A 144,179-nucleotide genomic window follows, 5' to 3' on the forward strand; every position below is an offset into this window, starting at 1 on the left:
TTATTATTATTATTATTATTATTATTATTATTATTATTATTATTGTTTTTGTTGTTAATAAATAAAAACATGCAAAATGAGCATAAAATGTACACATACACATATCAATAAATAAATTAATTTAAAAATTTTTAATTAATGTATTTTTATATTGATAGATAAATAAATAAATGTATTTTAATCTTTGTACACATACAAATATAAAATTTAACTAAATTAAATAATAAAAATTTAAGATTTTTAAAATCATATAAAGTTCCCGTTATTTTGATGTGAGCACTAAAAACAAACAAAAAAAAGTCCTTTTTTTAAAAGGCATTTTAGGTTTTCAATAAAATCACTGACTGCACCTTTTCAGGTTTTGAGTTCAGCTTGATGATTAAATGTATTAAAATTACACAAAAAAGAATTGTAAAGTAATATAACAAAGATAAAAGGCAAAAATAAGTAAAATAGAGGCAATATTGTAATTAAATCATAAACAAACAAACAAATAAAACAAAATCATGATCATTTGGGATTCCCAAATCTTCGAAAATCAGATTTTCTATAAATGATGATTCCACAAATACAACATTTTATACATCAGCCTCATATTTATCGAATGATGTAAAAGTGTAAATTTCATGCATGTTGTGTGACGTTGCTGTCACTTTATTGTGTTACTAAAATTAGCTGGAGCTCGGAGTAATGCAGGGAAATAATTTACACTCCTTTGTGGCCTATTTTTTGCTCCTGTTTTAGTCCGGACATGAGTCTGCGGCGGTTTTCAACACAGCCACTAATCTATTTGTGTGTGTGTGTGTGTGTGTGTGTGTGTGTGTGTGTGTGTGTGTGTGTGTGTGTGTGTGTGTGTGAGTTATGAGCTCTGTAGAATGCCCAATCTCTGTGTGTAATTCAACCCCGATTCCAAAAAAGTTGGGACAAAGTACAAATTGTAAATAAAAACGGAATGCAATAATTTACAAATCTCAAAAACTGATGTTGTATTCACAATAGAACATAGACAACATATCAAATGTCGAAAGTGAGACATTTTGAAATTTCATGCCAAATATTGGCTCATTTGAAATTTCATGACAGCAACACATCTCAAAAAAGTTGGGACGGGGCAATAAGAGGCTGGAAAAGTTAAAGGTACAAAAAAGGAACAGCTGGAGGACCAAATTGCAACTCATTAGGTCAATTGGCAATAGGTCATTAACATGACTGGGTATAAAAAGAGCATCTTGGAGTGGCAGCGGCTCTCAGAAGTAAAGATGGGAAGAGGATCACCAATCCCCCGAATTCTGCGCCGACAAATAGTGGAGCAATAGACAGTGTAAAATTGCAAAGAGTTTGAACATATCATCATCATCTACAGTGCATAATATCATCAAAAGATTCAGAGAATCTGGAAGAATCTCTGTGCGTAAGGGTCAAGGCCGGAAAACCATACTGGGTGCCCGTGATCTTCGGGCCCTTAGACGGCACTGCATCACATACAGGCATGCTTCTGTATTGGAAATCACAAAATGGGCTCAGGAATATTTCCAGAGAACATTATCTGTAAACACAATTCAACGTGCCATCCGCTGTTGCCAGCTAAAACTCTATAGTTCAAAGAAGAAGCCGTATCTAAACATGATCCAGAAGCGCAGACGTCTTCTCTGGGCCAAGGCTCATTTAAAATGGACTGTGGCAAAGTGGAAAACTGTTCTGTGGTCAGACGAATCAAAATTTGAAGTTCTTTATGGAAATCAGGGACGCCGTGTCATTCGGACTAAAGAGGAGAAGGACGACCCAAGTTGTTATCAGTGCTCAGTTCAGAAGCCTGCATCTCTGATGGTATGGGGTTGCATTAGTGCGTGTGGCATGGGCAGCTTACACATCTGGAAAGACACCATCAATGCTGAAAGGTATATCCAGGTTCTAGAGCAACATATGCTCCCATCCAGACGACGTCTCTTTCAGGGAAGACCTTGCATTTCCCAACATGACAATGCCAAACCACATACTGCATCAATTACAGCATCATGGCTGCGTAGAAGAAGGGTCCGGGTACTGAACTGGCCAGCCTGCAGTCCAGATCTTTCACCCATAGAAAACATTTGGTGCATCATAAAACGGAAGATACGACAAAAAAGACCTAAGACAGTTGAGCAACTAGAATCCTACATTAGACAAGAATGGGTTAACATTCCTATCCCTAAACTTGAGCAACTTGTCTCCTCAGTCCCCAGACGTTTACAGACTGTTGTAAAGAGAAAAGGGGATGTCTCACAGTGGTAAACATGGCCTTGTCCCAACTTTTTTGAGATGTGTTGTTGTCATGAAATTTAAAATCACCTAATTTTTCTCTTTAAATGATACATTTTCTCAGTTTAAACATTTGATATGTCATCTTTGTTCTATTCTGAATAAAATATGGAATTTTGAAACTTCCACATCATTGCATTCCGTTTTTATTTACAATTTGTACTTTGTCCCAACTTTTTTGGAATCGGGGTTGTACGTATGAGGTGAAGTTTCTTCTCACATGAAGTAAAAATCTCTGCTCTCTGCAGTGTCCAAGCCTGGACAAGACAAATGATGTGGACCACCAACATCCAGCCAGTCAGAACTCAGGGGCGTGTCTATTTGCATGTCAATCATGCCTGCTTCGTGCACAGTGAGCACTGGAATAAGTGGCTGTATTTGTGAAATGTTGTGTTCAGTGATTATACCATTAATTGATTGAGTTCCAAATGTCATCTCTCAGATCCTGAACTTTTGCTATTTTGCAGAAAACCATTATTTGTTAAATCATATTCAAGTTTAAAGTTCAAGTTTCTTTGTCATGTGCACAAATAAATGTGAGCGCAGCCTTTTCTTATTTTTTGAAATTGGCACTTAAAAATACATATATGGTCATTATTTTTAGCCTACTGTAAATATTTGGAGAGATAATAATTATAATTAAAAATATAGATATAGCTTCTCATCTCATCTCATTATCTCTAGCCACTTTATCCTTCTACAGGGTCGCAGGCAAGCTGGAGCCTATCCCAGCTGACTACGGGCGAAAGGCGGGGTACACCCTGGACAAGTCGCCAGGTCATCACAGGGCTGACACATAGACACAGACAACCATTCACACCTACGGTCAATTTAGAGTCACCAGTTAACCTAACCTGCATGTCTTTGGACTGTGGGGGAAACCGGAGCACCCGGAGGAAACCCACGCGGAGAACATGCAAACTCCACACAGAAAGGCCCCCGCCGGCCCCGGGGCTCGAACCCAGGACCTTCTTGCTGTGAGGCGACAGCGCTAACCACTACACCACCGTGCCGCCCTAGATATAGCTTAATAAAGAAAATATTAATCAAATTGTACCATGCACTGAGAGGCTCCGGTTGAAATTATGGATTCTCTGAGGTGACTGGCATAGTACTATTTTGTGAGGGGCACAGCAAAGAAAAGTCACTGAAGAGAATCCCTAACTATTGGAGCCTCTCAGTGCATGGTACATTTGATTTATGTTCCTCATCAAAAATTTCCAAACTAAAAGTGTTAAGATTGCATCTTGGCATAAATTCATTGGAGGCAGCCATGTTTGTTGTTTATGTTGGCATGACCTTCGACCTGTGCATGTGCAATGCTCCATGCTGTTGCTTTTTTTTTAACCTTTATTCATTTATTTCCCCATGCTATCGCCTGCCTAGCTAGGCATGATCATGATTGCTTAATCAATGGTGGAACTATTTTATGTCACGTGAGCCATCCTTGGCCAATCCTTGCACGGGAATTTTTTGATGACGGATATAATATAAAATACTTCTCCTTAAACCAAACAGAGTTCTATGATCTAATGCTAACCTACACGTATCAAGATCAAAGTTTTGTCCGAAGCCCTATAGTTCTTGTGCATTTTCCACTTGTGTGCATATGTTATGGAATGATTTGCCAGTATCTATAAAAAACACTCCATCCACTGACACTTTTAAAGGAAAATTTAAGACATTCTTAAGACATTTGATGCATAAATTACTTTTCTTTGTGATAGTTTTTAAATAATTTTTAATATTTTATATGGGGGCGGCACGGTGGTGTAGTGGTTAGCGCTGTCGCCTCACAGCAAGAAGGTCCGGGTTCGAGCCCCGTGGCTGGCGAGGGCCTTTCTGTGCGGAGTTTGCATGTTCTCCCCGTGTCCGCGTGGGTTTCCTCCGGGTGCTCCGGTTTCCCCCACAGTCCAAAGACATGCAGGTTAGGTTAACTGGTGACTCTAAATTGAGCGTAGGTGTGAATGTGAGTGTGAATGGTTGTCTGTGTCTATGTGTCAGCCCTGTGATGACCTGGCGACTTGTCCAGGGTGAACCCCGCCTTTCGCCCGTAGTCAGCTGGGATAGGCTCCAGCTCGCCTGCGACCCTGTAGAACAGGATAAAGCGGCTACAGATAATGAGATGAGATTAAAATACATTGCATATAATATTTAAAATGAAAACAGTAAATATCCATTGAATTATATATAAAATATAATATACATCCATTGAATTATATGTATAATAATTATATTATATTTGATTAATGTCTAATAAACTCTATATAGTAATAATTATCTTTTTTTGTTTAGTATGATGTCAGTGTTTCTGACGTCTCCGTTCACTCTCATGAATGGCTTTCCCCTCGCGTGCCCTCTAGCGACCATTTATTGCATCACAGGACAGTATTTCGAGTAGGAAGTGGGCGTGTCTTGCCATGGACCGGCTCGCGTGCGCGAGAGTTTTCTCTCTCAGCTGCTTCCGGAGCGGCGGCGGAGAAACTACACGCACAAAACAAAACAAAACCCGGAGCTCCGTCTATAAAGGTGAAGTTTTAATGTAATTAATCCCTAACAGCTTTGTTTTATGATTTATTTTAGTCCTGGCACTAATAACACTAGTTTAATTGAAAGAAGTTGGCGTTATATTAATCGTAAGCTGCTACATCCGGGTTACAGGTTACCATGACTACGTGCGTAGCGGCGTACTGGTGTATTAAATAAGATTACGTCGAAATTTTACGCCATCTGCGGTAACTATGGTAACGCTTTACGGGAGTACACGCTCTCGGCATGCTATCAAAGTAATATTTTTTTCTCCCCATAAAACAATCAGGATTAATTGTTTCGAGATATTTAATTAACTTAGGTTTGTTTATTTATTTATATGTTTAATTAAATGTTTATTATTAATCACGTGCATGTTTATTAATAAGCACATAAAAAGCACATAAAGCACAACTTTATTCATCACACGCTTGTGAAATTCCTCCCTGCATTTAACCCATCTGAAGCAGTGAACACACACTGAGCAATGAGCACACACACACACACACACACACCCAGAGCAGTGGGCAGCCATGCTAACAGCGCCCGGGGAGCAGTTGGGAGTTCGGTGCCTCGCTCAAGGGCACCTCAGCCCAAGGCCGTCCCATATTAACCTAACCGCATGTCTTTGGACTGTGGGGGAAACCGGAGCACCCGGAGGAAACCCACGCAGACACGGGGAGAACATGCAAACTCCACACAGAAAGGCCCTCGCCGGCCGCTGGGCTCGAACCCAGAACCTTCTTGCTGCAAGGCGACCGTGCTAACCACTACACCACCGTACCGCCCAGGGGTGCAGATCCGATTTCAGGATTGGGGGGGGCACAAAAGTGATTTTTTTTTTTTTTTTTGCCCGTATGCAACTCATACCATGCAACCATAAATCACAACTTCGTAGAGGCTCGCCACATCATTCAAAAAGTACTGCACAGGGAATCATTTGTGCTTACCTTTCTTGTTTATTTGTCCAGAGTCAGAATTATTATATTTGTCAAACATTATTTGTTCCACCATTTCTATCTAAAACGTGAAGAATGTGAAGTCTGAAAATACATTTGTTTGTACAATTTTGAATAATTTAGGGGATTTTTATTGGGGGGGACAATTCATGTTTTTCAGAAATTGGGGGGGGGGACATATCCCCCCCGTCCCCCCCGGGATCTGCACCCATGGTGCCGCCCAATGATTTAGCAAATAAATTATTTAATAAAACGTGAATAATTTCAATAAAAAAGAGGCATACAAATAATTAAAGTACCAGAACTGAGAAAGTATGTGTGTTGTTCTGCTTTTGCAAAATATCAGCAAAAGCAGAACACACACACATACCCCCCCCATACACACATTTTCAAGTGCATTTTTTATTTTTTTTAACCATTGCTTTAACTTGCATCCTGTAAACATTTGATCAGTGTATACGTAAGAATATATACAATATCGAACAATTACTTAAGAATTGCTAAGCCCGAGTCACGCATCTGGATCTTATCAGACTCTTTAGCGTGCCATGATCCAGCAGGAACTTTTACCAAGCAATCCAAACAGTGTAAGAAAAAAGAACACAGAGGCATCTTCCACGGTCATTGGTTAAAATGAGCCCCAGGAGATTTTCCCCCCTTTAACGCCGCCTCCTTTTCTGCCCTGCCAGGAAGCGTCAAGGCCGGACGGGTGTGATTAGCGCCTGAAATACAACCAAATGCACTCTCTCACACACACGCACAGTGCTGCTGGAACCCGGGCTGTCCTCAGGTGCCAGCTGATAGAGGGAGAAACTCCTGAATTGTACACTCCAGAACACCGCTGATCCGACACATGGAGACCTTCAACACTATTGTGGCTTTGCTGATGATCTTCAGCGCTGCTGCAGCTTCAGGTAACACCTCCGTTTCATACTGTTTCAGTCTGAAATGCAAGAATGCAAGTTTAATTTTTGCACTTCTTTAAAAAGAAATGGTTCCTCAAGGGTCCCTTGGGTGGTTGTCAACTTTACATGAAACTTTTTTTTTTAACAAAAGGGAAATCCTTCGGTACAGGTTTCCCCAAACGATTGAACTGAAGAACGATCGATGGTGCTTGATTGAACTTCTGCAGGGTCTCAGCGACCTTCTGGGTGTAGAATTGAGAACAGAATACTGATACGATAATAATGTTGAACAGATAAGAAATTAGCGCTTGAAAGATGTGGAATTTCTTTCTCAAACATCTATAATCTATAATTCAGGAGCATTCCTGTCCTGTTTCTGCACTTAGAATAAAACAGAGTGTAACTATGACTGGAGTGACACCTTTTTAATTCCCTGGAGATGCAGGTAACTCTTAGAAAAAAGTTCTTTAAGGGTTAATTTGATAATTCTCTTTGTTCTTAGCTTTCAAAGGTAGTTCTATTGATGTGGAACTGTAAGGGTTCTTCATGGATGCAGTATATGATCTGGGATTTTTACAATGAATTTATCTGATTGTGGTGTTAGACATGGCTTCATGAAAATGGTTTCTTTTGTGTGTGAATACAAATTCATTCATTCATTCATTCATTCATTCATTCATTCATACGTATTGGTTTTGGTTTCTCTTTCTGTTCACATATCTATTTATTTTGGGAAAATTCAAGCTCTATATTATTGATCTTCAACAACCACAAAAAAAAGGCAGAAAATAAATACAGATGATATTATTATTATTATTATTATTATTATTATTATTATTATTATTAACAATAATAAAACCTAAAATAACATAAATTAAAAATAAAATTAAAAAAACTTTTTTTTTGTTCACAAGAAATCTCTATATTCCCTGATTTGTCTGTATTTCTATACATTTTTATATATTTCTATATGTGTAGCTCCCTTCACTTTTGCCTTTGTCATGTTTCTGGCTTTTATTTTGAAAATCAAATGCTAAAATTAGCAACTTATGGAATGGTACACATTCCAGAATTGTAAATGTTTGTGTTGTGCACTGCGCACTGTGTCGTATCGTACACTGGTTTGAACACCTTAGTCTTAGCACACATTCCAGTTCATTTTAATCTTTTAAAATAACAATTGTGAAAGAAGTCGTTCAACGCAAACATGCTTTTGTCAATCTTCTGCTCCATGTGTGCTGTCCAACCTTTGAAGTTCAAATTAATGAATTTCGATCGTGAGTCCTGTTCTTAGACGTGAAGGCCACGTGAATCTATCACTTAAGGAAACTCTGTTCAATTTGGGGAAACCGTTGTTATTAATACCTCTGCTGGCTGAAAGAACCCTCTGTTCTTTCAACAGTGGGCATGCATCATGGTGTATTTATTCAAGTTCGGATTCTTGGTAACGAGCCAAATTGGGATATCGTTGTGTGCTTGGGAAAGAGCAACAAACCAACGTAAACATGTTGTGTTGTAGTCAATGAAACATGTGATGACATGAGCCACATCATGTTCATGATTATTGCCTGAGATTTCATCAACTTTTAACAACCTGGCAAAATAAACATCGACACAAGACACAGTGGTGTAATAAAACTGTGACTTGGTTTGCTTTAAACACACATCCCGAAGCGTTCCTCTCTCACCACAGCAGTTATCAGCAGCTGGAAACAGTCTTTATGTTACTGAGAAACCACAAAGCTTAAACGCCTCTGTTCTGAAGATGTCGTGAAAACGTAAAGTTACAGCTTTAATTCTGAGCGTTACAAAGCTCTGACACTGGAGACTCCTGAGAGAAATGCGACAGAAATGTGTCTTTAATGAAAAGCTCACCGCTTCGTTGATGTGGCGTGTCAGCCGTACAAAAGTCCCAGTGAGTTTAGCTGTAAAAACAATAACGTATTAGAACAACCACATTAATAATAAAAAAACAGCTGTTATAGGAAATGAATCAATACCCTCTGCTCTGACCAATCAGAATCCATCAACGCTGTGCTATAATGTTGCGTATACAGTTAGGTCCATATATATTTGGACACTGACACAAATTTTGTTTTTTTACCCGTTTACTGAAACATATTCAAGTTATAGTTACATAATGGACATGGACATAAGGTCCAGACTTTCAGCTTTCATTTGAGGGGATCCACATTAAAATTGGATGAAGGGTTTAGGAGTTTCAGCTCCTTAACATGTGCCACCCTGTTTTTAAAGGGACCAAAAGTAATTGGACAATTGACTCAAAAGCTATTTCATGGGCAGGTGTGGGCAGTTCCTTCGTTATGTCATTCTCAATTAAGCAGATAAAAGGCCTGGAGTTGATTTGAGGTGTGGTGCTTGCATTTGGAAGATTTTGCTGTGAAGAAAACATGCGGTCAAAGGAGCTCTCCATGCAGGTGAAACAAGCCATCCTTAAGCTGCGAAAACAGAAAAAACCCATCCGAGAAATTGCTACAATATTAGGAGTGGCAAAATCTACAGTTTGGTACATCCTGAGAAAGAAAGAAAGCACTGGTGAACTCATCAATGCAAAAAGACCTGGACGCCCACATAAGACAACAGTGGATGATCGCAGAATAATTTCCATGGTGAAGAGAAACCCCTTTACAACAGCCAACCAAGTGAACAACACTCTCCAGGAGGTAGGCGTATCAATATCCAAATCTACCATAAAGAGAAGACTACATGAAAGTAAATACAGAGGGTTCACTGCACGGTGCAAGCCATTCATAAGCCTCAAGAATAAAAAGGCTAGATTGGACTTTGCTAAAAAACATCCAAAAAAGCCAGCACAGTTCTGGAAGAACATTCTTTGGACAGATGAAACCAAGATCAACCTCTACCAGAATGATGGAAAGAAAAAAATATGGCTAAGGCGTGGTCCAGCTCATGATCCAAAGCATACCACATCATCTGTAAAACACGGCGGAGGCAGTGTGATGGCTTGGGCATGCATGGCTGTCAGTGGCACTGGGTCACTAGTGTTTATTGATGATGTGACACAGGACAGAAGCAGCCGGATGAATTCTGAGGTATTCAGAGACATACTGTGTGCTCAAATCCAGCCAAACTGATTGGTCGGCGTTTCATAATACAGATGGACAATGACCCAAAACAGAAAGCCAAAGCAACCCAGGAGTTTATTAAAGCAAAGAAGTGGAATATTCTTGAATGGCCAAGTCAGTCACCTGATCTCAACCCAATCGAGCATGCATTTCACTTGTTAAAGACTAAACTTCAGACAGAAAGGCCCACAAACAAACAGCAACTGAAAACTGCTGCAGTAAAGGCCTGGCAGAGCATTAAAAAGGAGGAAACACAGCGTCTGGTGATGTCCATGAGTTCAAGACTTCAGGCAGTCATTGCCAACAAAGGGTTTTCAACCAAGTATTAGAAATGAACATTTTATTTACAGTTATTTAATTTGTCCAATTACTTTTGAGCCCCTGAAATGAAGGGATTGTGTTTAAAAAATGCTTTAGTTCCTCACATTTTTATGCAATCATTTTATTCAACCCACTGAATTAAAGCTGAAAGTCTGAACTTCAACTGCATCTGAATTGTTTTGTTCAAAATTCATTGTGGTAATGTTCAGAACCAAAATTAGAAAAATGTTACCTCTGTCCAAATATTTATGGACCTAACTGTATGTTCACTAGGTTTGACTGGATTTGCTTGTATTTTGTATTAGTTTAGCATCGTGCACACTAAATTCGAAACCAACAGGTACATTCTGGGTTTCTGTGGTTAAAATAGTCATCGTGATTTATTTCAGATGTGTTTTCTGGGCAGGAAATGGCAGAGTAAAAGTACAGTGTTGGCTTTAACAAATCAGTGTAGACCTCAGCGTTATGAAGCATTTATGTCTGCTAATAAACGTTTGAGCTGATGAACATGTATAATGTGTATGTACATGGATGGTAGAAGGTGTTTGGGAGGTAATACAGAGTCGAGTGCAAAAGTTTGCACCCATTATGACGTTTAAATGAAGACAAAAAAATCTTAATTTTACATTTATCTATAAAACAAACATAATTAAAAATGGGTGTGTTCTTTGATAAAGCAGCAATCCAAAACATGAAAATTACATTCAGCTCTTGGATTATTTGTTTTTAGTAGATGTCTGGCATCCCATGATGCACTTGTTTGCCACCCAGTTGAGAAAATGTGTGTATAAGAGAAAAAGAAAGGTGTGTGTGTGTGTGAGAGAGAGAGAGAGAGAGGTAAAGGAAATAAACATGAAGAGAGATGAAGAAAAGCACAGCATGTATATTTGAACAGAAGTCTAGAGAGAGAGAGAGAGAGAGAGACAGAGAGAGAGAAAAGGAGCTGCAGTGGAGCCACAGGGAGCGATATCCTGAGGAAGAGCGCAGCGATCAGGGTGCCATTACATAACGACTGTAACGACAGTACCCAGCGGCCCAGCGGCGTCACTGGCTCGCTCCAGCCCCGCTGAGAAACAGACGGAAAAAATAGGCCGCCAGGGAAACAGACGGAGAGAGTCAGAGAGATGATGGACGTCTCCTCTGATGTTGGACGAAAAAAAAGCAAAATCAGAGAGAGAGAAAATCCCCCTCCTGTAGACAAATAAAGCACTTCCTTTCTTTCCAAATGAGCCTGGCCAAGTCTGAGACAAATGACCTCGTGCCCAATTGCCCTCAATTCCCCAGACAAAGTGCCCTTGCCCTTAAGTTTCAATACCACGCCTCCTAAATGACCACAAAGACCTGCACCTAAAGACAATAAACAAAAGTTCCCCAGTTCAGATATCCCACTGACCTAAATGCCCTGTTTAAATGTGCTTTACCCAAAAGCACCAAAGTACATGCCCTTGGAAACCAACCCCAGCCCAAACACCTCCACTCAATGACCCCAGTTCCATTTAACCAAATACCTCAGCCAAAATACAACTGCACCAATGTATGGTTCAGAGATCTTCAGCCTGAATGCCCTGATGTAAATGTCCTTGACCCAAGTGACCCATTGCCCCAGTTCTACTATCCCTAATGCTTCTGGAAACACCCCGGCCCAAATGCCTCCACTAAATACCCCATTAAACTTTAATGTCACCAAATGCCTCAGTGAAAATCCTACTTGCAAAATATTAAATGCCCCTTTCCAGATGTCCTTGGCCCAAAAGCCCCAAAATAAATGTTCTGCAAAATGCCTCCAGTCCAAAATGTCCCAACAGTGCTCTGCCCTCAGCCAAAAATACCTGTGTCACTGTGTCCTTTGGCAGGAAGACCTCAGCCAAAATGCCCCTGAGAAAATTGTCCCTGCCCCAAAAGGCCCAACTTCAACTGCTGGAAACATACTCCGATCTCCAATACCGCCACCACATACCCCATTTCCATATCACCAAACTCCTCAGTTGACCTGCAACTACCCTCCATTACCCTGACTCAAATATTCTTGCCTAAAAGTCTCTGGCAGAAATGCCCCAGCCTCAATGAGCCAAAAGCTCCAAGCTAAATGTCCCTTTTCAGATGTTCCTGGTCCAAACACCCCAAGCTTAAAGTTCTGGTCCAAATGGCACAATCAAAACATCTCTGTCCAGCTATCCCTGATCCAAATGCCCCAACATAAATTAACCATATCCAAATGTCCTTGGCTTTAGTACTCTGAATTAAATGCCTCTGGAAACATTTTTTCTGCAAAAATGTCGTTCACCAAAATGTTTCATGAATCAAATGCCCCACTCCAACCCAAATATCTCTGTAATGGTGAGTCATGTATTAACTTAACTTTAGAAAGCAGGGACAAAACAATAAGCTAATTTTAGCACAGTTGCATTAGCATATAGCATGGGGTTGTGTTTTTATTCCAGTGCCCAGCTGCCCCCGACAGACAGGGTGGCAGGGAGACCCAATGACGCGACCTCGTGTCGCTCCTGGAGTCTGATTTTTATCTCCAAATTGCAATTAACAATCCTTTCCCTCCAGACTCCACTCAACTGCCCATTCTTTCTTTCTGTTTTTTTCTCTCTTCACTTCAGCTCACTCAGTGTTTTTATTTTTTGGCCCTTTTCCTGTGTGTGACGCTTTTTTTTTCTTTCTTTTTTTTTTTTTACTCTGAGCTTTCTGTGTGGGCTGAGGGAATATTTTTGGATGACTGCAGCCAGGCATTCGGTCCGACATTCATAAGGAGCTCGGTGGAATTTTCCACTCCAGTCTAATTCCCATTCGATGCAACATGTTAACAAGACACTCGCATAAAAAAAGAGAGGAAGATCAAAACAGCACTTGTGGAGATGTGCTTAATTCCCTGAGCACTATTTCCTCATAAGCACTGCCTGATTTTAATTAGGCCTTTTCACCAGTGGAATTAAACTGCTTCAGCTCCACTGAACGAACATGCATTAGCGTATAACATCTGTCTGACCATCTTGTAAAAAAAAAAAAAATTAACCCAGTAGGTATCATATCTTAAAATTTCTCAACACTGATTTATCACGGTACACCATCATACATACCGATATATCATCTCGCTCCAAGCCAGACTTCCGAGAGCTGAATGGCTCATTAGCGCCAGGCTGAGATAAATCTCAGAGCCGCTGTTAGCACCAGAGCGGCGGCCGCCTGGACTGATAAGGATCGCCGCTCACTGGCTGAACCACTGTAGCCCTCATTCACTTTTTTTTTCTAAGGAAAGATATTACCACAAAGCTTGAGAACGTCTCTGAGAAAGTCTGTCGTCTCTTCTTTGGCACTCGGCCACCATTCTACAGCTTATAAACACAAAGAGACACTCAGTAGACACTCCAAATCAGTGTTTTATTTAAGATATTCATTATTCTTGAGAGTTTGGAGCACTGTGCAAAAGTCTGAGGCACATGGAAAGAAATGCTGTAGATCGAAAACAGCTTTAATAATGAAATGAAATGTTTCAACAGGAAACAAAATACTATAAACCGTAATCAGTAAGCCATAATAAATGAAACAAAGACAATGATTGGTGTGAGACGACCCTTTGCGAGTGCAGTTTTATGTGGAAATGAGCTGTAGGTTTTACTGAGCATCTTCCAGAACCAGCCACAGTTCTTCTGGACACTTTGACCGTCACACTCACTTCTTCATTTTACACCAAAACCCAGCAGCCTTCATTATGTTTTCTTTTTTAATCTGAAAAGTGCTCTCTTATGGAATATGCTGCTCAGATACAAATTTTTTTTTCTGTAACAGGTAATTTTGTGCTGGAAATAACCTGAACGTTTTGAACTCTAAAATGTTTTTGTAATGTTTTGACTTGATAATGTAGAAGTCATCAAATAGAAATATATAACAAAGTTTGTATGAAAAAAGGTGCCAAGACTTTTGCACAGTACTGTATGTAAGATCAGTTAGTGATATTTTGAGTCTAAACATACAGTAGACATACGGCATAGTTCACGTTTGACTGAGTTCAAAAGTATTGGCACTCCTCCAGTATTATTTGGTGAAGAAAAACAGTGTCGTTAAAGAAAGGTTTGCATGAATGGTGTTTGCATAACATTTCTTAGATTTCGCTCCATGGGCTTTTGAGAGATACGGCATTTGCTCTGTACAAAATTTTAACGTTTTTTCTTACTTTAGCAATTTAGTCTGTTTGTATTGTACTGTATGCAATCTTCCATCGCCATCGTACTGAACGGTGCCAATAATTTTGAGCTCTTTGTAAATACTGGCTTATAAAGGGTGCCATTGTTAAGTCATGAATTAAGTCAAGTTTAGCGCTTAAAGTATAGCGCTTTTAACAATCGACATTGTCGCAAAGCAGCTTCACAGAAAATTAGAAATCAATAACAAGGCTTGTATGAAAAAGGGTGCCAAGACTTTTGCACAGTACTGTATGTTAAAAAAAAGTTCCAAGTTTTCTGTAATCAGACTAATATAAATTTTGATATATTAAAATAAATTACTTACCTTGTGCAATACTGCTCTGTTTAATTGTACTTTATGTATATGAGATGCCATTAGGGTCAAAATTATTCGTTTACTTTTCGGTACGTTTACTCATAACTACTTTATTTGTGAACATTGTCAGACTATTCAAACATTCAACTCTTTACTTAAATATTCAAATGTGTAGAAGATTTTTTATGTTTTTGTATTCAACCCTTTTAATTCAATTCAATTCAATTCAATTCAATTCAATTCAATTCAACGCACCAGTCAGACTTATAACTATAATAATAACTCAGTAATAAATATCACTTTGATCATGAGTTCTAACATTTCATTTGGAGAAAACATTTCAGGCCCACTTTATTGAAACCCATATCAAGGAGATAAATGCAGGATTGGGGAGATTTACACATGAACGTTTATTATGCCATACTAAACTACTAGCTATAATCATCCCAGCTTTTTCAGCCTTGCATAAATATAATATATGCTCAACGGCCACTTTATTAGGAGCACCTTGACATCCACCTGCTGTTCTGTTTTATGCGGTTCTGTAATCAGCCGATCCCTCGACAGCAGCACGATGCATCAAATCACACAGATACAAATCAAGAGCTTCAGTTACTGTTCACAATGTTCAAACATCAGAATGGGAAAAACTGTGATCTCACAGTGAAGTGTGACTTTCTTTCTTTCTTTCACTGTGGTATGGGTGTTGGTTTGAGCCAGATGAGGATGAGGTTTGAGTATTTCAGAAACTGCTGATCTCCTCCTGGGGTTTTCACACACAACAGTCTGTAGAGTTTACACAGAATGGTGCGGAAAACAAAAAACAAACATTGAGTGAGTGAGCGACAGTTCTGTGGGTGGAAACAAACGCCTTGTTGATACGAGAGGGTCAGAGGGAAATGGACAGATTCGAGGTGGTTTGAGCTTTTTTTGCCAGGAAGAATATACGGTAACTACTCTTTACAACCGTGGTGAGCAGAAAAGCATCTCAGCATGCAACAGAGAGAGAAGAACACACTGGGTTCCATTCCTGCAGCCAAGAACAGGGATCTTAGAATCAACAACACGTTCCTATTAAAGTGGCCAGTGAGTGTGTATTTAAAATGTACAATAAGCTCAGTTTTCTGAACACTGACTATGGCATACTGTATGCTGTCCACGTACTCATCAAAATTACACACAATTTTGGATTAAATTGTGTGTAATTTAATTTTAATGTGACAAAATTATAATGTGCGTTTATATTAAATTGGATTATAACACACAGCTGATGAAGTCTTGAATCATTTTCTATCAGGTTTACAGTAATGTGCTTTTTTTAAAGATACGAGAGGATACAGTATGTTATGGTTTCTCTCGTAACAGGTCATTGATTGGGACGTCATTGTATGATGAATACGCCACATTTAAAAAGTGAAAGTGATGATACAGTGAAGTTTTAGATGAAGATGTTTATTTAAAAGGCGACGGAAGGAGTCTCCAGTGTCAGTGCTTTGTAACGGTCAGAGGTGAAGCTGTAACTTGTAACAGAGTTAGTGAGTTAACATTAATGTGACATGACAAGCTGCATTTTTTCTTTTATTAACTTTAAAGCGATTAACCAGAAAAATGTGAAATTGCACGCTTATGAATTATCATTATACGTTAACACAAGATGTTTGAGACGAAAAAAAATGAAGCGGACTCTCGCTTAAAAAACACGTTAAAGTTGTAACATCAGTTCGTTGGGCCATTTCCCCGGGCGTGGCCGTACTGGATTAGCCAGATACGGTGGATGGATGTATTTGGAGATGAAAACGACAGTGACGCTGCATGACGTAGGATTCCACACGTCTTCTTCATTCCGCCCTGGATCCGCCCTTGCGTGCAGCCAGAGCTATTATCACCATCCATTTTTTTCAAGCATTATTTTGTCTGTGTATTACATTTTAAGTAGTATAACTCTAGTGGTTTGTGAAGGATTAGTGTCTTCATCTCTATCTTCTCATCATTGTAGCTACCGGTATCACTGTTGCTAGCCTGTGTTTCTGTAGGTCTGTTTTTTGATGGACCTGCCCGTTTCCTCTCTCGTCGCGGCTCAAATTGGCAGCTTTTTAGACCCTGCTCTATAGAACTTTGCAATGCTATAAAGTCACCCTCATTACTGCTCCTACTATCTGACATTTTTCTGTTTATTGCCGTAGGCTAAAGAAACTTCGTAAGATTATCGCGGTCGTTGTAACGTGCTGCTAGTGCCACTCGACAATATTATAGTGGATGTCCAGCAGTAAACACGAATCACATGGTAAGGCTATCACAGGGTCAAGGATAGCCAGTTTACGGTTGGACATATTTTCGTACACCTCCGCTGTGCTTGTGGAAAATGACGTCACGCATGATAGTTACGGCGGCCTCCCTGGCAAAAAATAGTCCTGTCTATTTTCATCACTTTAGTGGTTATATCATTAAGAACAAATTCAACATACAGCTTTTTTTTTTTAAATAAAGGACAGACATAAAGACCTACTTTTAGCTCAGTTTTTTTATTTGCAAGACATTTCCTTTAAGAGAGAAAATGAGAGGGGCTGGTGAGGGAACGACTGCTTATATATCTGCTGTAATGTAACTGAGGACAGGAACTACGTCATTTCAGCGTTAAATGGTTGTAAAGGGTGAAGTGTATTTCATTTATCAATTAAAAATGCTAATCGTTGGCAATTTGTTGAAGTAGAAAAGAAATAAAACACTGTTCCTTTGTAACTCATTGACAATTACAGGATTTGAAGCTGATCAGCTGAGGTTCACATTAGTGAGTCTTCTTATCTGTAAATTTCCACAAAATTAGTTTCCCACCAAGCTGTATTTCATTTGCAAATTATCTGAATGATTTACAAATAAATTAGTTTGTATCCAGCTTAATCGATCCTTGGAGTTGTATCTCCAGTGCAAAACTTCAGGAGAAGTCTTCTAACACTGAAAATAAACATATCATTGTTAAAGGGCTACATCTGGAGTTATGGGGACATTGTGTACGTTCACTGTCCTGACTGTCCGGTCCCTGTGAGACAGCTCTTCTGCATCACTCAGAGGAGCCGATTTTCAGGACATGGCTGAGGTCAAACTGAGGATTTATCAAATACGCTTGAATCATTTCCCAGAGACTCTCACATAAATCTTCCTTTGGGTCAGAGTCATCAGTGGCGCTGCTGCAGCATTCTTCGCTTCTATAAGAAACATATGTTTGTGTGCAGCGACATCAGACTTGAATGATTAAGAGTGCGGGTGCTTCCATCTGCTCAGTGGAACAGGCTAACAGCCTCGGCTAAACGAATCCTTCCTCCACGAGACACACCGCTAATTAATGCAGCGAAGACGGACGAGCTCCCCGTGCCGCGTCGCGCCCCGCCACCACCACCAGCTCATCCTCATCCACTAATTCATTTGTAAATACTTAGCATTCTGTTCCCGCTGTTGTTCCTGATGATCCGTCATCGCTGTAAAAAGTCTGTGTATGCCATATGTCCCTGAATACGCATATGAGAAGAAAATTTTTGAGAAGCCTGTTTGTGTTATTGGTTAAACGAAATTACTGTTACCATCAATTTGAAATTGTTTGGCGAGAGAAACATGTTGCTGTTTATTAAATTAGATTAAAACACTGCAGTGTTGAATTGAATCCTGGAATTTTTCTAAAATGGCAGATCTGACAGGAGTTCAGCCGTAAACCCCTGATTTATATTAATGCACTTGTTTGTTTATGTTAAAACATGTTAGTAGAGACTATGGGCACTAACCTAGATAAAGGAGTCTACGTACATCAGGACTTGATCGGAAGGCAAATTCTTCAATCTTGGCAGACTCAAGTCCTCAGCCAAAACTCGGCAAGTTTGCATACGAGAGCTGCTGTATGCAGACGACTCTGCATTTGTCGCAACAGATTTGGACGACATGCAGGAAATCGTTGATCGCTTTGCCACAGCTCCAACCCTCTTTGGATTGAAAATCAATACCATGAAAACAGAACTCTTGTACCAACCCTGATCTGAGCCACAGGCAGTGTCAGACAACGTTGGTTTGGTCAGTGAAGTTTGGCCTCTTAGGAGTTCTGAGAGTTTCATCTACTTCGGCAGTGCAGTTGCCAACACAGACTCCTCAGACTTGGAGGTAGACTGCTGGATTCAAGCTGCCACCGAAGCTTTCGGTGCATTACAAAAGCAACTATGGTCTCGCCATGACATCAAGAGAACCACCAAGTTGAAGGTATACAACACCACAGTCTTACCATCTTTGCTTTACGCCACCGAATGCATGACGCTCTACTGTAAACATTTCAAGAAACTGACCAGGCTACAACTCGGACACCTGCGTCAAATCCTCAAAATAAGATGGCAGGGTGAGGTCCCTGATGTAGAAGTGCTCAGTCGAGCCAGTACAGTAAGCGTGGAAGCCTTGATCACAGCCTCCCAACTTCATTGGGCTGGACACAACTGGCGCATGCCTGACACGCGACTACCCAAAGCCGAATTCTACAGAGAACTGAGGCTTGGAAAGAGGAGACAACGAGGACAGAAACTGAGGTGCAAAGACGTTTTGAAAAGAAACATGAAGAATGCCATAATTATCGATCAGACGTGGGAAAGGGACGCCTTGGACAGAGCGCAACATGGTGAAGCATAGTTAAAAGCTCAGTGTCTGCAATTGAAGACAAGCATCAAAGGGAGTATACGAGCACTCACGAAACCAAACATTCCATAGCAGCTCAGCCAGGCTGTTCATGCCACCACTGCGGACGACTCTGCCACTCTGGTTTGGGCCTCTGTGCATCCAGTCATCATCGCTAGCGATGGACAGCCGCCGACGACATGATGGTTTCTATAGTAATGGCTCATTCAGAGGGACTCGTGCAGCGGATCGATAAGGTGAAGATTTCTCGAAAGAGATGTTCATTCAAGGTTTATGGAAGGAGTCTCCAGTGTCAGCGCTTTGTAACAAGCTTTCCACCTCAGGAAAGTCTTTTTTTTTTTAGAAAGGGTTTTTGCATCTTGCGATGTCTCTGTAATGTAACAATATTTATGGAAGGAGTCTCCAGTATCAGCATTTTTGTAACACACCGAGTTCAAGCTGTAACTGGAAATGTACTGACCTGTGAAGACGGAGGGCTTTGCACTTTGTAGCTTCTCAGTAACAAGGAAACAATGAAGTGAGGTGAAGTCTGGGAAGCTGTAAGTTCTTCATGAACTCGGAATTAAAAGTGGAACTAAAACTGTTTCATCAATATTTTCATTATTAAAAATCTTCTTTGTGTCATATATCATGCATGACTTCTCTGAAAAGGAATTTAATTTGATTTCCGTTTGTGCTCAGGAGGATCTATAAGTATCAGAAATATGTCTGAGGCTCAGGTTTTATCCATATTATCTCTGTTGCTAATTTTATATACATATATTAACATTTACTCCTGTATTACTATCAAATCTAAAGGCGTATTCTTGGTGAAGAGTGAGCAGTCACACTTCATTCAAACTGTTAGACTGATTATATGACTTGGGTCGGAATTTTTTGGAGTCGGGGTTAAAGGTCACGGGACAGCTCAGGTCTCTGTGCGCCTCTGATAAGAGCTTGTTTGTCTTCCTGTGGATGGTTAGGCCGGGGTCGGCGGCCATGGAAGTCCTGGGACAATAGGTGCATGGAGCAGAGGCAGGACGTTTTTTCGCTCCCTCCCTTGTTCACTTGGTCACTCCGACCCCCTTCACTTCACCTCTTTAGCCTTTTAAGCCTCCTTATATCCTCTTGAATATGAAGCATGCTGAAAGACATGGCAGGCTCCAATCTACAAGCACTTACAACTCGCAGGGAAGAAAGGGACGTCTTTTCAAATAATCCCACAAGGCCATGTGACACCTGAAGTGTTAAAATCAAATAATGTGAATCACGACGCGACCTCTAGCTCAATCCCATGTTATAGTTGATGTACGAGTTTACAGATTCACCTCCGTACCTCTTTTACATCTAAAATATTCAAAGCGACATCCATTAAATGTTGATGTAACATTTATGGGAGGAGTCTCCAGCATCGGCGCTTTAACAGTCTGAGGTAAAGCTGTAACTTTCTGACATGTCCAGACCAGATGAGTTTACGCTTCTTTGCAGTTTCTCAGCCACATGACAAGCTGCCTTTTTAGTCTTCTTAACTTCAAGAGGCTTTTGAGGGAACGATGGTTTATCGCTGCTATAACGTGCGTTCCACAGCATTAAACGGATAAAATGTATGACGTGTCTTTGTTAAATAAATACATAATCTTTGGGAAATTGCTGTGGTGCAAGAAGAGGAAAACACTAAAACATGGAAAATATCGGAAAATAATTAAATTAACAGTTGGTGGTAAATCTGCTTCATCACACCACCTTGTTCTTGATTATTTTCCACAAAGAGCATGACATGACGGTGTTTTACTCCTTACTCAGGTCCCACCAAACAGGCAGTGAGGCCAAATCCCAAATAAATAACTTTCTATTCACTATTTATATGCTCTATAATCTATAGTCTATAATCTATACTCTATACACACTATAGTCTATATACGTTATATTCTGGACACAATACATATTCTATGCTCTATACACACTACACTCTATACATTCTATCCTCGCACCTATACTCATACACACTATACACACAATATTCTATACATTCTGTACTCTAAACATGCTATACTCTATACACAATACATTCTGTACACTCTATACAGTATACTCCACACCCTATATGCTACATTCCATGCAATATATATACAGTACCAGTCAAAAGTTTGGAAACACCTTCAAATTCAATGTTTTTTCTTTATTTTAATTAACTAAGACACTTTGTGTCTTAAAGTAATGACTGACTGTTATTTCTCTTTACTTAGTTGAGTGGTTCTTGACATAATATGGATTACTACAGTTGTCGAACAGGGCTATTTACTGTATTTTTATTATTTACTCTTTACTGGTTGATGGTGTCAAATGGATTAAGAAGGCAAGAAATTCCATTTTTGACAAGACACACCTGTTAATTGAGAAGCGTTCCAGGTGACTCCCTCATGAAGCTGGTTCAGATAATGCCGATAGTGTGCAAAGCTGTTATCAAGGTAAATAGTGACGACTTTGAAGAACCTAAACGATGAAACATGTTTTTTTAACACTTTTTTGTTTACCATATAATTCCATATGTTCCATATGTTATTTCATAGTTTTGATGAGTTCAGTATTGTTCTACAATGTAGGAAAAAAAAAACATATATATATATATATATATATATATATATATATATATATGCTATACTCTGTACACACTATACCCTGTACACTATATTTACTTCACACTCTATATGCTACATTCCATACACCTGACTCTATGTATGCTATATGCTAGACTCTATATGGTATACTCTATACATACTATACTCTATACACTGAACTCTATACACACACTATACTTTATACACCCTATACTGTATACACAATACTCTATACATTCTATACTCTATACATGTGGTACTCCACACCCTATATGGTACATTCCATGCACTCATGTATATGCTAAACTCTGTACACACTATACCCTGTACACTATACTCTATACATGCTACAGTTAGGTCCATAAATATTTGGACAGAGGTAACATTTTTCTAATTTTGGTTCTGTACATTACCACAATGAATTTTGAACAAAACAATTCAGATGCAGTTGAAGTTCAGACTTTCAGCTTTAATTCAGTGGGTTGAATAAAATGATTGCATAAAAATGTGAGGAACTAAAGCATTTTTTAAACACAATCCCTTCATTTCAGGGGCTCAAAAGTAATTGGACAAATTAAATAACTGTAAATAAAATGTTCATTTCGAATACTTGGTTGAAAACCCTTTGTTGGCAATGACTGCCTGAAGTCTTGAACTCATGGACATCACCAGACGCCGTGTTTCCTCCTTTTTAATGCTCTGCCAGGCCTTTACTGCAGCGGTTTTCAGTTGCTGTTTGTTTGAGGGCCTTTCTGTCTGAAGTTTAGTCTTTAACAAGTGAAATGCACGCTCAATTGGGTTGAGATCAGGTGACTTACTTTCAAGAATATTCCACTTCTTTGCTTTAATAAACTCCTGGGTTGCTTTGGCTTTATGTTTTGGGTCATTGTCCATCTGTATTATGAAACGCCGACCAATCAGTTTGGCTGGATTTGAGCACACAGTATGTCTCTGAATACCTCAGAATTCATCTGGCTGCTTCTGTCCTGTGTCACATCATCAATAAACACTCGTGACCCAGTGCCACTGGCAGCCATGCATGCCCAAGCCATCACACTGCCTCCGCCATGTTTTACAGATGATGTGGTATGCTTTGGATCATGAGCTGTGCCACGCCTTCGCCATACTTTTTTCTTGCCATCATTCTGGTAGAGGTTGATCTTGGTTTCATCTGTCCAAAGAATGTTCTTCCAGAACTGTGCTGGCTTTTTTAGATGTTTTTTAGCAAAGTCCAATCTAGCCTTTTTATTCTTGAGGCTTATGAGTGGCTTGCACCGTGCAGTGAACCCTCTGTATTTACTTTCATGCAGTCTTCTCTTTATGGTAGATTTGGATATTGATACGTCTACCTCCTGGAGAGTGTTGTTCACTTGATTGGCTGTTGTGAAGGGGTTTCTCTTCACCATGGAAATTATTCTGCGATCATCCACCACTGTTGTCTTCTGTGAGCTTCCAGGTCTTTTTGCATTGATGAGTTCACCAGTGCTTTCTTTCTTTCTTTCTCAGGATGTACCAAATTGTAGATTTTGGCACTCCTAATATTGTAGCAATTTCTCGAATGGGTTTTTTCTGTTTTCGCAGCTTAAGGATGGCTTGTTTCACCTGCATGGAGAGCTCCTTTGACTACATGTTTTCTTCACAGCAAAATCTTCCAAATGCAAGCACCACACCTCAAATCAACTCCAGGCCTTTTATCTGCTTAATTGAGAATAACATAATGAAGGAATTTCCCGCACCTGCCCATGAAATAGCCTTTGAGTCAATTGTCCAGTTACTTTTGGTCCCTTTAAAAACAGGGTGGCACATGTTAAGGAGCTGAAACTCCTAAACCCTTCATCCAATTTTAATGTGGATCCCCTCAAATGAAAGCTGAAAGTCTGGACTTTATGTCCATGTCCATTATATAACTATAACTTGAATATGTTTCAGTAAACAGGTAAAAAAAACCCAAAATTTGTGTCAGTGTCCAAATATATATGGACCTAACCGTATATCCTGTACATTATACTTACTCCACACTCTGTATGCTACATTCCATACACTTGATTCTATATATGCTGCACTCTATATGGTATACTCTATTCATGCTATACTTTATACACACTATACTTCACACTCTGTACTTTACATTCCTTGCTCTATACACACTATACCCTGTACACTATACTCTATACATGCTATACCATGTATACTATACTTACTTCACACTCTATATGCTATATTCCATACACTTTACTCTATATATGCTATATGCTGCACTCTATAGGGTATACTCTATATACACTCTACATTCCACACTCTGTACTTTACATTCCTTGCATTATACTCTATACACACTATATTCTATACACGCTATTTTTCTTTAGACTATACTCTGTAATCCATGCACTATGCTTTTTTCGCTACACTCTACATGCTGCTCTCTATATGCGACACACTACACTCTAAATGCTATACTCTACACTCTATATGCTACTCTACATACAGTAGGTGTTATTCTGTCTGCTAAACTCAGTACTCTGTACTCTAGATGTAGAACATAATTGCCCTGTTCCAAATTAAAACCCTTTTAAAAAGGGGAAGAACCCTTAACTACATGAAAAACCCCTAAATGACCCTTTTGTAAGCACAGCTCTTTGTAGCGGACACATTTTTGGATTTCTTCAACTTTTTGGAGCGGTGTGGATCACCACTCATGGAGCAACTCATGGGTTTCCTGAAGGCATGTAAACGTTAGGAATTTACTCTGTGTCACTCTGGCTCGATGGTGTATAACTAATAAAACTTATCATCAGTAAACCAGAGCGTGGGCCAGAACACTCACGGACACAAGCCGCGCGAATTGATGAATGTACTGCACAGATAATTAGGCCTGAGCGTATGCGTCCATCGTAGCAGCTCGGGGAGCTCATTACAGAAAACTCCTCTCTGCTCCTGAAACCCTCCTCCAGTAATAAGCGTGTGAGAAACTCTGCGACCATGTGATCATATCGGTGATAAATCCTGGAGCTCCACACCTGCTGTAGACGCACAGTGAAATGCAAATAATAGGAAACAATAGCCGAGCGCCACGTTTGAGGAGTGGCTCCGACTTTCTGACGAGACTCAATAAAGGAAGTCGCCGTTTCCAGGATGTAGACATTCGCTGCCAGATCAGGACGAGTTCTTTGAGGGTTTATTTTTTGTTCCTTGTTTTTCTGCTGACTGGAGGCCTGCAGTATCTCAGCGAAGTGAACTCGCAAAACAAGAAACGATTCTGCTCGATGCGGATTTTTTGCTTTCCGTTTTGCAGCCACAGATTGTGGGATCAGACTGAGATACTTCATCGTAACCACACTTCTACTAAAACTAATTCTGCGAATATTACTGTAGCCTATAAAAATTTGATAAGTGGACGATTTAATACGTTATATAAATAAGTAAGGAATAAACCGCTGCGTTGCGCTGAACACTCAAGAAGCGGTGTTACTGTTTCCACCCTGAGTTGTATTTATTTATATTAAAAATGATTTATTTACTAAATACTCAAACTTCAGCAATGCTGAAAACAGTCATTTTAAAAGCACAGTGGGATGGAATTTATCACACTGTGCACCCCCGGTGTGTGTGTCCAGCATTTAGCAATCCTTTCATGACTAACTCCCTCTGTTCATCCCCTTTGCCAGTAAACAGGACTCCCTTATGAGTGTGTTTTGACTCACAGTGAGGTCTCGGGGTCGAGCAGGAAACTAACACACTGTCTCTCTCACACACACACACCAAGGAAAAAGTGCAAAGCATAGAAATGCCTCATAAAGTGCTCACGATGTACAGCGACAGCTATCATTTTATCTGCCAACTCTCACAATGAGAAATGACACAACACACACTCCCATTACTCCCTGCTGAACCCACGAGCGAACTGAAATCCATCCTCAGCCTCGAGGCGCCGTTTGCATGGGAAAGAGTCGTTGGAGCTACTGATAAAGTAGATTCTACCTCATTTAACACAGAAACGTTTAGCAGAGGCGTTTAGTGACATCGGCATTTCCGGGGGTCAGGTTCATCGGTCAGCGTGAACGCAGCTCCGCGCCTGATTTTGGTGACTGATAGATGTGACCGAGTGGAGACTCCCACAGCGGAGGCTGAGATAAATCTCTTCACTGTCACAAGCCGTTGACTTTTACACAGGAATGAGGCTTGGTGTTAGCGTTAAAGGCAGCTTTGAGAGCTCTAAACCCTGCTGTAGTACATCCACTTCATTAGAACGTGTCGAGGTTTAGGTCTGGAAAAAACGGATAACTGTTAGCAGGCCATGACGAGCTCATCTTCTAAACATGGCACTTCCTGTCATCCTCGCAAACGTGCCGGCTTCCTGTTCCTTCTCTGGCTGCTCCTGGAAAAAAGTGACTTGGTTTGTACTTCAGCTTCAGTAGTTTGTGAACAAGCGTCCCTGTCGCTATCTGCCTGAACGCCACTCGGGGCAGAGAAGAAGAAGAAGAAGAAGAAGACGACCAACAGGACTCACTTCAGGGTTCTGAATCGCACACACTGTGTATTAAAGTTGATCAGATAGAGGACAGTTTTCAGATTTTCTTTTCCACAGAAAAAGATGTAAATATTAAAAACGAATATTTAATAAGCCCCACCCACTGTCTGTAAATTGCAGCTTTTTAATTTGCCCTAGATAGTTAGTGTAGTTTTATTGCTTTATCTAAATAACATATGGCTGTGTGGATTTGATGGGAGGAGCTGCAGCTCGACCGTTCTCTGAAAACGCAAACAAGGACCCCTGACACTTGCGGTACGCAACCGGACACACCTCCTCGTTTCAGCCAATCAGTGTTCACCTAAAAGTCCTGTAGATAAACACAGCATGACTCTGCACACCACGCTTACCCATAAACCCTTTCTCTGAGTTCTTACACAAATACACCTCAGTGTACGAGTATAAATCGACCTTTAGTTGGGTTTTTATTTTATTTTTTTGCTAATCACTTTCTCAGAATCTATAATTTGACCCACATTGTGAAAATCCTCTTGGAACTAATCTACTGATCATTTTCTTCACTCTTTAAAAACAAAACAAAAAAAATAACCCCTTTTTAAAAAAACAAAACATCTCATCTCATTATCTGTAGCCGCTTTATCCTGTTCTACAGGGTCGCAGGCGAGCTGGAGCCTATCCCAGCTGACTACGGGTGAAAGGCGGGGTACACCTTGGACAAGTCGCCAGGTCATCACAGGGCTGACACATAGACACAGACAACCATTCACACTCACATTCACACCTACGCTCAATTTAGAGTCACCAGTTAACCTAACCTGCATGTCTTTGGACTGTGGGGGAAACCGGAGCACCCGGAGGAAACCCACGCGGACACGGGGAGAACATGCAAACTCCGCACAGAAAGGCCCTCGCCGGCCACGGGGCTCGAACCCGGACCTTCTTGCTGTGAAGCGACAGCGCTAACCACTACACCACCGTGCCGCCCAAAACAAAACATAATGCAGCTTAATTGCACTATTGGAGACTAACAGGACCAGACTACACACTAACAACATCATTTTTATACGTTAAAAATGCGTTAACCTCACATTAAAAGCGAATTAAATCGAAACAACTTAATATTCACAGTTTAAGGATTTGACCGCTGATCCAACAAGAGCTTTCATCATATTTGTAAAAAAAATGATCAGACTAATTCTTCCTAAGTTTGTAGGTTTAAAGTTGCTTATTTTAGCTAGCTAGCTGCACAGAGTTCAAGATTATGACTCGGTGTGTCAGGCTTCAAAGAGAATCATAAAACTGGTGAATATCTGGTGAACACACTGTCTGTAACTGAAAATCTCGAGGTCTTCAGGATGTGCTGTAACCCCGTAACGCGAACTCGGCTTCATCAGACCATTCCACTGTTGATTATTTTCTGATAATGGCACCGTGCACTGTGTTTTATTCCCTTCCTGACTGACAAAGTATGTGTTGTGTGTTGTGTTATTTTCCATTCTTGACCAAGACTCCATCACTCTTCAGTATAACACTATTGGTTTTTCTTTCACAACATAAAGGTACATTTCTGTTCCATCATGATGAAGAGAAAATGACTCTTTATAGATAGAATGATAGAAAAGAAGTTGAGGGAGACGTAGAGTCTGGGTCAGCCTGCAAAGCGTTCAAGCCAAGTCTTTAAAACAATAAATGTGGCTGTGTGCCGGTGCCACGGGTTACACCTCAGCAGCCAATCACGCCCTCGGGCTTTCATTTCAAACGTGAACCGAGCCCTGCTGCTGATTGGCTAGGAAATGACACCTGACCCGTCACTTCCTGGGGAAATATTCATTGACCGAGGCGCCAAATAAAGACTCTGATAAATCATTTCAACATCTCTGGAAAACAATATAAGACACACAGATGACAACGTGAAGTCAGGGTTTAGTGGAGATCGGGGTTTTGGTGTCCCGGGTTTTAATAAATCAGCAGGCGTGTGTGTGTGTGTGTGTGTGTGTGTGAGAGAGAGAGTGTGAGTATGTGAGCTCTCCATCATTTAAAGTGGAAGTGTTGTTGAACAATGAGCAAAAACATTTCCTCCAATGATGACTTTGGAATTTTTTTTTATTTTCAACAAACCTAAAATGACATCACTGCCATGTACGATGATCCAATGTGAGGAATAAAACAACAACAACAAAAACTCCAGGATGTGCTCTTCTAGCAAAATAATGGCTGGGTGGTGTAAATTTTCCAATGATCACAATTTCTATTTTATAATATTTATTAAAGATTAAAGGACAAATCCTTCCTTGTCTTGTCAGATCCCTCATTCTGTCGCCTGGAGGGGATTTACGGAAAAAGAGATGGGGTCATCACCGTAGACGAGCTCACAGAAGGATGTGGAACGAACTTCGTGATGAAGAATGGGACGGAAGTGCACATCCTCAATCTGTTCTTTAGTTCAGTGGTAAGCCCAATATTTATGTTCCAGGTCAGAACTGGAGGTTCGGTGGGATTTTTAACCCAGTTCATAATTTGCTACTTGTATGAGAGAGATTTACTCTATCTCGGGTTGGGTTTAGGGTTCAGATTTGGGAAGACTTTGTATTTTAAACTAACTTGATAATGTAATAAAACTGGATTCATTAATAAATTCAAAATATAAATTGCTCCTTCCATCACAGTCTCATCGCTGGTCTAGTGGTTCAGGTGTTGGGTTCAGAATCAGAAGGTTTGGAGTTTGAATCCTGGTTAAGTATGAAAAAAGATATTTTAAAACTAGATAGACACTGTGACTAAAGTCACAGTAATTTGCGCTAGCTGACCTTTGTCAACTGAAGGTCAAGGTGAGGGTCATTTTGCTGAGCAAGATAAAAAAAAGACTGATTGAAATAATAATGAAAATTGACAGAGTTATAAGTGATTGACAAAAAGCCCATTTTTCGTGGATCATTCCAGTTCAGTGATCCAGATCAGCACCAAAAGTCATAGCAATGTAATTTAGCCCAAAGGGATTCTTCATGTGAAATTTGGTGATGATTGGTTGAAAACTGAGGGAGAAATAGCATCCTAAGTAATGTTAGGATATTATTATTATTATTATTATTATTATTATTAATAAGAAGAAGAAAGAGATTGAAAAAAAAAGAAGAAGAAAGTAGAAAGATCCTGAGTGAGGGTAACAATTTGGGCTACCGCTGCTAGCACAAATTAAAAATGTTAATTTGGTAGATAGGAATAGACAGACAGACAAGAGGAAATACTCGGTAGGTGTAGACAGAGAAGACGTGGATGGAAGAAAGAGAGATGGAAGAAGTGATGGAAAATCCTTTTTAAGAATCTTAGATCATGCAAAATTTTACCTAGGTTGGAAATTATGAACTAGGTTAAAAAATTTTTTAACCCAGGTCAAAAAAAAAAATCACCTAGGTTGAAAATTTACAGGTTGACCTGTAACAATGACATTTCTTCACTCATCACTGTTAATCCTGCGACATGCCATACTCTTTATAGTCATGTGTACTGTTGTGGAACGGACATGAAACAAGATAATTCCTGTTGTCACTAATGTTGTAGGCGGCACGGTGGTGTAGTGGTTAGCGCTGTCGCCTCACAGCAAGAAGGTCCTGGGTTCGAGCCCCGGGGCCGGTGAGGGCCTTTCTGTGTGGAGTTTGCATGTTCTCCCCGTGTCCGCGTGGGTTTCCTCCGAGTGCTCCGGTTTCCCCCACAGTCCAAAGACATGCAGGTTAGGTTAACTGGTGACTCTAAATTGAGCGTAGGTGTGAATGTGAGTGTGAATGGTTGTCTGTGTCTATGTGTCAGCCCTGTGATGACCTGGCGACTTGTCCAGGGTGTACCCCGCCTTTCGCCCGTAGTCAGCTGGGATAGGATCCAGCTCGCCTGCGACCCTGTAGAAGGATAAAGCGGCTAGAGATAATGAGATGAGATGAGACTAATGTTGTAGCAGCTATAAACACACGTACCCTCACAAACTCACTCTCTCTTTTTTTTTTGTCTCTCTTGAAATTAATAGTAATAAAAACGCAGCTTGTAACTCCGACATGCACTGTGACAAAACGCTGATGCTGGAGACTCCTTCCATCACAGTGAAATTAACAGCTCTTTAGAGAACGCCTACATTTTTGAAATCTGCTCTTCAGGTCTCTGTGAATGACGATTGGACGAGCGCATTGATATAAACTGAACTCAACACCTTCTGACCAATCAGATCACTTTGCTTTAATTAAAAAAGTGGATTAAAAAATGAACTCTGACTTTGACAGGACAACAATGCAAGTTCATTTCGAGTATTCCAGTTGAAATGTATTTAAAGCTCCGTCCTTTGGTGTACATTTTCCCCGGACGTTTTTGCGATTATTGATGGCTTTTAATTCAAATATTCGGATGGTGATGTTTTATGCATGAGTGAGAGTCATACCTACGATGAACACGTGGTGTTTTTCAGCATCATGTCTGCATCTGCTCACTTTTTACCCTCCATCAGGTGACTTTGGTGCAAAAGCACTGGCAAAACAAGGCGATGCAATGCACGTTCCAGAATATTTATCACCTAATTTATTCTCGATCAAATAGGAAATGTGAAATATTACTAATCCCCTTCTGGAGAAGCAGTCTGTTGATATGTAGCACTATATCAACCCCCGCAGTGTAAATCAGACTCTACAGCAGCAGGGAACCTCATTTCAAGCTCCCGAAACCTTTAATCACGACTCTGAGCGAAATCCCAAACCTAATACCCTCCGTCCGAATTTCCAAACCAACTCCATCCAAACGTTTGCTGAGACTGTGCCGCTCCTGGGGGGCTGACTTTGTTTTCTCAAAGCATACTGGAGTCAGATTGATGCCAGATGACCAGCAGCTCTGCAGCTCCCGCGGGGGCTGGAGGGAAAGCGGTCAGGACATCTCATCTGAGCGGCCACGAAATATCTCCAACACATGCCAGGCGGGTGAAAAACAGCTCCCGGTGGTGATTCGGGTTACAGCGGGCGGGTTAGAAGGAGTCAGTTCGGGATCTCTACTGGGAGCGAGGGAGTACGTGTTTCCCACCACCAAGAGTGTGTGTCAAGGATCAGCATCAGTGGTGTCTTTGTACTCTTTGCCATGTTTACTAATGGCAAAGATGGGACAAGGACACCATGTCCAACTCTGTAAAAAGTTCACGACTGAGAACTTTTTGGGTTTTATCTGATTCATTTAAAAACGAATGCTAACTTTTACATTTGTCCAAGCTGAGGACTTTTCTGCTCAAGCTAAGGCTTCTTTTAAACAACGCCAAGGGTTTTTATGTCCAGTTTGCCCAAGTAGATACTTCTTTTGTCCAAGCTGAGTCCTCTTCCACCCAAAAACTTTTATTTTGTCCAAGCCAAGGCTTTTCTCAATGCTCAAGGCTTTTTTTTTCTTTGCCCAAGCTGAGGCTCTGTCTGCTCCAACTGCCCAACACTGAGCCCTCTTCCATCCAAATAAAGCTTCTTCTGCCGAAGCCGAGACTTCTTTTTTCCACCCTGGGACTTCTACTCAAGCCGAGTCTTCATCCGCTTCTGCCCAATGTCTCTTCCATGCAAACTGAGGTCTCTGCTCAAGCTAAGGCTTTTTTCTTCCTCTCTTGGACTTCTGTCCAAACTCTGTCTTCTCCTAGCCTGGGCCCGCCCATCCTAAGTGTGACGCAACACGAGGGCCTGTTGCGAGCTTAGTCTGGCCAGGCAAGCTATCTACAGCTCTTCCAAGCTCCCGAAAAATCGGGAACCGATCAACTTTGAGCATCTCCAACGGCCCTGGGTAGAGGCGTGTTCAAGGCACTGACGTAGTAGAACTGCGACCGGAAGCCATAGATTGTTTACAGAATCTACGCCGGAAGCGCTTCATTCACGAATGCTGTATTGAAAGCATTCAACGGGAAGTTCTCATTGAAAACGGAGCAAAGAGCAGCCCTGGAGGTATTTATTGAAAGGAAGGATGTTTTTGCCTTGCTCCCGACCGGCTTCGGTAAGAGTTTAATAATAGGATGTCTATGGTTTAATCTACCAGTTAGCCCCGTCGCATCACATACGTCAGAGGAAAGAGTGATGTGATTGGTTTAAGCTTCGTCACAGCCTTTTCTGGCTTCGACCAGTAGCAAACTGAGGCATTTCAGGGAGGCGGGTCAACCACGGGCTCTGGGAAACGGTTGGGCTTAATATCTTGGCCAGACCAATAGCTCGGAGAGCTTTGAAGTCGCGTTAGCCAGACTAGTCTTCTCCTGCCCAAGCCAAGGCCTTTTTCTTTTCTTTTGTCCAAACTGATATTTCTTCTTCTTCTTCTTCCCAAGATAAAGCCTTTTCTGCTCAAGTCAAAGCCAGTTCCAACCCAGCCATGGCTTCTTCTGGCAAATCTTTCACACAAGATGACTTCTTCTGTCCAAACTATTCTTTTTCTCCAGATATGCAGGATGACGTTTGATGTTTTGCGGGACATCAGCCCAAGATGAAACATTATGAATGAGATGATTGGCGAAAACATAGAAATTATGAAAATGTGTAGCCATGTTTGTAAAAGTATAGAAGTTTAAGGTGGGTGCAATATCTGTATCTTAATGAGAAACAAGAAGCAGTGGGGATCAAAATCACATTTGAGCAATGACCTCCTCTCCTCTCCTACAGTTGAGGGAGAGAAAGAGAGAGAGAGAGAGAGAGTGAGTCTCCAGTAGGAAAGAAAACTCAATGCCCTTATGGTTTCAGTTTGGAACTTGCATAAGAGCTATGTATTGGATTAAAAAAAACCATACAGATGCATGGGAACACAAAAGTGTTTAAGCATGTGTATCCTGTTCCCAAGTGACTCTGGCAGTGGTTTTGGATGCCAGGGTCATGATGTTTAAATCAGATCCCAGAAACGGAATTTAAAAAAATAAATCAATCATTTCTCACAAAGGAGAACTGATAGCGTAACCTTTGCATTCTTGTGCACTAACCCCAACATAACTTTCACCAGCAATGTAGAACAAAATGAAAATTGGGTTAATTATTTTCAATTTTTTTTATCCCAAAATATTTCGGAGGTCAGTAATAAGTTAGTGGGCTACACATGGAAAAAAAAGAATAGAAAGAAAGCCTGGTAAATGTTCTTTTGCGCAAGTTTGGAAAGATCCAATGGACTGAACTCGATTTTTAATACGACTGCAGTGATTTATAATTATTATTATACATTTTTTTGTGAAAACTGTAAGTGTGGCCCCTGTACCCTAGTCCTCGTGGCCTTTATATCTGTCAGTCACACTGAAGGTGTAGGCGATGTGATTGAGTCATGTTCTCTAAAACCACCACTGAATCGATTCATTTTGGTTGAATCACTGATCACACATTAAGATGAACCTTATATCGTCTTAGAATTTAACTGAATTGAATGAACTATCCCTTGGTTGTTCTTCAGAACAGTAATTTAGCTGACATATGCGAGCCATCAGACGCAATCTGTCAGATGAGACACATGTCTTGGGAAGAGTGTGGGAGAAGTCGAGGGAAGAAGATGAGGAGAGAGATATCAGCCCGAGTCATTGTGATCTCTGCCAAGTTTATTAATGATAAACGTGGGAATCGGTCAGAAGGAGCCAAAATAACCAAACATGATCTTTCTTCAGAATACTTCTCATTTCCATATGTGATTATGAGCATGTTCCATGGCCTCGTCTCATACATGAAGGCTCATTTGAATATAAATAATGCCACCAGTGGACTTTTCCATATCTCACTTTCATTCAAATGTACATTAGTCATATTTATGACCCATCTTATGGTTTATCCACAATGACAACTATATTTGGCGCGCATGGCAAGAACATTCTTTTGGGAAGAGAGAGAGAGAGAGAGACTTAGCAAAAGGGCGGTGCTTACAGACTTTCATTGATGTCACCGTTTGGCTCCGAGCCGAGACTGGAGCGGTGGAGCCGACTCGGCTTAGGGGCGAACCAAAGAATAACGGGAAACAGTTATGCATCAGCAAAACCTTGGAAAAAACTGCACTCAAGAAAAAAAGGAAAACAATCCTATCTTGAAAGCACAGGAACAAAAATAGCAAGGGCGACTGCTCGGGCACTAGAAGGGACATTGTTTAGTTTTGAGTGAAGTGAAATGAAGTACATAAAGAGGGTACAGGTAGACCGGACTGTTTTTCTCTAAACAACATGGAGGTCCCTCTCGCTTTCTCTCTCTCTTTTATTTCTGTTCGGTGGTTTCCGTCCACTTCAGATTCTTCCTGTTGTACAAGGAACATAAATATAGACACAGGAACCAGACAGCTTGATTAATTATTAAATAGTGGTCGAGATCAATGTGGAGCGCAAGCATTGTTTTAATATACACTCGTGTTTAGTCTGAGAACAAATTGTCTTGTGTTATGTAGAAAGTTTTCAAAACCAAAAATCTTGCTTTTCAGCCCATCCTTATTGAATCTCTGCATCTCTACAGGTGTCAGTGAGATTTATTATTGCCCCTTAATTGTTTCCCTTTTGTTACATGGTGGGAAATTTTGTACCTGGTGACACTACTAGTCAGAAGTTGGCATTACAACCAACAAACATGACCGTTGTTGAAATAATTTTCATTCAGCACATTTCATGGCCACTCATTTGAATACAGGTGACAAATAAATACAGGAATTGTAAATATTTGTGTGTATAAATCCTGTGACTAATGGACTCCTAGTGGAATTGCAGTCCACTTGGGATCCTTGGAATTATCCCCATTTCCCCCTCCTTTACATCAACCCTATTCCAAGGTTCACAAGAAGGACTAGACTTGCTGATGGTGGCGGCAGTTTCTATTTATTGTTCTCAAGGGTATCCTTGGGCATCCTGTCTCCTTGGGATATCTTGGAATCATCCATGCCTTCCCCCGTTTTGCACCAAAGTTGCGCAGTTAACCCCTCAGGGCTCGGTGAAGCCTAGCTAGGGGATTTTTACCTCTGCAGAGGAGGTTATGTTTTCATTGTGGTTTCTGTTTGTCAGACATTAAACAGGATTGCGCAAAACCTATCAACCCGATTTCTATGAAGCTTGGTGGAAGGGTGTAGCACGGGCCAAGGAAGAACCTGTTACATTTTGGAGCAGATCTGAGTCACGGGGCAGATCCACAAATGTAGTTTCACTTTCACAAACGTTGCAGAATATGACATTTGGCCTTGGTGGAGGTCTGCATTCTCCGTGTGCCCTTTTATTAATGATGCTACCGTGATGGAAATCACAACCTAGCTGGCTACAGAACCTTTGAGAATACGAGTGCCCTCAGTGGCTGATCTGTAGTATGACAGGATGATACTGATCCTGTTACAGAAGGGGTGTTCACACGGCAACTTTTACTCCGGTGTAGCACCGGGGCTGCCCCGGTAGAGCGTTCACACGGTACAAAGTTATACCGGTATAGCCCCTGAAAGCTGCTTAAACTGGTGCAAATCTAACCCTGCTCGGGAGGTGGTTTAAGAAATTTACTCCGGAGTAAATGCTAGTTTGCGGGGCAGCACCGATATAAAATGGGATGTCTGAACGCTACAGGGGTAGACTCGCTACGCGTGAGGAGAGTTGATTACATACGGGCATTGCATAATTTGCATCCTGGTATTTTGCGCTTCCAAAATGGCGAATATCAACATCAACAGAACTGCGTGTCTTCCGGTGTTGCCAGATTGGGCGGTTTTAAGTGCATTTTGGCGGATTTGAACATATTTTGGGCTGGAAAACGTCAGCTGTATCTGGCAACACTGGTGTCTTCATCCACGTTGTTTTCCCGGCGCTTGGTGATGCCATGACAACCGGGAAAAGGAAGTACATTTTCACGCATGCGCATATTTCATTTCCGCATTATTAGTATCGTATAGCACGGTCGCAAAAACTGCCGTGTGAACGCAAGTGGGGCTGCACCGGTGCTAACACGCTTCTCTCTAGTAAGCAGGTTTGTGACATGTGAACGCTCCACAAAATTTACACCGGTGTAAGATATATCGCAACAAAATACATCGGTGCAGCATCGATGCAAATATGTGCCGTGTGAACACCCCTAGAGTCACGCTCATCAAGCACTTCCGTCAGCGGACTTGAATTTGGGTTAAGGTCCTTTTACAAAGACTGAGGACAGTGACCCCAGTATACCTCCAGTTGCAGAGCCACTCTTATTAACCTCTGCCAGTCCTAAGACTTTGCTCAGGGGCACAATTTACTTGGGTGGCCTGGTGACAGACATTTGCAATCTGCTGATAAATTGTAAATTAAGCTCTTCCTTTGGTGGCCTAGAGAGGCTTGTCTTCTGGCATATCCCAGGCATCCTAGATACCAAGGGGAAAAAAAAAAGCAAAACTCCAGGCATAACACGAAGGCACAAACCTAGAGGTGTTTGGAATGCACCATATCTCCCATTGTCAAAGGTGTTTGGTTGGTGCCTGAGGCCTCAGAACGAAGCCCAGCTTGGATACAGCTATTTCTGTCCAAACTTGCACCATCGAGCTCTTTTACCTCGGCTTTCTGCGATGATTGAATCATTATGTGATTTGTTCTGTGATTGCACAAGGCTGCAATTTGATCATCAATACAGTCATATAATGTCCAGCCTTAAAAGCGCCTTATCACTGCTCATTTAAAGTGTTTTAAAACTTCATTTAAACCTTGTAAATCAGGCATCTGCTGTAATACTAGTGCAACTCGGATAAAGCCTGAAGTAATTGACCCTTGTCTTGGTTAACCTCGAATTGCACTTCTCTTAATAAGTATGCTGTTTTATGCTCTTTGTGTGAATTATCCCTTCTCTCTTCATCTTTTAGGGAGTAGAAAAGCATTCTGATCAAACAGAAATTGCCTCTTAGAAGGTTTTTTTTTTTCTGTTTCTTTATTTTGAGCTTTGTACCCCTCGATATGTTTGACAACTCGGCTCCTGCGAGACTAATTAAACTTAATGCAGCTTTCCAGCTCAGAGATAATGCCTCGTGCTCGCAGACACACCGTCTGAAATAAAAATGCGGGCTTTCAAAAATGGAAGACCTCTGGGATCATTTGACCAGGCATCAAACGCCAGTGCATGCCATGTACTGACGAATACAAACACTTGGGTTTGCGGGCTGCAGTTGTTTCATCACTGTTTTATATTTACTGACTGTATTTCGAGCACATTTATCTCCACTGTGCGGTGTTTATTTTGCATAACATATGGTGTTCATAATGGAGATTTACTGTATGTACAACCCTGCTGGCAAAACAATATCACACATATGATATTTCAGATTATTATACATATAGGAGACTTTTTCTATGGAATAAAAATGTGTTCTGTTCCCTTCTAGTGGGTTTTACTCATTTGGTTTGATAGCATGCAATATTGTTAGCATATCACTTATCCTATGTGTATTATGTCACTCTACCCAATGGAGAATGAGGGTGAAATATTGTTACGATGCTGCATGGTTGTTAAGACAACACGATGTCACACATCAGAGACGTAAAACTTCCACGCTGGCGAGCGACAATGAAAATTTGTAAACGAAGATGGCCGGCAGGTTTGCTTCGTTAAAAATGGAAGATTTTTAGAGAATTTTGGCTGCCAGGTCGCTCCATTTGTGTGTAGCTGTTGATTTTAAAAGTAAGTAAGTAAATTACACAAGGAAAATAATAATAATATTTGGCTTGACTTCGCTAGTGTTGGCCTTCACTATGCTGGCTGGAAGGTAACTGGATTGCTGCACTAACAGCACAGAGTCGTGGGTAAGCTAGCGTTGGCCTTTGCTAATGCTACTGCTGAATGTTACACCAGCTGGAAGGTAACTGGACTGCCGCACTAACAGCACCGAGTCGTGGGTAAGCTAGCATTGGCCTTCGCTAATGCAACCACTCAATGCTACATCACCTGGAAGGTAATTGGACTGCCACACTAACCGCACTGAGTCATGGGTAAGCTAGCATTGGCCTTCACTAACGCTACTGCTGAATGCTACACCGGCTGGAAGGTAACTGCACTGCCATGCTAACAGCACCAAGTCATGGTAAGCTAGTGTTGGCCTTCGCTAACACAACCACTCAATGCTACACTGGCTGGAAAGTAACTGGACTGCCACGTTAACAGCACCGAGTCGTGGGTAAGCTAGCATTGACCTTCGAGAATGCTTATATGAAGAGCGTGTATGTATTATAATAATAATATTGGCTGGCTTTTTTTCGTGGTCTATCAGATATGTTCCGTTCAGCTACTCATCTTCGACTCGTTCAGTATCATGCTAGCTGAATGGAATATGTCTGATATACCACTCAACGCCAGCCAATATTATTTAAATATTGCAGAATTGTTTGATATTAGCATGTTGGCTAAATTAGATTAGTTCTAGCGTAGTCAGATACTGTATGTCTGTATTATAAGGTATGATCTGATGTGATGGGGAGTGCCGTTATAGGAAAATAATCAGTGATAGGGTGTTGTGATGATATTGCAGAACGAGTGCATTAGCAGAGCTGCTGTTGTAAATGAATCAACCAATCAGAATGGAGAAGTCAACAGTGCCGTGGTGTAAATAAGGAACATGCCGCTGCCTTTGATATATAAAAGTGAACACGGGTATGTGAGTTCCTCTGGACACCGTCTTGCACAGCTGGTGTAATAAAAACCTTCGAGATGCGTCGGATTTCCTCTCCAAACTCCAGCGAAGCAAGAAAGCCAAGAGCACAGGCGCGAGGATTACAAACTCAAAAGTCCTCTTCCAACAGCGATTCTCAGGATTAATTAGACTTGCAAACCAACACAATTCCCTCATTAGTGTTCAAAGCCGAGGAAAACCAAGCAGCAGGTCATACGAAGGAAGATGTGTAGTGTAGCTCCTGGACAAATTTCTGAATAATATTAACACTTTATTTTGTAGTTCTCCACATATTTATGATGCCCCATAAGGTTTTTGGTGATCTGTATTACCTGCAACACCTGAGGCGTATTTATTCACATACACCTCACTTCATTCACTTTTATTACGTCGACTGATATTTCATCCATTATTAATTTCATTTCAAACCCAGTGACAGTAATTTGTTCTGTACCCGAAGGTCCAGAAATATTTAGTGGGGTTTGGTACAAATCGTGCCCCAGCTGAACCTCAAAAAATTATTACAGCAGCTTTCCAGATGGGAGTGTTTACACTGCGGTGAGCAGAGATGAGGAGTGGATTTGGCAGGATGAAGTTTCAGGCTCCGCTTTGTCTCCAAAGCTAGAGAAGGAACGGACGAGCTGAAGACTCGCAGGGATTCGGTTCACATTTACACACTGGCACGAGCGAATGAGTGAATGTCTTTATAATGTACGAGTGGTGATTAAGTCAGTAGCACTCCCTGTGATATCGCATGACTCACAAACTGATTTTGTTCCATCAGTTATGTATACGCTATTATTCTATCCACATTCACTGGAGGCGGCACGGTGGTGTAGTGGTTAGCGCTGTCGCCTCACAGCAAGAAGGTCCTGGGTTCGAGCCCCGTGGGCGGCGAGGGCCTTTCTGTGTGGAGTTTGCATGTTCTCCCCGTGTCCGCGTGGGTTTCCTCCGGGTGCTCCGGTTTCCCCCACAGTCCAAAGACATGCAGGTTAGGTTAACTGGTGGCTCTAAATTGAGCGTAGGTGTGAATGTGAGTGTGAATGGTTGTCTGTGTCTATGTGTCAGCCCTGTGATGACCTGGCGACTTGTCCAGGGTGTACCCCGCCTTTCGCCCGTAGTCAGCTGGGATAGGCTCCAGCTTGCCTGCGACCCTGTAGAAGGATAAAGCGGCTAGAGATAATGAGATGAGACATTCACTGGATATGAGCAATCGCGCGCTCTGATTGGCTAATCTACTACTAGGATATCAGCTCATTTACTGTGAGTAGAGAAAAACAAAATGGCGGAGCGTGTTACTGAACCAACTGAGGATGAAATAAAAACTCGAAAACATAAACCCCCCAAAAATGTTATCAAGTATTTAAAAGAAACAGAAATAGCTAAAAGAATATACAGTAGTGGTGCCCCCCCCCCCCCCCCCCCCCCCCCCCAAATATTGCCTGTTCCACACTCCAGCCCAGTTGGTGGGGGTAATGCACCTTTTAAGTTAGTTTGCCAACCGCAAAAAAAAACTTAAAGAAGAAGAAGAAAACCCCCAAAAATACAAAAAAAAGCAACAAAATATGGAATAAAAGTATTTAATGGTAAGAGCATATCTTTTTTTTTTTTCCAAGAATTATTATTATCGCATTTTTTCACAAATTGCTCCTGTCATTTCACCGGTTTGTTTACATTCTAAGCAGAAATGATTTTGTCGGACATTTTATGTAAAGTTTTTATTTATCGAATTTGCAAAAAATAAAAATGCTCTCTTTCTCAAAATCCAGTGAATGTGGATAGAATAAAAGAGTTATTCCACTCAATCTCATCGTACATGCCTTACACACAACTCGGTGCTACGCGCCTCGTTGACTATCCGCTCATGTACGACTCGATTTCGTGGAATAACTGTTCAATACAACCTGAGCAACAAATCACGTATCATGCAAGATAATTAAATTAAAATGAGATTTATGATGTATAATAACTTGAAATAATAAAATAAAGGCTAAGTGACATTCAGGAACAGCAGGATGTTCACATACAGTAGATTTAGATAATATGAGTAATTTCCTCAAAACAGATTGATTGCAGTTTGAGTGCATTTAGATAACTTGTGCAATAGAGAATATAGACAACAATAAACAGATTAAAACTGTGATCATTTTATAATGTATAATATTTAACAGTTATTTCACAAAATCGAGTTGTACATGAGCTGAGAGCCGACGAGGTGCGTAGCACCAAGATTGAGTGGAATAACTGTTTTTTATTTTTTTTCGCGGTCCGGTTTCCGTCAAATCCTGCGCTCTGATTGGCTGGCAAGTGGGTCCATATCCTACGATACAGACCCCGGTTACGGACCTCTGGCGACTCGTTCGTTCACAACAACAACAAACATTGTAGCAATTTTTGTCAACATTTATTTTCGCATTTCTCAGGAGAATAGCATTAATTTTACAGCATGGATAGCGATAACGACAGTGTTCACAGCGAAAGCGAGTTTTACTACCCTGAGGAAGAAGAAATAAAAGAAAACATTTCAGGAGAAAGCTAAAAACCTCTAACTGTTGCTAACGCTGAGCAAAAACATGGCTGAATCCTGAATGACTCCTATTTGTATAAATAGGGGACTACATAGGCGGCAAAATGTAGTTTTTTTCCTGCCATGGAAGTGCACTTGTATACCGAGGAGGAAGCCATTTGCATTACAGCCGTGAATGAGGATTCAAAATGGCGGCTCGGCTCGGCTCAGTTTTCCCTTTCGGGCGCTCTCGTTTTCTGTTAGAATTCATCTCATCTCGTTATCTCTAGCTGCTTTATCCTGTTCTACAGGGTCGCAGGCGAGCTGGAGCCTATCCCAACTGACTACGGGCGAAAGGCGGGGTACACCCTGGACAAGTCGCCAGGTCATCACAGGGCTGACACATAGACACAGACAACCATTCACACTCACATTCACACCTACGCTCAATTTAGAGTCACCAGTTAACCTAACCTGCATGTCTTTGGACTGTGGGGGAAACCGGAGCACCCGGAGGAAACCCACGCGGACACGGGGAGAACATGCAAACTCCACACAGAAAGGCCCTCGCCGGCCACGGGGCTCGAACCCGGACCTTCTTGCTGTGAGGCAACAGCGCTAACCACTACACCACCGTGCCGCCCCTGTTAGAATTTGGTAAAGAAAAAAAAAAAAATTTCCAGCTTAAGGTCGGTCCGTATGGTGAAATACCGTGACCTCGGCCTTGAATATTGACCTCGGCCCAGAGGGGCTCGCTCAGTACTTTCAAGACCTCGGTCACGGTATTTCACAATACGGACCTCCCAGCTAGTAAATAACATATATATATATATATTCTATCCACATTCACTGGATTCTGAGAAATGGAGCATTTTTATTTTTATTTTTTGCAAATTTGATAAATAAAAACTTTGTGCAAAACGTCTGACAAAATCATTTCCGCTAAGAATGTAAACAAACCGGCAAAATGAGCAATTTGTGAAAAATGCGATAATAATAATTATTGAAAAATAAAAACAAGATACATTCTTACCATCAAATACTTTTATTCCATATTTTATTGCTTTTTTAAATTGGATTTTGTTTTCAAGTAGAGTTTTTATTTCATCCTCAGTTGGTTCAGTAACACGTGCCGCCATTTTGTTTTTCTCTACTCACGGTATATGAGCTGATATCCTAGTAGTAGAGTAGCCAATCAGAGTGCACGAGTACTCATATCCAGTGAATGTGGATAGAGTAATACCTGTTGTTTATTTAACATTTATGGAAGGAGTCTCCAGTGTCAGCGCTTTGCAACAGCTGTAACTTTAAGTTTTCAGACATCTTCAGGACAGAGGAGTTTACTCTTCTTTGTGGTTTCTCAGTAACGTGCCTTGGTAAGATGCGTATTTTTAGAGAGATTTGTGAGGGAATGACTGTTTATAGCTGCTGTGGTGTAAGTACTGTTAAATATAAATGGATCAAATCTTGTATGATGTAATTTTTTTAGTCAATAAAAACCTGTATTTTGATATTTACAGTATGTCTTTAGATCGTCTCGCTCTGTATGAGAAGTTCACTGTGGATTCAGAAGCACACGGTGAATTAAAATACAGATTACAGTCGTATTGTGTTATTCATAGCTGGACGTTAGTGCAGATCAGTGCCTGTGATGCGTCTATAAGTCTCCTCATCTCGCCTGGGAAACGACAACAAAGTCGCAAAGAGGATGCCAGATGTTTATGGTGCTTGTTTTTCTTTGCTTCCTGATCATGGGAGAAGGGCTCGCGGGAATTTGAGCGTCCCGGCCTCACACTGTGTCTCATCCCGCCAAGGTTTACTGCTCAGGCCAGAATGTAAACATAACGCAAGCGGCTCATGTTGATGATATCACAGCGGTGCATGCACTCCATCTCTGTACCTGCTTTGGAAGCTTACAGCAATTCACCTGAGCTTTTTTTATATGCACATACAGTGCATTTTCTTTCGACTTCAGATTCCCAGAGCACGCCAGGGGATTAAAATCGATAGGATTAAAATCTTATATCACGATACTTAAAGAGGTTTCTGCGATATGGAAGTTTGCTGATAAACTTTTGGCAAAATAGTGGTACGGCAAATAAAAAGTAAACCTTTAAAAATAAGTGTTCTATGCATACACACTAAGATCCCTGTTCTTGGCTGCAGGAGTGGAACCCAATGTGTTCTTTTGTTTGCTGTTGCATGCTGACATGCTTTTCTGCTCACCACGGTTGTAAAGAGTGATTATATGAGTTACTGTATCCTTCCTGGCAAAAAAAGCTCGAACCACCTCGAATCTGTCCATTTCCCTCTGACCCTCTCTTATCAACAAGGCGTTTGTTTCCAACCACAGAACTGTCGCTCACTCACTCCGTGTTTGTTTTTTGTTTTCCGCACCATTCTGTGTAAACTCTAGAGACTGTTGTGTGTGAAAACCCCAGGAGGAGATCAGCAGTTTCTGAAATACTCAAACCTCATCCTCATCTGGCTCAAACCAACACCCGTACCACAGTGAAAGAAAGAAAGAAAGAAAGAAAGAAAGAAAGAAAGAAAGAAAGACACACTTCACTGTGAGATCACTGTTTTTCCCATTCTGATGTTTGAACATCGTGAACATTAAGCTCATGATTTGTATCTGTGTGATTTGATGCATCGAGGGATCGGCTGATTACAGAACTGCATCAAATAAAACAGCAGGTAGATGTCGGGGTGTTCCTAATAAAGTGGCCAGTGAGTGTCGGTAATAAACAAACAAATACATTTATCGTTTTTAACACTGAGTCAATTGCATTTATAATTTTAGACCAACACTGAATCAGCTGCATTTCCAGTTTCACACACAGTACATAAATAAGTAAACTAATTTATTTTTGTATTTAACATTCAATCAGCTGCTTCTAGAATTTGTATTTGTTATTGCAAGTAAATAAATAAACAAACAAATCCACTTAAATAGTTGTAAAAAGACACAAGTGATATTTCAGAAAAGTGCATTGTAACATCATTTATCACAATATCAGTACTACATCCAGACACATCTGTCCACTACATCTGGATTTGTACCACATCTTTGCATTATTTGAGGATCTTGTACCATGGAATAAAACTGTCGATTTTTATTCCTGTATTCTGCGTGTTATGTTTATGAAACTCCCCGGCTTTAGAGACGACACACTGACCTTTTACGTCCTTGCTTTATTCCAGACACTCTACCCGATCGTGAGCGTGACTGCAGCTGCTCCAGCCATCCTGATCGTCACCAGCCCAGACACTCACTTCAGAACAGTCTACATCCATTCCAAGTCTGACATAAAGTTCTACGTAAGTGTCTGACCAAGAAGGAGGACAGTGGGACGCTGAGAATCAGCTTTACATCCTTGTTTCTTTCAAGATCCTGTGTGGTTTTGGGAAAACAGATATTTAACAGTTATTATTATAGTTTTGGTAATTGATGTAAGGAATAACACACTCCAGACTCACACTGATGTTCGACACAAATAACGCATTCTTGGGGTGGTGTGGCACGAGGAAGACACGCTCATGAAGTGCATGATTTTTGTGTAACAGTACAGTGTGGAGTGTGAGTGCGTTATTCCGCTTATAACACAGTGATTTGCCAACAATTGGCAACAATCAATAAGATCAGTATCTGTTAGGGTGCATCAGTTGCCCTCACTTTCATAAAATCCGCTGCATTTTTGTTTGGGTGTTCCTTTTCACCAATAAAGACATCCTGTAAAATTTTTTGACCATATTCAAAAGTCTAATGGTGGCACCATGAGGTTCATTTTTTGCCAAAAAACACTTATTTTATGTTTTCGCGTAAGGTTTGAATCATAATGTTGGACTCCATTTATTGATTTCTTGTGGCCCTCAAACTGGAAAACTTCATAGGTGAAGACTCGTGGCTGTTCTTTGCAGCTTTTGATATATTTGATGATCATCTGCTCTCAACACCAGTGTCACAATGGGATGGCTTGGCATCTTACCAGAGGATAAAGGCAACACTTACAAACTTCATTGTGACAAATGATGTGGCAGAGCGTGGGGTTAAACTAGCCCATGAGAAAGTTGGTTTTGCCAAAATAGAAGAAAGATTCCAGAACATTGTGCAAGTTGTAGCAAAAGACAGAGTAATGGTTCCAAATCTGAGACGGCCACATAGGAAATAGACATTGAGAATTTGCTTCTTAACGTTTCACTTGTATCTTCAGTTGTCTTGAAAACAGGTAATCCAGCATCATTATAACTTTAATAGGGGCTAGCATATGCATAGGCGGCAAGCTTAAAACCAGGGTTATAACATTGATAGATAATGCTAGTGACACCCTAAAACAGGGGTTTTCAAAGTGTGGGAGAGTCCGCCCCCCCTCAGAGAGCAAATAAACAGCAGCGCCCCCCCTACAATTTTTGTTGTTACTATACTTAATGTTCCATTCGTATTTTTAAAAAATGGTTGTTGTACACATTATTTTTTTCTTTTTCACATTTTAAACATCTGTGCTTTTTAAAACATCTTGTTTTACACATTTTAAACATCCCATAGCATCGTTAGCTAGCACCTCTTGGCAGACACGCACTGTGGCAGTGGAGCATCTTCAGATCCAGTCCATGAAAATCCAAACTTTAAATAATCGTGGTCATACTTCCTTCTTTTTCCAGTCCCCCAGGATTCCGCGGGCCTTTTTTGTGATTGTTGTGGGCTAAAATGTCTGTTGCGGGGGGTTTTCCAAAAAAATTGCGATGAAAGTTGGGGTGTTTTTTAGGTTTTTGTTGCAATTACATTGCGGGAGGAAGTGAAGGTTGCGAGAAATTGTTGCGATTTTCTCTTTCTGTGATTAAAATTGAGTGATATGTTAAATATTAAGTTATTACTGAAACTATTGATTAAAAAAACAGAGAAATGGTCCTATAAACAACTTTACCAATATAAAAGATTACCAGGACTACAAAAATGCAGAAAAATAGGCTTTACTTATCCAAATGCACCTGTTGGTTCAAAAGTTAAAGTGCAGAGAACCTCACAGCACAACATGAAGTTACCTTATAATATAAATGCCTCAGCTTTCATGTAAGGAAAAAAAACTATTAATACTAGTGCTGTGTGCAGGCAGTCTCTCCTGAAGACTAAATTAAACAATTATAAACTAATAAAATAAATGGCTCAGGCTTCATAGAAGAAAAAAACAATTTGAACAGAATCTCACAGTATGATGCTGAAGCTGCCTAAACAATGGAAAATAAAATACCATTTTGGCAAAAATGTTGGCATCCATTAACTTCTTCACATCACATCACATTATCTCTAGCCGCTTTATCCTTCTACAGGGTCGCAGGCAAGCTGGAGCCTATCCCAGCTGACTACGGGCGAAAGGCGGGGTACACCCTGGACAAGTCGCCAGGTCATCACAGGGCTGACACATAGACACAGACAACCATTCACACTCACATTCACACCTACGGTCAATTTAGAGTCACCAGTTAACCTAACCTGCATGTCTTTGGACTGTGGGGGAAACCGGAGCACCCGGAGGAAACCCACGCGGACACGGGGAGAACATGCAAACTCCGCACAGAAAGGCCCTCGCCGGCCCCGGGGCTCGAACCCAGGACCTTCTTGCTGTGAGGCGACAGCGCTAACCACTACACCACTGTGCCGCCCTCCATTAACTTCTTGTATTAAGTAAAAAAAAAATAAAGTGCACACAGTCCTTCACTGTAAACATAACACACTTTCAGTGTTGCCAGATACTGCTGACGTTTTCCAGTCCAAAATATGTTCAAAACCTGCCAAAATGCACTTGAAATCGTCCAATCTGGCAACACGACGCGCATGCTGCTTCTCTTGAACACACGGAAGTAAGGCGGAAGGTAGTTTGTCGACGTCACCTCAAGACGACGCCAACGATTGGTCAAATTTGCGGGAAAGTTGCGGTGATTGGATATAATTGCAACACCGCCCTGAATTCGCGGGGATTGGTTGAATTTGCAAATTGCAACATCCTGGAGGCTCTGTTTTTTTGCTTGGCCCAGACTCTGTCTCCTCACTCACTGTAGCTTTAGGTACTAAAAACCGATCCATTTTGTCTCTCACGTTGCGCCCCCCCTGAAGAACTCTGGCGCCCCCCAGGGGGGGCGCGCCCCACACTTTGAAAAGCCCTGCCCTAAAATAAACCTCCAAATATTTTTAGACATTCTAGACACACTGTCTACAGTATCTAATGGCCCTTTTCCACTACCCTTTTTCAGCTCACTTCAGCTCGCTTCAGCTCACTTCAGCCCGACACGGCTCGCGTTTCGACTACCAAAAACCAGCACGACTCAGCTCGCTTCAGCCCTGCTTAGCCCCTAAAACTCGCACTGTTTTGGAGTGGGGCTGAAGCGAGCCAAGCCGTGCCGAGTGAGGTTGGGGGCGTGAGCAGACACTCCCCTGTGCACTGATTGGTGAGGAGGAGTGTCCTCACATGCCCACACACGCCCCGCGAGCGCGCTGGGATCTGTAAACACCGCAAACCCGGAAGAAGGAGAATTACGAATTAGGAGAATTTCTGAAGCCTTATGCGCCTCGCCTCATCTATACGCTCTTGCCAGTATCTGTCCGCGTTGTCGGTGACAACAAGCCACAGCACCAAGACCAGCAACACTAACGACTCCATGTCCTCCATGTTTATTGTTTACTATTCGGGTCGTGAGACTACCGCTTAAAAGATCACTGAATCAGTGACATACAGAGCATCGTGGACGAGTTCGCGGAGCGCAAGGCTCGTCGTATGCCCTTCAAATAATGCGCGCAGTAGGCTATTGATGTTTTATTATGAGCCATGTACAGTATGTCACCTAATGTTTTTTTGTTTCTGAGTTACATGTTCGTTTGAAGGACTTAATGTACAAAATAACATAGTTGCACCCCGTAGTGTTGAAATTGGTAAACACAGTGCATTCAGTGAGGTTTGCACCGCCCTCCTTTTATTTCTGACTCTTCCTGTCACCACTCTGAGCGCTCATTCGTATGCCCTTCAAATAATGTGCGCAGTATAGGCTATTGATGTTTTATTATGAGCCATGTACAGTATCCTAATGTTTTTTGTTTCTGAGTTACATGTTCGTTTGAAGGACTTGATGTACTAAATAACATAGTTGCACCCGGTAGTGTTGAAATTGGTAAACACCGCAGTTGCGGACATTTTGTAGCCTAAAATGATGTTATGATAAGCTTTAATAAAGGGCCCGGTCATTTGCCCCGCCCCCGGCCCGGCTCTGACTTGTTCCGCCACTGTCACTGATGTCACTGTTTGCGCTGCTTAACGACATCACGTGACGTCCACCCACTTTCGCTAACTCCACCCAATGTGTCCACCCACTTCCAGCCAGCACGGTTCAGCGCGGTTGTAGTCGAAATGCAACTCCAACAGCCCCGCTCAGCTCGACTCAGCACGGCACGGCTCAGCCGCGTTTGTAGTGGAAAAGCGGCATAAGATATTTGGTATACTCTATAAGGTGCCATAATGTTTCATGAAAAGTGATCGAAATTTTGTCATAAAAGTCATAAAATAGCAGCTTTTTCCATAACTTTGAGCTCCTGGTGCCACCATTAAACTTTTTGAATTTTGTCGAAATATTTCACCCAGTGTGTTTTCTTACCAAAAGGAACATAAAAACAAAAATGCATCATGATCGGAGGAACTTTTCATTTTTAGGGGGCAACTGATGCACCCTAGTACCTGTATGTGAATTAGATTGGACGATAAGTTCGACAATCTCTGTTACAACTCTCAACAAAAAAAAAAAATCATGAGCTGCCCATCACTTTTACCTTGACGCAAGAGAGCTAACATTATCCAAGATAGCTAGCAACAACTTTCAGCTAACTATGTTAGCAAAAACCACCGCTAGTTCATTAAATCCCATTCAATCTATATGAAGCGGTGGTTCGCTAACAGCAGTTTACACTTAGCTGAAAAAAAATGTATATAATCGATGTCTTAATTCCAACCTGAGCATAAAAATAGATGTCTGTTAGTTTGCTAAGCATTTGATGAGGTAAATTCACTACTTTGGGTTTACACTTAACAACTTACTGCCATAAAAAGATATAAGTTGTCTCTTCTTTTTTTTTTTGCTCTGCTGCCGTTGAGACGCCGCCATCTTTGTTGAAAATTTCAGAAGCTCCCACTCAAGTGGTCATGTGATCCGCTGCTAGCACTCTAAATGATCTGAAAAAGTTCTCAGTGGGAAAGTGTCAAAGCGCAACTGCCTGGCAACATTGCCCAAAAAGATGCCCCGTGGATCTTAGTGTTTCATTTATTATCATTACTTAGCAGTTTATAGTTTGACTTAATGATACGGAACGTCCAAGAGACGAGTTAGAGACCTGTTCTCACTGATGTTATAGCGTCGATACACAGCTGTTCCCTCACCAGCATTTTTTTTTATCGAGAATACTAAGGAAACAGAAAGTGTCCCTGAGTCTGAGAGCACTCGGAGCAGAGCAGAATCTCAGGTTAAACGGTCGCTTTGTGGCAGGAAGGTAGGTTTGCCTGGGGTGCATATAGCTTCTACTCAGATTTGCATAATTGCAATTAATAATGAAGATATGGAGTAATTAATCAATCCCTAACGAGCAGTTTCCACACAAATACAGTGGGGCAAAAAAGTATTTAGTCAGTCACCAATTGTGCAAGTTCTCCCACTTAAAAAGATGAGAGAGGCCTGTAATTTTCATCATAGGTACACTTCAACTATGAGAGACAGAATGAGAAAAAAATCCAGAAAATTACATTGTCTGATTTTTAAAGAATTTATTTGCAAATTATGGTGGAAAATAAGTATTTGGTCAATAACAAAAGTTCATCTCAATACTTTGTTATACCCTTTGTTGGCAATGACAGAAGTCAAACGTTTTCTGTAAGTCTTCACAAGGTTTTCACACACTGTTGCTGGTATTTTGGCCCATTCCTCCATGCAGATCTCCTCTAGAGCAGTGATGTTTTGGGGCCGTCGCTGGGCAACACGGACTTTCAACTCCCTCCAAAGATTTTCTATGGGGTTGAGATGTGGAGACTGGCTAGGCCACTCCAGGACCTTGAAATGCTTCTTACGAAGCCACTCCTTCGTTGCCCGGGCGGTGTGTTTGGAATCATTGTCATGCTGAAAGACCCAGCCACGTTTCATCTTCAATGCCCTTGCTGATGGAAGGAGGTTTTCACTCAAAATCTCACGATACATGGCCCCATTCATTCTTTCCTTTACACGGATCAGTCGTCCTGGTCCCTTTGCAGAAAAACAGCCCCAAAGCATGATGTTTCCACCCCCATGCTTCACAGTAGGTATGGTGTTCTTTGGATGCAACTCAGCATTCTTTCTCCTCCAAACACGACAAGTTGAGTTTTTACCAAAAAGTTCTATTTTGGTTTCATCTGACCATATGACATTCTCCCAATCCTCTTCTGGATCATCCAAATGCTCTCTAGTAAACTTCAGACGGGCCTGGACATGTACTGACTTAAGCAGGGGGACACGTCTGGCACTGCAGGATTTGAGTCCCTGGCGGCGTAGTGTGTTACTGATGGTAGCCTTTGTTACTTTGGTCCCAGCTCTCTGCAGGTCATTCACTAGGTCCCCCCGTGTGGTTCTGGGATTTTTGCTCACCGTTCTTGTGATCATTTTGACCCCACGGGGTGAGATCTTGCGTGGAGCCCCAGATCGAGGGAGATTATCAGTGGTCTTGTATGTCTTCCATTTTCTAATAATTGCTCCCACAGTTGATTTCTTCACACCAAGCTGCTTACCTATTGCAGATTCAGTCTTCCCAGCCTGGTGCAGGTCTACAATTTTGTTTCTGGTGTCCTTTGACAGCTCTTTGGTCTTGGCCATAGTGGAGTTTGGAGTATGACTGTTTGAGGTTGTGGACAGGTGTCTTTTATACTGATAACGAGTTCAAACAGGTGCCATTAATACAGGTAACGAGTGGAGGACAGAGGAGCCTCTTAAAGAAGTTGTTACAGGTCTGTGAGAGCCAGAAATCTTGCTTGTTTGTAGGTGACCAAATACTTATTTTACCGAGGAATTTATCAATTAATTAATTAAAAATCCTACAATGTGATTTCCTGGATTTTTTCCCCCCATTCTGTCTCTCATAGTTGAAGTGTACCTATGATGAAAATTACAGGCCTCTCTCATCTTTTTAAGTGGGAGAACTTGCACAATTGGTGACTGACTAAATACTTTTTTGCCCCACTGTTTCTTCTTCTCCCTCAATTCTTCACCGATTTTGATTCTTTCTATCATGAAGGTAGGGGTACCTAGGGTGCATAGAACTTCTACCCAGATTTGCTTCATTACAATTATTAATGAAGTTATGGACTAATTAAGCCTTAAGTTCAACTAAAAGGTCAATTCCTCGCCGTTTTGGATTCTTTCTGGTAAATAGGTCGATATTCCTAGGGTGGATATCGCGTCTATATATAGCTTGTATATAGTGTATATAGCGTTCAACATTTATTGCGCAAGGTGGCCCACTTTAGATCGTTTCTTCTGGACTAGACGGAGCCGGAGTGAGCTACGCTGTCATGCACGGTCTCGGTAAATATTCTCCAGATGGATTTTAAGAGCACTGGCAAGACACATGATGCTCCCTGGAGCCAAAGCGAGTGATGTTCCTCATCACGATGTTCCACTTTATCACAGTCCTTTAGATACGGCACTCTGTGATAACCGTGCCTTCGTTTCATTGTCTCCGTTTGGATTGTTTCATTTCCGAGGTCTCTCTCAAGTTCACACTGAGTCATGTGGCAGGAAGGAAGTCTAGTCAGCCAAAATTGTGGATGAGGACAGTCCGGCTCGCGCCACTTTCCCGCTATCACAGCCAACAAAGATGGATTCTCTCTCTGGCCTCCGGTTCTTTCCATCCAAACTCTCACTTTCTCTGTCTCTCTGTCCACTCCCTTCATTCTTTCATTGTGATCCGGCTAATTTCTTGTCTCTGTTGCTTCCTGTCTTTCTCTTTCTGTCCACCATGACCGAAGAGATGAGAATGAAAAGGGCAAATCAGTCAAACGTGGGGGCACAAACGTGTGCAAATGTTTGTGCCCCCACAAACAAGTCTAAGAGATTAACGGTAATTTATGTCAGGAATAACACACTCTGTGTCATTGTGTTATCGGAAAGTAAGCAGTGATGCCATGGTGTAATAAAGCAGAGTTACTGTTACCACACGAAAGTTGATTATTTTCCTATAACAGCATGTTATGAGTTTGTATTTTATTCCTTTTATAACTCAGCAATTTGCCAGTGATTCAAATTTGTAATTTATTACAGTGTCATGTTGGATTTTTCATTTATTTATCATTACTTTATGCTCTGGAACATCCATGAAACTTGTTATACAGTAGCAGCTATCAGTATATAAACTGTCCTTTCACCATCATTACACCATCACCAGCCTCTCTTTTACTCTCTCTTGAAGTTTAGTGGACAAGAAAAAAACACAGTTTGTCAAGTTACTGAGAAACCGTAAAGCATAAAGTCCTGTTCTGAATTTGTTATTACATTATCACAAACAACCAAAAACGAGACCATCAGTGACGGCGTAGCTCACTCCGGCCCCGTCTAGTCCAGAAGGAATGATCTAAAGTGGGCCACCTTGCGCAATAAATGTTGTAAGCTATATACACTATATACAAGCTATATATAGAAGCGATATCCACCCTAGGAATACCGACCTATTTACCAGAAAGAATCCAAAACGGTGAGGAATTGACTGAGAAGAAGTGATTTTTGTTGAACTGCTCATTGAGGCGTAATTAGTCCATACCTTCATTAATAATTGTAATTAAGCAAATGTGGGTAGAAGTTATATGCACCCTAGGTACCGCTACCTTCATACCAGAAAGATTCAAAATCTGTGAAGAATTGAGTGAAAAAAAACGATTTGTGTGGAAACTGCTCGTTAGGGATTGATTGATTAATTACCCCATATCTTCATTCTTAATTGCAATTATGTAAATTTGGGTAGAAGCTATATGCACCCCAGGCAGACCTACCTTCCTGCCAAAAAGAATAAAAATTTGTGCAGAATTGAGAGAGAAGAAGTGATTTTCATGAAATGTGGATGCCGCCGGACGGACGCTGGACAACACATGATGGTATAAACTCATCACCTGTCAGCCAGATGAGTTAAAAACAAAAAACTCAAAATGAAATCGGTTCAAACATTTCTATCTCCCTTTACAGAAAGTGTTAAATTTTGTGAACACTTTGTCCACACTTTACTTTATGACTGCCTCAGCTTTTTTTTTTGAACATCTAACTTCGGAATCGTTCACATTCCTTTGAAAAAGCAAGGGGGTGCAAACTTTTGCACCCAACAACAAACCTTTGTAATGATTTTGACGTGCGATTTGCACCACGCTAGACTGGTAGCTATAAACTTGTGTTTGTAACGTTGGCTTCATGGCTCTGGTGCAAAACCAAATGCGTATCAGGTGATCAGCTGTTGAGGAATTTTTAAAAACTTTTCCTGTTCCTTTCTGAACACGAGAAAAATCTCGGCTTTGCGAATTAAGGAATACAAATTCTTATCATCAAACACAAATATGCTCTTATTCCTAAACTGTAATTTCTGTAACCCACTCCTGATCCATGACCTTTGTTTTTGTTTTTCTTTGCATTTTAATTTGCCACTAATTAATTAACGGACCCGGGTGCTCCGGTTTCCCCCACAGTCCAAAGACATGCAGGTTAGGTTAACTGGTGACTCTAAATTGAGCGTAGGTGTGAATGTGAGTGTGAATGGTTGTCTGTGTCTATGTGTCAGCCGTGTGATGACCTGGCGACTTGTCCAGGGTGTACCCCGCCTTTCGCCCGTAGTCAGCCGGGATAGGCTCCAGCTCGCCTGCGACCCTGTAGAACAGGATAAAGCGGCTCGAGATAATGAGATGAGATAATTAACGGACAGTGTTATTTGTGTCCATGTTGAGGTGAAGTATTTTCTTGACTCTGGAATTCTTTGCCCTCCGTTTATTTTTCCACCACATGGGGAACATCTTGTGTTGACAGTAGTATGTGCGTCCATATTTATCCCTACACTGAGTCAGACTCCAGCCGACCGGACTGACGCACACAGTTAAAAAGGTCTCATTTCCTGTCCCCAGCCAGGAAGCGAAGGAAGCAGCGTGGCACCACAGAGGTTGTGCAACTCAGTGCATGAAGGCTTTACCATAATAAACACTGGAACAGGGAAAGGGTGAGAGAGACTGAGAAAGAGTGGGAGAGAGGAGATGATACCACGCAACAAGTAAATTTTTTGATCTGAAGCAATAGGACTGCTCGCTTCTCCTGGGAAGCTCAAAGGAAATTGACTCATTGTGTAGTCTTTAAAGTATGAATGAATAGAAACATGAATCAATGGCTCTGAATCGGAATCACAGTGGATCCAAATGTGATTTTACTGTTTTCGAGAAATGATACGGCTACAGTTGCAAGATTTGGTGCATGAACTGAATTTTGTATCTAATTTGTATAAGCCATATTATTCTATCTATATTCACTGGATATGAGCAATCGTGTGCTCTGATTGGCTACTCAACTACTAGGATATCAGCACATATACCGTGAGTAGAGAAAAGCAAAATGGTGGAGCCTGTTGCTGAACCAACCGAGGACGAAATAAAAACTCTACTCGAAAACAAAACCCCCCAAAAATACAAAAAAAAAGCAACAAAATATTGAATGAAAGTATTTGATGGTAAGAACGTATCTTTTTTTTTTTCCAAGAATTGTTATTATAGCATTTTTCACAAATTACATAAAAATGCTATTATGTGGATGGAATAAAACAGTTCTCATCTCATCTCATCATCTGTAGCCGCTTTATCCTGTTCTACAGGGTCGCGGGCAAGCTGGAGCCTATCCCAGCTGACTACGGGCGAAAGGCGGGGTACACTCTGGACAAGTCGCCAGGTCATCACAGGGCTGACACATAGACACAGACAACCATTCACACTCACATTCACACCTACGCTCAATTTAGAGTCACCAGTTAACCTAACCTGCATGTCTTTGGACTGTGGGGGAAACCGGAGCACCCGGAGGAAACCCACGCGGACACGGGGAGAACATGCAAACTCCACACAGAAAGGCCCTCGCCGGCCACGGGGCTCGAACCCGGACCTTCTTGCTGTGAGGCGACAGCGCTAACCACTACACCACCGTGCCGCCAAATAAAACAGTTATTCCACTCAATCTTGTTGTACGCAGTTTATAGGCAGCTCGGTGCTACGCAACTCGTTAGCTATCAGCTCATGTACGACTCGATTTCATGGAATAACTGTTCATTATTTCTGCTTATACAGGAAAGCAGTGTACGTATAATGGTTAAGCAAAAATGATGAGATCGTATGAGGGATACTTGACAAATGAGCCCACTTTGCCCATTTGATTGCTTGAAAAATGCACACTTTTTTATTATAAAGTACACTGCACCTTATTTCTCAAAGAAGTATACTGTACATCATGTTGTAATTTACACTACATAGAAATCGCTGTACTCCATTTCCGCTGTCAGTCACAGCAATCCCAGCCAATCAGCTGCCTCTGTGAGTTCATGTATGCAGAAGAGGGCGGATAGCGCTTTCCTTTGAGTGTGTTACGTCACCCTGTGACGCGGCATGAGCAGTGGTTGGTTGGATTCACGTGTCTAATGAGGGAGGAGAGCTGACTGATGGGTGGGACTTGGTCTAAAGACTAATTTAGGAAGAAAAATAAAAGCAGGCAAAATTTCCAAGGATGTGTGTGGTTTAAATTTTGAAATCTTCTTTGTCTACCATTTAGACACCGAGCAACACTTCATGGTCGGTTACCGGACAGACTGACGGTCAGTTTCACATCCCTCCAGCTGCTCACGGCAGTGAGCTGGTATCATGGGCAAAGGACCAGTTCGGAGGAGTTTCATCCTTCACAACACTCTACGATCCGATGAACATCACCTTCACCAGGGTTAAAGGTACGAGATCACATCTCAAAAAAATAATTCTTACATTCTGACTAATTTTGTTTTATTCATGCTCCTCAAACAAATAGAAGTGGCCACTGTTTGTGAATTAAAGCCAAAAAACGTGATGTTATGTTTCACACGTGACGAGAATTCTCCATACTCTCATCTCAGGAACTCCGTTTGCACCCGAGTGCCAGCTCGGGTGGGAATTAGCGACGATGAAGAAGTCACCGCTGGTTGAAAGTAATGTGAGGGCAGTTGAATCTTGCTTACACAAAAAATCTACGGACGAGCTTCACATCATCAACATCCCGGATCACGTCGGCGTCAGGTGATCAGCCTCAGGAGTTCATCTCACATCTCATCACTGCAGGCTTTCAGTGTCAGTTTATTCGTACACATTTATTAAACACACTCATACTCCCGGATCACAGGAACGTCTCGGTGAATGTGGTTCTGTCCAACATTAAGCTGGTCCTGAGGGGTCCGACTGGAACGTTGTGGAAGGTCAGCTCTTCGGAGGTCTCGTTTGTGGTGAGTGAAGAACATGATGTGCCCCATTGTCACTCTGCACATTAATTATTTTATTAATTACAGATGAATATGTTACACATGAAGGAATTACTTTGTTCATGTATTTATTACAGATTAATTAATGAATTTTAAAAATAGCAAAGTGGCATTCATGAGCTCAATCATTTTAAACATCTCTAAGTGACCTTAATTAGTTAATTAAGTAAACAAACATAAAAAAGATAATGATATACAGTATTATGCTGCTTCTTTCTTGGTGAATGAACATAATGCACGATAATGTCATTCAAAAAATTGTTTATTTCATTGATTTATTACAAATTAATAATTTCCTCTGAATTTTAATGAATGAATGAATGAATGAATGTATTTATTAGAGATGAAATAATTAATTAATTTTAAAAAACATTTTAAAGTGACATTTCATGAATTATTAAAATAAAAAAATTCAAAGTAGCATTAACTGATTCATTTATTTTTGATTTATAAATAAATAAATAAATAAATGAAAGTTTCTTTCCTGGTGAGTGAACATATTTCATCAGAATGTCATTTTGCAAATTTGCTTATTAATTATTTATTACAAATTAATTGATTAATGTCATGTTCTCAATGAATTTATTCCTTTTTTACAAATGTATTAATTTTTTAATTGTTAATTTTATTGGGGGGAAAAGACATTCATTAATTTATGAAACATAAATAAATAAAATTCAAACTTGACTTGCTGATATTTCACATTGCAAAAAAAAATTATTTATGTATTTGCTACAGATTAATTGAGTAATGTCAAATGTACTTAATTTATTCCTTTATTACAGATGTATTAATTTTTTAATTGTTAATTTGAGTGTTTTTAAATCACACTTATTTTTTTTAATTGGAAAAATTACATTCATTAATTTATGAAACATAAATAGATTAAATTCAAGTTTGACTTGTTTGTATTTTGCACTGCGGTCTAAAAGAACCCATTTGTTTGTTTGTTTATGTGCTGCGTCATTGGAATATTTTCAGATTTTTATGGTGAGCTATATTGGGTTTCTTTTTGTATTTGGGATTTTTATGGATTCTTCCATAAGAACTATACATTACATTCTCTGTAAATGCTGAACTTGCAATATAAGTACGCTCATTTTTATTTTATACATGTTCAGGTTTATAATTGTTGATGATGTTGGTTTTATTGGAATGTTATGGCAGCTCCATGTGCCCTTCATGTGAGTGATGGAAGCTGGAGTATGATTAATTTTTTATGCTTATATTACGTTGTATTTTTTTGCTTATATTACATCTTCTATATACTTTCCTTTTTGTGTAGTCCAACAATGTCATCTATGTAAGCGATCTGACCGTGAATCCGAAGAAGATCCTCTCCGACAGTGACACCGAGCTCCAGAATCAGGCCCTTGCTTTTTTTAAGAGCAAATTAATCAGCAGCTACACGAAGATTTATCTGAAAAGCCCGAGGATCATGATCAAGATTGGAAAGAGACAACCCACTGCAGGTAAAAACCCAGTGATTACGTTAGCGATTTAAATTCAGGAGGTTAAAGGGGCAGTCTGATATTTTAAAAGCATTTCTAGGTGTGCAGTGATCATAAAGCTTTATTAAATACCTCAGAAAAATGGGCATTTTTAATATTGCTATGTTGTTGATGTAGACTGGGGATTCATTTTCAGGTTTTCTGTTAAGTTTTTCTGGCCCGGAAATCAGCTCCGCCCTCAGCCAAACAGCCCCATGTCTTATGACTAATAGAGCATGCTTAGTTTATATTAGGTATAGCTGAAGGTGTATACGAATGTATGTAAAAGCTCAGCTTATTATAGATGGCGAACTTTCGAAACCTTTTGACTACAACAGTGGCGTTAAACAGGGATGTAAACTTGCCCCTACACTTTATGGAATATACGCGGCTATATTGTTATGGGTAGCCTTCAGAGATATCAAACACGACCACTCAATCTTGATCCGTTTCCATACAGACGGTAACCTGTTTGATTTAAGGAGACTCAAAGCAAAATCTAAGGTATTTTACGAATTCCTCAGGGAAGCCCAATATGCCGATGACATCGCACTGTTTAGTGATACTGCCTTTGGTCTGCAAAACCTATTGAACGCATATAACAACACCGCAAAGCGTTTTGGTTTAAAAATCAACACAAAGAAGACTGAAATCATGTGCCTCGGCCCAGATACAGACTTTTTCATTGATGATGAAAAACTGGTCAACGTCAATCACTTCAAATACCTGGGCAGTTATGTTTCGAAAGACTGCACTCTGAAGCAGGAGCTGATCACACGTATACAGAACACATCAAGCGCTTATGGGCGACTGAAACAACGAGTTTTCGACAACCACAATCTAACCATAAGAACAAAAGTAAATGTTTACGTTCAGTCAGTACGTTTACATGCACATCCAAATCGAGCTGCTGTCGGTAATCAAGCAAAGGGTCCCAGCAGGGGTGCCAGAGAAATCCAATCCTACATGCACACAAGGAAATCGAGCTATTGTGTGAGGTACATTGTGCACCCGAGCCACAGGTGGCGCTACACGCCCCATCGTGTTGGTACACTTCCGGTTGTCGTCATGAAAAAGAGCTATTCAAGAGTGTAAACAAAGTTATCAGTTCCGTGTTCACAAGAAGAGTGTTTGTAGTTTGTATGTACGAACAGAAGCGTTCCTAATAAAATGGCCACTAAGTTGAAGTTGATCTGTAATGGTGAACATATTAACTGTTAGCCTGCTAACATGCTAATAACTTACCAATTAATTGGAAATGGGTGCGTACCAGTGTTGGGCAAGTTACTCAAGAACTGTAATGCATTACTTCTTACTTTTTGCTGTCATTTTTAAGTAATGCGTTATATTACAATATTACTGCATTTAAAAAGTAAGGCATTACACTACTTTTACATTACTTTATTTATTCTCGCCAAAATGACTGGACTGGATTTTGGTAATCTACAGAGCAAATCTAGCTCATGAGTCATGACTCTTTCACCTCCCATCCAGGAAGCCTGCAGCCTAAAAACCAGCATGTTCAGGAATAGCTTCTTACCCGCCCACAACGCCAAGGATAAATCGTCCTTTCCCTTCTTGCCATACCTTACCATGCACACCAGCACCTGTTCAGTGCCGTCCTCTTCAATTCTGTAGCAATCTGCATTTTCACAACTGCACATCTGGTGTTAGGCAGCTGGGCCATAGAAGGTTCACGCTGCACGCTGCATGCTGCACGCTACACGCGTGTAAAGAAAAGTGGACAAACGTAGCATGACTTGCTCTGGGCCATAGAACGGCGTTCACGGTGCACGCTGCACACTTCACGCGTGAAGCGAGAAATGAACATGCACACTTTTTTCTAGGCGTGAAGATGGAAATTCCAGTCAATGCATGCACGACCCCAAGGTCACCGCCGCGCCAGCCAGTCAGAACGGGTCTAGGGAGATAAAATGGACGACTACCGAGAAAAGCTGAAGTTTAATGGCCCAGGGTCCGGTTCTTCACGTGAACGTGTAGCGTGCAGCATGCAGCGTGCAGCGTGAACCTTCTATGGCCCAGCTGCCTTATATACACATCTGTGAATGTAGCCCTTCTCTATAGGACATCTATTAAGATAGTTCCAGCTGTATTACCCTCTGTTAATCATAATTTATACCCATTTTTTCATTGTCCTACCTGTACATTCTGCACCCATAACTTACTTGTAAATAATCTGCACATAACTATTGCCCTACATATCAATGGCCATACTACATGTGCATGAGCACACACACACAATAACACACACAATAACACACATACACACAATGACAGAAATATATAATTTCTTTTCACTCTCACTTTCACACATGTGCGTGCACGTGCACTCTCTCTCTCTCTCTCTCTCTCTCTCTCTCTCTCTGTTTGCTATGTGGCTGTTTTTTGTCAGTGTACATGAGTGTGTGTGTGTGACAGAGAAAAAGTGAGAGTTTGCTATGTGGCTGTTTTTGTGTATGAACTCTCACTTTTTCTCTATCACACACAAACACAGACCCCTCCCTAGATGTATATATGCATCTGTGTCGGTCTCTGTGTCCGTGACTAGTTAGTAAAAGGAAGTGAAAAGTTCTGCGCGGACTTTTATCAGTAGCTAATCTCGCGGTGATCCGCGAACTTTGTATGAAGAAAACCCACAAAACAATCCAGGTTAAAAATGCATTGTAACGTGCGTTACTGGCACTGTAACGAGTAAATATTACCGGTTTTCTCTCCTGTAATGCCTTACATTACTGCGCTACGCCAAAAAGTAATGCATTACAGTAATTAATTACTTTTGTAACACGTTACTCCCAACACTGGTGCGTACATGCCCAGACACAAGTGTTCCTAATAAAGTGGGCGGCTAAGGTGAAGTGTCATTCCGACCGAGGCTGTTTTTTTTTTTTTTTTCGACCGAGGCTGTTGTGTTTCCCGCTTGTGGTCTCGTCACTCGTCACTTCCAGAAGGGGCAGTGCTGAAGTAAGTAGCTCGACTACGTAGCTCGATAGGATATACATGCACTAACACTACGTTCACACTGCAGGCTGAAGTGACTCAAATCCGATTTTTTCGCCCATATGTGACCTGTATCCGATCTTTTATTGACAATATGAACGACACAGATCCGATTTTTTCAAATCCGACCCAGGCCGTTTGGATATGTGGTCCTAATTTCGATTCCTATCCGATCTTTTCATATGCGACTTCAGTCTGAACCGCCAGGTCGCATTCATCCGACTTACACGTCATCAACAAGCCACAAACGTCACTATTCTGCGCTGAAGTAGGCGGCGGGTCTCTCAAAAAAAGTTACAACAACATGGCGCATGACATCAATGCGAGGGACGCTTCGGGCTGTGAAGGTCCTGAATCTTCTCAATGGAAGGACGCAGAGGTTAGGGAGCTGATTTCCATTTGGGGGGATGCAGCTGTTCAAGCTAGATTGGATGGGTCATACCGCAACCGGTACACAGGAAACTTTAGGTTACTTCCGTAAACACTGGCCATGCTCACTGCGTGTGACGTCGTCGTATCCTGCAATGCGCATGCGGAACACTTTTAGGTCGCTTTTCGTTCATACTGAGGATCACATACAAGTCGCATATATTTGTTAATGTGAACGACCTCACAAAAAAATCGGATTTCACAAAAAAATCGAAATTGAGCGTTAAGCCTTGCAGTGTGAACGTAGCGTAAGTAGCTCGGCAAAAATCGCATAATCTAGGTCGTGTAGCTTGATTACGAGAAATCCAGTTCGGGTTCAATTTCAGCCTAGCTAAGGTGTTTCCATGCCATTTAGAACTTCGATTTCAGTCGAGCAACAGCAGAAATTCGATTTTCTCTATGTGCATGTAAACGCACTGACTGTCTATTACCGATCCTTCTATATGGAAGTGAATCTTGGTCGTTGTACGCCCATGAAATAAAACAGCTACGCACTATCCAACAACGACACCTCAGATCAATCATGAATATCAAGTGGGATGACTTCGTTAGCAACGAAGAAGTTTTGAAAAGAGCCGGAGCAGAGGATATCGAAGTCCTCCTCGCCAAAAATCGTCTACGTTGGCTTGGACATGTTGCTCGGATGGAGGACACTCGAATGGTCAAAATGCTAATGTGTGGTGAATTAGCAGAAGGTGCAAGAACGGTCGGGCGTCCAAGATTACGTTTTAAAGACAATTGCAAAAGTTTATTAAAAGTTGGTGGTTTGCTCAATACATGGTCTGACTTTGTTGCTGATCGTGTTAAGTGGTGACAGAGCATCAAAACGACATGCAACAGATTGAACGAACATCGTATAAACAAATACGAAAAACGAAAAGAAAAAAGGAGATAATATTTAATCATTAATTTATTTTATACGTTTAGCATTCTCGAATTGTTTAGCTGTTTCTGTATTTTGCTCGCTTGCGAGACTAGGCTTATATATATATATATATATATATATATATAGTTTATATTAGGTATAGCTGAAGGTGTTAAAAGTTTACAAACTGCTTCTTTAATACAACAGTAAGGCTTGAGTTAGATGTTGTGTGTCGGAGTGTAAGTGGAAAGCACACAGGAATATGATACATACAAACATGAAAGTAGAGTCTGTGCATTTTTTTAAAAATTGAAATCTTACTTAATTGGTGTGAAAGAGGCTAATTAAAATTATATACTGTTTTTAACATGGTGTTACAATTAGCAGCCATTTTGCATGCAAATGAATGTATAGAAATAAGTTAATATAAAATGAGGTTAGAGGCGGAGTTTATACCTAATTAATCAATCAATTAATTTTTCATTAAAGTTGCTCATGTACAGGGTGTCCCAAAAAAATGTACTCCCTCAGGATCGTCTTCATTTAGAGCGTGGATTAATGTTGGAATGTAACATTTCCAGTGAACTCGCTTCAAAATGCGACGGGCGCTTGATTTTGGGATTCCTGCCTCACGAGCCATTTGTTGGACAGATTTCTGTGGGGATCGGTTGAAGGTTTCCAGCAACTGATTTTCCTTTGCGGGGCTGGTTGATGACCGTGGTCTTCCTGAATGCTCCTTATGGACGTCATGTACAGTTTCATCTGATTCAAACTTATCTCGGATGAGAGCGATGGTGCGTCATGTTGGTGGATCTTTGTGAAAACGTCTTCTAAAATTGTCTTTGCACTTCCATGGTGTTTTCGTGCTTCCAGTAGCACTTTATGGTAAATTTTCTTCCTTCAAAACTTAGTCGTACTTCTGCCATTATGAGGGTTCATTTGATCTGAAAAGAGAAAAATCCAGTGAGTTACGAGGAGTCAAAATGTGAGTATATTTTTGGGACACCCTGTGTAATGTAATATATATATATATATATATATATATATATATATATATATATATATATATATAAAAATCTCCTTCTCACCCCCGGCGGGGGGGTGGTATCCATGTCATCCTCAAGCTCGGGTCCTCTACCAGAGGCCTGGGAGTTTGAGGGTTCTGCGCAGTATCTTCGATGTTCCTAGGACTGCGCTCTTCTGGACTGAGGCTTCAGATGTTGTTCCTGGGATTTGCTGGAGCCACTCTCCCAGTTTGGGGGTTACTGCCCCAAGTGCCCCCACTACCACGGGGACCACGCAACCCTTGACCTTCCACATCCGTTCAGCTGCTCTTTCAACCCTTGATACTTCTCAAGTTTCTCATGTTCCTTCTTCCTGATGTTGGCGTCAGCTGGGATCGCCACATCTATCACCACCACCCTCTTCTGCTCTTTGTCCACCACCACTATGTCCGGTTGGTTAGCCAGGATCTGTTTGTCAGTCTGGAAGCTGAAGTCCCACAGAATCTTGGCCCTGTTGTTCTCAGCCACCTTCTGTGGTATGGCCCATTGGGACTTGGGTATTTCTATTCCATACTGGTTGCAGATGTTCCTGTATACTATCCCAGCCACTTGGTTGTGCCTCTCCATGTACGCTGAGCCAGCTAGCATCTTACACCCTGCTACTATGTGCTGGACTGTTTCAGGGGCTTCTTTGCACAGTCTGCATCTTGGGTCTGATCTACTCTGGTAGATCCTGGCCTCTATGGCTCTTGTGCTTATGGCCTGTTCTTGTGCTGCCATGATTAGTGCCTCTGTGCTGTCTGTCAGTCCTGCATTATCCAGCCACTGGTAGGATTTCTTGATATCAGCCACTTCCTCTATCTGACGGTGGTACATGCCATGTAGGGGTTTGTCTCTCCAGGTTGTCTGTTCCTCCTCCTCCTCTGCACTCTCATCAGGGTTCTGCTGCCTGAGACATTCACTTAGCAGTTCATCCTTTGGGGCCATCTTTCTGATGTATTCTCGGATTTTCGATGTTTCATCCTGGACCGTGGTCTTGACGCTCACTAGCCCTCGGCCTCCCTCTTTCCGCTTAGTGTATAGTCTCAGGGTGCTGGACTTGGGGTGGAACCCTCCATGCATGGTGAGGAGCTTTCTAGTCTTGATATCTGTGGCTTCTATCTCCTCCTTTGGCCAGTTTATGATACCAGCGGGGTATCTGATGACTGGTAGTGCGTACATGTTGATGGCTCGGACCTTGTTTTTACCATTCAGCTGGCTTTTCAGGACCTGCCTTACTCTCTGGAGGTATTTGGCTGTGGTTGACTTCCTTGTGGCCTCTTCATGGTTTCCATTAGCCTGTGGGATGCCAAGGTACTTGTAGCTGTCTTGGATATCACCTATGTTGCCCTCTGGTAGGTCAATCCCTTCAGTCCGGATCATCTTGCCTCTCTTTGAGACCATCCGGCCACACTTGTCCAATCCGAATGACATCCCTATGTCATCGCTGTAGATCCGGGTGGTGTGGATCAGCGAGTCTATTTCTCGCTCGTTCCTGGCATACAGCTTGATGTCATCCATGTAGAGTAGGTGGCTGATTGTTGCCCCACTACGGAATCGGTACCCGTAGCCGCTCTTCGTGATGATCTGACTGAGGGGGTTCAGGCCTATGCAGAACAGCAGTGGTGATAGCGCATCTCCTTGGTATATGCCGCACTTGATGTTGACTTGGGCAATGGGTTTTGAGTTGGCCTCTAGGGTTGTCTTCCACATTTCCATTGAGTTCTGTATGAAGGTCCTTAGGTTCCTGTTGATCTTATACAGTTCCAGACATTCCAGTATCCATGTGTGTGGCATTGAGTCGTAGGCTTTCTTGTAGTCAATCCAGGCAGTGCACAGGTTGGTCTGTCTCTTCTTACAGTCTCGGGCGACTGTTCTATCGGCCAGTAGCTGGTGCTTGGCTCCTCTGGTGTTACTGCCAATTCATGTATTGAGCCACATGCTTACTCATTTTTGCCGCAATGATGCCTGACAGGGCCTTCCATGTTGTGCAGAGACAGGTAATTGGCCGGTAGTTGGATGGGATGGGTCCCTTCTGGGGGTCCTTCATGATTAGGACTGTCCTGCCTTGGGTTAGCCATTCTGGGTGGGTTCCATCCCTCAGCAGCTGGTTCATCTGTGCTGCTAGGCGTTCATGGAGTGCAGTTAGCTTCTTCAGCCAGTACGTATGGATCATATCGGGGCCTGGTGCTGTCCAGCTCTTCATCTTTGACACTCTTTCTTGGACGTCTGCCATTGAGATGGTTACTGGTTCTTGTTCTGGGAGGTTGCTGTGGTCAGCTCTTAGGTCCACTAACCATTGGGCATCGGTGTTGTGTGATGCCTTTCTTTCCCATATGTCTTTCCAGTATTTTTCCACCTCAGCTCTTGGTGGGTCTGACCGGTTGTTGTTCCCCATTGAGAGTACACCTTGGCTTGGTTCAGTGGAGAACAGCTTGTTTATTCTCCTGGCCTCTCCTTCCTTGGTGTATCTCCTCAACCAGGTGGCCAGAGCTGTTAGTCGCTGTTTGGCAGTTTCGAGTGCCTCTGGTATGGAGAGTGAGTTGTACTTCCTGGGCGCCCCTTTATTCACCATGTTCCCTTTCTGTAGTTCAGCTAGCTGGCTAACTTCTCTCCTTGCTGCCTTTATCTTGGCCTCTAATCGTCTCTTCCATGGTGGATACTGTTTGTTATGTCCCGAGCCCACCTTGTGTCCAAGCATCTCCATGATTACTGTTGCTGTACTGTGTATCAGCTTGTTGGTCTCAGTGATGGTTCTTGTGGAGATTGTCTTCAGAGCAGCATTCACATCTACTAGTAGATCTTCTGAAGGTACTTGGCAACTCAGCTTCGGTATTCGTCGGGGGCTCCAGGTTTCCAGTTGGGTCACAAGAGCTCAGGTCAGCAGCTCTTGTGTTGAGGCTGTTAGCTGTTGGGGCTTGGTACCCAATCTCTGGTTGTGGGGATGATGACATCTCCCCGCTGACCTGTCTTCCTGGCTCCCCCTTGCCGTAGCATCGTTGTTGTATTTCATTAATCTCTAGTTGTGATAGCAGATTTCGATTATGGATGTTGGAACACTTTGTTAGCCTTGATTGTGGGTTTCGAAGTATCCAATGGTCCCACATTCTCTGCATGTATCCCCTCTCTCTGGGATTGCTTGTATAGTAGCATTCCAGCAAATCCGTATTTTCTGTCCTCGTCCATCGATGTCTTGTTCCAGTAGCCCATTTCTCATCAGTTTGCCCTGGTTCCCTAGCAACTGACGCAGACCTTGTTGACCCGGGCGACGTCTGAGCCGGTATGACTCTATCAGTTATGTTTTCACTCATTCCTGAGGTAGGCTGATATATCATGAGGGGTTTTTGCCTAAGAACCCTTACTGGATGATGTTTTGCCCCGACCGGGATTCGAACCCCAATCTCCTGCGTCGTAGTCAGTGAGCATTACCACTGTACTATCCAGCTGATACGGAAGTTAAGTAAACAGATACGTACATGCATATATATATATATGCATGTACGTATCTGTTTACTTAACTTCATTAATATAAAAAAGTTAATTAATATGAATACACAGTTGAGAAATTCAGACGAAGTCTGACTCGGTATTTTATATATATTTACAAAATAAGGTTCAAATGGGCAGCATGGTGGTGTAGTGGTTAGCGCTGTCACCTCACAGCAAGAAGGTCCGGGTTCGAGCCCCGTGGCCGGCGAGGGCCTTTCTGTGTGGAGTTTGCATGTTCTCCCCGTGTCCGCGTGGGTTTCCTCCGGGTGCTCCGGTTTCCCCCACAGTCCAAAGACATGCAGGTTAGGTTAACTGGTGACTCTAAATTGAGCGTAGGTGTGAATGTGAGTGTGAATGGTTGTCTGTGTCTATGTGTCAGCCCTGTGATGACCTGGCGACTTGTCCAGGGTGTACCCCGCCTCTCGCCCGTAGTCAGCTGGGATAGGCTCCAGCTTGCCTGCGACCCTGTAGAACAGGATAAAGCGGCTAGAGATAATGAGATGAGATGAGAAGGTTCAAATGTCCAGGAAAACAATTAAACAACAGAAAATTGGAAAAATATATTTGCACTATTATTTAGAAGTTGAAAATAAATACGAATTAGTTCCTAAAAAAGGTTAATTTTCATTAAAACTAAACAACCATGCCTGCGTGTAGTAATGAAGTAATTCTGAAGCACGTCTCACTCCTGGTTCATCATCATCACTCTGTGTTATTTTCCAAATTTCAACCCTGATGGTGTTTATGTTTTATTAATTTATTTTCTCTCTGCATTTGTTCATCGCAAAATGTCACACATATGGCTATTCCAGATGACTCAGTACTGCTGCCTTGATTAATGACTCATTATGAAGTTAGTTACGTGTGAATCAGAGATAAATGTATGACACAAACAGAGCATGGTCTTTAGGGCTTTTATTTCTGTCTCTGCGCAGTGACTGATGTAAATAAGTCCACAGAGCCTCCTACGTCTTACACCAGGATGCAGTTATTCACATCTCCTGATTACACGGTGGAAATTGATCCCAACACCAAAGTGCAAACCAACAAGAGGATCTACGCTCAGGTAGTAAACTCAGAAACAGTGTTCCCTTCTGTCATGATTGAACCACTGGGGCACTCGTTTTGCAAGATGGTTCATAAACATGACCCAGCTGTGACCTCTTGGCAGAGGCAGCCATATTTTCATCTAAATCCTCCTGGTACTTTGAGATACTAAAATATACCGTACATATATAAAACATATTCATCCCTGCTATGCCATTCTCACAGATCTGGAGTTTGGTCCATGGAGAGTTGGTCCTAATTATCAAAGTGAAGTCGTGTTTGGTGCGCTCCGTAGACGTCCAGCCAGTAGAGAGGAGCGTCTCTTTTAAACCGGAGCCGTGCTCAGCGTGCCATAATAACACCAGGTTCAGCTTCTCTCTCGACATGTTGCAGGATCGTCCCTCCAGCAACTGGGAGCTTCAGTGTAACATCAGCCACTGTATCAACCAACGCAACCAGGTAGGTGACTTTCCAAAGGTTCGCCTTTGTTCACGACAAGACTCTTGTGTCTCGCATGTAGTGACTGCTTGTGGGTGTGGCCTGTCGAGGTTTTTTCATTATTATTATTATTATTGTTATTTAGTTCCCATGTGAAATGGTAGGAGCCACAATGTAAAACCTAGAGCTAACATATACAATTGATCCACATGGCTTACAAAGGATGCAACTGAGAAAATCTTGGTTCATCTACAATATCATGGAGAATAAGAACTAAAGACCCATCGCAGTTTTACTTGCTGGCCTGAACACAGGGTTGATACATTTTATTGATCTAGAGAACTAATGATAGTTTGGCTAAAAATACTCTTTTACACTCAGGGTATCTTTTGGCGATAATGTTCAGGCTTTGCGTTATTTAAGGTTAGAACTCAATCACAAGCTTGGGGGAAAAAAATAAACATGATATGGACACTCACCCTTATCAGACCTTTTCATTCAGTATAAACAATTATTATCCATCCAGGACACTTTTTCGATGAAATAAAAACACATGTTCTATTCCCTTCTCACAGGTTTCATTCATTTGGTTTGATAGCATGCAATATTGTCAGCATAGCGCTTATCCTACATGTATTACGTCACTCTACCCAATGGAGAATGAGTGTTGAATATGGTTTACGATATTGCACGGTTGTCAAGACAACATGATGTGACATGTCGGAGATGTAAAACTTCCGTGCTAGCGAGCGACTGGGACAATTTGTAAACAAACATGGCCGCCAGGTTTACTTTATTAAAAATGGAAGATTTTGAGAGAATTTTGAAAGAGAAAGACGTACTGAACACCTGAAAGGAATGTGTATGAATAATAATAATAATAATAATAATAATATTGTCTGGCTTTTTCTTCATGGTCTATCAGATATATTCCATTCAGCTACTCGTCTTCGACTCGTTCAGTATCATGCTCGCTGAATGGAATATATCTGATAGACCATGAAAAAAAGCCAGACAATATTATTTAAATAAATTGTTATTGCTGCAAATCTGTTATAAGGTTAATCAGGACACTGTTGTGTTTCTGTGTAGAGAATATCGTGACTCTGTGCTTAGCTGCTGTTGAGCAGGATGATTGGAAAGAGGAGGGATGTGCGCCCCCTGCTGGACAAACAATTCACATCTCGACACAGTAATATTGGTACAGAGATAAAACACAGCACAACTGAAGCTGCTGTAGTTGAGAGTAAAACACTGTATACAAATGCCACAATAAAATTATTATATTTCAACCTTGCAGAAAAAAAACCCAAAATAAATGGAACTGACTGAACTGAAGCGAAACTCATTCTTAAAGCCCTGAGTGTCTACTTTCAGATGAGCCATTACGAGTAGACACTCTTTCGATTTCCTAAAATTGGTGAAATTTAGTTCGCTCTGAAATGTGGTGATTGTGATATCTGTTTATTTCTGTAATATCAGAAAATATCAGGCCATTCTGTGGCTGGGAAGTTATTTAATTTGAAGGGATTAAAGCAAATAATGTGCATGAAATCGCTCGCTTGGCGCAGTCAAGCAGACAGAGGAAGTCTGTGTGCGCATGCGCAGGTTTACCTTCTTCTTCTTTTGGGTTTTACGGCAGCTGGCATCCACAGTGTTGCATTACTGCCATCTACAGGTTTCCCTTTGAGCGTGCACTGACAGTTCCATCATTCTGTTGCTAAACGAACAGCTGATCACACCGAGGTGCTCGCTGAGCACCCATATTTATTAGTTTGGTCCTGCGTTTCCTTTCCTTCGTATATAACATAACGTCTTTTCTTCTCGCTTTCTTTCCGTTACTGTAGTCACTCTTTCACATTTCATTCGCACACTCACGTCCTCCATTTTTCTCTCCTGTTTCAAATTTGTATCCCACAATGCCTTGCGCGAACGGGGAAAGCCCACCACGTGATGCATGACGTAGTATCTTGTATTGCGTCATGGTGAAGCAGGAAAAAATAGCGGAGAATTTCGGGCAAACTGACCTGAAAATGGTCGCATTTAGAATTCATCATTCAGAGGGTTCAAAACATGCACAGTAAAAATGATTTTAGTGCAGTTATTCCCAGACAGTGACTTTTAATGTTTGTAAAATCAGAAGATGAGTAAAGGTGTATTATACCAATGGATCATGTGTGCGTTCTGTGTTATTTACGACAACCAGAGCACCATTTCTTCTGAATATTGGACAATCGTGATATATCAAGCAACACAAACTCTTCTTCCTGCTGTCCCTTCACTGATTACAGCAGCATGATTAAAAATCTGAACACACTAGTTTCTATGGTAACTGAGACTAAACCTCACTCCTTGTATGTGAATAACTTTGGATCAAATTGCATATAGCGTTTATGTAATCAGACATTTTATACAGACAGAGCAGTTTAGGATTCATAGAAACGTTATATATTCATTCATTCAGACTCTGCAGTCATAATAAATTCATTTGTATTGGTGAAACATGGAAACATTAAGCACAGGCAGGAAAAAAGAACCAAAGCAACATTTCTATTATTATTATTATTATTATTATTATTATTATTATTATTATCTGTTACCATGGCCACCATGTGAAATAAATCGAGCTTCTTTGGAGTGATTTTGTGCTTGGGTCACTGCTGCTTTCAAAAGAAAGAGAGCACTGCGACCAGAAACAATTAGTCCAGAAAGCTAGTCTTACAAAACAGCCCTAAAATGAGTTTATTAATGCACAGCAGTTAGTAATCAGCAGTTATTTCATATATATATATATATATATATATATATATATATATATATATACACACACACACACACTCACACTCAATCTTGTTGTTGATTCTAAGATCCGTGTTCTTGGCTGCAGGAGTGGAACCCAATGTGTTCTTCTGTTTTCTGTTGGATGCTGAGATGCTTTTCTGCTCACCACGGTTGTAAAGAGTGATTATATGAGTTACTGTAGCCTTCCTGACAAAAAAAGTTCAAACCACCTCAAATCTGTCCATTTCCCTCTGACCCTCTCTTATCAACAAGGCGTTTGTTTCCACCCACAGAACTGTCGCTCACTCACTTCATGTTCGTTTTTTGTTTTCCGCACCATTCTGTGTAAACTCTAGAGACTGTTGTGTGTGAAAACCCCAGGAGGAGATCAGCAGTTTCTGAAATACTCAAACCTCATCCTCATCTGGCTCAAACCAACACCCATACCACAGTGAAAGAAAGAAAGTCACACTTTGAGATCACAAACACTTTAAGATTCTGATGTTTGAACATTGTGAACATTAACTGAAGCTCTTGATTTGTATCTGCGTGATTTGATGCATCGAGGGATCAGCTGATTCGAGAACTGCAGAAAACCGAACAGCAGGTGGATGTAGGGGTGTTCCCAATAAAGTTAAACAAAAACCCAGGCCACCTCATGACCAATCAGAATCCAGTGTTTGACGATTGGTAGAAAAATGTGATTTGAAAACTAATTCTCTTGTTTTCTTTTCATTAAATGTAGAATTTCCAGGCTTGTGCAGAACCGCAGCTTGTGAAGAAGAACGTGCAAGTCACCCCATCACACATCACACCACCGAGTGAGTAAATGAACCAGTCCAGACGTATTTAACTGTGATTTCAGATCTTCCACATTGCAGGTCTTGCTTCATTAAACAGTGTTTGGATTTTGTTTTTCTTTGCCATTATATTCGCACCATTGGCTTCGATAACAGCCAGGTCGAGTTTGTGTTCCAGAGCTAATCAGGCAGTTTAGTGAATTTTCTTCTTGTGGAAGAAAGTATGTTCTGCAACAAAAACCACAGGAGAAAAAAAGTACAAATCTCACTTAGAACTTTTCCACATGTTGAGTGTTACAACTTGGAATTGAAACAGAATTAAATGGCATTATCTGCCCTGAATCGACAAAAATAGCCCATAATAATGAAATGGGGGGGAAAATCTAATAATTTGTAGAAGTATTAACAAATAAAAAATGTAAATGTTGTGATTGCATAAGTATTCAGCTTTAAATTAGTTGCTATACACCAAATGTAAATCCTGAAAGAACCCAAAGTTTGTTCAAGAACTTGCATAAATAAACAGCATCCTGATCAAAGTTCTGGAAAATCAATCACGGTTTGGTTTTTAAAAAAAAATCCCAAACTTTGCCTCATTGATTAAAAAAAGGATGGAAAAACTATGGCACTAAAAAGTCTGTAATTGGGTCCAGAGAGCATTAGTTAGAGGGTAACTTTAACATGATGCTACCACCACCATGCTTCACAGTAGGGATAGTGGTCTAAGAGACGCCTTTGTGTTGATTTTATACAGGGTGCCCAAAATACACAATGTCATTGTTGGTGCTGTGCTTAGATTGAACCAGTAACCCAATAATCTCTGCTCAGTGATGTTTCTTCATCAGTACTAATGCAGATTGAGCTCCATAATTGGAAATGGAGTTAACAGGACACCACACCATGAGATGTCTTTCCTCAAGGAAGGTTTTCTGAAATGCTCGTCAAAACCTCTTTCTCACAATTTCCAAAACAGCGATTTGGCATCTGGACTCTTACAGTAATGCTTTTATGGCTGAGGACGACAGTTAACTTGCTAACTTTAGGACTGCAGTTGTCATGAACAGTTTTGCACTCAAGTTTCCATCAATGAAGAGTTTATAACATCAACGAAACTGACTTCATGTTAAAGCTGTTAAAAATGTTATCATCACGTTATCTGTTATCACCCAGACGAGGATGGGTTCGCTTTTGGGTCTGGTTCCTCTCGAGGTTTCTTCCTCGTGTCGTCTGAGGGAGTTTTTCCTCGCCACTGTCGCCACAGGCTTCATCATTGGGGATAGATTAGGGATAAAATTAGCTCATGTTTAAAGTCACTAAAATTCTGTAAAGCTGCTTTGTGACAGTGTCTGTTGTTAAAAGCGCTATACAAATAAACTTGACTTGATTCTTGACATGGAACTCTCAGGTGCTTGAGAATCGTCGTTTTGGGAGGAGAATAGAATTGAACAGAGGACATAATCAGACACATTTCTCATGGGGTACAAGTTGCAGGTTTAAACTTGTATGTCTGGTCCGTTATCCATCACGCATGCTGTAGTTGTTATCCTGGAGCATGGGCGTGTCAGCGTTGTGTTCTCCCTGGACATGAAACAAAAAGAAGAGTCTCATAAACAAGTTTTATTAAATTCCATTCATCATGGTGCGCAAACTTTTGATAAAGGTACTTTTCGGGGAAAAAAGAGCTCCTTGGGTGGTTAGAGTAGTTTAAGGTTCTTCTTGAAGGGTTCTACATTTTCTACACTTTCTTACTTTCATCAAAGTTTAAAGAAGAATCACACCACAGAGTGAGTTCCTATTATGAACAGTTCCAAGGAGAGCCCCCTTTTTTTTTTTCTTTGGAAGGGTTCTTGTTGACCCTGAAAGAACCCTTGAGAAACCTGTTTTCTAAGAGTGTATGTATTAAGTGGATAAGTGTATGAATAAACTCATTTTCTTCTTATTATTATTATTATTATATTTTATTGTATTTTTTTTAACAATGGTCATGGAGCTAAACCATCATGGTACTTGGAGGAGGAAAAAAAAAAGGTCAATGAATGGTTCATTGGATAATCAAAGGAACCCTGAGCAATAGTGAAACTTCCAACAAAGGTTTCTCTTAAAGAATTTGTGAAGAACCCCTTTTCCGAAAGCTAAGTGTGTATTTTCTGTTGGACACCTTGAACCAAGCATTTAGCTAAACTGTCTTGATCCTTGATACCCTTTGAGAGAAAAAGTTTTTTTAATGGTTCATGGATGATGAAGGGTTTGTATTAGGCATATCAGGTGAAAATTCAATCCAAATTGCTTGAACCTGCTACCAACAGAAGGAGAAACCTTGCAGGAATACTAATAGGAAGACAGTTACGAACGCTTGGACACTGGACAATTAGAAGACCAACTGAATCAATGATGCATCGCTTTGTTTATACGAGGCACGTCAGGTGAAAATTCAATCCAAATTGCTTGAAACTGCGCTCACTGAATTCAGAACTGAATGCAGAACAACATACTTTTTACAGAATTAAAATATGTTTATCCGTTCTTGTGATATTACAAATCAAAGATTGAAAAAAACGGCTGAATTTTTAGAAACCTGCCGTAATATTCTGTATGAGGATCACATGGTCCAAAATGGGCCTCATTAACCAATGAGATCAAATAATTTTTTTTCTTCATAACTTTTGTATTTTTCAAGATATTTACATGTAAATTGTCAAGCACATACTGTGGGGCAAAAAAGTGTTTAGTCAGTCACCAATTGTGCAAGTTCTCCCACTTAAAAGATGAGAGAGGCCTGTAATTTTCATCATAGGTACACTTCAACTATGAGAGACAGAATGAGAAAACAAAATCCAGAAAATTACATTGTCTGATTTTTAAAGAATTTATTTGCAAATTATTGGTGGAAAATAAGTATTTGGTCAATAACAAAAGTTCATCTCAGTACTTTGTTATATACCCTTTGTTGGCAATGACAGAGGTCAAACGTTTTCTGTAAGTCTTCACAAGGTTTTCACACACTGTTGCTGGTATTTTGGCCCATTCCTCCATGCAGATCTCCTCTAGAGCAGTGATGTTTTGGGGCTGTCACTGGGCAACATGGACTTTCAACTCCCTCCAAAGATTTTCTGTGGGGTTGAGATGTGGAGACTGGCTAGGCCACTCCAGGACCTTGAAATGCTTCTTACAAAGCCACTCCTTCGTTGCCCAGGCGGTGTGTTTGGGATCATTGTCATGCTGAAAGACCCAGCCACGTTTCATCTTCAATGCCCTTGCTGATGGAAGGAGGTTTTCACTCAAAATCTCACGATACATGGCCCCATTCATCCTTTCCTTTACACGGATCAGTCGTTCTGGTCCCTTTGCAGAAAAACAGCCCCAAAGCACGATGTTTCCACCCCCATGCTTCACAGTAGGTATGGTGTTCTTTGGATGCAGCTCAGCATTCTTTCTCCTCCAAACACGACAAGTTGAGTTTTTACCAAAAAGTTCTATTTTGGTTTCATCTGACCATATGACATTCTCCCAATCCTCTTCTGGATCATCCAAATGCTCTCTAGTAAACTTCAGATGGGCCTGGACATGTACTGGCTTAAGCAGGGGGACACGTCTGGCACTGCAGGATTTGAGTCCCTGGCGGCGTAGTGTGTTACTGATGGTAGCCTTTGTTACTTTGGTCCTAGCTCTCTGCAGGTCATTCACTAGGTCCCCCCGTGTGGTTCTGGGATTTTTGCTCACCGTTCTTGTGATCATTTTGACCCCACGGGGTGAGATCTTGCGTGGAGCCCCAGATCGAGGGAGATTATCAGTGGTCTTGTATGTCTTCCATTTTCTAATAATTGCTCCCACAGTTGATTTCTTCACACCAAGCTGCTTACCTATTGCAGATTCAGTCTTCCCAGCCTGGTGCAGGTCTACAATTTTGTTTCTGGTGTCCTTTGACAGCTCTTTAGTCTTGGCCATAGTGGAGTTTGGAGTGTGACTGTTTGAGGTTGTGGACAGGTGTCTTTTATACTGATAACGAGTTCAAACAGGTGCCATTAATACAGGTAACGAGTGGAGGACAGAGGAGCCTCTTAAAGAAGTTGTTACAGGTCTGTGAGAGCCAGAAATCTTGTTTGTTTGTAGGTGACCAAATACTTATTTTACCGAGGAATTTACCAATTAATTAATTAAAAATCCTACAATGTGATTTCCTGGATTCTTTCCCCCCATTCTGTCTCTCATAGTTGAAGTGTACCTATGATGAAAATTACAGGCCTCTCTCATCTTTTTAAGTGGGAGAACTTGCACAATTGGTGGCTGACTAAATACTTTTTTGCCCCACTGTATATGGTTGTATACTGAATGCAAAGTTTGAAAAATTAGTAAATACAAATTACACAAGCGGGGCGGCACGGTGGTGTAGTGGTTAGCGCTGTCGCCTCACAGCAAGAAGGTCCGGGTTCGAGCCCCGTGGCCGGCGAGGGCCTTTCTGTGTGGAGTTTGCATGTTCTCCCCGTGTCCGCGTGGGTTTCCTCCGGGTGCTCCGGTTTCCCCCACAGTCCAAAGACATGCAGGTTAGGTTAACTGGTGACTCTAAATTGAGCGTAGGTGTGAATGTGAGTGTGAATGGTTGTCTGTGTCTATGTGTCAGCCCTGTGATGACCTGGCGACTTGTCCAGGGTGTACCCCGCCTTTCGCCCGTAGTCAGCTGGGATAGGCTCCAGCTCGCCCGCAACCCTGTAGAACAGGATAAAGCAGTTAGAGAGATAATGAGATGAAATTACACAAATTAGTATTTAATTAGTATTAATTATGCTAATTAGGTAAAAATGTTAAATCAGTACACTCTGTTCTTCAAAGTTTCACCAAATGGCTTTATTTGTGCAATATAAAGCTGATCTTGACTCTCATTTATACATCATAAAGAAGGAGAAATCAATGTTAATTATAAAATATGCGTCAATAAGCACTGAATGTCTCACATCTACCTTTCTCTATCAGAATAAAAAAGTAATAAAAGATTATTTCTAATCCCCTGTTTGTGCTCTGTAGAGCTTTGTATTTCTCAATAGGGCCGACTAGTGTTTATATGAAAGAATATATATATATGTTATTGACCAGGTGGGAGGTCCATATGGTGAAATATCGTGACCGAGGTCTTGCAAGTACTGAGCGAGTTCCTCTGGGTCGAGGTCAGTATTCAAGGCCGAGGTCACGGTATTTCACCATACGGACCGACCTTAAGCTGGTAAATAATATATTTTTTTTCTTTACCAAATTCTAACAGAAAACGAGAGCGCCCGAAAGGGAAAACCAAGCCGAGGCGCCATTTTGAATCCTCATTCACGGCTGTAATGCAAATGGTTTCCTCCTCGGTATACAAGTGCACTTCCATGGCGGGAAAAAAACTACATTTTGCCGCCTATGTAGTCCCCTATTTATACAAATAGGAGTCATTCAGGATTCAGCCATGTTTTTGCTCGGCGTTAGCAAGTTAGAGGTTTTTAGCTTTCTCCTGAAATGTTTTCTTTTATTTCTTCTTCCTCAGGGGAGTAAAACTCGCTTTCGCTGTGAACACTGTCGTTATCGCTATCCATGCTGTAAAATTAATGCTATTCTCCTGAGAAATGTTGGCAAAAACTTATAAGATTTTTGATAATCTTATAAATAAATCTTATTAAAAAAAGATAAATGTTGACAAAAAATGCTACTATGTTTGTTGTCGTGAACAAGCGAGTTGCCAGAGGTCCGTAACTGGAGTCCGTACCATAGGATACGGACCCTCTTGCCAGCCAATCAGAGCGCAGGATTTGATGGAAACCGGACCACGAAAAAAATAAAAATTATTATTTCAATTAATATTCACAGATTTCAAGGCGAACCTCGAAAAAACTGTCTGATCCACATCCAATAATTCATTTTAACTCAACTGAAATTGACACTCGCGTTTCTGACTCCCGTTTTTTGAAAAATATAATTCTGACCACTAAGAGCTCAATGTTTTTCATCAAAACTACAGTTATTCTAAAATAGTTATTTATTTACATGAATCAGTTTGATTTGAAAAAAATAAGTAGGTAAACCTCTGAAAACTCACTTCAAAGTCTTCCGTGAATCATAACGTCAAAACTATCAGACGGAAAATTTTGCTGAGCGAGAGAACGTCCCTATAAAAGTGATCTGATTGATATTCACGAGTAATCCACTGGGAAACCAATCAGGAGAGAGAGAGAGAGCCTGACCGCTTTCCCGTGACTCAAAAAGAAAATCACCGGCAGTTTCCCGACGTCCCGCGAGCAGAGTTTTTACTCTGTTGTACCGACTTCAACCTGCCGTTCCTCCCAAAGTACTGAACAGATCTTAACCAGATACATTTCTTTGGAAAGCAGAGATTATACGCTTTTTAATGATAGAAAATATTCAAGAGTGAAGCAATGACAGATTTGGAAACTTAGCTGAGCGTCTGCATGGACGATTTTCACAGCACCACCAGCGAGAGTCTGATATGTCTATTTATAGCGTCACCAAAAAGTTAATAGGATGATAGATGGAGAAACACCTTGTCAGATTCGACATAGAACCTCCAGAGGGACAGCGACTCTTCAGTGCCCGAAAGTTTAATAAAGAAACTGCTGCTGTAGAAAATGTTTAAGATTTACTCGAGGTGCAAATTTAAGTTAAGTTTTATTTCAGACTGATCACTTTATTTTTAAGGTGTACAGAGCGTAAAGGGTTAATAGTTCCTCCCCGGTGCTGAAATGTTTGAGCCACTGACGTAAACAGTCGTCATGGAGCTGAGGTCAGGATGTGGCTGGGTTCATAGGAAGGCCTGTTCACTGACCTTGTGGCTGTAATCAGAGAATAATGAGTCAGTGGGGGATTTATTGTGTCCCGGGGCCTGGAGCGCGTGGCTGTCCAAACACACGCCATTGTCAGAGATGCTCAGAAAACTGAACGCTGTTTTTCTTCAAAGCGGGAAGAGAGGCCACGGGCAGACGAGTCAGGAACAAGCGGCAAATTCCTCACCTCCATCCAGGAGGAAAGCCCATTATATTTCACTTTGCACCTTCGTAAAAAAGAAGAGGAAAAGGGGAACTGACACGGAGTCACGTCTTTTCTGCTACATGAGCAAAACTCTCGGCTTGGCTTGGCAGCACTGTTATTTTTTCCTGCTGTGTACTCGGAATTAATCACCATTTCATCACAACAGCTTGTGTTCCTCACGTCACATCCTTCCATCATTTTGATGCTCTGTGAAAGACAAGACCAGAAGCACTCGTCTGTCCTCTTCTTCAGTCCACAAGTCTTCAGGCCATGATTAATGCACAAACAGCAGATGACTAGCTCTATTTGTTATTTAGAAGGGTGTTGGACAGGAAGTGACTCGTGCAGGCCGTCCTTACTGTTTGGACTCGGAGTTGACCTCTTCCCGACCACCTGCACCACTCTTTCCTGCCTCTGTTTGATCAGCTTTTTTTTTTAAACAACACCAACATATTTGTGACAGCACATCTGCCAAGGTGCAGCAGAAAAAAACAAATCAATAAAAAAGAGAAAAGGTGTTGATTTAAAAACAAACCCTTTTCCTGGATCCTTTTAGCCAATCAGACGTCATCGCAGGTGATATTTAAACTATCGTTAGTTAGTGATTTCAGCCCATGTTAGCACAAGCTGACATTAGTTCATCGAGACATTAACGAGCACAGTGATGAAACAGTACTAAGAGAGTTTTCACTGTAATGAGCGATTAAAAAGTAAAATTTTTACTGATCTCAGGGTTTAGTCGCATTCGTTTGCACTAAAACTCAGAAATACACAACAGCTTTATTTTTGGTGTCTTCTGGACAGAACTTTTAACTTGTTAAAATGGTTTCATTCAATTTTATACAAATAATGTCACAACAAAAGGGACAAACACTGTATTAGCCCCCTACTCTAGCTCCGCCCACTACACTAACATTAACGTTTCAGAGAAATTTAAAGTGACTCGTGAGCAACATACAAATTTAAACGACAGAGGCTTATGTCGTTAGGTTTCGTTTGATTTCGTATAAATTAAGTCATAACAAAATGTACCAATATTAACCACACCTAATTTTATATCTATTTTTAGCCACGCCCCCGATCTAACCCCATCCTCTAACTTTAACCTTATGTAACTTTTCATCCATCCATCCATCCATCCATCCATCCATCCATTATCCGTAGCTGCTTATCCTGTACAGGGTTGCAGGTGAGCTGGAGCCTATCCCAGCTGGTGAGAGGCGGGGTTCACCCTGGACAAGTCCACCAGGTCAAACAACCATTCACACTCACACCTACGGTCAATTTAGAGCCACCGATTATCCTAACCTGCATGTCTTTGGACTGTGGGGGAAACCGGAGCACCTGGAGGAAACCCACGCGGACACGGGGAGAACATGCAAACTCCGCACAGAAAGGCCCTCGCCGGCCACGGGGCTCGAACCCAGGACCTTCTTGCTGTGAGGCGACAGCGCTAACCACTACACCACCGTGCCACTGTAACTTTTCATACAAATTGAAAATGAAGCAACATAAAAGTACTAATATTAACTCCGCCCCACCCCAGTGCTACCCACGCCCCTATTGTAACCTGGTCCCTGTCCTGTACTCGAGCCGGAACCTTCGTAACTCGTCATACAAAAAAAAAGCCCCTGAACTTACACCTGAACAATTTGTAATAATTTGAATGACGAAAGGTTGGATGGTTTGGTTTGATGCAAATAAAGTAACAGGTAGAAATACTAGCCCCACCCCTAACTCCTCCCCTGCTCTAACCTTAACTGAACTCAGTCTGACCTCCTGAAAAGAATTTAAACAATCTCAATGTATGTCGTCAAAATTTATTCAATCTCATGCAAATTAAGTCATAAGAAAATGTACAAATATTGTTCCCACCCCTAACCATGCCCCCTACTCTAACTCCGCCCCTACTCTAACTCAACCCCTACTCTAACGCCGCCCTCTGCTCTACCTTTTGTAACTTTTTTTATACAAATTGAAAATTAAGCAAAAATAATATTAACCACACCTCCTTTGTAACCCCGCCTCTTGCCTTTAACTTTTGGAACTTTTCATGCAAATTGAAATAATCAGTATTTAGCCTGCGTGAGATTTGTGTATAGTTTCAACAGCAAAAAAACCCCAAAACTTTTACTTTTTACCTGACTATGATTCATTCGATCATTTCAGGTATAATTTTTTCTGCACCATTTCCACATTTCATTTTGACACCATAAGCCTGAAATAAACTTCCACATAATCATCACTTCTCTCTCCACCTCTGCGTGTTGATGGGTGAAATTCAGGATCTATTTGAAGAAGCCATGTTTTTCACATTTACCAGGAAAAAACAGGTACAACTGCTGGAAGGGCAAAACTCAAAAACTTGCTATAAGCAGTACTGTTTGCCCTCCTGCGTATTTTTTTTTTTTTTTTCTCGCTCAGCTCAGAAAGGAAGAGTAATCCGTCAGCGCAGGTCTTCAGGGAACAGAACCTGCTGAACCTGCTGATGTTCCCCACACTGCAGGTGTTAAATACATTATATCAGCACACTGGACAACACATTTTGTTTTTCTTCCTGTTAAAATCTGCAACCTCAAATGTAAAGAGACGTCCTGTGCTGCGTTCTGACACAGAAAAGTAAAAAAAAAAAAACTCCATAGAGTTGAACAAACATTTCTCCTTCCCTTATTTACTTCTTCTGCAGTCAGTGGAACTTCGTCGTAGCAAAAAAAAAAAAAATCAATGAAGAACGCAAGTAAGAAATAAGAAATTGAGAGAGAAACAAAAGAAAAAGCTCACGGATCCATACGTTTAATCATTTTAAAAAATTCACAAATAAATGAAATGAAATAAAAAGGTAAAAGTGCAGGCGAACATATTTCAAGATGAATTTGATCAGTGAAAATAATTTAAGCAGAAAGTAAAAAAGTGAGAAAATAAAAATGATTTTAACTCTTTAAAGCAATTTTTTAAAAAATGTGTTAAATGATAAACAATAATTTATTCTGGAAAAATAAATGGTATGAAAATAAATAATAATTAAAAATAAATACATGCTGAAATTTGCGAATTGATATGTGAAGTTAATTATTTAAAAATGAATTATAGAGATATGTAAAAAAAAAATTATTTATTTATTTATTTATTTATTTATTTATTTATTTATATCAGGGTCCATGTACAAGGAGAAGAGATGCTTTGTACCAGGTTTAGCTATTAGCTAATTTCCATCTGCAAAAAAGTATTTTAATATTTTGTTAAAAAATGTAAAAGTAAATTTGTAAATATGCCAATTGACAGATAACTGGAGAAAGTAATAGATACATACTACTACTACTAATAATAATAATAATATTAATAATAAAAAATGTTTGTTTGTCTTTTTTGCTTCATTCTGTATCCACATTCTTGATTTTTTTATTTTCTTAAACCTAAATATTGTGACACTCTCTCATTATGAATCCAGTGTGATGTGATTAACGACGTTTCACCCCTGCGCTGTTTCAGATCCGTGTTTTCAGTTCAGCCTGCAGTCGGTTCTGGGCATCGCCTTCGGAGGTTTCCTCATCGGCGTCCTGCTCATCGGCGCCCTCTGGTTCATCAAAATCCGCACAGGTGAGCAGAACACGTCCGTACGCTTTGCTGTTGATTATTAGAGCAAGGCGGTGTGATGAGTGTGTGAGCGGGAACCATCTCTGCTCCTTTAGCTTATGAGGGAAGAGACCTAAAGGGCAGTGAGGGCGACCTTAACAAGCCTCGAGATGATTTGCCGCTAGAAATAAGATGAAACAGTTAAGTAACAGCAACACTTTTCACTGCTTGTGAGGAAATGGAGATGGACGAGGACGTTAGTGACGTGTACATGTGACTCACGTGTGGTGTGTTTGGGTGTTTCAGGTTACCCCGTCGCTCTGGGTTTCAGCTCCACAGGGACCTTCTTCTCAGGTACAAACACAGCTCTGCATTCTGATTGGTCAGATTCTCGTTTCCTCTAACAGCAGCTCTGACGGTAGTACAGCTGCAAACCACAGGTTTATACGAGCGCGCTCATTATCGTTGCTGTAGTAACAGCTAACACACGAAAGCCAGCATTGATACAGTGAAGTTTATTTAACATTGATGGAAGGAGTCTCCAGTGTCAGAGCTTTGTATCGGGACAAACTGTGGGGCTTTTTTGTCTTTTTGCTGCAGTCATAAAGTGAGAACAGGAAATAATTTGTTTCGCAAACATTAAAAGTAACTAGAAACGGATGAAAAATGAAAGTGTCGTTCTTTCATGAACATAAAATTGTATGTGGTCTTAAAGGAAAATAATCAACTTCTCTTTCTCACTTCCCTCTCTCTCTCTCTCTCTCTGTTTTGCTGTATCTATCTCTTCATCTCTTTCTGTCTTGTGCTCTCTGTCGCCATCAACTCACTCTCTTCAATATCTTCCTCTCTCTCTCTCTCTCTCTCTCTCTCTTTCTCTTCCTACTATCTGTCTGAATCTTACTGTCTCTTTCCACCTCTCACTGTTTGTCTCCATCCTCTCTCTCTCTCTCTCTCTCTCTCTCTCTCTCTGTTTTGCTGTATCTATCTCTTCATCTTTCTGTCTCGCTCTCTCTGTCGCCATCAACTCACTCTCTTCAATATCTTCCTCTCTCTCTCTTCCTCACTATCTGTCTGAATCTTACTCTCTTTCTTTCCACCTCTCGCTGTCTGTCTCCATCCTCTCTCTCTCTCTGTTTTGCTGTATCTATCTCTTCATCTCTTTCTCTCGCTCTCTGTCGCCATCAACTCTCTCTTCAATATCTTCCTCTGTCTCTTTCTCTCCCTCACTATCTGTCTGAATCTTACTGTCTCTTTCTCTCCACCTCTCGCTGTCTGTCTCCATCCTCTCTCTCTCTTTGTCTCACTGTCTTTCTTGCTTTCCTTCTATCTCTCTCTCATTCTCCATCTTGCTGTATCTATCACTTCATGTTTCTTTCTCACTCTGTCTGTTGCTATTAACTCTCTCCCTCACTATTTCTTTCTTTCTCTCTCTCTCTGTCTCCCTTTTCTGTCTCGCTGTGTCTCTTTTTCACTTTCCTTCTCTCTCTCTTTCTGTCTGTCTGCTTCTCTCTCTGTCGCTATCAATTATGTCTCTTCCTTACCATCTCTCTCTCTCCAAACTCTATTCCTCACTGTCTGTCTGTATCTTTCTGTCTCTTTCTCACCACCTCTTGCTCTTTCTCCATCTTCTCTCTCTCTCTTCTTTTTCTCTCATGGTGTCTCTCTTTCTCACATTCCTTCTCTGCCTCTCTTTTTCTCTGTCTTGCTGTATCTGTCTTTTCATCTCTTTCTGTCTGTCACTATCAACTCTCTCTCTCTCTCTCTCTCTCTCTCTCTCTCTCAGGATGTCCATGCAGTCTGACTAAGCACCACGCGGTGTCCACTAACCCGTCTCCCTCTGAGAACAGCAGTGCCAACGGCAGCATGAGCAGCACCCAGAGCACACCGACCAGCAGCATGGCATGAGCATGCTCAGAGAGGGACACACACACACACACACACACACACACACACACACACACACAGACGAATAGGGCGGGGCTTTTTTTTTTTGGTCTGAACCGGGAACTTTTGTAAACTCTGCCTCTGGAGCCACCCAGCATCAGGAAATCAGCAGGACAAAAAAACCTTGCCTCGGTCCGAGACAGGAAAAACACAGCATATCCCCCAAGAACTAACAGGAAATTCACAGCATTCCTCTCAACAGATCGGAGGCACAATAAGACTCGAGGAGAAAAACACACATCAAACCGCTGCGACCTGCATCACCCCCTTAATGAGGACAAAAAAAAAGAAAAGAAAAGAAAGAGAACCGGTCGCAGTTCATTTCATCCCCGTGAAGAGCCATCAGTTTCATGTTGTTTTCCACTGAATTAAAAAAAAAAAAAAAATCCTGCCTCTCCAGCGTCTGAGGACAAGTTTGGGAAAAGGCTACCTCTTCGTTTATTTCGAGTACAGAAGTAAAACGTAGCTCCGGTTAGTCAGTCAGTGTTTGTCGTTTCTGATGAATCGTCTTCTCTCTGCAGGAAGAAAGTCACTGTTCTGTACATTACTGTAAACGACGTGTGTGTCGGAAAAGCCCGAGTCCTCCACCAAGATTCTGTTCATCGCAAAATATTTCTACTTATATTAACCAGAAACGTTTGCAAGTTTGTACACCCCCTGCACACTGGTTCATTTTTAATTGATTATTTGATTTACAATTAATTCACTTTTCAATTTTTGAAATCTGAACGTATTCCTGATGAAGTTTTCCTCGATTCGTGCGTGTCACGTTCCCAAAGTATCTCCTCACTCCTTCTCATAAAACTCAACACTAACTTTCTGCCATATGTAGTGAAAGTTCATTATGTCTAACTATTATAACTATTCTTTAAGTTCGTTTCTTAAGACACGTATTTTTTAGGATGTTACCTTGTTTGTTGACAGTTTCGGCGAACACTTCCGCCTTCTTCAAAACAGTCACCAGATGTCGAGTGGTGACGTGTCTTATCAGCTGATGTACTCTATGGAGGCGTGAACGTCCCGCCCAATTTGACAGGTAGTCCACGCCTGCTGCTGTCAGGTCGCTGCCCCAGGACGGCGCTCCAGGTGTGTGACAGCGCGTACGCTCCCTCATCCCGGTTCATGGTCCTTTGCGCCCGCTTGCGTATCTCCACTGCCTCCGAAATCCAACGCTGATATCTATTCTCTTCAGCGCAAATGACTCTGGCCTCTTCCCAATTCATAATATGATTTTGAATCATATTATCACATCAAATCATATTATGAATTGGGAAGAGGCCAGAGTCATTCGCGCTGAAGAGAATAGATACCAGCGTTGGATTTTGGAGGCAGTGGAGATACGCAAGCGGGCGCAAAGAACCATGAACCGGGATGAGGGAGCGTACGCGCTGTCACACACCTGGAGCGCCGTCCTGGGGCAGCGACCTGACAGCAGCAGGCGTGGACTACCTGTCAAATTGGGCGGGACGTTCACGCCTCCATAGAGTACATCAGCTGATAAGGCACGTCAGCACTCGACATCTGGTGACTGTTTTGAAGAAGGCGGAAGTGTTCGCCGAAACTGTCAGCAAACAAGGTAACATCCTAAAAAATACGTGTCTTAAGAAACAAACTTAAAGAATAGTACTAACTTTCTGCCACTTAGCTCAGAGAAACAGTTTGATTTTAAGTCAAAAAAATTAATAAATGCATATTAATTAATCCATAAATTTATACACGTCTTGAAAACAATAAGAAAGATTTTTGTCTTTTTATATTTTTTAATATATTTTTAAAAAATATTTTGAAACAATTTTTAAAATCAAACTTTTAAAAAATTGTATTAATCTCTTTATTCTTTGTCTTTATACGTTCTTTTTTATTCTTTTTTAACTTACTCTTCTCTCTCTTTTTTCTGGTGTATTAATGCTCTAGATCATGGTTTTCTAGCAAAAAAAAAACAAAAATAAGATAATAATATCATATATGATTAGGAAACTGAAATCTGCAACACACTAATTTTTAATCGTCATCTTAACTTTAGTTTTTAATATTGTGAATTTTGGATATACTGTCTCTTTAGATCTTGGTAGTGGACTCCAACTTTTATTGCCCCTTTTTTTATTTTCTTTTTAAATTTAAAATTTTCTGAGCCAACAGATAAATCCCAAATTATTTGCCGGTTTGTTTTCTACAAAGTTTGTAGCCAACATGCGTAATAAACTGGCAGGTGACTGTAAGAGCGAACTCAGTATTTTGTACTAAATATATTATTTGTCTGTTTATCGTCCTGTTAGAGTTTGACAGTAACGATTCTGGTTAAAAGTGTAAGTTATGTGTGTAACGTGAGTCTTTGTGACAGAGGTGTGTGTTAGCGATCAGACCACCTCACTGAACCCTTTATACACTGTATAGAAATGTTAAATGTCTCTTTCTGTTTTTTTTGTTTTTTTTTTTAGTGACCTCGTAATTTTTCTTATTATTTTTAAAAATATAACAGCAATCACCCTCATGTATTCAATAAGGAATCAGAAACGTGTGTGTTTGAGCTCACGGAGGGATGTGAGAACCAAAAACACATTTTATTTCATCAAACAAATAAGCAAACAAAGCATCGGTTGATTTAGAAGTTATTTAAATCAGTGAGCCGATTTTTGAAAGCCGATAAATCAGGACTCTCCTGGTCACGTGTCACGTAATCTATTTTATATATACGCTTTTATATTTTTTTTAAATAATAAAACAAATTGTTATAAAGTTCTACTCCATTTATTCAACGACATTTTGTAAATGATGAAATATAAAATGTAAATGTGTTGTTTTTGCGACTCAGATCTCCTCTCTGTGTGTGTGTGTGTGTGTGTGTGTGTGTGTGTGTGTGTGTGTGTGTGTGTGTGTGAGAGAAAGTGAAGGAAATTAAATCACTCAATTAAAAACCTCAATCTTTACATCATGTAGCTTATTAATTTTTTAATTGTATTTGTTTTTTTTAATAAAAGAACCAATTTCCTGTGAATTTTTGATGTGATAAAGATAAAACTTTTTGTGAAGGCCAGTTATAAATATATAACTTCCTAACATGTTATTATGCATTTATAAGCGATTATACATATTGTAATTTATTTATTATAATGTTTACTGCACTTTAAATAACAAAACATTCTGTGTTGTGCTTTTCTAGGAAAATAATCAACAGCAGGTTGGTGTGTTGAAGTTTTTTTTTTTATCCCTTTTATATGACAAAAATTAGACTTTTTTTTTTAACTAGAAATTTTTTGGACTTTTTTTTAAAAATCCATTTATATAGCAATTACATTTAACGTTTGGTGATTTATCACGTACGTTATAGCAGCTGTGTGGAAAGTTACAGCTTCACCTCAGACTGTCACACAGCCACTGATACTGGAGACTCCTTCCAGAATCGTGAAATAAACGTCTCCTTAAGATGTCTGCGATTTTTAGAATCCGTTTAAGCGGATCGTCAGCTGTATGAGACCCCGTAGAGGAGCTGTTACCATAGAAATGATCGCTACACAACCTTGAATGGGGAAACCATGGCCTAATGGTTAGAGAAGCAGCTTTGGGGCCAAAAGGTCATCGGTTTGAGTCCCTGGACCAGCAGGAATGGCTGAAGTGCCCTTGAGCAAGGCACCGAACCCCCAACTGCTCCCCGGCTAGAGTCCTGTTGTACATCACTCTAGATGACAGTGTCTGCTAAACGCATGTAATGTAATGTGTCCGAGCTGCTGTTCGAGGAAATTAATCAACAACTTCTGCCTTCTGATTCAACACTTGGTGCATTTTGCAGTATAAGTTTCCACTCAAAAGTTAATTAAAGCAATAAACATAGAATAACAGATAGAAATACTGAAACTTTGTCACGTAACAATTCATAATGTATTATAAATAAATAAACACTTTATAAAGTGTAAGGTGTTTTCATAAATAATCATCAGGGTGTATAATACTTTAGGAACGCTTTATAATGTTGTATGATATTTACGGCCTTCAGAGAAAGTGTTACGAGTTTTTTTTTTTCCTGTCTTTTTTTTCTGCAGTTGTGTGTGTGTGAGTGTGTGAGACACTGATAGAGTGTAATAAAGAGGGTGTTATAGAAAAGACACTTAAAGGAACAATTCAGTGAAAAATCTTTACACAACGTCTCCTTTTTACACCAAAGATTCATATTTCAACCACTAACACAAGTCTGTTCCAGATAAATAACTTTTTTTTCTTTAAACACCCAAAAATCTTCATCTATTTGCTTTAGACTTAATTGTTAAACTCTGTAATATTCCTTTTTGAATAGCAGGGATAATAGTTAACAACGTTCAGGGGAAAAAACAAACCAAACAAAAGTCAGTCATTAAAACGTCTTGGCTGACGGATTACACTTGCCGTGAGAGGAAACTGTGGAGGAGATTGTGTGATTTTTCACTATAATGATCCTTAAAGTATTTTAAAAAAAAGCCACTTTGAGCCTTCGTGCAATACTGGAGGAATTCCTCTTTAATATCGACAGTTTTAATGTGTCTGGATGTTCATTAGCTGTTCATTAGCTTTGTTTTTTTTTTATATCGACTCAAATTTTATATTGTCTTTTATATTCTCTTCTTCCTTTCGAGTCGGCGTAAAATCACAAGTGTTGGATAAATCAGTGGAGGGTTTCTTTTTGAAGAAACACTCGTGATTTCACCGCACAGACTCGCACCGAATGTTACTCTTTCTTTAATCAGTGTTTTTGGATTTCTGTATTCTTGTAAAGCATCTGATTCAAATTAAAACAAAACAAAAATGAGTCTGTGTGGTCATTTCAGCGTGGCCTGGGAAATGTCATTGTGAAAGAGAGGAAAAAAACTTAGTGAGATTATTGAAAATCTCATCTCATCTCATCTCATTATCTGTAGCCGCTTTATCCTGTTCTACAGGCAAGCTGGATCCTATCCCGGCTGACTACGAGCGAAAGGCGGGGTACACCCTGGACAAGTCGCCAGGTCATCACAGGGCTGACACATAGACACAGACAACCATTCACACTCACATTCACACCTACGCTCAATTTAGAGTCGCCAGTTAACCTAACCTGCATGTCTTTGGACTGTGGGGGAAACCGGAGCACCCGGAGGAAACCCACGCGGACACGGGGAGAACATGCAAACTCCGCACAGAAAGGCCCTCGCTGGCCACGGGGCTCGAACCCGGACCTTCTTGCTGTGAGGCGACAGCGCTAACCACTACACCACCGTGCCGCCATTATTGAAAATATTTTAAATTTGTGATTTGGCTTATGGATAAATTATTGATAAATTTGGTATAGATTTCTATTTGATGACTTCTACATTATTGAGTCAAAACATTACAAAAACATTTTAGCGTTCCAAACGTTCATTTTTTTCCCAGCACAAAATTAAATGCTATTGAAAAAAAAGTTTGTATCTGAGTGACATATTCCATAAGAGACACTTTTCAGATGAAGAAAGAAACCATAATGAAGGCTGCTGGGTTTTGGTGTAAAATGAAGAAGTGAGTGTGACGGTCAAAGTGTCCAGAAGAACTGGGGCTGGTTCTGTAAGATGCTCAGGAAAACCTACAGATCATTTCCACATAAAACTGCACTCACTGGACCTCAGACGGATATTTTTATTTTTTTAAGCAAAGGGTCGTCTCACACCAAATATTGACTTTGTTTCAAGTCAGGTTTATTTTTATAGCACTTGAACAATAGATATTGTCGCAAAGCAGCTTTACAGAATTTTAATGACTATAAACATGAGCTAATTTTATCCTTAATCTATCCCCAATGATCAAACCTGTGGCGAGGAAAAACTCCCTCAGACGACATGAAGAAGAAACCTCGAGAGGAACCAGACTCAAAAGGGAACCCATCCTCGTCTGGGTGATAACAGATAGCGTGATTATAACATTTTAACAGTTTTAACATGAAGTCAGTTTCGTTGATGTTGTAAACTCTTCATTGATGGAAACTTGAGTGCAAAACTGTTCATGACAACTGCAGTCCTAAAGTTAGCAAGTCAACTGTAGTCCTCAGCCATAAAAGCATTACTGTAAGAGTCCAGAGCGTCCTCCAAGTGTGACTTTCAACTGTCCACATGGGGCCGTCCTCCTCCACAGGAACGATGCGATGAGACTCCAACCAGACGTAGGGCATCAGGATGGATCAGGCAGGTCCGAGGAGCAGAAGAGGTTCAGCATCTCGATCTCAGGATCGACATGTAACTCAGAGGGACAGACAGAGTTGGGGGGAAAGAGAGAGACAGAGAGAGAGAAAGAAAACCCAGGTTGGTAGGTATGCCCAATGTCACCTGATGAGTAAGAACAGTATACATTTTGCGAAATTTGTTTCATTTATTTTGGCTTACTGATTACTGTTTATAGTATTTTTTTTCAATGTTGAAACATTTCATTATTTTTAAGCCATTTTTGGTCGACAGCATTTCTTTACATGTGCCTCAGAAAGAGAGAGAGAGAAGACAAGACAGATGTGATAAAGGAAGACTATCTATTCTTCCTAACTCAAGTTAAATTGCATTTAGTTATATTCTCATCTTAATGACATTTTAATATAATTTTATATATATATATATATATATATATATATATATATATATATATATATATATATACTTGTGTTCAAAATAATAGCAGTCCAACACAACTAACCAGATCAATCACTGTTTTTGGTGGAAATTATATTACTACATGGCAAATAATTTACCAGTAGGTGTAGTAGAGTCATAGAAAACCAACAGACCCAACATTCATGATATGCATGCTCCTGAGTCTGTGTAATCGAATAATTAAGTGAAAGGGACGTGTTCAAAATAATAGCAGTGTGGAGTTTAATTAGTGAGATCATTCATTCTGTGAAAAAACAGATGTCAGTCAGGTGGCCCTAATTTAAGGATGAAGCCAGCACATGTTGTACATCCATTTCTCTCTGAAAACCTGAGAAACATGGGTCGTTCCAGACATTGTTCAGAAGAACAGCGTGCTTTGATTAAAACGTTGATTGGAGAGGTAAAACGTATACTGTAAAGAAGTGCAGAAAATGATGGGCTGCTCAGCTAAAATGATCTCCAGTGCTTTAAAATGGACAGCAAAGCCAGAGAGACGTGGAAGAAAACAGAAGACTACCATTCGAATGGATTGAAGAATAGCCAGAATAGCAAAGACTCAGCCAATGATCAGCTCCAGGGTGATCAAAGACGGTGTGAAGTTACCTGTGAGTACTGTGACAATTAGAAGACGCCTGTGTGAAGCGAATCTATCGGCAAGAAGCTCCCGCAAAGTTCCACTGTTAAAAAAAAAGACGTGCTGAAGAGGATACAATTTGCCAAAGAACACATCGACTGGCCTAAAGAGAAATGGAAAAACATTTTGTGGACTGATGAAAGTAAAATTGTTCTTTTTGGGTCCAAGAGCCGCAGACAGTTTTTCAGACGACCCCCAAACACTGAATTCAAGCCACAGTCCACTCTGAAGACAGTGAAGCATGGTGGTGCAAGCATCATGATATGGGGATGTTTCTCTTACTGTGGTGTCGGGCCTATTTATCGCATACCAGGGATCATGGATCAGTTTGCATATATCAAAATACTTGAGGACGTCATGTTGCCTTATGCTGAAGAGGAAATGCCCTTGAAATGGATGTTTCAACAAGACAACGACCCCAAGCACACCAGTAAGCGAGCAGCATCAGGGTTCAAGACCAACAAAATGAAAGTTATGGAGTGGCCAGCCCAATCCCCGGACCTTAATCCGATAGAAAACTTGTGGGGTGACGTCAAAAATGCTGTTTCTGAGGCAAAACCAAGAAATGCAGAGGAATTATGGAATGTTGTCAAATCATCCTGGGCTGGAATACCTGTTCACAGGTGCCAGAAGTTCTCAGAAACCGTGGTTATACAACTAAATATTAGTTTATGATTCACAGGAATACTAAATCCTTAAGATTTTTTCAGTTTATACAGTAAATATTTGGAGTTTGTAATGAAAAATGCAGACACTGCTATTTTTTTGAACAGCCCAATGTTCATTTTTCTTCATTTTCTGTAAAGTAATTAAAATATTGATACATTTTTCTTCATGTTTTGATGTAGAATATAATGTGCAGTGTTCCCAATGCATGGAAATAAAAACTATTATAAGGATTTTGAGCTTTACTCACGTTTTTAAACACACTGCTATTATTTTGAACACAACTGTATATATACACACACACACACACACACACACACACACACACACACACAGTGCTAAGCGTAAATGAGTACACCCCCTTTGAAAAGTAACATTTTAAACAATATCTCAATGAACACAAACAATTTCCAAAATGTTGAAAAGACAAAGTTTAATATAACATCTGTTTAACTTATAACGTGAAAGTAAGGTTAATAATATAACTTAGATTACACATTTTTCAGTTTTACTCAAATTAGGGTGGTGCAAAAATGAGTACACCCCACAACAAAAACTACTACATCTAGCACTTTGTATGGCCTCCATGATTTTTAATGACGGCACCAAGTCTTCTAGGCATGGAATGAACAAGTTGGCGACATTTTGCAAGATCAATCTTTTTCCATTCTTCAACAATGACCTCTTTTAGTGACTGGATGCTGGATGGAGAGCGATGCTCAACTTGTCTCTTCAGAATTCCCCATAGGTGTTCGATTGGGTTCAGATCAGGAGACATACTTGGCCACTGAATCACTTTCACCCTGTTCTTCTTCAGAAATCCAACAGTGGCCTTAAGATGTGTGTTTCGTCATGTTGGAAAAGTGCACGACGACCAAGGGCACGGAGTGATGGTAGCATCTTTTCCTTCAGTATAGAGCAATACATCTGTGAATTCATGATGCCATCAATGAAATGCAGCTCCCCGACACCAGCAGCACTCATGCAGCCCCACATAAGGACACTGCCACCACCATGTTTCACTGTAGGCACCAGGCATTTTTCTTTGTATTCCTCACCTTTGCGATGTCATACAGTTTTGAAGTCATCAGTTCCAAAAACATTTATCTTGGTCTCATCACTCCAGAGTATAGAGTCCCAGTAGTCTTCATCTTTGTCAGCATGGGCCCTGGCAAACTCTAGGCGGGCTTTTTTGTGCCTGGGCTTTAGGAGAGGCTTCTTTCGTGGACGGCATCCATGCATGCCATTCCTCTGCAGTGTACACCATATTGTGTCACGGGAAATAGTCACCCAGTTTGGCTTTCTACTTCTTTAGATAACTGCAGTGAACTTGCATGCCGATTTTCTTCAACCCTTCTCATCAGAAGACGCTCCTGTCGAGGTGTTAACTTCGGTGGATGACCTGGACGCCTCTGTGAGATGGTTGCAGTTCCATCTTTCTTAAATTTTTGGACCACTTTTGTTGCAGTATTCTGACTGATAAGTAAAGCTTTGCTGATCTTCTTGTAGCCTTCACCTTTGTGGTGTAAAGAAATTATTTTCTTTGGGGAATTCTGAAGAGACAAGTTGAGCATCGCTCTCCATCCAGCATCCAGTCACTAAAAGAGGTCGTTGTTGAAGAATGGAAAAAGATTGATCTTGCAAAATGTCGCCAACTTGTTCATTCCATGCCTAGAAGACTCGGTGCTGTCATTAAAAATCATGGAGGCCATACAAAGTACTAGATGTAGTAGTTTTTGTTGTGGGGTGTACTCATTTTTGCACCACCCTAACTTGAGTAAAACTGAAAAAATGTGTAATCTAAGTTTATATTATTAACCTTACTTTCACGTTATAAGTTAAACAGATGTTATATTAAACTTTGTCTTGTCAACATTTTGGAAATTGTGTTCATTGAGATATTGTTTAAAATGTTACTTTTCAAAGGGGGTGTACTCATTTACGCTCAGCACTGTATATATATATATATATATATATATATATATATATATATATATACCGGTATATATCTCATCTCATCTCATTATCTCTAGCCGCTTTATCCTTCTACAGGGTCGCAGGCAAGCTGGAGCCTATCCCAGCTGACTACGGGTGAAAGGCGGGGTACACCCTGGACAAGTCGCCAGGTCATCACAGGGCTGCACATAGAGACACAGACAACCATTCACACTCACATTCACACCTACGCTCAATTTAGAGTCACCAGTTAACCTAACCTGCATGTCTTTGGACTGTGGGGGAAACCGGAGCACCCGGAGGAAACCCACGCGGACACGGGGAGAACATGCAAACTCCACACAGAAAGGCCCTCGCCAGCCACGGGGCTCGAACCCGGACCTTCTTGCTGTGAGGCAACAGCGCTAACCACTACACCACCGTGCCGCCCATATATATATATATATATATATATATATATATATATATACTTATTATTGTAGCTTTTTGAGTTTTTAAAAATATTTTTAATTTGGATCTTTTATTAGTTCGAATGTATTTATGAGTCTTTGACTAATTGTACATATTGGCGATAAATAAAGCCATGATTGATTGATTGATTGATTGATTGATTGATTGATCTAATCAAAACCAGTTACTAAATATTGAATGATTTCAGTGGATGAACAATATAATGAGGAAAATATGAACCAGTCAATCAATATCATTACACAGTGACATAAAATGCAAGTAATACACTATACTCTGTCATGAGAACCAAAAAATGAGACAAGGGGGTGTAAGTGCACTTAGAGGTGGTTTTAATGGGAGTCCAATCAAGCAAAATCCATGATTAATACTCAGGTGAGGTGCATGCTGGGAAGTGTAGTGCGAGGTGTGTAATGGAGTACATGAAGCTGCAGGAGACTGAGAACACACAGTGGATGTGACATACTCAAGGCTGGTAGCTTGTAGTCCAGTGTTGAGGTAGTGGGTCAAATCTCTCAACTACACTGCTTCTCCAGTCACCTCTGTCCATCGCAATACATCGACAATATATCTAATCTATTTTGAGGCCTGTGATTTCTTGCATGTTTTTGACATAGGTTAGTCAAGCTCAAGGACTTCCTGTCCTATTACAGCCTTGTGTTATGTATTAATAGACCCCTTCGCATGTTTGTAAACAAACCAACCGTTGCCAGGATGTGCGCGCAGCCTGGACCCAGAAACAATGGCGCTGCCTGTAGACCGGCATTATGAGCTGTCAGATTATGCCAAACAATTGTCGTTACAAGATCGAGAACGCTACATAAATAAGTTAACTCTAACAAGTGGACATCGCCTACCGGATCCGCATTTAATTAAAGAGTGGACGGACGATGTTAGTAAGTTCCCTGGTATACAATGGCCAGATATATACTCGTACCTTATTGACAAGACTTCAGTGTACACCCACGAAAAACTTTGTGCCTACAAGTCTTTAGACGCAGATGATTATGTTATGTGCGGGCATGTACAACTTGATTAACAATGGGACATTCATATTCATTTTGTTTTAATCAAATTCTGCCAGTGATGTGATGGAAATGTGGCTTTAGCTACAACAGCAAATACCACCACTAAACAGCAATTTGCAGGAGGTGATGGCGTGAAAGGAATGATAGTGTAAAGAGTGCAGCTAAGAGAAATCAGAGCTGCGTAAAAAGCGAGAGGCAGAGAGCAGAAATGAAACTGAACGGGGCGGGAGCTAGGTTAGAGCAGTCAACGTAAGTTGGCATTTAGAGTGAGGGCACACAATTTTACCTTTCCGTCCTTGCTTTAAAATTGTGATTTTCGGCATACACAAATAATGATGGCACAAAATCTGGACTGCTTGAGTCAAGCGAGACCTCTCCTACAAACAAAATGGCATGCAAAGCTAAGTTAACATGCTAACAATATTCATTACATTGTGTAACTATGACCCAGCTAATCAGACAAATGTTACCAAAGTATTTTGCTACATCAATAAACGAAGACTAGAAAGAATAAAAAAGAAAGATGTAATAAATAGCCTGATCTTACCTGTGATGAAGTGGGCGCTGCAAACCCGCGCATTTTTGATGGTGCTTTCATCCCAGTCTACACGTTTGATGGCTTGTAGCCATAGACGTCGGCGATTTTTTTGGAATGGGTGAGATCCTGCTGGAATTCTGAACATTTTAACCCCATCACTGCTACGATTCTGACACCCGACAACACAACAACTAGGCATTTCTGAGTCTTTTTTGGGTCCAGGCTGCGCGCGCAATTTCCGCTTTCGTATGAATGACATTTACTGCGAAGGGGTCTATAGGAATTTCAGACGCTCGCTGGCCATGGTGTGAAAATTCTCCATGCAGATGCTCATCTAAGTTTCCAAATCTGTCATTGCTTAACTCTTGAATATTTTCTATCATGAATCCTCTCATTAAAAAGCGTATAATCTCTGCTTTCCAAAGAAATGTATCTGGTTAAGATCTGTTCAGGACTTTGGGAGGAACGGCAGGTTGAAGTTGGTACAACAGAGTAAAAACTCTGCTCGCGGGACGTCGGGAAACTAACAGCACTTTTCTTTTTGAGTCACGGGAAAGCGGTCAGGCTCTCTCTCTCTGTCTCTCTTTCTCTCTCTCTTCTGATCGGTTTCCCACTGGATTACTCGTGATATCAATCAGATCACTTTTATAGGGATGTTCTCTCGCTCTCACTGTTTCTGATGAAGGATTCAGCAACATTTTCTCTCTGCTAGTTTTGATGTTATGGCTCATGGGAGACTTTGAAGTGAGTTTTCAGAGCTTTACCTACTTATTTTTTTCAACTCAAACTGATCCATGTAAATAAATAACTACTTTAGAATATAACTGGAGTTGTTTTGATGAAAAATATTGAGATCTTAGTGGTCAGAATGATATTTAAAAAAAACGGAAGTCAGAAACGCAAGCATCAATTTCAGCTGAGTTAATGTGAATTGTTTATTGGATGTGGATCAGACAGTTTTTTTCGAGGTTCGCCTTGAAAGCTGTGATAATTAATCGAAATAATCATTTATATTCTTTCATATAAACACTCGTTGGCCCTACTGAGAAATACAAAGGCCTACAGAGCACAAAGAGGGGATTAGAAATAATATTTTATGACTTTTTTATTGAGTGTACCGATTTAACATTTTACCTAATTAGCATAATTACTCCTAATTAAATGCTAATTTGCATAATTTGTTTTGACTAATTTTTCAAACTTTGTATTCAATATACAACCATCTATGTGCTGCCAATTTCCATGTAAATATCTTGAAAAATAGAAACGTTATTAAGAAAACAACAACAACAACAACATTTGATCTCATTGGTTAATGAGGCCCATTTTGGACCATGTGATCCTCATACAGAATATTATGGCAGGTTTCTAAAAATTAAGCTGTTTTTTAAATCTTTTATTTGTAATATCTCAAGAACGGATAAACATATTTTAATTCTGTAAAAAGTGTGCTGTTCTGCATTCAGTTCTGAATTCAGTAAGAGCAGTTTCAAGCGATTGAATTTGAATTTTCACCTGATGTGCCTTGTATAAAGCATAGCGATGTATGGTTGATTCAGTTGGTCTTCTAACTGTCCAGTGTCTGAGCATGCGTAACTGTCTTCCTATAAGTATTTCTGCAAGGTTTCTCCTTTTGTTGGTAGCCAGGACATATTCATTGGTGATTCTGGCAGTTTGCGTGATGTTTAACAGAATACGATAACAGCTGGTGGCAAATGAGTTCAGCTGACTCTTCATGGTCCATGATTCCACCCCAGCAAGGAGGATGGAATGGAAAGTATCAGGAAGTCAAACCATCAGAGCTTGAGTTGTAATGAGATTTTGTTGGACCTCCAAACATTTGGAGGTCCCACGTCTGTATCCTAAATATATCATGATTGCAGAAGTATGAACAAAATTATATACACTCCAATGAGAATAACTGCATCTACAGTATCGCTACCATGACATCTGGGCAGATTTTATTTTAAGTCGACTTGGTGACACCAAATTATTTCAGATGTAACAAGTGTTGCCAGACTAAACAAACCTCGCCTGGTAGCACTTATTTTAGTGTTATAATAACTGATTCAATCTCACAAGTGTGATCTCTGTTCTTTCAAGGTCACTAATACTAATGAGAACATTTCATTTCATAAGTGTCATGTAAAGACTCTAAATATCTGCCAAAACGCTTAAAAAAACCTTACAAAACTTTTTATTTGACCTTTCAGAAGGACCAAACAAAAGCTGCAACAATAAAAAGGTAAATTTTCTTAAAATAAACACCACTTACTTAATATCAGTAGCCTTGGCAAACCACGAGGTGAATTTCATTTATCTTTTTATCTGTTGATTATCTTCCGATACTACGAAGTTATAATGAGGTTTCTCTTATTTAGTTTCTAGTTCTGATTGGTTCCGAAGTTTATCAAGAAATAGAACAAGTAATCAAACTTGATCAGGATAAGTGCTGATTGGTTACAAATGCTGTGTCCTAGATCACTCACTCATTCACTACGCCCTACTCACTATATAGGAAATCACTATATAGAGGACTATACTGTATAGTGAGCTCATTGATTAAATGATAAAACTTCTTCTTTGTTGCGGCACTACTTTTCATGATGCATTGTGAGATACTTTGAGTGCACTATATAGCGTGTAATAATGCTCACTATACATTCGGACAGCACTACAAAATGGCGACCTGACTATATAGTCCACTATGTAGTGAGTAGGGAGTGATTTGGGACACATTCGGGACATTGGGATACCATTTGCACCAAAAATGATTTTGACCTTTTTGTTGACCTTGACCGGATGATCCTCAAAATGTTGGAGGTTCTATTTGAGACCAATGCCCATCTATCCTGAAAGTTTCATGAAGATTGGTTCAGCCATTTTCCCCTAATGTTGCTAACAAAAAAAAACCCCAAAAACAATACCTTGCTCCCTGGTGGACTCCGTCCCGGGCGAGGTAAATATCATGGCAGAGTACTGTCTAATAGGCAACAGAGTACTTTAGCAAATCAGCATGTCTTGCAAAACTCATGAGGATTACATACTTTCAAGCGCATACTGTATATAGACCCCTTCACATGTTTGTAAACAAACCGACCGTTGCCAGGATGCGCGCGCAGCCTGGACCCAGAAACAATGGCGCTGCCCATAGACCGGCATTATGAGCTGTCAGATTATGCCAAACAATTGTCGTTACAAGATCGAGAACGCTACATAAATAAGTTAACTCTAACAAGTGGACATCGCCTACCGGATCCGTATTTAATTAAAGAGTGGACGGATGATGTTAGTAAGTTCCCTGGTATACAATGGCCAGATATATACTCGTACCTTATTGACAAGACTTCAGTGTACACCCACGAAAAACTTCATGCCTACAAGTCTTTAGACGCATATGATTATGTTATGTGCGGGCATGTACAACTTGATTAACAATGGGACATTCATATTCATTTTGTTTTAATCAAATGATGCCAGTGATGTGATGGCAATGTGGCTTTAGCTACAACAGCAAATACCAACACTAAACAGCAATTTGCAGGAGGTGATGGCATGAAAGGAATGATAGTGTAAAGAGTGCAGCTAAGAGAAATCAGAGCTGCGTAAAAAGCGAGAGGCAGAGAGCAGAAATGAAACTGAACGGGGCGGGAGCTAGGTTAGAGCAGTCAGCGTAAGTTGGCATTTAGAGTGAGGGCACACAATTTTACCTTTCCGTCCTTGCTTTAAAATTGTGATTTTTGGCATACACAAATAATGATGGCACAAAATCTGGACTGCTTGAGTCAAGCGAGACCTCTCCTACAAACAAAACTGCATGCAAAGCTAAGTTAACATGCTAACAATATTCATTACATTGTGTAACTATGACCCAGCTAATCAGACAAACGTTACCAAAGTATTTTGCTACATCAATAAACGAAGACTAGAAAGAATAAAAAAGAAAGATTTAATAAATAGCCTGATCTTACCTGTGATGAAGTGGGCGCTGCAAACCCGCGCATTTTTGATGGTGCTTTCATCCCAGTCTACACGTTTGATGGCTTGTAGTCATAGACGTCGGCAATTTTTTTGGAATGGGTGAGATCCTGCTGGAATTCTGAACATTTTAACCCCATCACTGCTACGATTCTGACACCCGACAACACAACAACTAGGCATTTCTGAGTCTTTTTTGGGTCCAGGCTGCGCGCGCAATTTCCGCTTTCGTATGAATGACATTTACTGCGAAGGGGTCTATAGATCACTCCTACTTACACAATAACTCTTCTTCTTCTTCTTCTTCTTCTTCTTCTTCTTCTTTTTTTTACATCTTACTTTGGATACAGTTTTCAGAGGGCTCTGTGTTCTCAATGCAGACTTGGGATTTCATGCCAAAATTTCCTGAAAAATATCACCAGTACTAGTCAGAAGTTTGAGTTTGGACACACCTATCTAATTCAATGTTTTTTTTCTTTATTTTTATGAATTAAAGGTCACTTCATGTCTTAAAGTAATGATAGATGTCGTTTCTCTTTACTTAGTTGTTCAGTTCTTGATATAATACTCTATGGATGACTACAGTTCTGGATGGAACAGAGCTATTTTTTTGAGAGTATTTTATTATTTGCTGTTTACTGTTTGATGATTTCAAACGCTTTAAGAAGGCAAGAAACTTGTCCACTAATTACCTTTTGATGAGGCACACTTGTTACTCCAAAAGCATTCCGGGTGACTACCTCATGAAGCTCGTTAAGATAATGCCAATAGTGTGCAAAGTGTCATCAAGATAAATGGTTTAACTTAGCCAAGAACGCAGGCTCTTATCACGTTATCAAAACGTTCAACCAATGGTCTCCTGATAAAAGCTTTAGGACAGTGGAAATTTACAAGCACAAGTTGTTTACTCTTTAAAATAATCTGCTAGCTTCCTCTTTTCTATTGTTCTCCCCTTCCTTTTGTCCATGACAGGAAACTCGTGCACGGAAAGATGTCCCCATCCTCACGATCCGTTTAAACACTGATAAACCCCTGACCATCACACCCATGTGTGGTTCTTCCATACACTTTATGCTGTGGAATGGCAGGTTCCCTTCACTGGAACCAAGAGGCCCAAACCTGCTCCAGCATGATGATGACAATGCTCCTGAACATAAAGCACAGGAGCTCCATGAAGACATGGTGTGTGAAGGTTGGAGTAAAGAACTCGAGTGTCCTGCACAGAGCCCTGACTGAATTCAGCCCCACTGAACTGAACACCTTTGGGGTGAACTGGAACTGGAGCCTCAACACCCCAACATCAGGGTCTGAGCTCAGTAACACTCTTATAGTTGAACTGAATGAACACAAATCCCCACAGCCACACCCCAAAATCTCGTGGAAAGCCTTCCCAGAAGAGAAGAGAAGAGAAGAGAAGAGAAGAGAAGAGAAGAGAAGAGAAGAGAAGAGAAGAGAAGAGTGGAGCTCACAGTAAAAGGACAATAAATCTGGAACAAGCTGTTCAACAAGAACATATGGGTCATGTGATGGTCAGGGGTGCACAAACTTTTGGCTATGCAGTGCATGTCTAGAAACGAAGGAATCATATTTAAAAGAGTTCATTCTTTTATTGTACATTTTGTTCTCATGCAAAATCAACTAAAAATCATTACTGCAAAAATATTGGCACCCCATTTTATTTATATATATATATAAAACGGAAAAATTCTCTAATTAGGAAAGAATTATTGTTTAATATTTTGGTATGTACAGTTTTGCAGCATGATAATCATCAAAAAGAAACGTATTGCTAATTATATTAAAATAAATATTGGCACCCCAATAATCCCCTATATATAAATTCTAATAAAAAAAAACAGTTTATTTCCATCCTAATTATGTGCCAGATTATTATAATAATAATTAAAATAGAAAATTATCCACAATTAAAATAATAAAAATATTGACACCCCTCAAATATCCACTGTAAACAAATTATAATTTAAAAAACATTCATTTAAAATTGTTTTAAAATAATTTTAATTACTACTATTACTAATGATATATAATAGTAATATTTATTATTTCTGTTCTAAGTATGTATACATTCAGTTTTATTAGATAATAATCAATTAAAAAACAAATTAATGAAGAAAAGTCAAAGGTCAAGGAAGACATCCTTATGAGACTCATATTTGTTGGTATTGTATTATTTTTTAAGTATTTACATTAATATTTATTTATTTGATCAAATGAGACACCGATCTGAACACAGAGCTGCTAACTGCAATTAAATGTTAGCTACATCCACGTTAGCCTCGTAACTCCATCACAAAAATAAAGAAACAAACTTCAGACACCAAAACCATCTTGGCTGGTTGATTCGCTCTGAACTGGAATATTTTTATATCTGTGACCCTCCATTAGAAAACCCCACACTGGAGTTCCGAGGAAGTCACAAGTCATGATTTTGAGATAAATGGGGAAATACATTGTGTGAGTGAAAATAGTTGAACTTTAGGTTTTGGCACAACATCAGAATATAATATCAACATTTTAATGTTTTGAAAGAATTTTGCAGGCATTCATACCTTATGACCTTTACAACATACTTTTATTGAGATGACATATTCACATCCTGGAAGAAATTTGTTAGGAAAAGAGCAAAAAACGCCCTTCAGTCATTGTACCACTGGTGGCATATTTCTGAGGAAAACCCTTCAGTTCTGGTACCAAAATACAGTGCAGATTTCACACTCACGAGATTCAGTTTTTATTTTGTTATGATTTCAAGGCGTAGCTAAGAAAATGGTATCAAACAATCTCATCTTTGTGGAAACAAAATCTCCCTTTTGCTGTGCATGATCTATAAGACGGCTATGTTTTGTGAACTGCATATGCGATAAACAGTGCAGCCAATCAGAAGCCTTCTTATCGATTATGCATCACATAATTCCTGTAATTTCATCGTGGGAGAAACTGCAGATTTCTTCAACTTTAATCGCAATGGTAGTTAAAAGTTGCATGATTTAGTTCTTTACACAACCCTGCGAAGAGGATGTTCGAACTGATATCAGTAACAACGAAGATGGATTTGAGGATCAGTCTGACCCAAAACAGACCGATTTCAAGTTCATCATGAAAAGTGCGAAGCTGTCACTGCCAGTGATGTCAAGTGAGAGAAAGCTTCAAAGGTGAGTGATGCTTTTATATCTTGTGGGCAGTGACTGTAATCTTTCTGTAGTGTGTTGTTATTGCAAGTTGCATCATGAACACGATGGGATGGGAATCAGCATTAACTTAATGAGTATGAGTTTACATTTTGAAGTTTTACAGAAGCCTAACATTACATCATGTTTATATCCATCCATCCATCCATCCATTAACTGTAACCACTTAGGGTTGTGGGCGAGCTGGATCCTATCCCAGCTGACTACGGGCGAGTGGCGGGGTACACCCTGGACAAGTCGCCAGGTCATCGCAGGGCTGACACATAGACACAGACAACCATTCACACTCACATTCACACCTACGCTCAATTTAGAGTCACCAGTTAACCTAACCTGCATGTCTTTGGACTGTGGGGGAAACCGGAGCACCCGGAGGAAACCCACGCGGACACGGGGAGAACATGCAAACTCCACACAGAAAGGCCCTCGCCAGCCACGGGGCTCAAACCCAGACCTTCTTGCTGTGAGGCGACAGCGCTAACCACTACACCACCGTGCCATCATTATGTTTATATGTACAGCACTAAAGGCACATAAAAAAGTAAACGATTATAAACCAGGATGAGAAATTTCAATCCCATTCAACTCCAAGACTTTGACCAAGAACTGACAGACATGCCTTTCTTTTCCATCCTCATTTATTTTTACGCTGACAAGCACGGATTATTGTGCTGAATGCCTCCAGCGGCTGCACTTGACAGACGAGACTAAATTTAATGAAATATGCCGAATATCTTTTGTTGTTTTATTGATTGTATCTTGCCTTTTATATCTATGTTCAGCCAGCAATTTAGTCTTTTTTGTGCCTTTAAAGATTTTTATTATTCTACTTAGTGCCATTTGTACAAATTTAGTATTGATAATACACTTAATTCCATTATTAAACAGTCAGCATTGCGCCATCCTGAAACTTTTCTGAGGACCACAATGGAAATAAGTGTTTTACACTTTGCTTGGTTTAGTTTAATGTATTTTGTTCAATTGTACATTAGTATATTGTCCTACTTGCATGTAATTTTATCTCAATCAATCAATCAATCAATCAATCAATCAATCAATCAATCAATCAATCAATCAATCAATCAATCAATCACTGGGATGTCTGCTATCTCTACAAACCACATCCTAAACCAGATGTACTGGATCAGAAGATGAAGAGATACAGATGCTGGTAGATAAAGAACAAGATTCAAGACTTTAATTGTCATTGAGCAGTTGCCTGAACAACGAAATTTAGCTAGCATGGCCACAAAAGTGCAAGAGAACATATAAAAAAAATTCATAATAAATACAACATAAAAAGTAATACTAGTAATAATAATAAAATAAATAAAAAAATAAAAATAGAGGTAGGCAGGTAGATATTGCACATTAGTATTGCACATGATATGGGTATGATCAGTAGCAGCAGTGTGGTGACCTACACACACTCACACACACACGATCAATCAATAATGGTAGTGTTGTGTCCCACACTCTCACACACACACATATACACATATACACGCTCACTCATAGCAGCCTGTAAAAACAGTTATTATTATTATTATTATTATTATTATTACAACCCCGATTCCAAAAAAGTTGGGACAAAGTACAAATTGTAAATAAAAACGGAATGCAATGATGTGGAAGTTTCAAAATTCCATATTTTATTCAGAATAGAACATAGATGACATATCAAATGTTTAAACTGAGAAAATGTATCATTTAAAGAGAAAAATTAGGTGATTTTAAATTTCATGACAACAACACATCTCAAAAAAGTTGGGAAAAGGCCATGTTTCCCACTGTGAGACATCCCCTTTTCTCTTTACAACAGTCTGTAAACGTCTGGGGACTGAGGAGACAAGTTGCTCAAGTTTAGGGATAGGAATGTTAACCCATTCTTCTCTAATGTAGGATTCTAGTTGCTCAACTGTCTTAGGTCTTTTTTGTCATATCTTCCGTTTTATGATGCACCAAATGTTTTCTATGGGTGAAAGATCTGGACTGCAGGCTGGCCAGTTCAGTACCCGGACCCTTCTTCTACGCAGCCATGATGCTGTAATTGATGCAGTATGTGGTTTGGCATTGTCATGTTGGAAAATGCAAGGTCTTCCCTGAAAGAGACGTCGTCTGGATGGGAGCATATGTTGCTCTAGAACCTGGATATACCTTTCAGCATTGATGGTGTCTTTCCAGATGTGTAAGCTGTCCATTCCACACGCACTAATGCAACCCCATACCATCAGAGATGCAGGCTTCTGAACTGAGCGCTGATAACAACTTGGGTCGTCCTTCTCCTCTTTAGTCCAAATGACACGGCGTCCCTGATTTCCATAAAGAACTTCAAATTTTGATTCGTCTGACCACAGAACAGTTTTCCACATTGCCACAGTCCATTTTAAATGAGCCTTGGCCCAGAGAAGACGTCTGCGCTTCTGGATCATGTTTAGATACGGCTTCTTCTTTGAACTATAGAGTTTTAGCTGGCAACGGCGGATGGCACGGTGAATTGTGTTCACAGATAATGTTCTCTGGAAATATTCCTGAGCCCATTTTGTGATTTCCAATACAGAAGCATGCCTGTATGTGATGCAGTGCCGTCTAAGGGCCCGAAGATCACGGGCACCCGGTATGGTTTTCCAGCCTTGACCCTTACGCACAGAGATTCTTCCAGATTCTCTGAATCTTTTGATGATATTATGCACTGTAGATGATGATATGTTCAAACTCTTTGCAATTTTACACTGTCGAACTCCTTTCTGATATCGCTCCACTATTTGTCGGCGCAGAATTGGGGGATTGGTGATCCTCTTCCCATCTTTACTTCTGAGAGCCGCTGCCACTCCAAGATGCTCTTTTTATACCCAGTCATGTTAATGACCTATTGCCAATTGACCTAATGAGTTGCAATTTGGTCCTCCAGCTGTTCCTTTTTTGTACCTTTAACTTTTCCAGCCTCTTATTGCCCCTGTCCCAACTTTTTTGCGATGTGTTGCTGTCATGAAATTTCAAATGAGCCAATATTTGGCATGAAATTTCAAAATGTCTCACTTTCGACATTTGATATGTTGTCTATGTTCTATTGTGAATACAATATCAGTTTTTGAGATTTGTAAATTATTGCGTTCCATTTTTATTTACAATTTGTACTTTGTCCCAACTTTTTTGGAATCGGGGTTGTATTATTATTTATTTTTTTAAAGTGCATTTAAAGTTCTGACTGCCCAAGGGAAGAAGCTGTTCTTGAATCTGTTGGTTTTACATCTGAAGGAACTAAACCTTTTCCCAGAGGGCAGCATGCTAAACAGGTGATGGTTGGGATGAAAGTGGTCTTTTATGATCGCCTTAGCTCTGGTGAGACACCTGGAGCTGGCTATTGCGTCCAGGGAGGGGAGTGGACAGCCAATCGCCCTCTCTGCAGTTCTGGTGACCCTCTGTAGCCTCTTTCTGTCAGCCACTGTGCAGCCAGCGTACCACACTGGGATGGCGTGCACCAGCACGCTCTCAATCGTGGCCCGATAGAATGAGACCAACAAGTCAGTCTGCAACCTGTTCCGTGTCAGGACCCTCAGAAAATGGAGGCACTGCTGGGCTTTCTTTACTAGGGCAGTTGTGTTAGCTGCCCAAGACAGGTCCCCAGAAATGTGGGTCCCCAGGAACTTAAAGGTGGGCACTCTCTCCACTATGTCACCTTTTATGACAGGGGGGTCAGCTTTGCTCTTACGGAAGTCCATGACCACCTCCTTGGTCTTTCTGGTGTTGAGGGTAAGGTTGTTGCTGTCACACCACTCTGTCAGTCTCTGGACCTCATCTTTATAAGCTGAGTCGTCATTCTTTGTGATGAGTCCTACCAGAGTGGTGTCATCAGCGAATTTTATGATGATGTTACAGGGGTGTGTGGGTGTGCAGTCATGTGTGTATATGGTGTACAGGAGAGAGCTCAGCACACAGCCCTGTGGAGAGCCAGTGCTGAGTGTCAGGGTGGATGAGCTCCTGTTACCAATCCTGACAGACTGTAGGCGGTCGGTGAGGAAATCTTTGATCCAGGCACACGTGGTGGTGGGGGGGGAGTCCAAGTTGACCAGCTTGGCTATGAGGATGTCTGGAATGATGGTGTTAAAGGCTGAGCTGAAGTCGATGAAGAGCATTCTTACAGAGGTCCCAGGATTCTCCAGGTGGTGCAGGGCAGTGTGGAGGGCAGTGGAGATGGCGTCCTCAGTCGACCTGTTCGCTTTATAGGCAAACTGGTGGGGGTCAAACAAGAAGGACAGAGTTGAGGTAATGGATGTGAGTGAGGATGTGGGCGTGGCCACAGAAGCAGATGTTCATGGGTGTGGCCATGGCTCTTGATAGAGGGGTTGAAGCAGGGGGTCTTTTGTTGTTATTCATGAACTATAGACTACATTTTCAAGGAAATTTAGAATTTTAGAACTACTGAACTGTACACTGGGGGAAATCTTGTAAAAAAATTAAAAATCTAAGTTTTGTAAATATGTTTATAACATGTAGGTACAATGGAATAAAAATGCTGTGTGCATAACAAATAAGTGCCCCAAATTTAATTTTAATATCTACTGTGAAAGAGTTTATTTAATCAACTTTAAAAACAGATTTCTGCATTTCTGACTTTCTGTAAAAAGTAAAATCTGACTATTTCAAAAGCTTATATCTCAGTGGAATATTGATCAATCTTCTGAATCTATGCATCATTGGAAAGCTTTTTTATGGCCTTTCATGAAATCCCAATAACTCAATTTTGAAATTTTGACCCTTGAGACTGGTTTTGTAATGCATTCCCTTTTTCTCTGAACTCTTCCTGATCTTGTGTTGGCGTTCTGTAGCTTTTCTCAGGACAGAATGATGGAAAAGAACGCAGTATCAGCTTCAAGTCTTATTCCAGGGACGTGACCTTGAGCCTCAGATCATCCTGCCGTGTCCTGGTGGGAGGAAAAAAAATTATAAACTTTTTAACTAAATAAATAATGAATGTCAGAACGTAATCTGGCTATTAGGACTTGAGATTAAAGTTTCCTCTGGAGGCTTTGAGACAGAAAGCAGAGATCTCGGTATGGCTGTGAGTGACGGTTCTTCTGTTTCACACGCAGATATGTAGAGCACTGGACAGGCCTGGGAGTGCACACGAAGACCACAACCCAGGACACAAAGAGGAGCCGATTATCATTCTGGCTCTATTTCACTCAGAGAAATCTCCATGTTTTATTAAATGTAAATATACACTCCCAGCTGGGGCGCTGATTGCATTTGGATGCAACTCGCATGCGAAGGCACAGATTCCTGGACTAGGAGTGGGGTCGCTTGATTTACAGATGGACTCACGATCTCCTTATTTGTTTCATTGAACCAAATTCAATTGAACCTTTCTAATATTGAAATGAATATTAGAAATGTCAGTGATGGAGTTTGCGTGCTAGTATTTTGAAACGTTAGACAGAGTCACATTTAACAATGCCACATTTAAGTGAACACGCTACACTAGTATACGAGTAATTCTGCAAAACTAATCGACAAATATCCCCATCTCTCCACCTCCGCCAAATAAACTAGCATTGTGTCTCAAACTGCACACTTTTGTACTTTTATAGGTCGCTATTAAATACTAACACTAACTGGGTTTCTTATTATGGTTAGTGTTTACATTTTAAAAACCTCTCACATCACCTTCAAACCTACCCAACGCTCTGTTTTTCTGTTTTGAGATACAGCTCATGACAACAATCACAAAGACAGAGGAAGTTTTAAAGAAAGACGGCACTCGTCAGTGTGTTTCACGTCGCTGAGTGTGAATTCACTAAACATTTCACAGCTGGCTTGGAAACTTGACAGACAGAGACGGTTTGGCTCTGACGTGCCATCAGTGAATGAGCGAAGGTCGCTTTTAATACAATAAATAGATTCACAGTCCTGTACAAAAGTCTTAGGCACATACAGTTGTGTTCAAAATAATAGCAGTGTGTTTAAAAACGTGAGTAAAGCTCAAAATCCTTATAATAGTTTTTATTTCCATGCATTGGGAACACTGCACATTATATTCTACATCAAAACATGAAGAAAAATGTATGAATATTTTAATTACTTTACAGAAAATGAAGAAAAATGAACATTGGGCTGTTCAAAAAAATAGCAGTGTCTGCATTTTTCATTACAAACTCCAAATATTTACTGTATAAACTGAAAAAATCTTAAGGATTTAGTATTCCTGTGAATCATAAACTAATATTTAGTTGTATAACCACGGTTTCTGAGAACTTCTGGCACCTGTGAACAGGTATTCCAGCCCAGGATGATTTGACAACATTCCACAATTCCTCTGCATTTCTTGGTTTTGCCTCAGAAACAGCATTTTTGACGTCACCCCACAAGTTTTCTATCGGATTAAGGTCCGGGGATTGGGCTGGCCACTCCATGACTTTCATTTTGTTGGTCTTGAACCCTGATGCTGCTCGCTTACTGGTGTGTTTGGGGTCGTTGTCTTGTTGAAACACCCATTTCAAGGGCATTTCCTCTTCAGCATAAGGCAACATGACCTCTTCAAGTATTTTGATATATGCAAACTGATCCATGATCCCTGGTATGCGATAAATGGGCCCAACACCACAATAAGAGAAACATTCCCATATCATGATGCTTGCACCACCATGCTTCACTGTCTTCAGAGTGTACTGTGGCTTGAATTCAGTGTTTGGGGGTCGTCTGAAAAACTGTCTGTGGCTCTTGGACCCAAAAAGAACAATTTTACTTTCATCAGTCCACAAAATGTTTTTCCATTTCTCTTTAGGCCAGTCGATGTGTTCTTTGGCAAATTGTATCCTCTTCAGCACGTCTTTTTTTTAACAGTGGAACTTTGCGGGGGCTTCTTGCCGATAGATTAGCTTCACACAGGCGTCTTCTAATTGTCACAGTACTCACAGGTAACTTCACACCGTCTTTGATCACCCTGGAGCTGATCATTGGCTGAGTCTTTGCTATTCTGGCTATTCTTCGATCCATTCGAATGGTAGTCTTCTGTTTTCTTCCACGTCTCTCTGGTTTTGCTGTCCATTTTAAAGCACTGGAGATCATTTTAGCTGAGCAGCCCATCATTTTCTGCACTTCTTTACAGTATACGTTTTACCTCTCCAATCAACGTTTTAATCAAAGCACGCTGTTCTTCTGAACAATGTCTGGAACGACCCATGTTTCTCAGGTTTTCAGAGAGAAATGGATGTACAACATGTGCTGGCTTCATCCTTAAATTAGGGCCACCTGATTGACATCTGTTTTATCACAGAATGAATGATCTCACTAATTAAACTCCACACTGCTATTATTTTGAACACGTCCCTTTCACTTGATTATTCGATTACACAGACTCAGGAGCATGCATATCATGAATGTTGGGTCTGTTGGTTTTCTATGACTCTACTACACCTACTGGTAAATTATTTGCCATGTAGTAATATAATTTCCACCAAAAACAGTGACTGATCTGGTTAGTCGTGTTGGACTGCTATTATTTTGAACACAAGTGTATAAAGAAATGCTGTAGAGCAAAAAAGGGCTTAAAATAATGAAATGAAACATTTTGACATGAAAAAAACCCCTGATAAACAGTAAGCAGTAAGCCATAATAAATCAATATAACAAAGTCAGTATTTGGTGTGAGACGACCCTTTGCTTTAAAATAAATAAATAAATAAATAAATAAATAGTAGTCTGAGGTCCAGTGAGTGCAGTTTGATAAGGAAATGATCTGTAGGTTTTACTGAGCATCTTCCAGAACCAGCCCCAGTTCTTCTGGACACTTTGACTGTCACACTCACTTCTTCATTTTGCACCAAAACCCAGCAGCCTTCATTATGTTTTCTTTTTTCATCTGAAAAGTGCTCTCTTATGGAATACGCTGCTCAGATACAAACTTTTTTTTCTGAAACGTTTAATTTTGTGTTGGAAAATGAACGAACGTTTGGACTCTAAAATGTTTTTGTAATGTTTTGACTTGATAATGTAGAAGTCATCAAATCGAAATCTATAACAAAGTTTTTCTGAAAAAAAAAAGGTGCCAAGACTTTTGCACAGTACTGTATGTAAGATATGCAAGGAGTGTGTGAACAATATCACGCATATAGCTGTTGCAAAGTCTGGGATAACAGCATGTCTGTCAGAGAAGATGAAGAAGAAGAAGAAGAAGAAGAAGAAGGTTTTAGAGCTTCATTTAAACACTTCATTTGATTTGGCATTCTGGTCGATATTTTTATCCAGTTGAGTGTTTTCAGGTTCGTGGTCTTTCTTTCTTTCTTTCTTTCTTTGCTCTCACTGGGGTTTCCCCACAACATTTCTGGAAGCCCTGGGAACTAACCTCATAATATTCTGGTCTAAAAGAGTTGTAAATATCACTGACTCATGCATTCAGAGTCTGATCTCATTTCAGCACTCTTTAATGCAATCATTTTTCCCACCTTCATGAGTTTCTCTGCCCCCTTGTGGTAGCGCGAGGAAGTGCAGCTTATTCTGACTGAAGCCTGACACCACACTAACTAACTAACTAACTAACTAACTAACTAGAATTGGACGGTAACAAAGTACATTTACTTGAGTTCTGTACTTAAGTACACTTTCTGAGTATCTGTACTTTACTTGAGTATTAATTTTTTTTGGAAACTTATGACTTTAACTTCACTACATTTGAAAGACAAATATCGTACTTTTCACTCCACTACATTTCTATCAAGGTCCTCGTTACTCGTTACTATGAAGCAGCTTTGAAAGCAGATGTTTTTTTCTTTTCTTTTCTAAAACGTGATTGTTTTTTTCACAGGTGACACTGAGACAGCCGATCAGTAATCACTAGGGTCACGTCACATCCACAGACTGTGTAAAATCAAGCTCAGTGATTTCTCAGCAGTGTTATTTAAGACGATCAGTTGATGACTGAATGGAAAGAGGCGGTTCTTCTGGGGAACGCACGCACTCATGGCTTTACCTGGAACCCATGTTTCAGTTTTCTCAAAGGATTAAAGATTCGTTTTGTTTTAAATGTTTGCTTGTTTGTTGAAAATGAACCACATCCCGGCCTCCAGAAGCTCGCCGTCCAAACTGCGGAAGCATATCAAGGGATGTAAACATTTTATTCCAAGAGAAAGCTTGCAACAAAGTTGTTTATGCTTTTAGAGCTAGCGATAACGTTGCAATAGCTATGCAGTCTGGTTAGTCAGATGACTTTCTATGGATTTGCTTGCCAAGTTGCCATCACTTTGTCCACGGCTAACGTTAACACATAGCTAGTTAACTTGGATGCTGTTAGTTAGCATGTAAAAACAGAGTTATGCTAAGATAAATAATGCTAACTTATCTGAAGTCCTTTCAGAAATATGTTTTAGCATAATCTTGCCAAATAAAAAGAATGTAGAAATCTTTCTTTTCTAGCAGCATCAGGCTGGTTTAGCGTTAGGCTGATTTAAAGTTTGGAAAGAATTTGCTAGCATGTCAGGTGGAGTTTCACTGACTAACTAACTAAACATTAATCCACCATGATGCACAGCATGCATTCATTTTGTGAATTCACATTTCTGTCTTTGGTAACAGTATTCAGTACTGGAAGTGTTGTGGCAATAATACAACAATGCATTGACAGAAAATGTACTTTTAATACTTAAGTATTTTTAAAAGCAAGTACTTCAGTACTTTAACTTAAGTAAAAATTTGACTGGACAACTTTCACTTGTATCGGAGTAACATTTCATCAGTGGGATCTGGACTTTAACTTAAGGAATGAAGTTGGGTACTTTGTCCACCTCTGTAACTAACTAACTAACTAACTAACTAACTAACTAACTAACTAACTAACTAACTAACTAACTAACTAACTAACTAAGGTGTGTTTTGAGAATTAAAAAAATAATTGTGTGAAAGTAAGTTCATTTTATTATTACGATATTTATTTATTTAAACAATCATTATTAAACTTAATACAATGGATATAATGTCAACAGATATTTGGACAGCTTTTTTTTTTTTAAAGAAGGACAAATTCACTAATGACTCCAGCTGTTAATTAAAAGTGTGCTATAGGATTGGGATTTCACAAAACATTTTAAATTATTTTTATTATTTCTTTCAGAATAAATTTATTTTTGTTCAATTATACATAATTCAAAGCAAAAAATAAAAACATTTCCAAGTTACAGTTGAGTGCTTATTATTTTATAACGTATGAATAATAAAACTGCCGCTTGTTTTTACGTGACTGAGATGTAAATGAGGACATTAGCAATGATCAGAGACCGAAGTCATTTTAGAACTGAGTTAATTTGCATACATGATCACAATAGTGTCAAAATAATCATTATATAAGATCAGTTCTATCTACGTTTGAGAGTATACCGTGTGTGTGTGTGTGTATAGTATTGTGTTGTGTGTCTCTGAGATCAGTCTGCTTCAACAGATGGCCTGTGACGAGCTCGCTGTGTGAGTGTGTTTACTCCCGGAGCGCCGAGGTGTTTTTTCTGGTGTGGAGTTACAGATGTTTCCCCCGTGTGTGTGTGTGTGCATGTGTGTGTGTGTGTGTGTGCGCGCGTGCGCGCACTAATCTGCAGTGTGTTGCCAGTACTTCAGCCAAAATATAAATTTACACGTTACCTCAAATATCCAAATGTAGCTGCTTTTGTTTTAAAGCTAGGAGGCTAATATGAGCGACCAGTTTAGTATTGTACACTCGTTTTAAAGATTGAAATACGGAATAAAACACTCGGTGTCGTGTTGTTGTCAGAAATCAATCCACAATGTTGTGTGGTGTGATGAAGCGGAGTTACTGCTTCCTGTTACAGAATTGATTATTTTCCTACAACTGCATGTCCCAGAACATTTTATTCCTCTAACGCCACAGCAGTTTGCCAAATGAGGACAGTTTTTCATCAACAAACAATAAGGTGGACTTTTTGTCCATTTAGAGCTACATTTACTGTTGTGGAACGTCTGTGAAACGCTAGTTCCTGTTCTCACTTATGTTATTGAGGTTTTTCACTCACGTGACCAAGTCATGTGATGCTGCCATTTTGGACGTCACGGCTCAAATCAGTTTGAATGCGAGGAAGGCGACAAACGAAAAACATAAAAGAAAAAGGAGCGAGATGCAGAAAACACCTTCACTATCCAGCGACGTAGGGCATTTACAGGGCGAGCAGAGGGAGAGGCATTTGCAAAAATTGAGGTTAGCAGGCTTAGAGAACAACGTTTACCTGCTTCCACCAGGATTGTTCACTGACAGCTAAGATTTGTTCACATTTTCATTTACTTTCGGTCCTCAGGATAAACAAAATGTTATTAAATGTCAATGAAATAACTTCTTAGTCTGTTGAGACATGGCCCGTTATAAGTTTTTCCTTTACTGTATTTACTAGTTTACTGAGCGCGCTCCGGGGCTGGCTGGCGCTAGCTAGCGCTCCGGGGCTGGCTGGCCGGCTAGCTAGCGCTCCGGGGCTGGCTGGCCGGCTAGCTAGCGCTCCGGGGCTGGCTGGCCGGCTAGCTAGCGCTCCGGGGCTGGCTGGCCGGCTAGCTAGCGCTCCGGGGCTGGCTGGCCGGTTAGCTAGCGCTCCGGGGCTGGCTGGCCGGCTAGCTAGCGCTCCGGGGCTGGCTGGCCGGCTAGCTAGCGCTCCGGGGCTCGCTGGCCGGCTAGCTAGCGCTCCGGGGCTGGCTGGCCGGCTAGCTAGCGCTCCGGGGCTGGCTGGCCGGCTAGCTAGCGCTCCGGGGCTGGCTGGCCGGCTAGCTAGCGCTCCGGGGCTGGCTGGCCGGCTAGCTAGCGCTCCGGGGCTGGCTGGCCGGCTAGCTAGCGCTCCGGGGCTGGCTGGCCGGCTAGCTAGCGCTCCGGGGCTCGCTGGCCGGCTAGCTAGCGCTCCGGGGCTCGCTGGCCGGCTAGCTAGCGCTCCGGGGCTGGCTGGCCGGCTAGCTAGCGCTCCGGGGCTGGCTGGCCGGCTAGCTAGCGCTCCGGGGCTGGCTGGCCGGCTAGCTAGCGCTCCGGGGCTGGCTGGCTCAGTAAACTAGTAAATCCAGTAAAGGAAAAACTTGAGACTGAAAGGTTTTAACAGTCATCCAAATGACTGAACATAAACATTGCTACAGTAACATACTAGCTACTGTTGTTGACATTAGCTAGCTTGCCGTCCAAAATGGCGGACACCGGGGCGTCACGTGACCCTGTGACGTCAGGTGAAATACCTCAATAGCAGTTTGTGTGTGTGTGTGTGTGTGTGTGTGTGTGTGTGTGTACAGAGTGTTATGATATTTATGAACAGAGGTCATCTGGTTTGTAAAGAGGAAAAAAGTAAAAAAAAAAATCCCCAAAAATAATTGTTTGCTTTCCTTGCTAGTTAGCTGGTAGTTTTTATTTTGTGTTCACTGGCTAGGTTTGCTTTTACTGACTAGTTTACTGTCATTTTTTGGCACCCTTTTGCATGCTAGTTAGCTGTCTCTTCCTAATTATTTGTCGTTTGTGTTAGGACTGGGACTGTTTTGGCCTCTAGAGGCTGCTGTTGTTTCCTTTTCTTGTCATGTTTGTTTTGGCCTCTAGAGGCCGCCACTGTTCCTGTGTTTTGTGTTTGTGTTGATTGCCTGTTTGTCTTCATTATCATCACCTGTGTTCAATTTATTTTTTGTATTTATACTCCCTCTGTTTGGTCCCTAGTCATGGAGTCTTTATGCTATGCTGTTAGTGCTAGTTCCCTCTGTCCCATGTACCTTGCCTGTGTCTTAGCTTTCTTGGTTTTTGTTGCTTTCTTTTGGACTTTGTGGATTTTTGTTTTGACCTTTGGATCTTCTGAACATTTGAGTTTTTGCCTCTTCTTGATTTTGGACATTGAACCTTGGGATATTTTTATTTTTGTATATCTTCTGAGCTTTTGGATTATTCTTTTTCTTTTTCCCTTGGATTGTATATATTGTAAATAAACTGTTTTTGATACTCTACTTTCGCCTCACGCCCCTGCACTTGAGTCATCCCCCTGGTGGCCTAGTGGGGGTTTGCTGGATTATCACACCAGTGAATCGGGTTCAAATCCCAGCAAAACCCTAACAGAAAGACTCCGTCATGACTGACTCAGCAGAGGCTGCTTCAACTGTCTACCCGGCCAACCTTCAGGGAATTATGGCAGCTTTGACGCGCTTCGGAGCGACCATGGATGCTCATGGACGAACGCTTACAAGCCAACGTGAGGCCCTTGCTCGCCACGAGGTACTGCTTCAGCAAATTGGGAAAACCCTGACACAGCTGACTCCTCTGCCCGCATCTCCTCATCCTGATCCGGCTCCCGCTCCAGTGCCTCCTGCCACGCTGTCTCCTTCACCTCGCGAACCCAGCCTTCCTGCACCACAGAGATATGACAGCAAGCACGGTGAGTGCCGGGAGTTCCTTACCCAGTGCCAACTCACCTTTGAGCTCCAGCCTACCACCTACACTATGGATCACCGCAAGATTGCCTTTGTGATAACCTTGTTAGCTGGTAAGGCATGAGCGTGGGCAACAGCTATCTGGCAGAGACGGGGACCCGAGTGCTCTGATTTCGAACTGTTTACTGAAGAGATGCTTCGGGCCTTCGATCAGGCGGACATCAGTACAGACGCAGCCAGAAAGCTCATGTCTATCCGGCAAGGAGGAAGCATCGCAGACTACGCCATATCGTTTCAGACGCTCGCAGCAGTCAGCGGATGGAACGAGGCTGCCCTGGTTTCAGCCTTTCACCATGGTTTGTCTGACCCCATCAAAGACGGCCTGGCCTCTATCGGATGCCCAAGTGACCTCGAAACTCTGATCTCACATGCTATTCTTCTTGACAACAGGATTAGAGAACACCGTCAAGTCCTGAGCCTCCCCGGCCTCACTGCCTCAACATGGAGCCCGTCTACCTCCTCCAGTGACTGTCCAGAACCCATGCAAGTGGGCCGTACTCGCCTCTCCACATCTGAGAGGGCGCGCAGAAGGAGGGACAAGTGCTGCATCTACTGTGGCAAGCCTGGCCACTTCCAAGCATCATGTCCCGAGCTCTCGGGAAAAGGACCGCCCCATCCAGCCGAGGGAGGGTTGTGAGGGGGCCTACCCTCTCTCCTGAACTCCCTGGCCAAGGAGTCTACATCCCGGTCTCCATCTCCTGGGGTCAGCCTGTCCACTCTTGCCAGGCCTTGTTAGCCTCCGGGGCGGCTGGAAACTTTATGGATGTCCACTTCGCCCAAAGTATCAATGTCCCGACTGCACCTCTTGAAGTCCCACTGTCTGTGTCTGCCCTGGATGGCCAAGCGTTAGGTGATGGAAGAGTCACCCAAGTTACTTCTCCAATCTTTCTTCAGTCTCAAGGTCACAAGGAAGAGATATCCCTGCATCTTATTCATTCACCAGAGTTCCCAGTTATTCTAGGCCTTCCTTGGCTTACCCGCCACAACCCTCGCATAGACTGGGTAACAAGCCAGGTTGTGGAATGGGGTCCTGCGTGCCATGCCTCTTGTCTGCTCTCTAGCTCTCCTGTGTCTCCTGCCGAGCCCCCTGATCTCACCGAGCTATCTCAAGTTCCCACAGAGTACTGGGATTTGAAAGAGGTATTTAGCAAAAGCAGGGCCGCCGTTCTTCCTCCACACCGGGCCTACAACTGTGCCATCGACTTGCTCCCTGGGACTACCCCTCCTCGGGGCAGACTGTTCTCCCTCTCTCAGCCAGAATGCAAGGCCATGGAGGAATACCTCAAAGATGCCCTGGTCTCTGGGTTCATTCGACCCTCCACCTCACCTGCTGGTGCCGGCTTCTTCTTTGTCGGCAAGAAGGATGGGGGGCTCCGACCATGTATTGACTACAGGGGCCTGAACAAGATCACTGTGTGCAACCGCTATCCCCTTCTGCTGATGTCCACAGCTTTCGACCTGCTCCAAGGCGCCACCGTCTTCGCCAAGTTGGACTTATGGAATGCATACCACCTTATCCATATCCGACAGGGAGACGAGTGGAAGACTGCCTTTAACACCCCATCAGGGCACTACGAGTACCAGGTGATGCCCTTCGGACTCACCGATGCACCAGCTGTTTTTCAGGCCCTTATCAACGACGTCTTGAGGGACATGATCAATCAACACGTTTTTGTCTACCTTGATGACATCTTAATATTCTCTAAGACCTTGCAGGAGCACTGCCACCATGTCCGCCAGGTTTTCCAGAGGCTGCTATGGAAGAATCTGTTTGTGAAGGCCCGGAAGTGCGAGTTTCATGTCTCCGAGGTCTCCTTCTTGGGATTTATTGTACGAGCGGGACAACTCCAAATGGACCCAGCCAAGACCCTGGCTGTCCGGGACTGGCCCACTCCCAAGTCCGTCAAGGAGGTACAGTGGTTCTTAGGTTTCGCTAACTTTTACCGCAAGTTCGTCAGGAACTTCAGTTCCGTAGCAGCACCCATGTCAGATCTCACCAAAAGGACTGGTGGATCTTATGTCTGGTCTCCTCAGGCAGAAAAGGCATTTAAAGACCTCAAGCGCCGCTTCTGCATGGCACCCATCCTGGTCCTCCCAGACAATTCTCAACCATTCATCGTCGAGGTGGACGCCTCGGACAGCGGTGTCGGCGCAGTTCTATCCCAACGCTCGGAGGGTAAGCTGCACCCCTGCGCATACTTCCATATGCTGTTTCAGCTTCACCCTATCATACCGCCCGGGCTCTAAGAACACCAAACTGGACACACTCTCCAGGCTGTTCTCGCCCAACAACAGGGAGAGTGAAGTTGGGCCTATCATCCCTATATCCCGGATTGTGGCTCCTGTCCGCTGGGGTATTGAGGAGACCGTTCGACAAGCTCAACGCTGGGACCCTGATCCTGGGACGGGGCCACCGGGCCTCCTGTACGTCCCTCGTCAAGCCCGGGCCAAGGTTCTCCAGTGGGGTCACTCTTCCCCTCTCACCGCCCACCCGGGAGCTCGGAGGACCCTGGACTTCTTGAAGAGATGCTTCTGGTGGCCTAACATGGAGAAGGAAGTGAGGTCATTTGTCCTGTCCTGTGATATCTGCACCAGAACCAAGAACCCATGACAGCGTCCCCAGGGTCTCCTGCATCCTCTGCCTATTCCCCGGCGTCCCTGGTCCCATGTGGCGGTCGACTTCATTACAGGCCTGCCAGACTCACGAGGTAACACTGTCATCTTGGTAATTGTCGACAGATTCTCTAAGGCCTGCCGCTTCATACCACTGTGCAAGCTCCCTTCTGCCCTTGACACAGCTAAATTAATATTTAATCATATCTTCCGAGTCTTTGGTCTCCCACAGGACATCGTCTCAGACCGGGGGCCCCAGTTCTCCTCCTGAGTGTGGCAAGGGTTTTGCAAGCTCATCGGAGCCACTGCCAGCCTCTCCTCTGGGTTCCACCCCCAGTCCAATGGCCAGACAGAGAGGCTCAACCAGGACCTGGAAACCACCCTGTGAGGCCTGGCTATGGATAACCCGACATCGTGGAGCACCTGGCTGCCATGGGCAGAGTACGCCCACAACACCCTGCAGTCATCAGCCACCAAGCTGTTGCCGTTCCAGTGCCAATTCGGGTTCCAGCCACCTCTGTTCCCGGACCAGGAGGAGGACGCTGGGGTGCCCTCGGTCAACCAATATGTGAGACGGTGTCGCAAGACCTAGAGCAAGGTCAGGAGGACCCTCATCCAGACCTCCAGAACCAACCAGACTCAGGCCAACCGCCATAGAAGGCCTACCCACGTTTTCCGCCCTGGGCAGCGGGTTTGGCTGTCCGCCAAGGACCTTCCGCTATGGGTGGAGAATCGCAAGCTTGCTCCTTGCTACATTGGCCCCTTCAAAGTTGTGTGCAGGGTGAACCCTGTCTCCTACCGGCTCCAGTTACCACGAACGCTAAGAATCAACCCCACATTCCATGTTTCCCTGTTGCGGCCCGTATTGTCGTCCATGTATGCCCCTGACCCTAGGAATCCCCCGCCCCCTGCATCTTCCAGGGTCAGACTGTGTTCACTGTGCATCGCCTGCTTGACTCCCGCTGGGTCCGTGGTGGGCTCCAATATTTAGTGGACTGAGAGGGCTATGGCCCTGAGGAGCACTGCTGGGTCCCAGCTCAGGACACATTAGAGAAAGAACTTTGTCGGGACTTCCATTCGGCCCATCCGGATAGCCCTGGGAACGTCAGGAGACGCTCCTGGGGGGGGGGGGGGGGGGGGGGGGGTGTACTGTTAGGACTGGGACTGTTTTGGCCTCTAGAGGCTGCTGTTGTTTCCTTTTCTTGTCATGTTTGTTTTGGCCTCTAGAGGCCGCCACTGTTCCTGTGTTTTGTGTTTGTGTTGATTGCCTGTTTGTCTTCATTATCGTCACCTGTGTTCAATTTATTTTGTGTATTTATACTCCCTCTGTTTGGTCTCTAGTCATGGAGTCTTTATGCTATGCTGTTAGTGCTAGTTCCCTCTGTCCCATGTACCTTGCCTGTGTCTTAGCTTTCTTGGTTTTTGTTGCTTTCTTTTGGACTTTGTGGATTTTTGTTTTGACCTTTGGATCTTCTGAGCGTTTGAGTTTTTGCCTCTTCTTGATTTTGGACATTGAACCTTGGGATACTTTTTATTTTTGTATATCTTCTGAGCTTTTGGATTATTCTTTTTGTTTTTCCCTTGGATTGTATATAATGTAAATAAACTGTTTTTGATACTCTACTTTCGCCTCACGGCGCTGCCCTTGAGTCATCCCCCTGGTGGCCTAGTGGGGGTTTACTGGATTATCACACCAGCAATCCGGGTTCAAATCCCAGCAAAACCCTAACAGTTTGCTACTTAACTGTCTTTTGCTAATGATTTGTCATTTCCTAGTTAACTGTCTTGCTAATTGTCATTTGCTAGTTAGCTGTCTCTTGCTAATTATTTGTCGCTTGCTTGTTAGCTGTCTTGCTAATAATTTGTTGTTTGCTAATAAGCTGTCTCTTGCTTATTATTTGTTGTTTGCTAGTTAGCTGTCTCTTGCTAATAATTTTTCACTTGCTAGTTAGCTGTCTTGCTAATTATTTATCATTTGCTAGTTAACTGTTTTGCTAATTGTCATTTGCTAGTTAGTTGTCTCTTGTTAATTATTTGTCATTTGCTAGTTAGCTGTCTCTTGCTAATTATTTGTCGTTTGCTAGTTAGCTGTCTCTTGCTAATTATTTGTCGCTTGCTAGTTAGCTGTCTTGCTAATTATTTATCATTTGCTAGTTAACTGTCTTGCTAATTGTCATTTGCTAGTTAGCTGTCTCTTGCTAATAATTTGTCATTTGCTAATTAGCTGTCTCTTGCTAATTATTTGTCATTTGCTATTTAGCTGTCTCTTGCTAATTATTTGTCCTTTGCTAGTTAGCTGTCTCTTGCTAATAATTTGTCGCTTGCTAGTTAGTTGTCTCTTGCTAATAATTTGTCGCTTGCTAGTTAGTTGTCTCTTCCTAATTATTTATCGTTTGCTACTTAACTGTCTTTTGCTAATTATTTGTCATTTCCTAGTTAACTGTCTTGCTAATTGTCATTTGCTAGTTAGCTGTCTCTTGCTAATTATTTGTCGTTTGCTAGTTAGCTGTCTCTTGCTAATTATTTGTCGCTTGCTAGTTAGCTGTCTTGCTAATTATTTATCATTTGCTAGTTAACTGTCTTGCTAATTGTCATTTGCTAGTTAGCTGTCTCTTGCTAATAATTTGTCATTTGCTAATTAGCTGTCTCTTGCTAATTATTTGTCATTTGCTAGTTAGCTGTCTCTTGCTAATTATTTGTCCTTTGCTAGTTAGCTGTCTCTTGCTAATAATTTGTCGCTTGCTAGTTAGTTGTCTCTTGCTAATAATTTGTCGCTTGCTAGTTAGTTGTCTCTTCCTAATTATTTATCGTTTGCTACTTAACTGTCTTTTGCTAATTATTTGTCATTTCCTAGTTAACTGTCTTGCTAATTGTCATTTGCTAGTTAGCTGTCTCTTGCTAATTATTTGTCGTTTGCTAGTTAGTTGTCTCTTACTAATTATTTATCGTTTGCTACTTAACTGTCTTTTGCTAATTATTTGTTGTTTGCTACTTAACTGTCTTTTGCTATTTGTCATTTCCTAGTTAACTGTCTTGCTAATTGTCATTTGCTAGTTAGCTGTCTCTTGCTAATTATTTGTCGTTTGCTTGTTAGCTGTCTTGCTAATAACTTGTTGTTTGCTAATAAGCTGTCTCATGCTTATTATTTGTCGTTTGCTAGTTAGCTGTCTCTTGCTAATAATTTGTCGCTTGCTAGTTAGCTGTCTTGCTAATTATTTATCATTTGCTAGTTAACTGTTTTGCTAATTGTGATTTGCTAGTTAGTTGTCTCTTGTTAATAATTTGTCATTTGCTAGTTAGCTGTCTCTTGCTAATTATTTGTCATTTGCTAGTTAGTTGTCTCTTGCTAATTATTTGTCATTTGCTAGTTAGCTGTCTCTTGCTAATTATCTGTCATTTGCTAGTTAGCTGTCTCTTGCTAATTATTTGTCATTTGCTAGTTAGCTGTCTCTTGCTAATTATTTGTCGTTTGCTAGTTAGTTGTCTCTTACTAATTATTTATCGTTTGCTACTTAACTGTCTTTTGCTAATTATTTGTTGTTTGCTACTTAACTGTCTTTTGCTATTTGTCATTTCCTAGTTAACTGTCTTGCTAATTGTCATTTGCTAGTTAGCTGTCTCTTGCTAATTATTTGTCGTTTGCTTGTTAGCTGTCTTGCTAATAACTTGTTGTTTGCTAATAAGCTGTCTCATGCTTATTATTTGTCGTTTGCTAGTTAGCTGTCTCTTGCTAATAATTTGTCGCTTGCTAGTTAGCTGTCTTGCTAATTATTTATCATTTGCTAGTTAACTGTTTTGCTAATTGTGATTTGCTAGTTAGTTGTCTCTTGTTAATAATTTGTCATTTGCTAGTTAGTTGTCTCTTGCTAATTATTTGTCATTTGCTAGTTAGTTGTCTCTTGCTAATTATTTGTCATTTGCTAGTTAGCTGTCTCTTGCTAATTATCTGTCATTTGCTAGTGAGCTGTCTCTTGCTAATTATTTGTCATTTGCTAGTTAGCTGTCTCTTGCTAATTATTTGCCGTTTGCTAGTTAGCTGTCTCTTGCTAATTATTTGTCATTTGCTAGTTAGCTGTCTCTTGCTAATTATCTGTCATTTGCTAGTTAGCTGTCTCTTGCTAATTATTTGTCATTTGCTAGTTAGCTGTCTCTTGCTAATTATTTGTCGTTTGCTAGTTAGCTGTCTCTTACTAATTATTTGTCACTTGCTAGTTAGCTGTCTCTTCCTCATTATTTGTCATTTGCTTCTTAACTGTCTTTTGCTAATTATTTGTAATTTCCTAGTTAACTGTCTTGCTAATTGTCATTTGCTAGTTAGCTGTCTTGCTAATAATTTGTTGTTTGCTAATAAGCTGTCTCTTGCTAATTATTTGTCATTTGCTAGTTAGCTGTCTCTTACTAATTATTTGTCGTTTGCTAGTTAGCTGTCTCTTGCTAATTATCTGTCATTTGCTAGTTAGCTGTCTCTTGCTAATTATTTGTCATTTGCTAGTTAGCTGTCTCTTGCTAATTATTTGTCATTTGCTAGTTAGCTGTCTCTTGCTAATTATCTGTCATTTGCTAGTTAGCTGTCTCTTGCTAATTATTTGTCATTTGCTAGTTAGCTGTCTCTTGCTAATTATTTGTCGTTTGCTAGTTAGCTGTCTCTTACTAATTATTTGTCACTTGCTAGTTAGCTGTCTCTTCCTAATTATTTGTCATTTGCTTCTTAACTGTCTTTTGCTAATTATTTGTAATTTCCTAGTTAACTGTCTTGCTAATTTTCATTTGCTAGTTAGCTGTCTTGCTAATAATTTGTTGTTTGCTAATAAGCTGTCTCTTGCTAAGTATTTGTCATTTGCTAGTTAGCTGTCTCTTACTAATTATTTGTTGTTTGCTAGTTAGCTGTCTCTTGCTAATTATCTGTCATTTGCTAGTTAGCTGTCTCTTGCTAATTATTTGTCCTTTGCTAGTTAGCTGTCTCTTACTAATTATTTGTCACTTGCTGGTTAGCTGTCTCTTCCTAATTATTTGTCATTTGCTTCTTAACTGTCTTTTGCTAATTATTTGTAATTTCCTAGTTAACTGTCTTGCTAATTGTCATTTGCTAGTTAGCTGTCTCTTGCTAATTATTTGTCGTTCGCTAGTTAGCTGTCTCTTGCTAATTATTTGTTGTTTGCTAGTTAGCTGTCTCTTGCTAATAATTTGTCGCTTGCTAGTTAGCTGTCTCTTGCTTGTTACTTGTCGTTTGCTAGTTAGCTGTCTCTTGCTAATTATTTGTCGCTTGCTAGTTAGCTGTCTTGCTAATTATTTATCATTTGCTAGTTAACTGTTTTGCTAATTGTCATTTGCTAGTTAGTTGTCTCTTGTTAATAATTTGTCATTTGCTAGTTAGCTGTCTCTTGCTAATTATTTGTCATTTGCTAGTTAGCTGTCTCTTGCTAATTATTTGTCGTTTGCTAGTTAGCTGTCTCTTGCTAATTATTTGTCGTTTGCTAGTTAGCTGTCTCTTGCTAATAATTTGTCGCTTGCTAGTTAGCTGTCTCTTGCTAATTATTTGTCGCTTGCTAGTTAGCTGTCTTGCTAATTATTTAACATTTGCTCGTTAACTGTCTTGCTAATTGTCATTTGCTAATTCGCTGTCTCTTGCTAATAATTTGTCATTTGCTAGTTAGCTGTCTCTTGCTAATTATTTGTCATTTGCTAGTTAGTTGTCTCTTGTTAATAATTTGTCATTTGCTAGTTAGCTGTCTCTTGTTAATTTGTCATTTGCTAGTTAGCTGTCTCTTGCTAATTATTTGTTGCTTGCTAGTTAGCTGTCTTGTGAATTATTTGTTGTTTGCTCATTAGCTGTTTCTTGATAATTATTTGTCATTTGCTAGTTAGCTCTATTTTGCTAATTATTTGTCGCTTGCTAGTTAGCTGTCTTGCTAATTATTTATCATTTGCTAGTTAACTGTCTTGCTAATTGTCATTTGCTAGTTAGCTGTCTCTTGCTAATAATTTGTCATTTGCTAGTTAGCTGTCTCTTGCTAATTATTTGTCCTTTGCTAGTTAGTTGTCTCTTGCTAATAATTTGTCGCTTGCTAGTTAGCTGTCTCTTCCTAATTATTTATCGTTTGCTACTTAACTGTCTTTTGCTACTTAAGTGTCTTTTGCTAATTATTTGTCAGTTCCTAGTTAACTGTCTTGCTAATTGTCATTTGCTAGTTAGCTGTCTCTTGCTAATCATTTGTCACTTGCTTGTTAGCTGTCTTGCTAATAATTTGTTGTTTGCTAATAAGCTGTCTCTTGCTTATTATTTGTCGTTTGCTAGTTACCTGTCTCTTGCTAATAATTTGTCACTTGCTAGTTAGCTGTCTCTTGCTAATTATTTGTTGCTTGCTAGTTAGCTGTCTCTTGCTAATTATTTGTCGTTTGCTAGTTAGCTGTCTCTTGCTAATTTTTTGTCCTTTGCTAGTTAGTTGTCTCCTGCTAATAATTTGTTGCTTGCTAGTTAGCTGTCTCTTGCTAATTATTTGTTGCTTGCTAGTTAACTGTCTTGCTAATTGTCATTTGCTAGTTAGCTGTCGCTTACTAATAATTTGTGATTTGCTTGTTAGTTGTATGTTGCTAATTATTTTTCATTTGCTAGTTAGCTGTCGCTTACTAATTATTCGTTGTTTGCTTCTTAACTGTCTTTTGCTAATTATTTGTCGTTTGCTACTTAACTGTCTTTTGCTAATTATTTGTCATTTGCTTGTTATGCCGCTTTTCCACTACAAACGCGGCTGAGTCGGGCTGAGCCGTGCCGTGCTGAGTTGGGCTGAGCGGGGCTGTGGAGTTGCATTTCGACTACAACCGCGCTGAACCGTGCTGGCTGGAAGTGGGTGGACACATTGGGTGGAGTTAGCGAAAGTGGGTGGACGTCAGGTGATGTCGTTAAGCAGCGCAAACAGTGACATCAGTGAGCTTTTAAGCGGTAGTCTCACGACCTGAATAGTAAACAATAAACATGGAGGACATGGAGTCGTTAGTGTTGCTGGTCTTGGTGCTGTGGCTTGTTGTCACCGACAACGCGGAGAGATACTGGCAAGAGCGTATAGGTGAGGCGAGGCGCATAAGGCTTCAGAAATTCTCGTAATTCGTAATTCTTCTCCTTCCGGGTTTGCGGTGTTTACAGATCCCAGCGCGCTCGCAGGGTGTGTGTGGGCATGTGAGGACACTCCTCCTCACCAATCAGTGCACAGGGGAGTGTCTGCTCACGCCCCCAGCCTCACTCGGCTCGCTTCAGCCCCACTCCAAAACGGTGCGAGTTTTAGGGGCTAAGCAGGGCTGAAACGAGCTGAGTCGTGCTGGTTTTTGGTAGTCGAAACGCGAGCCGTGTCGGGCTGAAGTGAGCTGAAGCGAGCTGAAGTGAGCTGAAAAAGGGTAGTGGAAAAGGGCCATTAGTTGTATGCTGCTAATAATTTGTCATTTGCTAGTTAGCTGTCTCTTCTTAATTATTTGTCGTTTCCTTCTTAACTGTCTTTTGCTAATTATTTGTCATTTGCTTGTTAGTTGTATGTTGCTAATAATTTGCCATTTGCTAGTTAGCTGTCTCTTGCTAATTATTTATCATTTGCTATTTAACTGTCTTTTGCTAAATATTTGTCATTTGTTAGTGAACTGTCACTTGCCAATAATTTGTCATTTGCTAGTTAGTTGTCTCTTGCTAATAATTTGTCACTTGCTAGTTAGCTGTCTTGCGAATAATTTGTTGTTTGCTAGTTAACGGTCTCTTGCTAATTATTTGTCATTTGCTAGTTAGCTGTCTCTTGGTAATTTGTCACTTGCTAGTTAGCTGTCTTGCTAATAATTTGTTGATTGTTAGTTAGCTGTCTCTTGCTAATTGTTTGTCGTTTGCTAGTTAGCTGTCTCTTGCTAATAATTTGTCACTTGCTAGTTAGCTGTGTCTTGCTAATTATTTGTCGCTTGCTAGTTAGCTGTCTTGCTAATTTGTTGTTTGCTCGTTAGCTCTCTCTTGCTAATTATTTGTCATTTGCTATTTAGCTGTCTTGCTAATAATTTGTCATTTGCTAGTTAGCTCTCTCTTGCTAATTATTTGTTGCTTGCTAGTTAGCTGTCTTGCTAATTTGTTGTTTGCTAGTTAGCTGTCTCTTGATAACTATTTGTCATTTGCTAGTTAGCTCTCTCTTGCTAATTATTTGTTGCTTGCTAGTTAGCTGTCTTGCTAATTTGTTGTTTGCTAGTTAGCTGTCTCTTGATAACTATTTGTTGTTTGCTAGTTAGCTGTCTCTTGATAATTATTTGTCATTTACTATTTACAGTTAGGTCCATATATATTTGGACACTGACACAAATTTTGTTTTTTTACCTGTTTACTGAAACATATTCAAGTTATAGTTATATAATGGACATGGACATAAAGTCCAGACTTTCAGCTTTCATTTGAGGGGATCCACATTAAAATTGGATGAAGGGTTTAGGAATTTCAGCTCCTTAACATGTGCCACCCTGTTTTTAAAGGGACCAAAAGTAATTGGACAATTGACTCAAAGGCTATTTCATGGGCAGGTGTGGGCAGTTTCTTCGTTATGTCATTCTCAATTAAGCAGATAAAAGGCCTGGAGTTGATTTGAGGTGTGGTGCTTGCATTTGGAAGATTTTGCTGTGAAGAAAACATGCGGTCAAAGGAGCTCTCCATGCAGGTGAAACAAGCCATCCTTAAGCTGCGAAAACAGAAAAAACCCATCTGAGAAATTGCTACAATATTAGGAGTGGCAAAATCTACAGTTTGGTACATCCTCAGAAAGAAAGAACGCACTGGTGAACTCATCAATGCAAAAAGACCTGGACGCCCACAGAAGACAACAGTGGTGGATGATCGCAGAATAATTTCCATGGTGAAGAGAAACCCCTTCACAACAGCCAACCAAGTGAACAACACTCTCCAGGAGGTAGGCGTATCAATATCCAAATCTACCATAAAGAGAAGACTGTATGAAAGTAAATACAGAGGGTTCACTGCACGGTGCAAGCCACTCATAAGCCTCAAGAATAAAAAGGCTAGATTGGACTTTGCTAAAAAACATCTAAACAAGCCAGCACAGTTCTGGAAGAACATTCTTTGGACAGATGAAACCAAGATCAACCTCTACCAGAATGATGGAAAGAAAAAAGTATGGAGAAGGCGTTGCACTATGATATTTAAGTGCAATCCTCAATAAAAAAGTTATTTATTATTGTCCAATTACTTTTGAGCCCCTGAAATGAAGGGATTGTGTTTAAAAAATGCTTTAGTTCCTCACATTTTTATGCAATCATTTTTGTTCAAGCCACTGAATTAAAGCTGAAAGTCTGAACTTCAACTGCATCTGAATTGTTTTGTTCAAAATTCATTGTGGTAATGTACAGAACCAAAATTAGAAAAATATTGTCTCTGTCCAAATATTTATGGACCTAACTGTAGCTGTCTTGCTAATAATTGTGACCCCTCACCGAACCCAGGGACACATGTCGGCCGAAACAAATCCGAGTTAATCGCAAAAGAAGCTTTTTTTTTTTTTTTAATTTGTGATTTTTGTTTTTTTCCATCATGTGCAAGTTGAGATCTTGAAGAATGCAATCAGTATTTCAGATAATAGATTGTTTTGTTGGAAAAGCATACATTTTTTTGTTGCAAATTGTCTCGTTTTTGTCAGGACTGTAGCCTGCTGGGGGGTGTGGGTAAATTACCATATAGGCCATTCACATGATGATTTAAGTCTTTTGTTTTTTTTTTCCACGAATCAGCTGTACGATACGGGCTGAGCGCATGGCTACTTAGCTGCATACAGGCGTGTAATTTCACTATGGAATGAGTTACTAAACAGAGCGCAGAGGAGCTGAAACACCGCGAAGCAAACAGACACACAGTATTTACATCGGAGATAACCATTTCTAGCAAAAAAAACCGCAACCTTGTTTTCCAGATTGAATGGAATACTTGAATGATTGGATGATACACGGACCGTTCTAGGATTACATTCCATCGGAGGCATTGGTGTGTGCAAGGCGACATTTCTCTTTCTGATGGGGTGAGTTTATTAATCTAAGGCTGTGTGGTTATTTTTGCATGTAACGGAGAGTGTTGTGGTTTGGTTAAGCCTAGGTCACAACCGGACGTACGATTTTTTGGCCGTGTGATTTTTGGCGTTTCCCAAATCACTGCGTTTTTTTTTTTCGTGGAGAAAGACGCGCCTTGGCCGTAAGTTTGTCTTGCAGCCTGAAAAAAACGTAAGCGCCCGTAGAGTTTGTTTGACATGACAAAGAACCTCTGCGGCCGGTCTGTGGCTCGAAAATCAGCACATCACACGCGTGCTCTCGTGCATTTCATGCGCGCTCTCCGTGTGTTTCTTGCGTTTTTTGCGTGTAGACCGGCTGTAGGAGCACGTACTGTACAGCCGGTTGTGACCGAGGCTTTACATGAAACTAGTGTTGTGTTAGTTGTGTCATCATCGTGCTATCTTTCTTTCTAACGGTGTGAGTAATTTTTCAACCACAAAACGTTAAAGTATTTAGGACTTATTTTTGTACTTCATAATTGTGTTGGGCATACTTTGCATGGAAGGAAAATTGACGTGGTGATCTTTGTTTACATGAAAGTAGTATCGTGCTAGCTAGTAGGGGGTAGGGCTTTCCTTAATGTCATGCAAATAAGCACCATTATGTGCCCGCCCTGCACCCAGAGTAGCTGAGATGGAAAACTTTGAGGGCAATTTTCTCCCTTTTCTGTTTTTAGAAGTATACACTTTCAAAAGGCCACACATTCTTCAAATATTGTCAGATCTCCACATGGAAGGCATCATTGGAAAGCTTAGAAACTGGACTTTCTGAATCTGTCAATAACTCAAAATGCTCCCGGGCCGACATGTGTCCCTGGATTCTGTGATCTGCCACAATTTGTTGTTTGCTAGTTAGCTGTCTCTTTCTAATTATTTGTTGTTTGCTAGTTAGCTGTCTCTTGATAATTATTTGTCATTTGCTATTTAGCTGTCTTGCTAATAATTTGTCGTTTGCTAGTTAGCTCTCTCTTGCTAATTATTTGTTGCTTGCTAGTTAGCTGTCTTGCTAATAATTTGTTGTTTGCTAGTTAGCTGTCTCTTGCTAATTTTTTGTAATTTGCTAGTTAGCTGTCTCTTGCTAAGAAGTTGTCATTTGCTAGTTAGCTGTCTTACTACTAATTTGTCGTTTGCTAGTTAGCTGTCTCTTGCTAATTATTTGTTGCTTTCTAGTTAGCTGTCTTGCTAATAATTTGTTGTTTGCTAGTTAGCTGTCTCTTGCTAATAATTTGTCATTTGCTAGTTAGCTGTGTCTTGCTAATTATTTGTCGTTTGCTAGTTAACTCTCTTGCTAATTATTTGTTGCTTTCTAGTTAGCTGTCTTGCTAATAATTTGTTGTTTACTAGTTAGCTGTCTCTTGCTAATTTTTTGTAATTTGCTAGTTAGTTGTCTCTTGCTAATTATTTGTCGTTTGCTAGTTAGCTGTCTCTTGCTAATAATTTGTCGTTTGCTAGTTAGCTGTCTCTTGCTAATAATTTGTCATTTGCTAGTTAGCTGTCTCTTGCTAATAATTTGTCGTTTGCTAGTTAGCTGTGTCTTGCTAATTATTTGTCATTGCCTCTTTATCTAGGCTTCAAAAATTCAGCGATTCCGTTGTCACGAAAATTTCGACCTCTCAGCTGTATAATTAAAATTAAGTTTCTTTTAATGCAACACATTTCTAGTGTTTGAACACGTTCTTGTGTATATCGCTGTTTTTAATTGAGTAGCTCATGAGTAAACAGTTTAATATAAAGCTGTTTTTTCTCACTGACATTGATCTCAGAGCTGAACGACCAGATCGTGTTTTTGCGAGTAGAATAGTGTTCAGTTCTGTCTTCCCTCCATCTGCTCACTCTCCATGTTGGCTTACTAACCTTATAACATTACTGGAGTTTGTTCTCGGCTTTTTCTAAATCAGTAAACCTTGTTAGCCTGGTCAAAAAAACATGATTGATTTTCCTGAGGGCCTCTTCTCCCCCCGTTCGCCTCGCAGCAGCAGCAGATATGGAAATAACGAGGTGCAACATAAATGCAGATTAGTCAGAGCAGCTTCAGGTAAACCGTGTGTGTGCGTGAATACAACTCGCTCCCCTCACTGAATGCTAAGTAGTGACGGCTTTTCCAGCAACAAAGCCTGCTTCTATTTCATTTCAATGGCTCTAATTAGAATGAATGAGAGGGCAGCTTCTCGGAAAAGGGCGCTGGATGGATGCGTGGATGGAGAGATAAAGACACGTCCGTGAAACCTGCGTTTGGTGTGGCTAAATGCATTACGCCAAAGACAGACAACGTGATAATAAGAAAGACAATTAAATATTTTTTTTTATTAATTGTGAAGCCAGTGATTGGATCAGGGACACACTTCTGAACACCTCGTGACTGATTTACAGCCCTGCAGGCTACACACACACACACACACACATTCTGTATTCAGGCATTGTTGAGCAAATTTATACTATGAATAAATTGAATTAGATCATCCAGTGTCACTGGTCTTCTCACACACCATGAAGTGCAAGTTAAAATAGGGAAATAGCATCGTGGCTAACAGGACGCTCTGAATTAAATCAACGCCATGGTCACCTCAGTTCACCACATCTCGAGTGGCTTCAGTTTTATTTTTTTCTGGTTATTTTTCTTAATTTTTCACTCTGTGTTAAAATCTACATGCTGCAGATTTATGACTGTGTTAATAATAAGCAAGAAACTCATGCAATCAGTAATCTGAGCTGACTGACAGGCACACAGGCCACGCCTCCCTTATAGTGACTTAAATACACACAGGCCACGCCTCCCTTATAGTGACTTAAAGGAACAGTCCACCGTACTTCCATAATGAAATATGCTCTTATCTGAATTGAGACGAGCTGCTCCGTACCTCTCCGAGCTTTGCGTGACCTCCCAGTCAGTCAGACGCGCTGTCACTCCTGTTAGCAATGTAGCTAGGCTCAGCATGGCCAATGGTATTTTTTGGGGCTGTAGTTAGATGCGACCAAACTCTTCCACGTTTTTCCTGTTTACATAGGTTTATATGACCAGTGACATGAAACAAGTTCAGTTACACAAATTGAAATGTAGCGATTTTCTATGCTATGGAAAGTCCGCACTATAATGACAGGCGTACTAACACCTTTGGCGCGCTTCGGCAGCGCATTGATACGGAGCTCAGATATCAATGCGCTGCCGAAGCGCGCAGAAGGTGTTAGTTACACCTTCTATAGCTACATTGCTAACAGGAGTGACAGCGCGTCTGACTGCGTCTGACTGACTGGGAGGTCGCGCAAAGCTCGGAGAGGTACGGAGCAGCTCGTCTCAATTCAGATAAGAGCATATTTCATTATGGAAGTACGGTGGACTGTTCCTTTAAATACACACAGGTCACACCTCCCTTATAGTGACTTAAATACACACAGGCCACGCCTCCCTTATAGTGACTTAAATACACACAGGCCATGCCTCCCTTATAAGTGACTTAAATACACACAGGCCACGCCTCCCTTACAGTGACTTAAATACACACAGGCCACGCCTCCCTTATAGTGACTTAAATACACACAGGCCATGCCTCCCTTATAAGTGACTTAAATACACACAGGCCACGCCTCCCTTATAGTGACTTAAATACACACAGGCCATGCCTCCCTTATAAGTGACTTAAATACACACAGGCCACGCCTCCCTTATAGTGACTTAAATACACACAGGCCATGCCTCCCTTATAATGATTTAAATACACACAAGTCCTTCACTTTCGCAAATACAGTTAGGTCCATAAATATTTGGACAGAGGCAACATTTTTCTAATTTTGGTTCTGTACATTACCACAATGAATTTCGAACAAAACAATTCAGATGCAGTTGAAGTTCAGACTTTCAGCTTTAATTCAGTGGGTTGAATAAAATGATTGCATAAAAATGTGAGGAACTAAAGCATTTTTTAAACACAGTCCCTTCATTTCAGGGGCTCAAAAGTAATTGGACAAATTAAATAACTGTAAATAAAATGTTCATTTCTAATACTTGGTTGAAAACCCTTTGTTGGCAATGACTGCCTGAAGTCTTGAACTCATGGACATCACCAGACGCTGTGTTTCCTCCTTTTTAATGCTCTGCCAGGCCTTTACTGCAGCGGTTTTCAGTTGCTGTTTGTTTGTGGGCCTTTCTGTCTGAAGTTTAGTCTTTAACAAGTGAAATGCTGCTCAATTGGGTTGAGATCAGGTGACTGACTTTCAAGAATATTCCACTTCTTTGCTTTAATAAACTCCTGGGTTGCTTTGGCTTTATGTTTTGGGTCATTGTCCATCTGTATTATGAAACGCCGACCAATCAGTTTGGCTGCATTTGAGCACACAGTATGTCTCTGAATACCTCAGAATTCATCTGGCTGCTTCTGTCCTGTGTCACATCATCAATAAACACTAGTGACCCAGTGCCACTGACAGCCATGCATGCCCAAGCCATCACACTGCCTCCACCGTGTTTTACAGATGATGTGGTATGCTTTGGATCATGAGCTGTACCACGCCTTCGCCATACTTTTTTCTTGCCATCATTCTGGTAGAGGTTGATCTTGGTTTCATCTGTCCAAAGAATGTTCTTCCAGAACTGTGCTGGCTTTTTTAGATGTTTTTTAGCAAAGCCCAATCTAGCCTTTTTATTCTTGAGGCTTATGAGTGGCTTGCACCGTGCAGTGAACCCTCTGTATTTACTTTCATGCAGTCTTCTCTTTATGGTAGATTTGGATATTGATACGCCTACCTCCTGGAGAGTGTTGTTCACTTGGTTGGCTGTTGTGAAGGGGTTTCTCTTCACCATGGAAATTATTCTGCGATCATCCACCACTGTTGTCTTCTGTGAGCTTCCAGGTCTTTTTGCATTGATGAGTTCACCAGTGCTTTCTTTCTTTCTTTCTCAGGATGTACCAAACTGTAGATTTTGCCACTCCTAATATTGTAGCAATTTCTCGGATGGGTTTTTTCTGTTTTGGCAGCTTAAGGATGGCTTGTTTCACCTGCATGGAGAGCTCCTTTGACCGCATGTTTTCTTCACAGCAAAATCTTCCAAATGCAAGCACCACACCTCAAATCAACTCCAGGCCTTTTATCTGCTTAATTGAGAATGACATAACGAAGGAACTGCCCACACCCGCCCATGAAATAGCCTTTGAGTCAATTGTCCAATTACTTTTGGTCCCTTTAAAAACAGGGTGGCACATGTTAAGGAGCTGAAACTCCTAAACCCTTCATCCAATTTTAATGTGGATCCCCTCAAATGAAAGCTGAAAGTCTGGACTTTATGTCCATGTCCATTATATAACTATAACTTGAATATGTTTCAGTTAACAGGTAAAAAAAAAAATTTGTGTCAGTGTCCAAATATATATGGACCTAACTGTAAATAGTAAATGACAAATAATTATCAAGAGACAGCTAACTAGCAAGCAACAAATAATTAGCAAGAGACAGCTAACTAGCAAACAACAAATAGTTATCAAGAGACAGCTAACTAGCAAACAACAAATTAGCAAGACAGCTAACTAGCAAGCAACAAATAATTAGCAAGAGAGAGCTAACTAGCAAATTACAAATTATTAGCAAGACAGCTAAATAGCAAATGACAAATAATTAGCAAGAGAGAGCTAACGAGCAAACAACAAATTAGCAAGACAGCTAACTAGCAAGCGACAAATAATTAGCAAGACAGCTAACTAGCAAGTGACAAATTATTAGCAAGAGACAGCTAACTAGCAAACGACAAACAATTAGCAAGAGACAGCTAACTAACAATCAACAAATTATTAGCAAGACAGCTAACTGGCAAGTCCTTCACATTCTCACAAGCCACGCCTCCTTTCCAATAGCTTATAGGTAGATGCCATGCCTTCTTTATTATGACTCGCACACACAGAAGCCACACCTCCTTTAGAATGACTAGCACATAGAGGCCACACCTCCTTCACAGTGGCATAAAGACGCACAGATCACACCTCATTCATAATTTCTCAGATGCATACAGGCCACACCTCCTTTAGAATGACTCACATGCACACAGGCCACACCTCCTTTAGAATGACTCAAATGCACACAGGCCACACCTCTTTGACCAGAACTGATTTACAACCCCAATTCCAAAAAAGTTGGGACAAAGTACAAATTGTAAATAAAAACGGAATGCAATAATTTATTAATCTCAATTTATTAATCTCAAAAACTGATATTGTATTCACAATAGAACATAGACAACATATCAAATGTCGAAAGTAAGACATTTTGAAATTTCATGCCAAATATTGGCTCATTTGAAATTTCATGACAGCAACACATCTCAAAAAAGTTGGGACAGGGGCAATAAGAGGCTGGAAAAGTTAAAGGTACAAAAAAGGAACAGCTGGAGGACCAAATTGCAACTCATTAGGTCAATTGGCAATAGGTCATTAACATGACTGGGTATAAAAAGAGCATCTTGGAGTGGCAGCGGCTCTCAGAAGTAAAGATGGGAAGAGGATCACCAATCCCCCTAATTCTGCACCGACAAATAGTGGAGCAATATCAAAAAGGAGTTCGACAGTGTAAAATTGCAAAGAGTTTGAACATATCATCATCTACAGTGCATAATATCATCAAAAGATTCAGAGAATCTGGAAGAATCTCTGTGCGTAAGGGTCAAGGCCGGAAAACCATACTGGGTGCCCGTGATCTTCGGGCCCTTAGACGGCACTGCATCACATACAGGCATGCTTCTGTATTGGAAATCACAAAATGGGCTCAGGAATATTTCCAGAGAACATTATCTGTGAACACAATTCACCGTGCCATCCGTCGTTGCCAGCTAAAACTCTATAGTTCAAAGAAGAAGCCGTATCTAAACATGATCCAGAAGCGCAGACGTCTTCTCTGGGCCAAGGCTCATTTAAAATGGACTGTGGCAATGTGGAAAACTGTTCTGTGGTCAGACGAATCAAAATTTGAAGTTCTTTATGGAAATCAGGGACGCCGTATCATTTGGACTAAAGAGGAGAAGTACGACCCGAGTTGTTATCAGCGCTCAGTTCAGAAGCCTGCATCTCTGATGGTATGGAGTTGCATTAGTGCATGTGGCATGGGCAGCTTACACATCTGGAAAGACACCATCAATGCTGAAAGGTATATCCAGGTTCTAGAGCAACATATGCTCCCATCCAGACGACGTCTCTTTTTGGGAAGATCTTGCATTTTCCAACATGACAATGCCAAACCACATACTGCATCAATTACAGCATCATGGCTGCGTAGAAGAAGGGTCCGGGTACTGAACTGGCCAGCCTGCAGTCCAGATCTTTCACCCATAGAAAACATTTGGCGCATCATAAAACGGAAGATACGACAAAAAAGACCTAAGACAGTTGAGCAACTAGAATCCTACATTAGAGAAGAATGGGTTAACATTCCTATCCCTAAACTTGAGCAACTTGTCTCCTCAGTCCCCAGACGTTTACAGACTGTTGTAAAGAGAAAAGGGGATGTCTCACAGTGGTAAACATGGCCTTGTCCCAACTTTTTTGAGATGTGTTGTTGTCATGAAATTTAAAATCACCTAATTTTTCTCTTTAAATGATACATTTTCTCAGTTTAAACATTTGATATGTCATCTATGTTCTATTCTGAATAAAATATGGAATTTTGAAACTTCCACATCATTGCATTCCATTTTTATTTACAATTTGTACTTTGTCCCAACTTTTTTGGAATCGGGGTTGTAAATCAATTCAGTGATTCAATGAATCAGTGAATCCTTTCACTGCAGTCGGTACATCTAATCTTTCCCCTTAAATTACCGTTAATGAGACTGTAAGCAATGTACAGACAAATTATACATTAAGAAGCACTAATTGATCACGAGACAGAATTATTCACTTATAAATTAATATTTAACAAGGTAGAAATCAATGATAGTTAATTTTTCCTCACAACAACAGACATGAATATTTAATAGGAGTTCAGATCAGAGTCTCGGTTCAGATCAGCATCTGAGTTAATCAATGCCCTCTCATGGCCTGCGAGGGTTTTATGTCTGGGCTGCATTGACTGTACAGAGCCTTAGCGTGGGATTCTGCCAGCGCATTAGAGCTAAATTTAAGGGCTATGGTAACAAAAAAGCACTTGATTAAGCTGGATGCCATTAATTTTGCACTAAATCAATTAAGAGAACAACATATAAGTCTTTAAATATCCAGGCACGCTGTATTAAAATAGCATATAGTCATGATTATGCCAGCATGTGTTATAAATTGGAGAGGGGGAGCGCTTAGTTTTCCACTTATAGCTGTATAAAGTGCTGCGTATTAATCAGATAACGGAGAACAGGCCCAGAGAAGAAGAGCGAAGCCGCTACACACTGCAGTACGAAAACACTATCAGTGGCCCCTTTATGAGATTCTCTTTCTCTAACTGTTTTACATCTGCTTTTGCATTTATAATCCACAGAACTAGAACACAATAAGTTTATTCACTTTTTAAAATAACACAGAGCTTGTTGGCGTGTTAAGTTGTTGGATGTTGAGACTTTAAAATATATTAAATGCATCCTACAATTAGTGACCAGTTTTACTGCATGATTATAAATAATTATATTATATTTAATAGTTATTCCACGAAATCAAGTTGTACATGAGCTGATAGCTGACGAGGTGCGTAGCAACAAGTTTTTCTTGCCATTTTGTTTTTCTCTACTCATGGTTTATGAGCTGATACCCTAGTAGTAGAATAGCCAATCAGAGCGCAGGGTTGCTCATATCCAGTGAATGTGGATAGAATAATTAATTCATTATCCATCATCAAAAAATTCCAAACTAAAAGTGTTAACTTTTAACTTTTGTCTATGAGATTGAATCTCAGCATAAAGTTATTATTATAGTCCGAAACCACCATATATATCCAGAGCTATTGTCTAAGTGTGTCTTTCGATTGTCCATATGGGGCCGTCCTCCACAGGAGTGAAGTGATGAGACTCCAGCTAGAAGTAGGGCATCAGGATGGATCAGACAGGTCCGATACAATAGAATCATTTTGAAACCGTTTTGAAACTAAGTCGCAAACAAAGCTAACTCGCAGGTGACAGCACACTGGCAAACAAAAGAAAAGGTAAGCAAGCAAGTTAAAAAAAGATACTCACCAGTGAATGCTAACTAGCGAATGATAGCTAGCTAGCTAGCTAAACAGCTTTCCCTGCTGTTTTTACTGCTTGTTAAAACTTGATTTACCTGATGTGTAGCTTTGGTCTTGTGAAAAGGTGTTTTTATATGTTTATCAAACTTAGAGACGAGTTATAAAGTATGACCTTGCTCTGGGAATCCATATTTTTGTCTTAAATCGGAAAACGTTTTGATCAGGACAATGAGAAAATCGAATCCAAAGGATTACGATGGATTGTAGCACGAGTGCTGGTCAAAATAATTCTCGTTAGTGAACAGCATGTTTATAAAGTGATTCACTGGCAATACTCTGACACTGCAATGCATAAATACCAGTGTGTGCATTTATTTATTTATTTATTTACCCGTAAATAATATGATGTCACACTTTATCTGTGGATGCGTACAGTCAAGTTGAACAAGCAGCTCAAATCTTTTTGGAGCAAAAATAAACAGTTTCCTAATCACCACAGTTAAAGCAATCTTTATTTCATCAGCATTACTGATAAATCTGATTAAAAAAACAGTAAATCTAATCTAAAGAGCAAGCTAAGCTAGTTAGTAAGATGATAAAGTCTGATATAGAGTGTGAGGATCACATGAGGTGGTTTTTGAAAAGCTTGTTGCCGTCAAAACAATTTCTATTCCTGGACAAAGCGCTTTTCATTATTCATTGGCTGCTTGTATAAGGAGAGTCGTATACACGCACACACACACACACACACACACACACTATGTTCCATGCGTGTGACCGTCACACACCAAGTCGCCGGTGTAGAGGGTGTGTCTTCCAGCTTGTATTGACTTTGTGTCAGGTGACCACTTGGCCTTTTGTTTCTCAAGACGAGCCGCCATCACAGCTGGAGCCACACCGGGGGAAAGGTCAGCGTGGAAACGGAGTCTATTGTTTCCACATAAACACTCACTTGGAATGTCAGAATCACCTCGAAACCTTCCACAAAAGAGAGCAAAAGTTAACGTGCCCCCTCTCTACCTGGTCGCCTCTCCTCTGTCTTTTGCCCCTTTTCCACCAAAGCAGTTCCAGGGCTGGTTCGGGGCCAGTGCTTAGTTTGGAACCGGGTTTCTGTTTCCACTGACAAAGAACTGGCTCTGGGGCCAGAAAAAACGGTTCCAGGCTAGCACCAACTCTCTGCTGGGCCAGAGGAAAGAACTGCTTACGTCAGCGGGGGGGCAGAGTTGTTAAGACCAACAACAATCGCAAGACCGCGAAAGGTCGCCATTTTTAAGCGCCGAGAAGCAGCAACTGTACAAACGCGAAGTCATCCATTATTGTTGTTGTTGTTGCTGATTCTTCTTCTCCGTGTTGTTGTTGCTTCGATATTCGCGCCAAGGTTTATGCAAACGCAGCAACGTAACTGACGTAGACAGCGACGTAATGACGTGGCTCCCCTTAGCACCACGAGCTATGGAAAAGCAAACTGGTTCTCAGCTGGCTCGCAAGTTGAGCGAGTTGTGAACCAGCACCAGCACTGGCCCCGAACCAGCCCTGGAACTGATTTGGTGGAAAAGGGGTATTTGTGATGCTCTACTGCTTTAAATGAAGATGTAGAGAGAGAGAGGCAGAAGAAAGAGAAGGAGAAGATAGAGAAGGACCAGACATCTGGAGGAGGCACAGAGAGATCACGTTCATCCTCCAAACTCTCTGGAGATTGTCACGGATTTTTGACCACACACTGAGTCTCAGCTTGAGTCAGAGTCTCTGTTCTTATGGGAGAGAAAGAAAGAAGGAAAGAAAGAAAAAAACAGGGATTTAAACCTCATGTTCTGTTCACTTCGCAAAAGATACAAAGGAAATGAAGCGTCTTGATATAAAAACTTGGGATGACAGACAAAAAAAAAAAATCAACCATGGATAAAATGGTCAAAAAGTTTACAATGAGTTCATTTTAGATTTTTTAAGCGTACTTTTCAAAGACACTGACCTCATCTCATCTCATTATCTCTAGCCGCTTTATCCTTCTACAGGGTCGCAGGCAAGCTGGAGCCTATCCCAGCTGACTACGGGCGAAAGGCGGGGTACACCCTGGACAAGTCGCCAGGTCATCACAGGGCTGACACATAGACACAGACAACCATTCACACTCACATTCACACCTACGCTCAATTTAGAGTCACCAGTTAACCTAACCTGCATGTCTTTGGACTGTGGGGGAAACCGGAGCACCCGGAGGAAACCCACGCGGACACGGGGAGAACATGCAAACTCCACACAGAAAGGCCCTCGCCGGCCACAGGGCTCGAACCCAGGACCTTCTTGCTGTGAGGCGACAGCGCTAACCACTACACCACCGTGCCGCCCTGACACTGACCTATTAGTGTTCAATCTTAGATTTGTTGATATGTGTACACATTCATACATGCAATATTTAACAGTTATTCCATGAAATCGAGTCGTACATGAGCTGATAGCTGACGAGGCGCGTAGCACTGAGTTGTCTATAATCCATGTACGATGAGATTGAGTGGAATAACTGTTTTATTCTATCCACATTCACTGGATTTTGAGAAACAGCATTTTTATTTTTATTTTTTGCAAATTCGATAAATAAAAACTTGATACAAAATGTCTGACAAAATCATTTCTGTTTAGAATGTAAACAAACTGGTGAAATGACAGGAGCAATTTGTGAAAAATGTGAAAATAATATCCATCTATCCATCCATCCATTATCTGTAGCCGCTTTATCCTGTTCTACAGGGTCGCAGGCAAGCTGGAGCCTATCCCAGCTGACTACGGGCGAAAGGCGGGGTTCACCCTGGACAAGTCGCCAGGTCATCACAGGGCTGACACATAGACACAGACAACCATTCACACTCACATTCACACCTACGCTCAATTTAGAGTCACCAGTTAACCTAACCTGCATGTCTTTGGACTGTGGGGGAAACCGGAGCACCCGGAGGAAACCCACGCGGACACAGGGAGAACATGCAAACTCCACACAGAAAGGCCCTCGCTGGCCCCGGGGCTCGAACCCGGACCTTCTTGCTGTGAGGTGACAGCGCTAACCACTACACCACCGTGCCGCCCCGTGATGATGATAATTTTTGAAAAATAAAAAAAGATATGTTCTTATCATCAAATACTTTTATTCCATATTTTGTTGCTTTTTTATTTTTTGGGGTTTTGTTTTTAACTAGCGTTTTTATTTCGGCCTCAGTTGGTTCAACAACACGATCCGCCATTTTGTTTTTCTCTACTCATGGTATATGAGCTGATATCCTAGTAGCAGAGTAGCCAATCAGAACTCACGATTGCTCATATCCAGTGGATGTGGCTAGGATAAATACATTTCTTCTTAATTCTTTTTAATTTTTTAATTTGTATTATCTTTGTAAAATAATTTCTTTTTTCTTTCTCACTTTCATCCCTTCTCTTTCTTTTCTCTTCTTTTTCCATTCATGTTTATATTTTCCTGATTTCCTTTTTTTCTTTCTCTTCCTTTCCCTTCTTTCAGTTTTTTCCCTCCTTCTCTTTGGAGTGTCTTTAAGAGTTTACAAAAATATAGTATACATTTATATAATTTCGATTAACATTTACATAATTTGTCATCTATCCTGTTCTGTCTTTTCTCTCTTTTATGAACAGACAGAATACTCCATAAAATCTTATATATTCATACATTTTATAACTTAACCTACTGCTAACGAAGTGTGTTGCTATGGTTACGTCTCTAAGCCTGTTATTTGACTCTGATCCCGAGAAGTAAAGGCTTATACTGATGGTAAAAGCATGAAATAAAAACAATAGGCTATTGTTAAAGTATAAACACGCTACAAACGTGTTGTGTGTCATAAATTAATTTGTTCATACTGATTATTTTTAGTTTTAATAATACATTGGCCATTTTAGGACTTTTTAGCAACACTGCCTGGTTTTGTTATGATTGATTTAACAACGCTGGTTGTCATTTTCAAGGGTCTGATTTTGAGGTTTGGATTTGGAGTTGTTTTTATTGTGGGTGATTTGTGACGCAGATCTGGCAACCCTGCTTTTAGTGTCAACATTGACCTGATGATGATTTCTGTAATAGTCATCTGGGTTAAAAATGATTCCATGGATGAATTTGAGAAAATGAACCAGCAGTAAGTTTCATGTAGGAAAATGGTGGTTGATAAAAGTGTGTGTGTGTGTGTGTGTGTGTGTGTCGTGTCTGTCTGTGAGCTGAAATGCTGAAATGCCAAGAGACTGACTCAGCAGTCGATCTGTTCGTGGACTGACTTCGTTCTCGCTTATTAAGATTTCTGACTCATCTTAAACTCACAGGATTGTGATATTTGTATGACTTTAGCATGGTAATCAGCTCAACACACGCATAAACGTCTCGGTTAAACATCACGTAACAGCACGTGGCTCTCCAAACACCACATGGAGCATGAAAAGGCTTCTGTGAACGCTGATCCATTGTGCGTTAATGTGCTTTGAGTCTAAAGGCTCTTGAACGGTTTCTTGCTTAATTTGAATTCTCATGCTGGCGTACTGCTGCTCTGTTACTTCACAGTCAGTGATGAAAGAGCGAGAAGATGGAGGACGGTTCAAAGAGTCCTGAAAAGACAACTATCTGTTCACTGAGGTTTAAACGAGAGGTTGGAACAGTACGATAACTTTAGAGTCAGACATCCATGAAATCCAATATCACGGGTTTAGTATTGCGGGCCACTATAAGTCTGTTCGACTCAAACAAAAATACCATTTCATGTGCATTTAATCCTCTGAAAGATGTTGTTGTTGTAGCTTACATTAGAGTTGAATATTTTTCTTTTTGTGTTCACTAGATTTAATGCCTGTGTTAGAGGTATTTAAATAATGAGGGGTCTGATCACTGAAGGCACAAGAGCCCTATAGAGATGAAATTTTTTCTCAT

The 144,179-nt window shown here is 40.8% G+C and overlaps 1 protein-coding gene across 2 annotated transcripts; it reads left to right on the forward strand.

The window, feature by feature from the left end:
• Positions 1 to 4,796: 4,796 nt before the first annotated feature.
• eng (endoglin) lies at positions 4,797 to 85,873 on the forward strand. 2 transcript variants are annotated; one of them, XR_009651916.1, is made up of 15 exons: positions 4,797 to 4,827; positions 6,476 to 6,700; positions 28,677 to 28,822; positions 44,663 to 44,779; positions 56,288 to 56,459; positions 56,622 to 56,781; positions 56,885 to 56,984; positions 58,306 to 58,492; positions 68,290 to 68,420; positions 68,627 to 68,860; positions 72,366 to 72,441; positions 82,921 to 83,028; positions 83,121 to 83,204; positions 83,311 to 83,358; positions 84,788 to 84,822. XR_009651916.1 is itself a non-coding variant. In XM_060913432.1 (14 exons), exons 2-14 carry the CDS (start codon positions 6,640 to 6,642, stop codon positions 84,907 to 84,909), a joined length of 1,662 nt encoding a protein of 553 aa, XP_060769415.1. In that variant the 5' UTR covers positions 4,798 to 4,827; positions 6,476 to 6,639; the 3' UTR covers positions 84,910 to 85,873. The 2 variants fall into 2 exon arrangements, 1 of the variants encoding a protein (XP_060769415.1); XM_060913432.1 differs by lacking the exon at positions 83,121 to 83,204 and having other exon boundaries at positions 4,798 to 4,827; positions 84,788 to 85,873.
• The last annotated feature ends 58,306 nt before the right edge of the window (positions 85,874 to 144,179 follow it).

The sequence above is a fragment of the Neoarius graeffei genome, chromosome 28, assembly GCF_027579695.1.
Source record: "Neoarius graeffei isolate fNeoGra1 chromosome 28, fNeoGra1.pri, whole genome shotgun sequence".
NCBI classification, from domain to species: Eukaryota; Metazoa; Chordata; class Actinopteri; order Siluriformes; family Ariidae; genus Neoarius; species Neoarius graeffei.

What these genes read in the sequence shown, in the direction of transcription:
- eng (XM_060913432.1), top strand. Translation starts at nt 6,640, where the DNA reads ATGGAGACCTTCAACACTATTGTGGCTTTGCTGATGATCTTCAGCGCT. An exon ending in CAGCGCTGCTGCAGCTTCAG is followed by an intron (nt 6,701 to 28,676) that starts GTAACACCTCCG and finishes TTGTCTTGTCAG; the next exon opens with ATCCCTCATTCTGTCGCCTG. An exon ending in ACAAGAGGATCTACGCTCAG is followed by an intron (nt 68,421 to 68,626) that starts GTAGTAAACTCA and finishes CCATTCTCACAG; the next exon opens with ATCTGGAGTTTGGTCCATGG.